The sequence below is a fragment of the Prorops nasuta genome, unplaced genomic scaffold (assembly GCF_024137725.1).
Source record: "Prorops nasuta isolate Cenicafe-Biocafe unplaced genomic scaffold, Cenicafe_Pnas_1.2 PNAS00060, whole genome shotgun sequence".
Taxonomy (NCBI): domain Eukaryota; kingdom Metazoa; phylum Arthropoda; class Insecta; order Hymenoptera; family Bethylidae; genus Prorops; species Prorops nasuta.
The window spans coordinates 201,926-345,260 of record NW_027116857.1 but is presented as its reverse complement, the minus strand read 5'-3'; the positions used below and the strand labels follow the sequence as shown (position 1 = coordinate 345,260).

General features: G+C 43.1%; 8 protein-coding genes across 22 annotated transcripts in view; 4 read left to right on the top strand and 4 right to left on the bottom strand.

Annotated features, from left to right (window-relative positions):
* Positions 1–1,132, top strand: part of LOC136784546 (sialin-like) — a 12,660-nt gene extending 11,528 nt beyond the window's left edge. The window contains exon 4 of one of the 3 annotated variants that reach the window (XM_066745255.1): positions 1–1,132. This exon is cut by the window's left edge and continues 537 nt beyond it. The gene's annotated coding sequence lies outside the window, so the exon portion shown is untranslated. The other 2 variants (XM_066745257.1, XM_066745256.1) reach the window with 2 other exon arrangements.
* A 377-nt stretch (positions 1,133–1,509) lies between these two features.
* On the top strand, positions 1,510–5,182 carry LOC136784544 (ankyrin repeat domain-containing protein 27-like). The gene is made up of 3 exons (XM_066745253.1): positions 1,510–1,794; positions 2,058–2,555; positions 2,672–5,182. Exons 2-3 carry the CDS (start codon positions 2,086–2,088, stop codon positions 4,917–4,919), a joined length of 2,718 nt encoding a protein of 905 aa, XP_066601350.1. The 5' UTR covers positions 1,510–1,794; positions 2,058–2,085; the 3' UTR covers positions 4,920–5,182.
* A 135-nt stretch (positions 5,183–5,317) lies between these two features.
* On the bottom strand, positions 5,318–9,837 carry LOC136784543 (serine/threonine-protein kinase/endoribonuclease IRE1-like). Of its 2 annotated transcripts, none has more exons than XM_066745250.1 (8): positions 8,510–9,837; positions 8,208–8,452; positions 7,807–8,135; positions 7,566–7,732; positions 7,206–7,492; positions 6,808–7,104; positions 6,379–6,743; positions 5,318–6,316 (listed from the first exon to the last, which is right to left on the bottom strand). In XM_066745250.1, exons 1-8 carry the CDS (start codon positions 9,436–9,438, stop codon positions 5,945–5,947), a joined length of 2,991 nt encoding a protein of 996 aa, XP_066601347.1. In that variant the 5' UTR covers positions 9,439–9,837; the 3' UTR covers positions 5,318–5,944. The 2 variants fall into 2 exon arrangements, with proteins under 2 accessions (XP_066601347.1, XP_066601348.1); XM_066745251.1 differs by having other exon boundaries at positions 7,566–7,720.
* Positions 9,838–11,936: 2,099 nt separating this feature from the next.
* On the top strand, positions 11,937–13,779 carry Tcs4 (Threonyl-carbamoyl synthesis 4). The gene is made up of 6 exons (XM_066745262.1): positions 11,937–12,104; positions 12,174–12,409; positions 12,489–12,747; positions 12,813–12,941; positions 13,004–13,360; positions 13,416–13,779. Exons 1-6 carry the CDS (start codon positions 12,081–12,083, stop codon positions 13,722–13,724), a joined length of 1,314 nt encoding a protein of 437 aa, XP_066601359.1. The 5' UTR covers positions 11,937–12,080; the 3' UTR covers positions 13,725–13,779.
* LOC136784550 (GTP-binding protein 10 homolog) lies at positions 13,707–15,383 on the bottom strand. The gene is made up of 4 exons (XM_066745263.1): positions 15,180–15,383; positions 14,804–15,104; positions 14,505–14,723; positions 13,707–14,432 (listed from the first exon to the last, which is right to left on the bottom strand). The coding sequence occupies exons 1-4, from the start codon at positions 15,216–15,218 to the stop codon at positions 13,828–13,830; spliced, it is 1,164 nt and encodes a 387-aa protein (XP_066601360.1). The 5' UTR covers positions 15,219–15,383; the 3' UTR covers positions 13,707–13,827.
* A 155-nt stretch (positions 15,384–15,538) lies between these two features.
* Positions 15,539–18,266, top strand: LOC136784547 (cytochrome P450 6a2-like). Of its 3 annotated transcripts, XR_010824425.1 has the most exons (4): positions 15,539–15,802; positions 15,884–17,713; positions 17,839–18,057; positions 18,130–18,266. XR_010824425.1 is itself a non-coding variant. In XM_066745258.1 (3 exons), the coding sequence occupies exon 2, from the start codon at positions 16,074–16,076 to the stop codon at positions 17,607–17,609; it is 1,536 nt and encodes a 511-aa protein (XP_066601355.1). In that variant the 5' UTR covers positions 15,539–15,802; positions 15,884–16,073; the 3' UTR covers positions 17,610–17,636; positions 18,130–18,251. The 3 variants fall into 3 exon arrangements, 1 of the variants encoding a protein (XP_066601355.1); XR_010824426.1 differs by lacking the exon at positions 17,839–18,057 and having other exon boundaries at positions 18,130–18,249; XM_066745258.1 differs by lacking the exon at positions 17,839–18,057 and having other exon boundaries at positions 15,884–17,636; positions 18,130–18,251.
* LOC136784548 (aminomethyltransferase, mitochondrial) lies at positions 17,722–20,091 on the bottom strand. 2 transcript variants are annotated; one of them, XM_066745261.1, is made up of 5 exons: positions 19,532–20,086; positions 18,830–19,170; positions 18,408–18,727; positions 18,235–18,317; positions 17,722–18,165 (listed from the first exon to the last, which is right to left on the bottom strand). In XM_066745261.1, the coding sequence occupies exons 1-5, from the start codon at positions 19,779–19,781 to the stop codon at positions 17,828–17,830; spliced, it is 1,332 nt and encodes a 443-aa protein (XP_066601358.1). In that variant the 5' UTR covers positions 19,782–20,086; the 3' UTR covers positions 17,722–17,827. The 2 variants fall into 2 exon arrangements, with proteins under 2 accessions (XP_066601358.1, XP_066601356.1); XM_066745259.1 differs by having other exon boundaries at positions 17,722–18,317; positions 19,532–20,091.
* A 7,997-nt stretch (positions 20,092–28,088) lies between these two features.
* dati (datilografo) lies at positions 28,089–116,001 on the bottom strand. Of its 9 annotated transcripts, none has more exons than XM_066745304.1 (13): positions 114,836–116,001; positions 112,727–112,816; positions 79,022–79,349; positions 59,199–59,258; positions 57,016–57,209; positions 42,594–42,756; positions 41,241–41,450; positions 40,999–41,121; positions 40,692–40,829; positions 40,123–40,326; positions 39,411–39,628; positions 39,181–39,331; positions 28,089–39,073 (listed from the first exon to the last, which is right to left on the bottom strand). In XM_066745304.1, the coding sequence occupies exons 1-13, from the start codon at positions 115,874–115,876 to the stop codon at positions 38,934–38,936; spliced, it is 3,060 nt and encodes a 1,019-aa protein (XP_066601401.1). In that variant the 5' UTR covers positions 115,877–116,001; the 3' UTR covers positions 28,089–38,933. The 9 variants fall into 9 exon arrangements, with proteins under 9 accessions (XP_066601401.1, XP_066601402.1, XP_066601405.1 ...); XM_066745305.1 differs by having other exon boundaries at positions 28,089–39,055; XM_066745308.1 differs by having other exon boundaries at positions 41,241–41,405.
* Positions 116,002–143,335: the final 27,334 nt, after the last annotated feature.

Sequence of the window (143,335 nt, the reverse complement as noted above, 5' to 3'; positions counted from 1 at the left end):
TCTGCTACGAAGACAATCCTCGAAAACCGAGGTCCTACGAATAGTGGATTCTTTTCTATACATATGAGCTCGCTCATAGCGTTGCGAGAATCGTCGACGAAACTGAACAAGTGATATACTCATAATTTAATTGTTAAGTTTGAACCTGACACGAGTACATTCTTCTTTGCGCAAAAAGAACATTATCTCTAGTGCCAGTTTCAAAATGACCGAGTGTTTATCCTTGAAATTCGGCTTTACGGGAGATTGAGTACGGTATGCTGGAGTAAAAATATTCCCGTCTAGTCTGATCCAGCAGATTTCGAGACTCCTTCCGGCTGCCTTTCTTGGAATGTCTCTGTGAAAAAGAAATTAGGAATCAAAGTACAAGGAGGATTCGAGATTCAGTATCATATAATATGATGAATCAATTTCCTTTTTATATTTTTTTACTTCGTTTTCTTTCAAAGGAAATTGTGTGGATTAGATCCGATTGCGAGAGAGTATCATGCACACTCGTCATTTTTATTTATTAAAATTTCGTATAAATATAGCTTTCCATTGAACTTAATGAGAATTTCACCGATGCATAAATTGAATTTTCATCCTAGGAAAATAGCAGATATAATAGTACGACGCACACATTCGCTTCTGCATATTCCATCAAATATTGTGAAAACATATTGCTTCTAACGATCGATTGCTAAATCAATGCACATTAAGTTATCGTAAACAATTTTAATGTGATCTTTTAAAAAGTTTGTGCTGTTCCATACGTCGTCCTATATATACAGGGTCCGTCAGTTAAAACGCTACAGAGTATAAATACAAGATGTGTATCTTCGTAACTATTAGAGATATCAAAATTTTGTTAAAACCTTTCTGAATGCAAATAGTAAGTGTTTCGAAAAGATCTTATAAAAAAATGTTGAAACCTCTAATAGTTACGGAGATACGCGTCTTCTTATATTTATGCTCTGGGGAGTTTTAACTGACAGATCTCCTATATATATATATATATATAGTGTTCAACCAAACTGTTTTCCTTCATGTATATATACTTATAAATTAATAAAAGATTTTATAAAATAGAGAAAAACTTCCAGTGCACGATAATTTGTTTTCCTTAAGTTCTGAGCGATCAAAATCTAAATTCTCATCAAACAAGTGGATTACGAGGATTTGTGATAATCTACCCTGTATAAAATATATGAGCCCCGTATTTCTCGTTAACAACTCCTTCTTTTCATTGTAATCTAACAATTAGTGTACACATTATTTACACTAAATTAATTAAAGAGATATCGAAGGTCAGACTTGATAAGCGGAGGTATAATGCTTTTGCCTTGAAATATTTATGTCTATAATAATCCTTAACTATCTGCCGGTAAAAGAGATTGCATGACACGCGTAATGGAATATTTTTCAGATTCGATTGCGAGTTTAATTAAGGTTTGTTTTGGATAAACTTGAGTTTCGCTAAATCAGCGATTTGAATGAATGGTAAAGTTTTAAATATGGCGGCATGGGTACCTTTGCGCGTGTCAGATGACTCAGATGTGTAATCTGGCCGATCTGGCCAGTCAAAATGCAATACTTATGGCTTATGCTGTCAGATTATTCAGCAGACGATGATTTGTTATTGTACTGCAGTTACTCGTTTTTCACACCACATTCATCATTCATGGATGACATTAGATGTGGTCACAGCTGTCTAAGCTATTGGTGGAATTAAAATTCCTGCACAGCAAGTCATTAAAGTTGAAACTTGACTACTTGACAATCCGGATGCTGCTGTTACTGCTATTACTAATGGTAAGTGTGAGTGCAGATATTATAGGTTAGGTTAAGGCCATCCAATCGTTTATCTGTCAATATAGTTTATACAGTTGGAGTGGGTATTGGCTCTTCTCAACGAATGAGTGGAGTATTTTTATTCATTCTTTATCTCAGTTCTTGTATTATTTTTCTAAAACACACATCAATAATTTAAGGAAAGGCATTAGACTTCGAATAAAAATATTTCGTATCTTATATATGTGATTACAATCAATGTAATAATTATATTTTTCTTGTAGTATCATTTTTATTGGCATTGGAACTTCCATGTGTCGAGATGTCTCAGAAAGTTTACTTTGTATCCTTATACCGGCTAGATATTTATTACATGGAAGGATTCATCCAATCAGCACATTTGGTTATTGCCAAGATTCATGGAATCTAATTATGGAAGCCAATTACGACGAGGATTTATCGGAAAATCCTTTCCTTCAGGAGCTGAAGAAAGATTATTTATCTACTTTCCAGAAAGCTACCAGTGAAGGTTGGATCATTTGTGTTCCTCGCAGAGGAAGCTTCACAAAGGGTGGCTTTTTGGAGAATGACTTTTTTGAACATATTTTAATCCCACGTGACAAGGATTCTAATACCACTCATTTTCAAACATTAAATGGAAAAGAAGTCAAATTAGCCAACAGAGTTCTCACTGTTGAGTATGACATTGCCAAATCCTACTCAGCACATTTACTGTTTGAAGAAACATTCTATACTTCGGACAGGAGAAAATATCGGATATGGTAAGAATGTAATAGAATTTGATTGACATAAGATATTTAAAACAAAATTTATTATCATTAGGTAAGCTTAGAATAGAATGTTTCCTAGGTACTAATGAAATTATTATAACCCATAGGTGTATAGAGCATCCTCTGGAGCAAGGTACTTTAACGTCAAACGACTTTTTGGGAACAGTCACTAATTTACGGGAGTGTTTAGATTTTCTTTGGACAGAGATTCTGGAGAAAACCATTCTTAAGGAGTTGGAATCTGAAATTAAATCATTTGAATGCTCTCAAACAGATTTTGAGAGTAAAACTTTGCAAGAACAAAGGGATGCTATTGGATCTCTATATGCAACTGGTCTTAGGATAATTTTAAAGGACATTAGACTTAGGGAGAGAACCACTAGCGACCGACACATCTTACAAAATGTAAAAATAGCCATAGAGACCTACATCCTGCATGGTTTAAGGAAGCTTCTTTCCAAATCAGTCTCTGCTTGTACAGCTTTTGAGGATGCTAGCTTAAACAAAATAATAAAAAACTTGTATGAGTTGCAATTAACAGACTTAGGTATTAGATCCGATTTGTTCGATGGCGTTCATAGAGGAAAACTAGAGCTATCTCGACTAAACAGCTTTACAACAGTCTTGGGAAAAATAGAGTGCTTAAAAAGATCAGTTAGATACATTTCTCAAGGAATTTCTTCCATGTCATCGGACGATTTGTTGCCAGTACTTATATACCTTGTAATAAAAGCTGGATTGCCCAATTGGACAGCCCAGTTAGCTTTTATGAAACACTTTAGATTCTCTGCAAATTCAATTTACGAAACTGATGAAGCTGGATTTTTATTGACATCTTTAGAAGCAGCAGTAGAACACGTAAGATCGGACGTCCTCAGAACAACTACAGGCTCCGAGGACATAGTGGAGGAGCTTGATCTTTCTCAAATCTTTAAAGCAAATGTCCAAAGTGAGGTGACCTTGAGATATCTATTTCGTTGTATAAGAATGGATGATTTGAACGAGGTGGAGAGAATACTGACGAAAAAATCTTCCTTGCCTAAGGAGGAAATTAATCTGTGCCATCCTTTATGCACTTGCGAGTCCTGCGAGAAGAGATTAGCCTGGAATCGTCACTCTAATTGGCCTACAGTTTATTCAAGGGATGACAGGGGTCTGGCACCACTGCACTTGGCTGCTTTATGCGGCCACGTAAAGATTGTTGATTTTTTGTTAAATAATGGTGCAAATACGAGCGAAGTGGACGCTGAGGGTTTTACCGCTTTGCATTCAGCGTGTATGAGAGGTCATCAGAATACAGTACTGTTACTCCTACACGCTAATGCTGATCCTACGATAGCCGATACTAGAAAAAATACTCCTCTTCATCTAGCATCCGATCACGGTCATGAAGGTTGTGTTAAAGCTCTGCTATATTTTGCTGAACAAACTAGGATACCGTTGGATACCAGTTCTGCAAACATTAATGGGGATACTCCTCTTCATCATGCAGCCAAATGGGGTTATGCCGGAATAGTTGGCATACTACTAGAATATGGTGCACACTGCAGAGCAACCAATAAAAGAGGTCAGACACCTTTGGCAGTCGCCCATAGTGTTCACGTGGCAGAGCTTCTTGAACACGCTAATTCTCAAAATAATTCTGGACCCATTCATCGTACTCTCTACCCTTTACCTCAGCTCTCGCGTCCTGAAAGTTTAAACGGGACTCAAGATAAAGTTGAAAATATTCCACGTAATAAGCATACCATAGAGAGATTGCTATCAGCTATAAATGAAAAAGATATAAGACTGGCATGTTACTATTTAGGATTGAATAGCCAAGGAACTAGAAGCACGCCATCTAAAGCCTATTGTCATCCCTTATGTGATTGTGATCGCTGTACCTCATTAGACGAGTCTTTAGAAAAGCAGCAGAGGGTTCCTGCCATTGGAATCAATGCCTGTAATTGTAATGGGGAAACCGCTCTGCATGCAGCAAGTAATGTTGGATGTGTGGAAATTGTTCAATTGCTGTTAGATGCTGGAGCTAACATTAATGCTGTAACCAAGGATGGTAAAACTCCTCTACACATGGCCTGTACTGATAATAGAATACAAGTTGTGAAGGTCCTCTTAAACTGTTCTACCTGTGATGTTAATGCCAAGGACCATTGTGGTGATACCCCTCTGCATCTGGCTGTAAAAACTGAAAATATGAAACTCGTCGAGTGTTTATTGAGGTACGGAGCGAACCCCAAATTTTGTAATAATTATGGCTTAACTGCCCTTCAAGTTATTGAAAAAAAAACTTCAGATATTTGTGACTCATCTATTTATAAACTATTGAAAAAGAATTCTTTGCATATAGAATGACAAAAATCATCTAAACAAAAATTTATTTAGTAGAAATCTGTAACTTTATTGAAATTCCTAGTCATAAAAGATTTTGTTGTACATATACAAAATTTAATGTTTGGTGTTAAAAACTTATCAAAATTGTTAACACTTCATGATTGTATTTAAAATTCTAGTTGCTCCAATTTATTATAAATATACAGAGTATAGTGATGTCTGGTTGTAATAAAATCTCATTAGACGAGAGGTTGACAATATCGTATCGTATCATATCCTAAGGATCTGTTATACATATATATTTTCTTTTACATTCCACTAATACAAATATTTTGAAAATGACACATGCGTGTATTTTCACATAACTTTTTAGGTCACGAACTTTGTACTACGGCCCTTACTAATTTATGCTTATGTAAAATATTTATTTAAAACATATATATATATTTACAATATATAACAATATACTTTTAATTTACAATTGTATCATACCTGTAGTACTTAGTTAGCGACGGAGTATAGAATATATTTTTTAAGGTGATTTTATAATTATGCCTTTTGTGCTTAAAACCAAAACTTCCAAAAACCACCATAACCCACTTCAATCACAAATATGATTATAAATTATACACATATGCACGTTTCTGTATAAATTACTATTTAACAGAAAAAGTATCACAAGTCAGTTAAAATTAGTGTAATATTTAAACTTAATTCCTAAGCTCAATTAAGAGTGCTTTTTCTTTTATACTCTCCTGGGATTTTTAGTAATACATTATTTATCTACTGCTATACATTTACTTTTGGTCCATTGTGCGAAATGAGTAAAGAATAAGTCAGATTGCAAAAGGAAAGGGAAAATCCGATAATAAATATAAGACAAAAAAAGCGGGAAAAATCTGTGCAGCTAGTGTATACAATATAAAAATTAAGCTTGAACTGTCAGAAAAATTTAGAACTTATACATTTCGAAAGAAATTTACAAATGTTAAAACCTTGTGAGAAACAGAAAATCATTACCTCAGTCTCCTTATGGAAATAATTATTTAATTAGTAGGGGGCAGAGTCCATTCAAGTGGCTCCTCGTTTTTCTTTTTCTCTTGCTTTCTACGTTGTCCACGATATCTCGTCCTATTAGGGCTCCAATCGATTGTCTCTCGTACTCTCCAATTAGGCTGAGGTGCAGTGGGTCCACGGTACGTAATATCTTCAAGTACCTCACCCTCGTATTCATAACTAAACTTATAAATATCATGATAGTAACTTCTCAGAGTTGGCTCGGCTCTAAAATTCTGCATGGCACACCAAACGTGGGATAACAAACAAGGGAATCTAGACAGCCAGTACTCTGTGAACTTTTCAGGAATTTCTCCTAGGCTTTCTTGAGCTTCTGGAGTTAATTCCCGGTAGTGATGTTTCTGAAAGAATAAATTTAATTTAATAATACAGCTGATCACATATATCAATATTTTTAACTTACTTTGTTTCTGAGAGCTCGGAGAAGGTCTCGAACGCTTTCTCCGCGATAGCTTCTGTATTTTCTTAGATCAGTAGCGACCTCATGATCGATGTGACATCTCCAATCACCCTGAATAACCCGCATACCTGCTGCCTCCAATGCGCGTAGTGCTGGACTATTTGCGTCGTCTTTTTCCACTCGGTCGCTAACATCTTGAAAGAAACTCAAAACATGGGCATTCTCCCAAAAAATTGGAAAACTATAAATCGCACTTGCTGGTGGTCTATCCGAAGGATCACGCGAAATCATGGACTTAATAAGGATTAATGCCAACTCTTTTTCACTACTGCTTAGACCATTCAGTGCGGTTAAATTGCTTTCGCCACCTAATGGACCCAGATTATTAATAAAATCGAATAAAATTCGGTTAAGAAAAGTTAAAAGGCATACATAGAATATTAGCTTGTCTTCTGAGTGGATCGCCAAATGGATGTTTCCCTTCGGAAAGAACGTAGTAAAACACGCATCCGAGAGAGAACACATCAACAGCACAGGTGGTTCTTTCTCCGTTTAACATTTCTGGTGCTATCCAGCCGTCAGTTCCGGTTATGCCAGATCTTCGTGAAAATGAGACTCGACCAAGCTGCAGTTTCTTGCAGAGGCCAAAGTCTGATATCATCGCACGAACTTCTCCACGTGGCCCAGGCACCGATAATAGGACGTTATGTGGTTTTATATCTCTGTGAACTGTCCATAAAAAATCGTTAAATATTTTTACTGCGATAAATACGAGGCAGCGTTTATATTAATTAAATTATTAAATTTAATAGCATTTATAAATTATTTACCGATATCTAGGAAATGCAAATGTGCCAAGCCAGAAGTTGCCTGTCTCAAAATATTTTTTACGGATATTTTTGATTTGTTGTATCTTCCAGCCACGTAATCTTGGAGAGTGGCTTCTGCGAGCTCTAATGCGATATACCTGAACATTCTGTCTTGTTCTGTACAGAAATATCGAACTACATTCGCATGAGCGTCTGATTCTCTCAGGAGTGCAACCTCTCGATCGGCAAAAGTGAAACAGTCGGGAAGTAAACGCTTTACAGCTACTGATCTTCCATCGAACTCCCCTCTTAACAAATTTTCAATAAAAATATTTAATTAGTTTTTATAAAGACAACCAATTTGATTTATTGAAAACTTACTTGTAAACAAAAGTCCCTTCACAACCTTTTCCTAGAACTTCGCCAGTACTGAAAGTGATTTTCCCAACCCTCACTAGGCCTTCCCCTACATCCTCAGGAATAACAACATTTCCGTTTCTACCGTTGGAGCTCGTATGGCTGTTTTCTCTGGAACCCTGATCATGATTCTACATTTAAAAATACATACCCGAAAGCAGTAACATTGAAAATCTTTTTTTTGCTTTCTCATGTTATAACTTACTTGGGAGAATTGTTGGAATTCCTTAAACTGCGCTTTAATATACCAGAACATAGCAACCACACAACCCATTAGGATAATCAATGCCAACTTTAGACCTTTATTTTCTTGTTGGTTTAACCATTTTTTACTGGCATGGTACGTCGTAGCAATTGTTCTTCGCCACTGACGAGACTCCATTGTCTTATTTTTTATTTCCTCCACTTCCAGGGTGACAGGTTTTTTTGTAGCGTTTAATAAAAAGGATCTTGTTTCTATTACAGGATCAGATCGACCCGTAATTTGCAATGGTTGATTTTGTGATTGATATTCTTTTGGAATTTTGTAGTGACCTTTTGAATAAATTTGAATGAATAAGTAAATAAAAATCTATTAAATATATAAATCCCTTATTTATTATTTACCTAGAGTAATAATACTTTTCCCTTCCACAATGCTCTGATAGCTTTCGTCAGCAGGATTAATATCTTCAATAAATACATGATCGCCAGGCAGAGGAGCACGATTATTTCTCTGAAGATCTGGGATCACTACAGGACCTTCTAGTAAAAGAAAGCTTGATTTACTTGAAATTGTAGCTGTTGTTGAATCAACCAAAGAAGGTAATGCATATAAGCCATATCTGTGCTGGCCAATGTATAAAGTAGGACTGAAAAAAAGAGTTCATCAATAGGTATACATTTATAAATTATAACAGGATGCTTACTATAGTTGAATATCACTGGATTTTATTTCAAAATGATCTAATAACAGATCCAAAGTAGCTTCTGCAATACTGGTAAAAGGAACTGCTATTAATCCATCATTGTTTACTGTGTATGCTGCAATTACTGGACTTCCTAGATCTAATTCCCATAGAATAACACCTAATCTTCTGTCAAGCGTGACAATTCTGCCAGTGGAACTTGTTGTAAAATGAACAAGATCATAATTATCTGTTCCATCTGCTTCCATTTTTGCAGCAGAATAATCATAAAACGTTACATTCCACTTTTTTTCCTTATGTTTACTGTCAACCATAATTATATTATATTCTGTTCTTCCTACAAAAATAGCATCTTGTGTTTTTAGTGGGCATGTATTTTCCACTTTGTCAAAACCTAATAACTGTTCTCTTTCACCAGTTATAGGATCTACACTAAACCAAGTGTCAGTTTTTCTTCCTGTGTACAATATTCCATCACTACTTCTGCATGGGCTACTGGCTACTAATTCAGGAATGGTAAATGGTAATTTCTTTAATGCTTCTGTATCTGTCCCAAATAAATATAGGGAACCATCCTTTGGATCTGGCAAAAACATTGGCATGGATGATTGCGATATATCAACAGGTACTTTGACTACTGGTTCATCATCCTGTCTCCATCTTATATCACCAGATCTTTGTCCTACACCAACAAGTGAACCACTTAGAGTTGATAAAATAAGTAAAGAATCATCTTGTTCTGAGACCAGGCTGGTACTATCATTATCCTCAGTTCCAGAACAGGCCAATAGGCCCGTTACAAAAATTACAATTGTAAATACTTGCATTTTAGCAAGCAGGGTGCTAATATTTATTTTAATAATGCAACCCATATTTGAATTAACAATATTAATATACGAAATACCCCTTTGGGGGCGTAAATATCCCATAAAAATCTGGGCTCCATACAATACCTGAAGTACATTTATTATTGTGGATCAAAATAATATCAAAATTTAAAGAGCTTTCCACTTTCTATACATAAGTATACGTAATTTCGGAATAATATCCGGTAATAGAAATATTGCATCATTTTTTGTGTACTTCTCGACAGACAAAAATGCCTTACTGCGTATCAACAACTATAAAAATAACTTTTTATAAAGCCATTATTAAATCTTTTCACTTCTTTCTTCTTCTCATTTATTAAGATTTATCGTTAAAATTTCAATCTAACTAGTATAACTGTCTAACCAACTGTTGAAGTAATAATATCGTTCGTGTGCTTCTTTATAATGACAGGTTGTAGTGGGTGGTTTTGAGTTTTAAGGTTATTACAAAATCTATTAACGGGAAGGAAGCTGTCCGACATTTTGTTTCGTTCATGTGACGTCATTTGTGTATAAGCGGGTATATCGCTGACATCAGCTGAGTTCGTTTTGTACTGCCAGTACTGAAAACCTATATTTTACGTGACATACATTGTAGAGTTTTAGTACTCGCAGTTAATAAACGAACGCAGCCATCGCCGGCTATACCGGCTTATACACAAATAACGTCACAAAATGTTGGACAAATCTAGTTCGATGCTAATTGGCTGATGAGAACGGTCGTGTTCAGAAAGCGTACCGTTAAGGCAGCACTGTCTTAGCCGTAAGGTTTCTGAACATCTCCATTGTCAGTCAATCAGAATCCAGTCAATCAGCGACATACACTCAGCACTTCAGCAGTCAAAATAGTTATCACTTTAGATATCTGCTCTGCTGCACTAATCAGACATGCTTAGATTTAAACAAACAAATTTCTGTTTTTAAATGAATTTTTAATGCATAAATATAAAATAGCATAGTCTAAACCGGATGTAAAACAAAAATTTTCACTTTTATATTCGCATCGGATACCAATATTTTGTCTGTACTTTTTCATTCCTTTTTAGAACTTAGTTTTTCTTTTAAACAATATTAATATTTCGTTCCATTGTATTTATTGAGGTGTCATTTTAATCGTTAATATATACTCTAAAAATTCAACGTTCCGATATTTAGATTAATTTACAGAAACTAATAAAACATTAATCTTTTTATTTGATTAAAAATTACTGAAAATAAAAAAATAGGATTGGTAGTTACATCGATTATAGTTTTAAACAATCGAAACGATGAATTTGTAAAGTCTACATGTCTACAAGGATCGCCAGAAATAGTGGATCAGGATGAAAGCTTCTACAAATGCGATTGCCGACAATCCATATATGTATAATTGGTTGTTAATAGACAAAAACAGACAAATAAGTGAATCGGTGTCTCTGTCTATATATTAACATGCAATCAATCACATGCCGATTAACGATCATCGCATTTTTAGACGCTTTTCCTCTTGATCCGCTTTATCTGACGACAGCCAATGAAGAACCTGAAAAAGAAGGCCTACCTAACACCGAAAGCTATAATATAATGCCTACTCAATACGCAAACCTAAAGGGCCTACCTATTTCGAAAAGCTAAAGCTAAAAAAAAAACATACGCAAAATATATACAGTCGCAATCACGAACATGAAAAACGTACAAAAAAAATAAAAAATTATATTAACCGAAGAAGAACAGACTGGAACCTATCGGTAGGTTTTCTGTCATTCTTTGGTTAATTAAAAAATTTCCACGGTTTTACTCGTGGGACTCACTCATTCGGCGAAATTCCATCGATGATACATCTGCAGGATGCGATGGGGGTGGCGATGAAGACGCGGAAGAAATTCACTCGCGAAAAATTCACTTTAAAACGGCACTACACGTGACGCGAATTTTATAAATGGTAGGACTATGCGATGCGGTTCTTTTAAATATTACCGTACACGATGCGAATTTTTAAAAAACACTACGCGATACGGATTTTCAAATTTCCCTGCGCGACGCGGAAGTTTTAAACTGTCATGAGCTGAGTTTTATTTAGCTATACTTTTAACACTTTTCTACACTTTCCGTATTTCTGTCTTTGTCCATTGTATAAGTTGACAACTTAAAAAGTGCACAAAGTGTAAAAAGTGTAGCAACTTTTTGCTAAATAAAACACAGCTATGGTTTGACAAGGATTTTCGATCGCGCACTTACACTTTAAAATAAGGTCTCTCACTGAAACAAAGAAAACAAAGATTACTTTATTATATTAATTCTTATTGAATTAATTTCACTCTATATTCTAGCTTCAAAATAAAAATAATGTCAATTACAGGTTATGAGAGTTTTTGAAACTGTTATCCTTGACCACACAAGCACTTCGCGCGTTCGCGGCAACTGGCGGCAACTGACAATGTGCCCGCAATGTGGCCGGAAGACGGAATTCAATTATCGTGATTGGCTTCGGCACCGACAGGCGGTGCTTTCGACGTGCTTCTCTCTCTCTCAGCTGAGTTGCACTTTCTATTCTTTTTGATTCTGCTTCTGCTGAAAATTCTGCTGCTTTCTATTTACTTTTGGTTTTGCATATAACTCCCAATATATGCTTTTCCTATTTAGAACTGATTAAAAAGTTAATATTAAATATTTTTTTTTACAGAAAGTAATTTATACAGGTTATTTTTATGCAATAAGTAAATATGATATTACAAAACGCATTACAGGTGGTACTATTTTAAACTTTACTGTTGTAAATATATGATTAGAGGTTAATTCCAATATGCATATTTTAGTGTTATACACCATATATTTGTCAAAAATCATCGATATGTCAGCTGTCAATACAATCAAAATTTAGTTGTAAAATTAGAAATGTAGCGAATAGCTATAAAAGGTGGATAACTTTTCAAAGACCAGCTTTAATATTGGGAATTGAAACTAGCTGTGATGATAGTGGATGTGCAATTGTAAATAATAAAGGAGAAGTTTTAGGGGAATCTCATCATTCACAACATCTTATACACTTAAAGTGATAATTTCAAAGGTTTAAAATTTACTATTGTTATATCATAAAGTAAAAGTTTAAATAGATTTTAAAAATCTGCCAGGCATGGGGGAATTTTGCCACCTCTAGCAATGACATTACATAAGCAAAACCTGACGAAAATTTGTGAAATTGCATTGAAAGCTGCAAATTTACAAGTAAGGAATCTTGATGCAATTGCAGTTACTACAAAGCCAGGTCTGCCATTGTCTCTTTTGGTAGGCTTAACATTTGCTAAATATTTATCTAGAAAAGCAAACAAACCTCTTATACCAATACATCATATGGAAGCTCATGCGCTTACTGCTAGGTCAATACAACAGGTTAATATTTTAGAGCCAATTTAGACTGAATAGAATTCAAACAATTTATTAATACTTTTCTTTAGATTGACTATCCATTTTTAAGCCTTTTAATCTCTGGAGGACATAGTTTGTTAGTTTTGGTTAACAATGTTGATGAATTTTATGTCCTTGGAAATACTTTAGACAATGCAGTTGGTGAAGTATTTGATAAGGTAATTGAAAGTTTTTATTTGAAGGGTTAAAACTATGTTACATTCAATAGCATTTTTTATAGATTGCAAGGCAGTTAAAGTTAACCAATATGCCAGAATATTCTACTTTGAGTGGAGGACAGGCAATTGAAAATGCAGCAAAGAAAGCTACAGACCCTAAACAATTTATATTCAGCTCAACAATGAATTCCTATAAAAATTGCATGTTCAGTTTCAGTGGAATTAGGAACAATGCTACCAGATTTATTTTAAGAGAAGAAAAAGCATATAATATTGAAGGAGATAAAGTTATCCCTAGTGTATACAATCTTTGTGCCAGCTTTCAATTGGCAGTTGCATTACATCTTTGTCATAGAACTCAAAGGGCTATGCAGTTTTTAGATGAGAATGAACTGATTCCAAAGGATAAGAGAGCTCTGGTTAGATCTTATTTTAGTAACTTTAAATAGCATAATTTGATGTTATTAATTTCAGGTAATTTCTGGGGGATCTGCCAGTAATGATTTTTTAGCAAAAGCTTTAAGCATTTTAAGTTCTGAAATGAATTACAAATTTGTTAGAACTCCACCTAGGCTTTGTACAGATAATGGCGTTATGGTTGCATGGAATGGGATGGAGAGGTGGATGGCAAATGCAGGAGTTATAAAGGAAAGAACAGTAATAGAAAGTTGCGATATACAACCCGAGTGCCCTCTAGGTGTCGACTGGACTGGCAGAGTTGAAGAAGCAAACATAAAATGTAAATGGGTTAAAATAGAAAAGCAACTTTTTCAAAATAACTAATATATTCATAAGCAGTTTTATACAATTGTACAGAATAAATTTTATATTAAATTAATGAAGGAGCATTTACATACACCTTATGCAAACCATTTAAATTATAAAATTAAATCGCAGTTGGCATATTCAGTCGTAGTTCATTTTTAATCTTGTTCAATAATTCCTTTTCTGTAATACAATTACTTTCAAAATTCTTTCTCTCTTCAAAACTATCTAACACATTTCTAATACACTCTTTAATGTCAACTAGCTCTTTGCTTTTTCTATCTTTTAAAGTTGTTTTAAAAATTTGGTCAAATGTTAATAATTTTTCAGGTCTTATGTCCATTTCAATTTTATCTACAAAGCTAGACATATCTTTTAAAGTAGATTTAATTTCTTCATAAATATGAGATGCATTATTTGTGTCCATTTTGTTCAAAATGAGAATGCATGGCATATTGAGTAAATCAGGTTTATATAATTCTATCTCCTTATTCAAAAGGACAATTGTTTCTAAACAGCTTCTAAAATTGTGCTGAAGGGATAATCTAAAGCCTTGAATGTCCACAATAAATATTAATAGTTTGGTCCTTTGTATATGCTTTAAAAACGTATGTCCCATTCCAATATTTTTATGAGCTCCTTCTATTAACCCAGGTAAATCAGCTACAGAAATACATCTTCCATCTTTGTAGACTATTGTTCCCAATTGTGGCATTATGGTTGTAACTGAAATATGATATTTATAAATCTAAAATACAAAATATCATTTCATAGAATATTTAAACAATAGGCACATACAAGGGTAAGAAGCAATTTTTGGCTTAGCATTAGACATTGCTTTTAAAAATGTACTCTTTCCAGCATTTGGGAAACCAATTAAGCCCACGTCAGCAATTAATTTAAGATCTAGAAGTATCCTATGAGCTTGACCTTTTTCACCACAAAATCCAGTTTCTTCACGGCCTCCCAAACCTCCTCTTGCTACTAATAATTTGTCATTATCTGTATTTACTTCACCTAAATTAATTAAAAACATAACTTAATATAGTCTCTTTTAGAGTTGTTGACAAATATAAAAGGATGCAAGTTTTATTTACCTAATTTTACCCCATTTTCAGAGTAAACAGATACTCCACAGGGAACCTCTATCATCAAATCTTTACCAGGTTCTCCAATAATACCTCTTCTACTACTATCACCTCCGCTACCTGCAGCATGCTGTTTAATGGTTGCTTTCTTTTTGAGACTGAGAAGATTAGCTTCTTCTTTTGGAACAAGAAACACATTTCCTCCAGATCCCCCTATTCCACCATAACGGGGCAGTCCTGCTCCCCCATTGCCAGCTTTCACATAAAGTGTCAAAGAGTCCAGAAATGTTTTTCCACCTTTTTTGAATGTCTACGATATTCACGAACTTTTTCTTTATAAATCTTTCCCATTCACATGCTAATTTAATTTTATATGTGTACTTACTTTTACTGCATAACCAACAAATGGTGTTAAATAAACCATCGTTTCACTGGTTGTATTAGAAGAATAGTTTATAAAAAAATGTTTATACTCATCAAATTAATAAAATATTTTCAGATTTAAAATAGTTTTAAATGTTTTTAAATTTTATAAATACAGTCATACGACTTTTATTTCGAATACATGAAAACCACTGTTTTCATTAGATGTAAAATGTAAAACATGTTTAACGAAAAGTTTTAAAAAGTGCAAGTATTCGTCCATAGATGGTGCTAGTATACCCTCATATGATAAAGGGAATTTTAAAGGGATTAGAAACTTTGAATATAGGCTAAAGTATAGAGAGTTCATTTAGTATCGCCCACCTTAGTCTTGTAACAAATTATTTTTGGAATAAGTGATTCTAAATTGTTCTTTTAAGCAATAAAACCTACTTTCTCATTCCCTACAATGCCCTACATGATCATTCTGGCGTCACTAACGTAAAAATTACAGTTTCGTTTAAGCCAACGCTATATAATTTTTTTATCAGTACCGATTCGGAAACTAAACGCGAATATGGAACGAAAAACAGGGAATCGGCTTATTCATTATGAGCACATCAATCTCAACACAGTGACATTACGGTAAGAATGTTTATAGGTATATTATCTGGGCCTGGGGCTATCTATCTATATTTTTGCCAGTTTAAACAACTTTTCTTACAGGTATTCAGTGACGCGTTCTTATTTCTTTGTTTTTGTGTGGGTATTCACGTATGTATACATATATACCGAATAGGCTAATAAGTGTCATGATGATAAAACATTCGTTTAATTAACTTTAAGTGGATTGGCTATATAGTTACTTTCTACAAGCATTTTAAGTCACTATGTTTCATAAAAGCTAGTTGCAAGCATGGATTTAAGTGCAGTCTTTGGCATTATTTTTGGGGTAATTGCTTTAAGTGTATTCTATTTATTTTGGAAGTACGAACATTGCACGAATTATTGGCGAATGCGAGGCATACCACAAGCTTCCGGTTTACTTCCAATATTTGGTAACATGTTCCCCTTCCTTACGCTGAAGTACAGTATTTTTGGTTTGTCAGAAAAATTATATGATGAGAACAAAAACTACAGCATGGTGGGATTTTTCGACATGCACGTACCAGCTTTAATCGTACGAGATCCGGATCTGGTAAAAACAGTGATGCAAACGGAATTCGGAAATTTCCAAATCAATTGTTTTCCTCTAAATGTCGATCATGATCCATTACTCTTGAAAAATCCCTTTTTCACCCTGGGAGAACCATGGTCTAATTCTAGAAAGCGTTTAACGTTCGCTTTTTCAAGCATGAGACTAAAGATTATGGCACATACAGTATCATTGTTGTGCGACAAGTTCCAAGCGTATGTTGACAAACAACTAGATGAAAAGAAGAAGCTTGAAGTATCCGCTAAAGATTTCTTTGGAAGGTTCACTGCAGAGGGTGTGGCTAATATTGGCTTTGGCTTGGAGGGGAAATGTTTCGAGGAAAACACAGACTCGTCGTCTTTCACGGAGATTGGAAATCGACTGTTTAACCTTACTTTTTTTAAGGGCTTTATGTTGAATCTCGTGGTATGTTTTCCATTGTTGAACAAACTGTTGGGTGTTACCTTCTTAACCGAAGACTCTAATTTATTCTTCCGGACAGCGGTAAGAAACATTATAAAAACTAGAAGATCAGAAGAGACCAAGAGAAAGGATTTCTTTCAAATGATGATCGACTTTGAGAAAATGGAAGGGGAGGAGATTGACGAGGACTCTTTGGCGTCTCACGCGGTTTCGTTCTTTTTAGATGGTTTCGAAACATCTCGTATCACACTTAGTTTTCTCTCTTATCACTTGGCTACAAATCAGGATGTTTACCGGAAGCTCCGCGAGGAAGTTTTGGCGGTAATGGCCAAACACAGCAACGCCATTACTTATGACGCCTTGAAAGATATGACGTACATGGACCAAGTAATAAACGAATCGTTGAGAATAACTCCCAGTGTTGGTGCCTTCATGAAACAGTGTTCTAAGGACACAGTGCTAAGAGGAAACGATGGTTTGTCAGTGAGAGTGGAGAAAGGTACGAAAATCCTAGTCTCTGCTACCAGTTTGCATACCGATCCAGAGTATTGGACAAATCCACTGAAATTCGATCCAGAAAGATTCAGTCCAGATAGAAAATCAGATATTAAAAAGTTCAGCTATCTTCCATTCGGCGAAGGACCAAGAATTTGCGTCGGTATGAGATATGCTTTGTTACAAGTGAAAGCTTGTTTGGCACAATTCGTCAGAAATTATGCTGTTGAACTTTCTACAAAAACCCAAGTTCCACTTCGAATGGACCCAGCTTACTTCTTGCCATATCCTGTGGGTGGAATCTGGATTTGTATAAAACGAGCCGTGGAAGAATTTTAACTACATTGAATACGAGAGTAACTAAAGGTTAATACATAAATGAGCTTTCGGTTTACGCGAACAATACTTTCCAGTGCATATCTACAAACCATACAACTCTAATGGTAATTACTTTAAAAGTAGGGTTTTATCAGTTTTCTCACAGTTTAATATACGAGTTAGCGCCTACTTTTTCTGTTATTATAAAATTCAAATAAATTATAAAAAATAATGGTCGTTTATTTGCCAGTGTAATAGTTGGTTTTTACAAAAGGCATTTTTGTTATTGTGGCTTTGTAATTTTTTCCACGGACTTCGAGCAATACGCCACGTCCAGATTGCGCTAAATCTCGTGGTATATATCCCATTGCAACTGGACGACCCAGTGTGGGGCTTGGACCGCCGGAAGTTACTTTGCCCACGCGTTCGCCTTCAGGTGTCAATATGGCGGCACCCTCTCTAGCTGGAGGTCCTTGACTCAAAAGCAAACCCACTCGTCTCTTCGTTGGTCCAGTCTTAATCTGCGACAATATTTTTTCAGCTCCTGGAAAATCTGCCGTACCACGTCTTCGTTTGGCTGCAAATATAGCATTACATTTAATAATTAAAAATTTGTCATCTTTAAACTGACATCCATACAACTCACCAATGAGCCAAGTTAGCGCAGCTTCGATTGGTGTAGTATTTTCATCAATATCGTGACCGTACAGGCAAAGACCAGCTTCTAATCTATTTTTTAATCATTGCAAGCAAATAATTACAGATAACTGAAGATATGGAATCCACACGTTTGAGTTATTATTATTTTAGTAAGTGTACCTTAAACTGTCCCTAGCACCAAGCCCAGCTAGTTTGACGTCAGGATTTTCCAGCAATTTTTGTGCAATATTAATGGCGTGTTTTCCAGGTAGAGAAATTTCAAAGCCATCCTCGCCTGTGTATCCGCAGCGAGAGATTCTGATTTCACTGTCAAAGGCATTGGTCACCACGCTGCTCATAAATTTGAGTTTTGTGAGGTCAATGTTTACCAAAGGCTGCAGAGTTGCAAAAGCTGTTGGGCCTTGAAGGGCAATCAGTCCTTGCTCCAGTGGATCCAGAAACTCGACGCTTACACTTTTACCCTGATTCTTGAAGATATCCTGCAATTAAAATCATGACTATATTGTTGAGGTACGATAAAGGGTAAGTATGAAGTTTTTGTGTAAACTGATAAAGATTTATTGAAAAAATAATTGGTGAACCTTTTGTTGCAAGAGCAATTTACTGTCTTCGTCCCGTCTACCAGCGTTGGAGACTACGTAATAATCGTCCTCCTGGTTTTTGGTAATGATGAGGTCGTCGAGGATCCCACCGTTTTCGTTGGTGAAGACGGTGAGAGTAGCTTGTCCTTGGCCCAGATTCTTCAAGTCGCAGGTGGTTAACGATTCAAGAAAATCTGCGGAATCCTTGCCAATTACACGAGTCTGCAGCATGTGGCCAACGTCGAAAAGAGACGCGAATGTTCTCGTATGCTGATGAGAAGCTGCGATTGCATCTTTGTATTGCACGGGTAAAAGCCATCCAGCGAAGTTCACTATTTTACCTGCAATTTGACTCGTATTATTGTTTTTAACTCGTAATTGTATGAGATATGTGACAGTGAAGTGTTTTAATTTCGATAATAATACTGTAAAAGGTGCATTATAAGGCAGAATTATATCAAAGTTGTTTTTAATATTATATATACCTATCGACAGTCCTTATACATATAAGGGTATACTCAGAAGAACAATTGGTTGTAAGCACAGATTCTAATTAGAAAAAAAATGTATTTTTTTGCGTTACTGATGTAAACTTAGTAATGTGCAGTTGCATAATCACAGATAAGTTGAGAAATTCTGTTTACCATTGATTGGTTGTTATCAAAATTATGATAACTAAATGTTTTATAAGTATACAATTACCTTGTTTTTCCACGTGCAGATCGTACAAACAAGTTTTCCTCGCTTCCTCAGTGACGGACGATAGCCAGCGTTTTTGAACCCACGTGATTCCACAGGTGGGAAAGGTACGATCGACCGAAAATCTCGGATATGACGTAAGATTGAAAACTTTGGAAAAACCGGATGGGAATTGATTTTCCAAGCCTTTCCAGTGATTCTCCAAGCTTTCCAGTCGAGCTAGACCGTTTCGAGTACCAAGACGGAGCATCATAGTTTGCCGCTCCTTGTCAATTTCGTACTAAACTAAGTTTCAGTTGCCGCGCACGTTCCATGAACAATTCCTGCGCGATGAACTCTGGGTCATCCCAATATTCCTATCAGACTCGGATTAACCGAATTTCACTCTTCTCTACCATCTTACACTCCGGAGACTAACTTTCTTCATTATCGAATATCCATTTTTCTAATAGATTCGACTCGTTTTATTATTTTCAACAATTTATTAGTTTAAATAAAGATAAATTTTCATTCAACGCACAAAATTTATTACGCGTTATTAAAGTAATAAATAAAGGCCAAAGACGTTTCCGGTTATCGCTTTTCAAATTTGTAATTGGAACATTTTCTAGAAAAACTGTAAACAGCCCTGACCAATTTTCAAAAGATAACTTGTATTTATAAACGCACATTTTCCTATCTACAGATATACACCAAGGAAATAGTATCAGTAAAAGCTTCGTGCGTAAGTGAGATCAAGGTGTCAAGTAAGAGTGGACGATAAGGGAACGTTATCAGTAATCGGGTATATGGTTTAAGTCACGAGACTTGAAAATGCTTATTAAATTTTTATTGTACCACGTAATAATAATAATAATAATAATAATAATTGCAATAATAATGATTGTAGTAATAATAAATCGTAATAATCGTCATCGCAATAATAATCGTGATAATAATGACCATAATAAAATGGCGATAATAATGACAATAGTAATAATAATAATAATAATAATCGTCGTCATAATAATAATAGAGATTCGTAAATGTAATGATAATCATTATCGTCGCTAGTAATCGAATGACAATGTCAATATTTATAGTAGCGTGTCGAACGGAGAAACGACCTTAAAAAACGAAGACAGCATCAATGTTTGTTCGTACATATTGTTTGTAGCTTCCACTTTTTTCACTTGGCTTGCTCTCTCTTCTTCCTGAATCCAACAATCCTTCATACACTCTGATTCGCGCTGATATTCTCTCACGTTTATTCAAGACGTTTAACGTCTTTTTCGACATACAGGCTCTCACTCTCTCTCATTCGACCACACATTCTTTCGCTCAGTCGCACAACAAATGCACACACACATTCTCTCTCTCTCTCTCTCTCTCTCTCTCTCTCTCTCTCTCTCTCTCCCTTTCTGTTTCGTGTCTCAATACAATCGATGCAAAATTGTTACAACGCTTTTTGTACGTGTGCCTGTGTCCCTGTGAGCGTGTAATGTGTTTGTCTCAAGGTTCGTTTTGTTTTTCTACCGTTTCGTTTTTTTCCTTCGTTTGTCCCTCTCTGCCTCAATCGTACTCTGCTCGACGCTTTTCCCTAGTATACTTAATGCTCCACACACATCCTCTCGAATTCTTTATCCGCTTGCACTTGTTCCGATCACGTTCACTCACACTGGTAAATCGGTTTTTGTTATAGTGGAGGGACGGAGAGCTGGAGAATTTGGAGGTTATGTGGAAGGTGCTGGCGAATAAGATTGGGAGGCTTAAAAATTGTTTGCGAATGGGAGGTGGAATGATGATTGATGATGGGTACGATAAGAAGGGGGGTGGGGTGTAGGGTTTTCTCTCGCTGCAAGATGAAACGAATGAACCGCGGTATAAAAAAAGAAAAGAAAAGATGTTAGAAATGCAAAAAGACGTCGGGACGTCGATCGACGACACGAAGGAGTATTTTTACTTTCTAGCAGTTATTAAAAAATCCTTCGATTCTCGAGGCGCTCGGTCCTCCGTGTCGAAGATCGGACGGTCGCCAACGGTCGAGGTTTACCGGTCACGGTTTTATATATTTATATGTACTATATATTGTTATAGGGGGGTAGCAGAGACGAGTCTCTTGAGCTACCATCTCCTATCGTTCTGGGGGAAAACTGAAAATTCTCTCTATTATAGAACTATTTAGTTAGACCATCACTCAAAAATTTACTGTCCCGTTTTCCTGAAAATTTGTCACTGCTACATTTGCCTGTTTTTTCTTTGCTTCCTGTTAGAATTTTATTCGACTCTCTGCTTCGTCGCCTCTCCTCCTCGCCGTGGAGGTCCACCGCGAAGACGGGGTCGCTCGTTTGGGTTTTCGATTTTTCATTGTAAAAGTGGCAAAGTGGCCGGGCGTTTAGCGTTCTCCAAAATGGCGGCCCGTCGTCGCGGTGGACTTTGGACGCACGTACACGTTGCGTGCACGTGCCTTGGTGTGTGCGTGGTACGTATGTATACGTGTGTGCGCATACATACATACATATATGTATATCTTTATATATAGATATATTGCCTGTTTAAACTTTTGCCTCATATCTGCTATTGATCGTGAAAAGAATGAAGGAACGAGTCGTTTCCTCTTGGAAGAAACCCGGTCGTGGAAACTAAAACAAGAGTTTCTTTGCTTTTACGCTCTATTATTGTATCATGTATTGTATACTGCGTTATTAAAAAAGCTGCCGAAAGGTTAAAACCGATATCCGTTTAAAATTTCGTAAAAATTCACTCTCACTCTTCTCTATCGTATATGCCATGACTGTACTATTATTGCTTTTTGGAGGGGAGGGGACTTGTTAGTTTCGTTTCCTCAAAATTTGCGTCTTTTGGGGAACTCTCTTACTTGCTCTTTCTCTAACTACCTTCCATTCTCTCGTTCTCTCATTCTCGCTCCCTATATACTTCGAGTTTGATAATTTTGTCTAAAAATTCCACTGTTTGTCTCTTAGCTATGCACAATAATCATGATATATAATAATCATAATCGTAATCATAATAATAATAATCATAATGATAATAATAATAATCACGACTCGAATACATCATCGATCACCTCCGAATATAGATACAATAATTTTTTGTCCTTATCTTTCGCTTTCTCTCTCTCTCTCTTTCTCTCACTCTCTCACGCGCGCACGCTTTCTCTCTCACATACACAATTACATCTCATAATAATGATCGTTAGGTCGTCGTATATCTATACATATACATATACATATATATATATAATTTATAAAATGAAAATAGGTACAATTTTGGACGCTTTTCTTCGTCGAAAAAACGCTCCGAAAAATTCATTTTCGCTTAATAATGCCCATCGGTTGCGATTCTAGTCCACTTGGTAGTAAAATTTTGTATACTCACGCGATCTCACACTGAATTCGCACAAATTTAATCTCTCTCTCTCGCTCGCTCGCTCTTTGATTTAATCACACTCACTCTAATAAGATATTTTTTCGCTATCTTCATCCCATTCTCTCACTCTTTCTCACCCTATTAAAAGCACTCTCTCGTTTGAGTCACATTTTTTCAATGAAAAACAAATGCTTATTCACACACGTTTAATTTGAGCGGCGGGAATACCGCTACCTCGCGAAACACTTTTTGCCTTTTCGCCATTTAATTTCTAGAAAAAGAGCTTAAATTTTAGGCTGGCCAATTCGCGTGCTTCCGGAATCGACGAGCTTCCAGCGGCGCCCGCGATGGAGAAAAACTTAACACCATCTCGAGTCTTATCTCTACGTCGTATTTACAGCGACTTAGATTTATCTTTAGAATCTCTACCTTACCGATTGATGGTACGAATCGTCGCGTCGCTTCCTCTACAAAAATTCGGTCTCCACAATCGTTAAACAGCGCAACTTTTTTCTCCAATTCATTTGGACCTGCTCGTTTAATCGGAAGAATTAGCGAGACCCGAAGATTTACACATTTTTTTGCTCCACTGTTTTCTCCACGCATCCTTAAATTATACATACCTTCGCTGAATCAGTTTCGCACTTTTTGCCGCAATCATCTTCGTTTCGTCGAGGCCTATAGCTCTGTGCTTTATTTTATTTACTCCCTCTTTATCATTCAAAACCGGATCTAGCTCTTTTTTTTGTATTCAAAGCGAAGACAATTTCAGCAAATTTGCAAAATTCATTCTGACTCGCTTAGAATGCTCGGTTATCCTAAAATGTTAGATAAGTACATTTTCCCCCTTACATGATTATAATTGCTACAGTGTTCAATGACAACTACGTGCAAACGTTTGCCCCCTGCACTTAAATATCCTCACGAAATTTAACAATAGTTTAGATTGCAAAATAATACATTGTGTTAATGCTGTTCTCTTACATATGATATGTCTATATAAGAAACTGCTTTTAAATACCTCTGCAAGGCTTCAACATTTCAATTACAAAATTGGAGAACTTATTAAATATCTGAATTTTCAGCTTGAATCAAGTACTCTTATAAATATGGAAGAAGTATCTTTCAACAATATTAGGTGTATTCTCAAAAATATTTTGACGACACAGAATCATAACCACTATTTTCTTGCAATATTATCCAAGCGTATTTGATAAACACTTTCTCGCTTTCTCGCGCACAACAAGCAAAGAGTCATAATAGAATTAAATTTTGTTTTCTTAGAAATTGAAAGAGAAAATTGTTTACTCGTTTCGTGACAAGAAAGTGTTCGAATGTAATAATTACAACTTTTCATGTCAATGAGTTGCTTCTTCCAGTACAAATAGATGTAATGTCGAAAAAAGAAAAATTAAAAAAAAAAACGATTAGTGTCCACTCGATACTCGCACTGAGGCAAATTTTGTTCCAGTAACCAAAATTCTTCTTACGAACAATAAAATAGTTTTTCTTCTGCCCGAAAATATGCGCAATATACACAATATTGTCTGAACAGATTCGTTAATGGAACAAAATGATGCAAAGTGTTTTATCTCAACCCCTTTCGTCCTTTTCTCCCTATTTATAATAATAAATGTTTAGTTATAATGTACGGAATCGATAACAACACTTTTCCTCAGTGCGGTATATTATAATATCACCGTACAAATATTTACATGATCGAAATGTTCTTATCAAGTCAAAACCCAATAGTGTTTATTATTCTCAAAGGTATACTGTTTATCGCAAATGACAGCGTTCTCCTATTCACTCGAATTGCTATTTTTGTCAGAAGAATTTTGCTTCATAAACGTACACAAGTTTTTGACTCTTTTCCTTGAATAACATTACTGTACATCGCATAATTCTAAAAAATAGTTGTGGTAATATTTAATATATGATGCAGAAGTTGGACACTGGTCCGAATGTCGAACATAACCTCAAACAAAGTGATTATACTTCTTCTTGGCCTTATGTTTACGAAATATAATATGCTTGGGCTGTAATAACGTTATTAACTCTGTTCATTGAACACTGCCTCCGTGCACAGTAAAGATTTTGGTCGTGCATTGGTATTATTGGATCGTTCGTTGGGAAAAAGATAGGAACCTGATGTTTTTTTAAGCTTTTGGCGGACGCGCGACAAATCTCGTTGGTCGCGCGGAAGCACTCGTTGACGAACAACAACAACAACAACAACGAAATGAGTCCCTTCACCGAAGAGAGGGATATCGACCCAGGATCGTTCGTAAACTTGTCGCACCGAGTCTTGTCGATGTATCATATTTACCGAACAATACATATGACCCACTGAAAACGATGCGACAAGTCGAACGATCCGTAATAAAGGATCGTTCACCCTTCGTTTCTTGTTTAGCGCAATTATGAAAAATCTCTAACGTGTTTTTTTATTTCTTTCTCTCTAACTCTCATAGCGTGGTACTGAAACTCCGTATACATGGAAAAAGGTTCGCGACACTTCACTCCTTTTTTGCCGCCATCTTTACTACCGAAATCCGGGTTACTTACTCGTGGATATAAACACATATATCATTTCGTAAACATTCGTGGAAATTCTACGCAATGCGGAACTTTCTCGTAACCGAAAGAGACTTCTCGTGACAAAATCTCTCTTTCTCACCCGCGTTCTCTACAATTTGATTCGTCAATCTCCCATTTGTTCCTGGTCGATTATCTTTATATCAATTATATCTTCCTAGTCTTTTGAAGATCCTTTTAACGCGTCGTCCATTTCCGAAAATCGAGATATCTCGTTAATATTACACACGCTGCTCGCAACGTACACGGCGCTTCGAGGAATCTACCATTATAGCGTATAATAATGAAAGCTTCTACTGATTTATCGAGTTCCGCGACAGCGTCGATCGGCTCGAGCGGAAACGCGCGAATCATCGGCGCTCCGCCGAGCCACGCGGCTTTGTCACGGTGGGAAACAGGAAACGCAGTTTTCTCCCTTACCGACCGATCTACGTTCTCTCGCCAAAAGACTCGACTCGACTCGCGCGCCACTTCTCGATCCTCCTCGCTGGCCAATCACAATCGTTCGTGCTCCACCGATCGCCCTGTCTCCCTGCAAAGCAATAATTTACGAATGCTGGATCCGTCATTTGTTTTGCTCTTGCCGAAACTGTTTGCCGAACGATAATCCAAGCTTCTCGGAAGATACTGAAATGTCAAACAATCTTCAATCAATTTGAGAATCGTATTGTGTATTCTTCAAACGATCTTTATTGTTTTTTTTCCTTTTAGTTTTGTATTCCATGTTAAAAGAATTGCTTAATTACTTTGCGAAGTATTCTTAAGCGATAAGTTGGCTCTCTAAAGTTCTATTTGGACTTGCGACCGTGGCGCTTGCTTTCGTGAACAGTGAATGGTCATGCAGCAATGTTTCGTTCGTCGAAACAACCGTGTTGTTTACTATCGTAGGTGGCACGCGAGACGTGGGGAGCGATCGAAACACGGTCGCTGATCAAAATTAGGGTCGCTCATCAAAAGTCGATAGCGATAACTAATAATAGTCGTAATAATAGCGATAGTGTCAACTAATAATAACTAATAGTGATAACTAATGAGAGGAAGGAGTCGGGAGTACAGAAATCCCAATTGGTCTATTTAATGTACATAGATACAGTATCGTGCGTTCTCAAAGGTTCATAAATGCACTTTTAGCAAAAGCCCGAGACTTTGTTGAACTGAGACTTAATTCCCAAAAAGAGGGGTGGACGATGAGGAAATAATTTTCTATCTAGGTTCTGTACTCGCGTCCTTCCATCGACGGGTAATAGTAGGTAACGATATTGTTTAATAAATGCACGTGTCCTAAATTCTGTGTGACAATCGTCAGCGTATTTTATAGATTTGACAGATGTTTCATATCGAATTATACAAAAACTAACAAAATAAAATGAAGAAAGCAGGAGCAATGATATTGTTGGAGCGCCACTTACTGATAAATTCAAAACATAATTAAAAACATCAACTAGACGTTGTTTACATTTCTTTCATTTGATGGAGCACACAAGAACGAGGACTGGACAGTTTTCCAACATGTTCTCTAATGTTCTAATGATAACCGTAAGAATTGAGAGATAATATTAAAAATATTAATAATAATAATGTAATATAATAATAATAAAAATAAACTAAAAATAGCATTAAACTAACATCGTTTATAAAAATAGCGGATCAGTTAGTGTAATAGTATAGTAGCGACGGTACGTAAAGTGTCAACAACACCGCATATTAGTCGTAATAATAGCTAATACACTACCGTTTGTAAAAAGTACGAAAAACAGCTTTTATTAAATAAGAAAAGAAAGAATAAAAAAAAGGAGAAATGTGATAGAAGGTTTCATCGAAAGGTAGTGTCTTATCAATTTAAATTAAAGTATGAGTCGACGGAGAGGGTAAAGATAAAACAACTGATTTACATTAATCGGTAAGAAAAAGAACCGAATTTTTCCTACGTGAATAGTAACTAATGAACCGTATGTATACGTTTGTATGCTCCTTCTATTTGTTCGTCTGTATGTGTGTACGCGCGTTCCCGCGCGTTACACGATTCCAACGCACAAAATAATCTAAACAAAATTAATAACTAACGGCTAATAATTAATGTTAAAACTCTTAGCTTGCTTCATCGTTTTTTCAACCAATTCTGACTAGCAAACATAACCTTAACGCCTTCGTTCAACGATTACCGCGAATCCTTTTCTCCCAATCGCTTTTTCATTCTGTTTCGTTTTATTTTTGATTTTCTAACCATCTGGCCCCCCTTTTCACGTTTTGTCTCTCTCGTTAGAATTCTCGCGAATAAACATATATATATATGTATGACTTAAAAGTAGGAACTCGTAATAAGGAAGTCTGAGTCGCGAAATTGCTGAGGCTGATTTCGAAAGGTACTAGTATAATTGGTGCGGTAAGGGATGAACGAAAGCGCGTTTTTGTATAAATATAGAATATATGTATATATAAAAAAAGAGGGAGAGTACAGAGAGAAGTGGTACAGAAAATAAAAGTTGGGAGAGGATGAAGGAGAGAAATTGGATGAAATCGATCGAGATAAAGTTTGATGGTGCAATTGGAACAACGGTGGGAAGGAAGTTCTAATGAGATCTTATATAAAGAGGGAGGGGGGGGGGGGGGGGAGAGAAGTCCCTGTACTCTCCTCGTGGAAACGACGAAAGTGCAGTGGTAGTATACGTAATGATGGAGGGTAAGAAGGAACGTAATTTGCAAATTTCTTACCTAACTAAAAATAAAAGCGAGGGATAGATCAGTTTTTAATTTACGTATAAATAACTAAAAAAGGAGGAAAAAACTGAGTTAAGCTTAATTAGTGACGAGCCCCGTATTTTCCTCTCGTAGAGTTTTCAGTCGTGCGATATATCACGCATATAAACGAACGGGAGGAAAAAATCAGGCGATCTCCCTCGTATCGACATCGACAATCCTTCATCGACCTTGCTAAGAAAGGAAAGAAAGGAAAGAAAAGAAAAATAAGAAAAATTCAGTCGATTGCCGAGTTCGATTTACAACAAAATAATCAAAAATATAAGTCGCGAAAAAAACTTAGACTTAAAAACTAAAGTATAACGTATAAAGTAAATTCGTGTTCCTCTTACAAACGTATCTCTCTCATCAACCTACGCACGGATCCTTCGTGTATAATGGTATAAATATATGTGTATATATAATAATAATAATAATAATTTTTATAACGAATAAAACTAGATATACGTACTTTTGAGTGTAGTATACAATAAAAAAAGAGGGTTTCGGTAAAGGAAACAGAAAAGAAAGTAAAGTAAAATCTGAAAAAGATGCATTCTTGTGGTCTCTCTTGCTGTTTTCGTCAAGGTATTTGTTATAAATAGGATAAATTAATATTATGGCCTCTCGCAGATTATACACCAAAGGAAAATTTTCATCTTACACTTATTATTCTCTGTAAAATACGCCTTCAATTGCCTCCAGTTTAAAACTTTGCGATATAATTAATAATAATAATAATAATAATAATAATAATAATTAATGATAGAGCAATGAGTCGTAATAATATAAGTAGCAATAGCAATAATAAACGTATATGATTAACCGCGGTAGAGAAATGCTCAGGCTGTTCAGCGGGTTCCACCCATGCACAGACACGTTGTCTGTATTTTTTAGAGATACTTGGAACGATTAGGAAGGGAGGGAAGTCTCTCACAGGGACTGCAATCATTACCAAAAGTTTGGAGTGAACCAGGATGGAATCGGAGGAACCCGCTCATCGAATCCTTCGCTATAAAATGTTAAATGTAAGGTATTTTTTCTTAGAAACGAAACATTCGACGGAATAACAACAATCGAAGCTTTTGAAAGATTCATTCGCACCGTACATCCATTTGAAAGAGTGTCGTTTTTGCTTATACGAGGATCGACCAATTTGGCCGACGTTCGTGCAACGAAAAGAGGCTACGTTTTGTCAACAACGCGGATATATTTTCTCGTGTACGGTCCCACGAGTCGTGAATTTGTCGGCGGGGACGCCTCCCTCGAGGAATTCGCACGATATTAGCCAAAATCTTCGCTAAATTGGCTCTGCAAACAATTTCCTAAGCACCGATTTTCTTTTTATCCACCCGAGTCCACTCGCAGTGATTTTTTGTACCTTCTTTTGACTAGAATCGAATTTAACGCTTTATTTCTTCTGCTTCGACCACTTTCTCTTCTCGTTCCCTTACTTTTTCGTTTGTTTTCACCGCGAAAGACGCCGAATCGGGGGAGGGGGACGTGGGGGCTCCGCGATTTTTAATATTTTTTTCTTCATCTTTTTTTGGTAGACTCGCAGGACCGGAAGTGCGTCGGTGTGTTTGCCCAAAAGGGGACTTCGACCAAACTCAATTCGTACGATTAACGTCACTCGCGTTTCTGCCGCGTTATTATCCTCTCGATGTACCGAGATCGTCTCTCTCAAACTGTCTTCACATTCTGCTAAAAGCTCCACGTAAGCAAATATACGCGGCAAAAACGCGCGAGTACGAAAAATTAACAATAATCTGCGCTGTATTACTCGATAACTAACTTCCACGTAAAAGTCTGAAATCTGAAACTTAACGTTCGTCGTGTTATACTGGAGTCGAAATCAGTCACGTTCCATCGTGTTCAAACAAAGAAAGATTCGATTCGATTCGTATCCCGTGTTTGTAAACAAATCTGTCGAGTAGTAATTCGTCCGAAAGAACGGTAATGTACCGTCGAATCAATTCAGAGATAAATTAGAATGCAAAAATGAACAAACGATTTTTAAGAAAATTCAAACCACGAGCTGTAAGAAACGTAAACAATTAAATGTAATAAGCGAAGAGAAAGAAAATTATTGTTACAACGATGGAGCGCGACTGTTTACTGAACTCTGAACTGAAATATTTGCGAACGAACTTGAACAAGGCGTACATGTGAAATTGATAGGTGAGGGAGGAGGGGGGAGGGGCTTATCATTGGAACATGGATGGGTTGGTTTAAGAGTAGACAGTGATGAGGGGGGTGTTTGTATTGTGTTTAAAGCAACATTATAAGTGAATTAACTGAATGCTGCACTTGAAAGACCAATGCAAACTTGGATATCCGAGCATGCGGCATTCTTGTGATTTTCTTTGTGCTTTCTGAATCTTGGTTAAGATTTTTTGTCGAACCAAGTCTCTAATTCTTGGAAAGCCGATATGTGCCCACCGATGGAAAGCTCGTATTGGCTCGTATGCTCGGATTTGCCCCTGATTCGGATCCGAGTCCCGAGTCTTCGGTATTTTCGTCCAATTCCGTAGTGAGTGCCTCCGCGATTTATCGATAGTTGCGAGTCTCGTTGTGAAACGTCGCTGCCTTATATACCTGTGGTTACGTTTAATAATAATTATGCGTGTATGCGTACGATTACGTTAATTAAGTCGACTTGACAATGGTTACGGTATTAATTAATAAATTGTTATCGGTTAGTGTAGATATGGCTCCACCGTGCAATCGTCCTCTCAACCTATCAGAGTATAACAACGTACACGTTGGCTAATGTAAACTACGGACACTTAGTACACTTATTATCAATATTAAATCGTTAGATGTCGTCGGATAAGGAGATCGGATGGGGATGCTCAGTGTACCGGACTGCGACTAATCTCAAATAATGTTTTAACCCATTTCTTTTTACTTTCAGTTTTTTTCTAATCTCTGTTAATTCTTTTTTTCCAAAGAAACCGAGGAAAAGTTACAAATTTTTACATTTTTCTCTCCTCACACAGTTCAATTGACTAAAAGACGTCTAAAACTTGTCTATAAGTCACTTGGTGCTATATGGGTCTTTTTTTCGTCGAAAAAGTGGCCGGTTTGTACTCGGTGGAACGAGGGAGATGCGTGGGATTTGGGAAGATAGCCAGATCGGGGTTAGGTATGGTAATGGTAGAAGGAAATTGCGCGAAAATGAATCCGGTACTTCCGGTCGTTTCACTACGCGATTGGCGATCATGAACGATGAGAGCAGACACTTAAAAAGAGCACGTGCTTCCTGTATACTTACTTATTTAACTGTTTACTGTGGTACACTGTAATTACTGTTACTACAATAGCACTACTAATTGTGAGTTATATTTGAGAACGTTTGATTACTGTAACGGAAAACCCTGACGAAGGCACCCACTAAACGGATATACTTTGTCATTCCTTGTTAATCGTTTCTTTTCTCCTTTTATAAAATCCGCCAAACTTTTACCGATTTTACAATAAATTTCTGTAAAAAGTGATTCTCCTCGTCCGTTCGCTCGGATGGGTTCTGATTTTTCACACATCTAAATTTCGACTCGGTCTTTCACCTCGGACTCGCATGCAGAGGGCTATTGGTGACCTGAGGGGGGAACAAACACATATTTTCAACAAAAACTTGGAGAATATTTTGAAGAGTATCGATTGCCACGAAGACCAAACAACTGCCTGAGTTCTTCGGTCTTTGTTGACAAGCAACCACGGTGGATATTCATCTGGCGCCATCTCGAATCGTCCGATAAACTTCTCTTCTACCAATGTCACACCCTCTCTCTCTCTTTCTTTCACCCTCTTTTATCGAAACTCCTCTCAATCCCTAAAAACTTGACCAACGTATTAGAGAGACTGGCGTAAATGAAATATTGATTTTGAATCGAAAGACTGGCGAATTTTGTAAATCATACCGAAAACGACTAAAGTAGCATAATTTATACACGGTAAAATCTGAACATCAGTAATTTTGATCAATTATCAGGAGAATAAAAGTTTACGTTGAATCTTCCGTGTGATCGTTGCTACGTGAACGGAAGACCGTGACGATTCGAGGACGAGACAAGGATCCACCGTCTTAACAACTATGACTCTCATTATATAGAGGACATTGAAATAACTTATTCCGGTTTTTAATCACGGAGGCTCGGTCAGGGCAAGCCGCGAGTTCACGCGGATGCCGCCGAGGCGCTCGCACTGCTAGACTGTCGGTTTTCATATGCTGCGCACTTACGATACACACTGTCACGAATACACGCGCACATCCTCGGGGGAAGAGCGCGCTGTATTCGTCGTGAGATTATTTCATTAAAAAATTAAAACCCGATCGAAAAGAAACCAACGGTTTTTGCTTGTAAAGCCGTGTCGAACAACGGCTCCTACAACGCCTCTGACACTTCCTGGTTGTATATATATATTACTATATTTTGAAATAGACAATATCCCTGATAGTACACGATGTTCAAGGGATATCCTCGGTGTGTTTACCGAACCTGAGGATATCCGTGCTATTGGGGATATCGTGTTGCGTATTCCGGGTACAGGACGGACACGAATAAAGACCAACTTCCCGAGGGAAATTCTAATTCTCTATTCGTCCATCCTCGCGGACGATCCCCTAGAGGACCGACCTGCTACTGTCACCTTCGGGTTCTCCAAGGTCACGCGAAGGACGCACTCGAGCAACGAAGCTCGGTTTACTGCATCCAAACGTATGCCAAAGGCCGCGAATTTTTCTCCTCAACGTGACTTCCAAAGTTGTTTGCTCGTTCTTCCTGTCGATCCCTCCGAATGGATCGGCTTAAATTTCTCATTTTCATTCTTCGTTTTTGTTTGCACGTGTAAACGCGTCGGGGCCGAATCGTGTATAGTTTTTTCTTTATCGGAAAGGTGTTTTGAGCAATTTACAAAATCAATTGGCTTTACATATCCGTAGCGAGTGTAAATAGTGTGCGTTAAGTGTGCATTGAGAGTGTGTAGATTCTTGTCGATGCGTCAGTGTAGTTGTGAAGTGTGCGAATAAACCGGGCTCGCTCGGGGTGGGTCGGCCACGATTTAAACGCGTGTATTGAAAAATGTTTTGAGCGCGCGGGGTTGCACGCTCGTGAACCAGGGCTATCTTCGTTTGTCGAGTGTACATATTATATATATAGATATATTTGACGGGCAACGCGCGCCGTATTAGAGCGGGGCGCCACTTGTGTTCTGTGCTTTCTGTCGTTGTGCTTGTGTTCCTTGGCTAAAATACCAATTTTACCGCGGCCTCTCGTCGCTCTCGGCCGCGGATTTTCCTTTTTATTCGAGGTCGAGTCGTATTTGTAAGTGTGTATGCGGCTGGGAGTATGCACCAGCGCATCCGGGCTATGGCATTTTTTTAGATATAAACATTTAGCAATTTACATGAAGAGATTAAGATTATGGATGGGGCTAGCTTTGCAGTGTATCAACATCTGGCTTCTCCTAGAACCAAACAATGGCCGCCGTTGCTCTCTCTCTCTCTCTCTCTCTCTTTCTCCTATAGCTTCGCTCGCTGCGTCAATACGCGTCTTTTCCTTCCATTCGTCATCATTTTCGAGAGCCGGCTCTCTCCTATTGGCTCGCGGAGGCTCTTACTGCGCCACTAGCCTTCTTACGAGTTACGGGCATATGTAAATCAATATATTTGTAAATTTTTTTGTGCTTTTTTTGCGCATTGGTGCGCTTTTTTTCTTTTATCTCGTTAAGATCGCTTATCTTTCATCGATTACAGAACATACACTACTAGAGCTATTGTACTTTGTGTTTTCGGTGATTTTAACCTTAAAAATTATGTTACACGTTCGCGGGGCACTGGCCGGCGCCTCGGGAATTCTCATTCTCGCGCGGTAATCGACGTTTACCCTCGAAACTCTCTCTCTACCTGTGCTATCGTTTCAAACGTATTTCTTTCTTTTTTTTTCTCGGATAAAAATGCAACCCTCGGCGCACGGCAGGATGCACCGTTCGAAAACCGTCGCTCGTCAATCGTTTCATGCCTCGTGCGTCATGAAGGATCTCGACGTCATGCTGTTGTTTTTTTGTCTGTTTGCTTGTTGTTGTTTATTGATTTTTTGTTGTTGCTGGTGATGATAGTGTGATTTTGGCTGTGATAAACGATGTTGATCCTTGCCTGATCTCCTGTCTACTATACACAGTGTAAAGCTATGTTCCGGAGAGATTTTGCCACAGATTCCTGAGAAAATTAGAAGTTAAAAAGTCTTATACAATTTTTTTCTATCACCTCTCCTTTTGAAGATATTCCGTTTTTATGTTAACCAATGAGAGTAGCCGTATAATGTGAGCTAGTGGGGAGTGAGGACGCCATTAATACTTTCGGTACAATCGTCCCCCTCCCCCTCTCCCTCTTCACGCAACTCATTATTGACTGTTTTAAGAAAGGAGTGTATCAAAGAGGGGAGGTGATAGAAAACGCCTTATAAGAATTTTTCTACCAATATTTATCTCGGGAATATGCGGTTAAAGTTTCTCCGAGGTACGTACCTTTACTCGTATGTATAAACATCTTCCGTTCTGATCCACTCTCGCTCTTCAACACTCGATCTTCAGGGATCTTTTTCACTCGTATTTCAATTTTTCTTTGAATTTTTCTCCCTCACGGATTTATTTTTCCTCTCGTCGTATGCCTAAAACTTGTCCTGACACTAATGTTCCTAATTACTCTCTCACTCATTCTCATATCCATTCGCTCGGTCCGTATAACCTAACTTTTTGAGATACCGCTGTCGTTAGAAATGAATTCCGAAAGAACCTAAAACTCGCCATCTGGCGGAGCTGTCGATACCTTCACCGATCTCGAGATCTCTTGTATTGCGAGTGTACGAAGAGCGTAGTCCAATGTCCATACGCTCATTCCATCGTGGCTTTGCGATCCATCGCAATGCTAATATGTGTAAGTGTAAGAGTTATGTTATCATCGTGTAGCGGTGTCGAGAAAAAAAAAGAATTTCCCGATCGGCAAACCAGGGGTGTTGAAGCGTACATCTATCCAGAACAATTCGTACCCCTGAATCGAGATAAGAAAAGTTCTAGAATAATGCATACTTCGTCAGCCAATCGGATGGCACCCCTGGACTTACCGACGACGAACAGAAGCTCCGGTCGATAAAAACATTATCGTTGGTTGCTGAACGAGGTGTATGCACTCGCTCAACTTTAGGTATTTACATAGAAACTAACCCTATTCTCATTACGTACTCGTTTAAGTTACCGTAAATTCTCAGTTTATGCTTGTGATATCAAGGTGTATTTACATACTACTTAATCCGAGGAAAAAACGTCCTGTAACGAAAAAACTTTATGATAAAAAATGTTCGGTGACCGACCAAATCGTACCTGCGAAGCCAACGTTCAGCTCTGTCTCTGATCTTCTACCAATCGCATTTGATCTTTTAGCAGTTTCTTTAAACGAATCCACGTTTCGTTGGGTTCTCAGCCACGCTTCGGTGCAACCCGTAAAATGTAGCTTTGACGATGAATCCATAGCGATCTTTTTTCTCCTGTTATCAGCCTATCTAACCTGTCGGCCATTGTGTTTATTTTTTTATACTCTTAACGAAGATGACGACGTTGGGCTACTTTTTGTTACATGATGCGCGAACAGAGGGATGTGGAGGGGATCATGATAGGAACGAAGAAGGATCTTCCGTTGGACGAATGTCTCTTTTTCTACCGAACTCGTAAAAGAATGTTAAAGAGCTATCAAGGTTTGAGAGATGCAAAAGGCTGATAGACTTTGGAACGTAAAATCTCGTCGAGAGTCACACAGTCGGAAGAAACAACAACAACAACAAGAACAATACTTTCGCGTAACTCGATTTGAATATAATTCCGGCGTGTTATCATCCAACTATTCCGCGTTACTCTTTGATTCCACGATGGAATTTTTTTCCAAGGCATCGAGTGATCTTTGGATTTTGCCACGACTTATCAAATTCCTTACACACTTGCCACGAGTTTTTAATTTCGACGATCACTAAGCGTTTTCCGCAATCTTTCTCTTTGCCGAATGGATTTGAAATCTTTCAGACTCGATGTCGTCTGGTCTCGTCGAGAGGAATTCGGTCGAAAGTGTACGAATGATCTCCACGAGTTTTTTCAGTCGTTTTTCGATGAGTATTTGGGAGTAGAAGGATTTGTAATGGTGTGTGTGCGAATAGGCCGCTCGAGTAAAAAGGGACTCTAATGGAATTGAAAGGATGATGGGACTGGATTTTCGTTTGAAGTTCGCTCCACGGTCAAACCTAACCTCATCGTAGTCTTTCTTCTCCCTCGTCATCCTCATCTTCGTGCTACTTCATCCCACCCTCTTTGTTTCTTCTTCCTTCTAAATATTGCGAGAACGTAACGATATATTGCAAGTAAAACTTCGAAACGACGCAATTACGTGTTCAGATTACCCGGAAATAAAAAAATATTTCGCTTATAACGATCACAGGACCTCAGATTACCTGAAGCACGCCACTCGAAAATCTGATTCACACGATTCTTGCACTCGCTCTCCTTGATGCTCACGAAGCACACACACACGCACGCTCTCTCTCTCAATCGCTCACTCTCGATCACTCCTACTTGCGCCATCTACCATTAACGAGTCGAACTCCAAGCTAATTCGCGTTGCACTCGCTAAATATTCTCTTTTATTCATTTTTCGGCCACGTACTGCGTGCCTTTTCTTTTTACCATAATTGCATTTTCTCCCAATAAAAAACACTTGGAATCCCGCAGAAGGGACCAGATGGCGCAAGCTCGACAAACGTTCCCATTCTTACTTTCGCCTAACTACCCTAGTCTCATAGATCCTATATTCATTATTTATAATATTTATATTTATATTTATATTTATTTATATATATATAATATATATATAATATATATAATATTTAGCATTTAGTTTTCATTTCTGCCCTCTTAATCTTCATGTAGCGTGTTTATCGACGAAAAATGTTCGCTCTCACTCTCACGCATTTTAAAATTGTTCGTGTGGTTTCCATGCGGGGATTCGCCCACACAGTTTTGTTTCCACGATCTTTCGTACTCTGTATGTATATATAATATATATAATATAACTGTTTGTAATAATTATATTTTGTTTGTTCGCTTACGAGCTAATAGTTTTCGTGCTGCCACGAGCACAAGTTGCGCGCATTTCAATTGTGTGCTGCGTTGAGTAAAAGTGTGCGTTTAATCTAGTGTACATGTGTGTAGCGTTTGTCGCGTGTTTACGCGTGTCTCGGTGTGTTTCGTGGGGGAGGGGGGGATGAGGGATACGTGCGCGAGTATCACTAGCATTCACGTACAATTTCTGTCGTGTAGAGTTCGATCGTACGTGTTTAGTCGGGTCGCTTTAACGTCCCTGTCTGCCTGTAACGGTCAGGCGGTTGTCGGTTTGTTTACGTATACAATTAACGACCTACGTGGACCCGAACGTCCACCTAACCGTTCGCGCACGTTCAATCGTGTATACCTCCTTCTCTTTAGTCTCTCTCTCTCTCTCTCTCTCTCTCTTTCTTTCTTTCTTTCTTTCTCTCTCTCTGTTTCATCATCTCTCTTTCCGCTCTGCACTATTCGTCTTCTTAAACGTTACGGGAGTTAGAATTAGGGAAACTATAAGTATCGTGGCGTTCGTCTATAGTATATATATATATATACATATACGTATAGTATAGTATAGTTTAGTATAATATAGTTGATTGAGCCCGGGCAGAGGATCGCCCATAAATCCTCAAAATCCATGACTGGCTCTTGTACTAAAAAGTCCATAGAGTACCAGGACGAATCCCGAAGGTCCTTACGACGTTTCACCGTTCGCCTCGGGGTCCTCAGGGATGCGAGCGGTACTTCAATCAGAATTATGGCACGTTTCAGGCGCGAGATTCGTACGGGAGACCAACGATGGGTCCTGGAATTTGATTCGCCGAGTCGAGGATCCCAGCGTTGTCCGTTTGGCAAGGACGAGGTCCTCGGCCATCGGATTTCGCGTTGATCCTTTTGTCCAGGACTTTGCTTTGTTTTTATGAAATTAGAAACCGATCGTGGTGTCCCGATGGTCTCTCGCGGCCGTGCAACGGATCTCTATAGGTCTGTGCAAATCAGCCCTCCCAAAAAGTTCCTAGGCTCGCCGGTAGGGGCGCCACCTGGATCGCGAGTCACGATCAACCGTTGGTTGTCCCTCTAGGATCCATTCGGTGTACTCGTGGGAAGACAGTCCTTTTCTAATCCATATCTCGTAAGTTTTTACATTGATGAGTTGGCGAATATGTGTGTGTGTGTTTTTGTGTGTTTGTATAAATAATTAATACGCATTGAAGCTGTTGCTGCGGCGAATATACTGCTGAGACGCTTGTGATTGCGTTGATGGCCACACTTGGGCAAATTTTCGTGGCGATGGCAGAAAGTCTTGGCGGTGGTAATCGAGGATCACCACTTACACGGCCTCGTTGGGATTACCGATCAACTCGTCGATTTTCCTCTTGAGACCGCGCTCCTCCTGCTGATGTTGCTGCTGATGTTGTTGTTGTTGTTGTTGCTGCTGCTGCTGCTGCTGCTGTTGCGGCTGCTCGACGACAGTGGTCGTTTCGCGTTCTATCTGCTGCAGGGTCGTCGCCACCTGTTCCCATGCCCAAGGGGCCCACACGTCTCAGTAGTAACTGAATTTTCATGGTTGCAAATTGTTGTTTTGTTGGTTCACCACGTGTTGGAGCGTGAAGCTCAGGGTCCGTGGATCGTGCAGCCTCAGAGCCTGCTCCAGTCGTTGATCCTGAAGCCGCAACGCTTCTCCTAAAAAACCACCACCACCTTTTTTCACTTTTACACGAATATTGCTCCTCGCCAACCGGGAATGATTATTTGTCTCTATGTTTTAGGTTAGGGACGTCACTGGGTATTAGCATGGTGAGACTAACCGTGATCCTGCGACAATGCATCTTGCTGAGACATTTGTTGGTTCGTGTGATGTCCCGTCATACCGGAAGCTTCTCCTCCATTGTGTTGTCCTAAATGATGCCTTACGTCACCACCGACGGAACTTGCAGCGGCCACCGCTGCTTGGGATACCTTTTTAACAATTTAACGGATTAATTTTTCACGCATCTCTTAATCGTGTTACAGGAAATTCCACGAAGATGATATTTACCGCTAATCTCAGAGCAGTTTCGGCCTGGGATCGCAGGAACGCCTCGGCTTGCTGTATTCTGAGGGCTTGCTGCGATTCAGGCCCGGTTGCTTGCACTCCTTGCTGCTGATGTCCCGTGGATCCTTGGGTACCGCCTCCCATATCATTGTTGTTGCTCATTCTCATCGCTGCGGCCAACGCCACGTCCACCGGTGACAGATTCGACGAGTTTTGCAAACCTACCAATCGTCCCAAGTCTATCAATTATACATTTCGGTCGTATCGACGATAAACATTGTTTTAATTATCGACTCAAACCGATCATCAATATTTACGCGGTTCTCGTTTGAACTCGCGATACAAATAGAGATTCTAGTCTGAAAATAGACGAGTCGTTAAATATTTCATGATTCGACGAGTATCGGAGCTTCTAACGTGGGACGTGCGTCGAGTTGGGAAGACACGGAAAAACATAATTGTAAATCATAATTTATCAGGAATAACTGGAACGGAGCTATCGGCCTCTTCCCCTCCAGTGAGCTTCGATAGCATTTTGATAAGGCTCGGTCAGTCTTAGGAGGAGGAGGAGGAGGAGGGGGAGGCAGTGATCGGTTCAGTGCAGCCGGCTGATCCTTTCGATCGATTGGTGTACAACGCTCTCTTCTCGTGTCATTGAGCAAGCGTGCCAAAAAACTCAGGACCAATGAATTATCGAAGCTGAAGTTTTGCTTACCTGCCGAGACAGCCGCAGCCATGACAGCCATGCGTTGTTGTTGCGACTGAATGTCGTCGTGGTATTGTTGCGCCGAGCTCGATTGGTTACCCGCCGATTGACGCAGCATCTCGCTCAACTTGTTGCTGCTTGGCCCGGGTGATGCCATGTTGTTATTATTATTATTGTTATTGTTATTCAATAATCCGGCACCTGCGAAAAAATCTACTCCCATCAGCGTGTTAAGGTGTAAGGTCAGTCAGCCAAAATTGGTCACTGCTTTATTAATCTTTATATACAGAGTGTCCGCTCTAATTGTAATCTTTTTTTTGTTTCGCAGGATTCAGTCGGTTCAGAGTCACCGGGTTGTTCGACCAATGGAAAACTTTGTATCAAAGAATTGTTGATCCTTGGTGTTGTAAAATTTTTATTCAATATACGGAACCAAAAACTTTTGTAAAATTTGTTTTCTTAACCCTCTCCCTACATTCAGATTTTTCTGGTTGAGACCCATTAATACAGACCGGACACTCCGTTTATTAATACACTTGAAAATCATTGGTTTTCAATTGTCTGGAATTAGAACGTACCTGTTTCGCTATCGGCTGACGACAGTCTCCCGTTACCACTGCTGCTGTCAGAGTGGGCTGACGGCGAAGGGCACATTGGTGGCTGCTGCAAGTTTTGAGGTCCTCCCGTCTGGTTTCCAAGAACGCCCAGTCCTGCTCCTGACAAACGGATCGTATTACGAATTTTCCTTAGTAATATCGCGGAAACGATCTTGAAGAGAATCGAGTTGCCTATTTTACTCTCTCCACGTAACAACGATCGAACTTTTCGACTGTTCGGCAATGCAAACAAAACAGAAAAATCTTAATAAATATAGATATAATATACCTAAACTAGAACTGGCAAGAATTTCCCTTTCCCTCCTCTCGGCAGCCGCCCGACTCAGCACGTACTGCGCGGCGAACTGATGTTTCGGGTCCATCCTCATGTGTTCCATGTGAGTCAGCAGACCTGAAGAGAGGAGACGATCGAAGATATTTGGCAGGTGAATGAGTATCGCAGGTAGGTCATTGGAAGGTCGAGAGATGCGGAAAGTTTGGTGATGGTGAACGCTATAATCGATGACTTACCGGTTTCGTGGGGGAAAACGGCTTGGCAGACCGAGCAGGGCCACATTCTGAGGGTGCTGAGCTGACTGGTCTCAGGATGGTTGGTCAGATGCTTCCTAAGGCTACCCTCGTTGACGTAGTGCTTCCCGCAGACCGGGCACGGATGGTTGGCTGTCCTTCGCTTTGCTAGGTAAACCCCGGCAACGGAGGTTGTGCAGTCAGCGGGGGGAACAATAGGGCGAGACAATTTCAAGGTCAATGCCAAGCAGATAAAGCATCCCAAGGAGCGAAAGCCTTTTTTTCCTGCTCCTCCTCCTCCTCGTCCTCCACCAGCATCGCACACAGAACATTCGCGCAATTTCCACAGACGCACTCTCGTTCACGCACACATTTACTCTGCATACTCCGGTCGACCTCGCTGGCGAAGGGAGTCCTTGCGGACTCGGGTGACCAAGGACCAAGGAGCACTGACCTCGGTCACCAGACCTCCCGGTCCCTTTCACGAGCGAGGTCGATGTCCCAAAAACCAAAGCCTGTCCGCACTATCACGCTTTCCACACGCCCATCCTCGTCGATCCCTCTGCCGGAAAACCACCAAGGGTTTTCCGGCCGGATCCTTGGACCTTGGTCCGCGTGTACGTGCAGCACGATCAAAGGCATTCGCACGGACTCTCACAGAGGTTGAACGAGACACTCCCGAAGCACCTTGAGAATCGTTTATTATCAGCAAATACCCAAGTATTAGTCTGCGAGTGTGCTTAGCTAAACACTCCATGTATTATAAAGTAAATAGTAGTGGTAGTAATATGTATAATAGAGATAAAGACAGACACGTGTGCGTATTGCCCGCGCCAAAGCAAGTTTGGGGATGTAAGATACACTTAAGGGCTAAGTAAGACACCCTCGGTGTCTCGTTGTTGCTCCACCTCTTTCTTACCCTCTCTCGCAATTACCAAACACCCTCGTTTTCTCCAATACACCTTTCTCTCTTTCTCTTAATATACAAACTACCCTATTCCTTCTTCAACACCTCCCGCGTTCTCCTTCAAGCAGAGATTCCCGTAAAATTCCCAAGTTATACGTGCATCAAGTTAGGGCGGTACCAGCTGTTCTCCAAACTCGTCGCGTGCCTCGCTCGACGGATCGTAATAGAGCGGATCCATGAAAATGTGGTAAAAATCTTTCCTCGGGAATTTCCAAACCTTCAACATATATACAACCGTACATCGCGAGTTGGGTGACACAGCGAGTGGTACCGCCCTGGAGAACGGATTCTACGAAAGTGGATGCGGAGAAAGAGAGAAAGGCTCTGTGTACGAGAGATCAAGAGGAGTATCTGGTTATTTTTTTGTTTTTCTTAACATTGATACTTACTGGCTACGCCGGATGCATTGGGATCCTTGTGGGTGTGCTTCATATGCTCCATGAGAGCTTCCCCGCCGATGAACAGCTTGTGGCAGACGGGACAGCTGGTTGCATTGGCTGGACTGCCAATCATGGCGTTGTGTTGCTGGAACACAACACGCTGTTGCAACTCCTTTTTTGGCCCAAGTGAAGAAGTGAAGAAGCGCCGGAAGCGGCACGCGGCACACCGGTAGAGAGCCACCCCAGAGAATACCACCCGAGGAGTTGCGAACCAGAAGCGCAGGACAGGCGGGCACAGAACAGAACGATACTAGTGAGACTTAAGGCACTAATAACCGCCGCCACCATGGACACTACGCCTTGCAAAGGATTCTGTTAACTCTACGCTTTGGTGTATTAAAGGCTCGTTTTCTCTTTCCAGGACTCGGGTGCTTCATCCCTAACAGTTACGTCCATTCTGTCCTTTCTCAAACGTCGGATAGTGTAGCGACAAACTCTATACAGTTTTGTGTAATTGAGTTTTGTTCTTTTTTCGTCTACTCGACCGAAAGAGATGGAGGGTGAAACAGAGAGAGAGAGAGAGAGAGAGAGAAACGACAGTTGTATATAGTGTAAGCTTCGTCCGTGCAGTATTGTCCAAAGGGAAATTTGATCGATGAACAACGTAACCGAGGATTAGCACCCGGTGAAATCGGAGAGGAAACGCGGAAGTTTGGATTAAGGACGAAGCAAAGCCCAGTTAGATTGAGAGATAGACAGAGTTTGAGAGTGTGAGTTGGAAGTGGGGGGGGGGGGGGGGGGGGGTGTATAGAGAAGCGTGGGGTCTGGAGAACGATCCGACCGAGTCGTCCCTATGTGCCCAGTTACGCGGATTAGGAAGTTTCTCTTTGGATTATTCGACAAACCAACGGATAGCTACATTGCGAACACATGTCGAAGGACAAAGGAATTATTCCCGATCGACCTTGGACTTCCTATCGACCTCTCTCACCTCGATGCAATTTGCTGAACACAGATTTAATTAACACCTATACGAAAATAGAGTTTATTTTTTTTTTATATAAATCAACCTGTCATTGAAAATGTAAATGCATTGTTGATGCAGAGGACTCTTCTGGTACCATATATATAAGTACAGTGCTCGATGGTGTTTGGAGAACCGATTTTTAAACGATCCGCACAGTCGACTTCCTTTTCGCGTAATTTACGTTGGCTGAACCATGCGGTGACTCGATTACGCTGGAAGGACGCTTTGGGAGTGACGCAAAATAGCCGACGGGCCGATATTCGAAAGACGTTTTAACGAATTCTCGGAGAAGAAAGAGGATAAAAGAGGGGATATCGAAGTAGTGCGGTAGACTCGAGATGCTAAAATGGGATCGTGTGGCAATGACCCGAAAGTTTTGGTTGCCTCTTCCCTTCGGATTCTTTTTCCTCCTCGTCCTCCTTCTTCTTCTTTCACGCTCGATTCCTCTTTGTTTTTTCCTCCCCCCCCCTCTCTTCAGCAACCTCCACACACCATATCCTTTCTCATCGAAAACCCCGAAGCATTTCGGAATACCTCGCAAAGTCAATGTTTTTCTGGGACAAAAAATGATGTACCCTCTGGAAAAAGTGCAGTCGTCCATTCTTCGTGGACAATAGCAGATTTTATCACGCCGAGTGAAAAACTTTGCGAACGTTACCATCGGACTATCGTTTTTTTTTCACTTGAAAGATAGGCGTAGCTAATCGGATTAAACGAGTGCGTTGCGGTATATCCATAATCCTGGCAATGAAGTTTTTTCCAATGCAGAAGAATACGAGGAGGGACCAGTTTAACGGAAAATACACGATTTATAAATTGAATATTGTCAAATACTCGTTCAACGCTGCGGCCATAAATGAAACGTCTCGAACAAACGACCGATATTCAAGGATTTAGGGCTTTATATAAATTCATTGCCAAGACAACTCGTATTACCTCTTCGAGTATAGTGTCTGACTCAACGTCAAACATACTCGAATAACAAAATTGTTTTGCTAACTTTTTTTCAACATTAAAAATACCTTCGATATTGGGTCAAGGTCCGTGATGTGATAATTCCATGGAAACCAGTATTTTCTCTTATCAAGTATATCAGAAGGTCACCTTTCCAGATTTGGAACAACTTATCATAATTCGCAGAGCGCGAAGCCCTGTGATACAAATTAAGGTCAATGACCTCAGGGTTTTGGACCAACAATGAATTTCCAATCTTCCTTTTCCCTAAAGATTTCCAATTCTCTTTCCACCCAAAAAAACCCCATTTCGTTTCTCTTGAGTTACAGACCGAAAACAGCTGATCACGATTTGCCCATGAAAAAAGGTTAGAATACAGAATTAGGGGAATGACCCGAGTGTTTTGGGGTAGGCACGAGTCTCGAGTGTTGTTTTTCGCGAGACTTTCGGTTCTCTTTCTGGATGGAGGAGGGCAGGCTCGCTTCGTGCTTGTTCTTTTTTTCCCGGACCTGGGGCAAGCAAGAGCGAGTTGAGAAGAGGTTGCCGTCGACGTTGCCGTCGCTGCATGCAAGTTATTCTCGGAGGGAGGCTGCGGTCCGTAGGTTCGACGCCCCGACCTGGCCCAACTGGAAAAAAACCGGTTTCTTCTTGCGCTTTTCCTTTTTTGCTCGCATCCTCGCTTTTTGCGCTGCGAGTACCTCGCTCTACTCCCCCCCCCCCCCCCCCCCCTCTACCTCATGACTCCGTCGCTCCTTCTTCCTCTCCCGCAGCATCTCTTTCGTTATCTCGACAATCCCGCTCTCGCACTCCTTCTTCATCTCTTTCTTCGCTCGGCCTCCCTCGCTGCTGCTGTTCTTCTTATCCCCCCCCCCCCTCCTCTAGAGTATCCTCCTTTCTCCGGCTCGACTCTCTCGTTCGCCAACCCAAGCCCGGTTTCTGCCTCTCTTTCTTCAGACTAGATGCGGCGTGGGCGAATCCCTCAGGGACCTTATGATTCTCCGTGACCAGATTCATCTTTCTTTCTTCCACCTCTCTCTCTCTCTCTCTCTCTCTCTCAATTGTGCAGTCTCTCCATCCATCCTTCTCCCTGCACATACGTGCCTCACCACAGACTACCCAGCAACTCACAGTTATTCCCAATTCCGTGCTTCCTGGTTCCTAAGAGCTGTTGCTTGTTTTCACCCGAGGCGGAACCAGCCTCGATGCGTGGAAAAATAAAGCCTGTCCACGCGAAAGAGTGATGAGAAGATCGAGCGTGGAATCCAGATTCCTAGCCTACGTCTCTGTACTCCCTGTGCCTTTCCCATATTCCTCTTCAGACCTTCTTTGGTCGTATTCATCACGCATTGTTGCTTCCTCCTTTTATCTTATCGACCTATTTCTCTTATCGTCTTTCGAGTACTGTGTATGCATAGGGACAGGCTAGTTTATTTCGTGTGGAGTTTTGCTAATATTTCTCGTGAATCAAACTCGTTTGAGTTTGCACGAATCGTTTTATACAAAGAGATGCAATGTTACGATTAAATAATGTGATTCGTAACGAGGCAATTTTTTGATTAAAATTGCAATATTTCTGGAATTTTTGTAATAAAATTTTTCTCTCTTACTTCGTTTTACACATTTTTGCCATTTTTTGCAAAGTACAGCGTTTTAATAAAAAACAATTTGTAAGAAGGTAGTAGCTTTTTCTTCGAAATTGTCGTAATCTTTCATGGAATTTTTCCACTAACATTTTTGGTACTCGATACTTTCGTTACGGTTTCTAAATTTTTTTTATTTTTTGCGAAATCTAAAAACGTTGCGATTAAATAATTCACGATAAAAGGTACTTTTCCGTGTTAGTAACAGTGCACTTTTCTTGCAATTATTCTGGGAAGATTTTTGAAACGTTAAATTCATTTCGCTGGATAAATTGTTGCAATTTTGAGAGGCGTAACATTGCGTTTAAATAATCCGTGAAAAGGTAACCTTTGACGCGGGAGAGAAGCACGGCGATTCGTTAAAAGGCAAATCATTCGGCGTGGGTGGAATTGTACGCTGAATAGAATAGTCCGACTACTTCTAAGATCAACGTCTGACCTCTGACAGACGCAGCCGGATTCTTCGTGCCCGCTATCTACCAGTTGCGTACACATTTTTCCACGAGCCCCGTGTAAACTATATAGCCTTCTATCTATTCATTGCGATTATTGCTCGTGTCTGAAATTATCAATTAACGTATGTTTGCGTACAATTAAACTGTCGGATCCTTAATCGATGATCCACCGAACACTCAGGCTTGTTTATATTCTTGCTTTAATGGAATATCCTAATGGGAAGATGTGGCAAAAAAATCTATAACGATTATTACAAATTATTAACGAATTAATCGTTGTTTCGATGGATACTTTTTTAAAACAATTTTTACATTTCGGTACTCGAGTACCAAAAACATTTTTCCAAAAGGCTGTATTACCATGCAGAGAAAAAATAATGGCAGAGTTTGATTCCCTTTTGGAGAGAAACCGGGTCCAATTATCGATTGTTCGACGTTCGCCAAGGTGAAAGTCTGTTTTGCAAAATTTCGCAGTCATCGTTGGCTCCATAAAGGAGAGGAAGCTTATCCGAGGAATTGGTGGAACGATTGGGACAGAGCTTAATTGACCCGTCGATCGATTGATTTACGGACGATCGAATTGGGATTGTTTCTACGAACGTTTTAATGATGAAAGCGGGCCCGGGAACCCAGGGAGTGGCGTAAAAAGGAAGTGGGTGTGAGCACACGCGTAGCGACGCGTGACGACTAGCAACGCGGAGCCATTTTGTAACTAGAAGAGCCCATCTTCAATTAAATCCAAATTATTTAACGAGCGATCGACGATAAATTATCTCTCACTTTTAACTACGTCCTTCGAACGCGTTATTTCCACCACAACCTACATGTACACACATGCATACATATAAACAATCATGGAAATATCTCACTTACAAAAAAATGCTGCAACGAGATACACGAAAATTTATCAATTATTTCCTTTGGATCGTTTCACAGAAAAGAAGAACATGGATCTCTTTCCCGAAGAGTATCGAAGAAAAATTTGCATCTGTGGAGTAGAGCCGCCTATATATATATATATACATATATATGGAACAATGTCTCTTTTGTATTGAAAAATTGCTGTTGTTGGTCGTAACGCTTTCCCCCCATAATTTACGATCGGTCTAAAAGTCTCGATGATCGAAAAGCTGCAGTTGCACAGAGTTTTAAGAGCGTTGTTCCCTCCGGAGTTTTCTCGGCGGTGGCGATAAAGTCCGAAGGCCATTTCGATGGCGCGCAATTCTTTTCTCCTCCTTCTTTTTTTTCCCTCCTTTCCTTGGCTTTTTTAGCCGCGACGAGGCCACCAGTCTCAGACAGCCTTCGTACGCGATACTTTACCGTGTACCGCATTCGTGGAGTCTGCGAGTATTCACAGCCACGTACGTTCTTGTTTTCTGTCTTTTTCTAGACTCCCCCCTCCCCTCCCCTCCCCTCCCCTCCCCCTCACTGTCTCACTCTCAGCCTCGTCCTTTCTTTTTCCCCCATCCTCATTCTTTTCAACCCATCGCTCGGTCTCGCTTCTTCCTCGGCTTCTTCTTCGAGAATCGCAAACGCGCGATCACTTTCGATACGTTCGAGCCTTTGTTCCTCGATAAGGCATCCTCGAATACTCCGTATGTACCATCGAAATACGATTCTTCGATGATAACTCATCTTCGTTCCCTCTCGTGCAACTTATTTCTTTATTTATGCGGTTCTTCCTCTTTCTCGTCTCTCGTTGCTCTGGTTCACACTCGACTTTGCTATTTTAATCTCTTTCTTGTTATTATATATATATATACAGACACTCTTAACCCGTACGATAATCATATAGAAACACCGTAGGAACGACTACTCGAACGTAGATCGATAAGAGTCTAAAAGATGTCTAAAAGATGTCGAAAAGTGTAATTTTGATTTCAAAGGGACGCCGAAGCTTGGAATAATTTGGAAAAGTAAACTAGGGTTGGGGATGTACCAAGGGAGGTGGGAAATGGTTAAATCGAACGAGGTGGAGGATCGGATGAATTTTTAGCGAGGTTCTTGGTGGAGTGAGAAAGAGGAAGTGGGGGGATGGGAAAAAAGTGCGAGTAAACTGGATGAACAGCTCGAGACGTTCTATATAGGTATGTATATATATACCGGTCTTAATTATATTTCTGCTGGCACATTGGGAGTGGAAAAAGGCCTAATGAATGCGGATTAATCTGCGCCATGGCGCGCGTTATTTCCTCCCCTGAAGAGCAGCACATCCGTCCGATTCTTCGTTGCATGCGTGCGTGCGTGCGTGCGTGCGTGCGTCTGCTCGTCCCGTTTAATCCAGTTTCACGCGTTTCTCCGCACGTATCGCAACACGTGTCAAATGGTCTCTCGTGCGAATAAGGAGAGTCGCGCGAGAACGAAGAAGTTAGGGGTGGGGGTAGATGTTGTGCCAATAGCAGCGCCAAGCTTTACACCCTGCTCTCTGGATGGGTGGAAAAAATTGGCCCACTGAGGGGGGGGAGAGCACAATGAGGACCCCACACCCCATGAGAAAAAGGGAGAATCATTTCATTAGGACGCACACACTACCGGTGATCGAGCAAACACGCTCCGTGCTTGAGTGAAAAAATACCAGGGGTGGGGGAGCGTTACGTCACAAGCATGGGGGTGGAGTCGAGCACAAAAAAATTTCACGCTTTTTCGGGGTGCCGTTTCAATGTGAAAATCTCCCGGTGCGATCTATCGTTAACAGTTGCTCTTATATATATATATATATGTGTGTGTGTGTGTGTGTGTGTATTTATCTCTCAATTCCATTATTGATACTAGAAATTCATCAAACTTTCACAATTTTTGTTCCATTCGCTCCATACGTTTTTAGAGGATTCATTCGATTTTCATATGCAGTGGGAGATTTGGCGTGCTGATTTTTTTAGCTGGAAAATTTGCATCATTAGGCTCGATTGTTGAGACACTTTTTTCGCCTCGTTCCATATTAATATATGTTGCAGCAAATCGTTTTATAATAGGCGTACGAATTTTAATTTCTGCTTGACAAAGTAAGAATGGATCTCGTAGGATCCGAGGGGTGATGAAGCGTAAATAGTGGAAGAAGGCAAAAAATGTTGGTGGGAAGGGTGTGGCAAAGGGGGTGGAGTCGAAAAAAGTGTGCGAGGGGTGCGGCTAAGGTGAAAAAAAGGATGTCGATACAGTGTTGGTCGTGTTAGCCCATTTTGCCTTTGCTCGATAACAACAGATATATGCTATATTTAGTCCTTGCATTTATTCGAACCCTCTCTCGAATAATTAACGTCTTAAATCTGCAGCTTTTTTTTCCTACCACTTTTTCTCCTATATATAATATTGTGCCTCGTACGTGTACACCAGTATATATAATAAGGTTTAAACCTGAATGCTTCATTAACTCCCATGTAACATTATTTGTATTTTTTAACTAAATTTACCAGATTTCGTTATGCAAATTTATATCGAGACTCTATAGTAGGGCCCTGATTTTATAGTTGGAGCTCCAATTAACGCATGATATACCGTTGTCATACATTTCTTAATTAACCGTTAAGTTTAGTTAATGGCTAGTACTAGAAAATGTAATTGCAATTTTAATGAACTGTGATAGACAAAAAAGCAGATCCAAGCTGCATGGCTTGTCAGCTCCCTCTCTCTCTCTCTCTCTTTCTATATATATATATATATATATATATATATGTATTAATTTTATGAAGCTAATTATACTGAAAGCAGCAAGGAGACGAATACCTTTCTTAATGGTATTGTAAAACGATTAAGGCTTCTTTGCTGTATAAATTATAATAAACTCTATTTATTTCTGTCATTACGACTTTTGACATGGGCGATAAACTTTTTCTTATTCCAAGTATAATCCTAAGCACTTCTTCCATTACTTTCCTATCCACTAAGCTACAATATAAATAACACTCTGCAACGCCGTTAAAATCAGCTCCAACGTGCACTTAAAAGAAAAAATAATTTACAAAATGAAGGAACGTTTGACGAATCAAAGCTAATCCTATGAAATATATATACACACACACATACACACGTTCAAAGAGCGTCATTAGGAAGAAACGAAACAGCGTATGCAATTTACAGATGTAACGAATGGTAAACGTTTAACACGTCCTATCATACGTCGCAAATTTCGTGGACACGTCGAGTTCGATAATGCGTCAATCAACGTGAAGGAAAATCAGTGAAACATTTTCCACACGCGTGACGTGCGTGATTCGAGTCCATAAATGAGCGGAGCCCTGCGAAACTGGTCAAAAGGAGTTCACGCGTGTACATATACATATATATGCATGCACGTACACGGATGTACCGTGTGCACGCTTTGGCTACACCGTCGTTATATACGGTCACGCGTTGACAAAGGAACCGGAAGCTGACGTCTGCTTATACACCGATATCAATCGACACTGCCAAATTATATGGTGAAAAATGAGGAAAACCTCGTGGAAAGCTTAGAAAAATTAATTGTAAATTAAGCAAAGTTTATGGTTGAAAGCGAAACGAGCTTAATAGTTTTATTTACGAGTCGGTTCAAGCCCGAGCTATTTTTCTCGAGTAAATACGGTACGAAGTTATCTTTGTGAGGAAGAAGCTGTAATCGATTGCACTAGTTACGATTATGAAGGAAAAATGGGCAGTTTAAAAATACGACAACGATGCCTGTGGCGATGAAAATAAATCTAATGGCTAACGAGTTTTTACCGAGCTCCGTGCTGCTGGGGCAATTAAGAAGGGGGGGGGGGGGGGGTGGAAAGTGGAAGGTGGAAGGAAGGAAGGAATAAGAAGGGCGTGGAGGGGGGGGGGGGGTAGAGCGAGAGGAAGGTCGTAGGTCCGCAAGGGGTGTGCGATAGAGGGGATTCTATCGTGTTGCGCCAAGTTCAACCCTTGTAACGAAGAAACTATACGAATAAATATAGCGAAGGTGTGGTCGGAACGAGAGGAACGGTGAGAGAAAGAAATTGGACTTTGCGAGGATTTTTGTATCTTGTCGAATGAGTGGAACAAAATGAATGTGTAGAATTACCAGTGCGAGTGTATGAAACAACAATGTACACCGTACAGCGAAAGAAGAAAATATTGTAAATTTTAATATATGTAATACAGAAATCTATGTTGCTACCTATTTAACATTATATAATATCGTATTACAATTATACAATAATTTCCACATTTTAATTAACAATAATTATTATTAATTAAGTTTATTCCAGATTTTTCTCCCATGTATCTTTTTGCAAAACATTTACTGATTCTACTTAATGAATAAAAATATAGTAGTTGGTGTGAAGCTCGAGGGATATTTGAAGGAAAAACCCGAAGAGAAAATCCAGAGTGAGTTGTGTCAAGGGCTGATTGGTTATCAGAAATTGTCCAGGGGAGAAAGAGAAAGAAGGGGGAGGGGGAGGGGGTGGTTTTCGAAGAAAGTACAAGAGGCAAGTGTCGAGGAGCGAGGAAAAGAAGGAAATATGGAAGAAAGGTAACACACATATATACATATATATATAGGAAGAAGGAGTTTTCATGTCTGGGCAGCGATCGTTCTCTATAATACATTTGCGCTCGGGCCTATTATAATATTGTGCTCGGAGTGTATTGTCTTTCTTGGCGGGATAATGTTTCGTCGACACGCCAGGCCTCGACCTGGAACGTAACTCTTTCATTTCCCTTTTCCTTCCCCCACCCCTTTCTCTCTTTCCATCCTTCTTTGTTCTTTCTCCCGCGTGCGTTTCCGTCCCAACCCCTCTCATTTTCTGACCATATTTCTCCAACCCCTCGCTCGTCTTTCGCATTTTTTTAATAACAACTAATTATCCTGCTAGTCCGCGGGATACGCCTGTATATTATTTCCAGTAACGAATAGCTCGTGGACATGAGAATCTAATTATGGTTATTTTCACTTCCCTTATTCACAAGTTTTGCGCCTCATCCAACCTCGCTCTCTCCTATTTTTCCCTCTCTTTTCTTTTATTTTATTTTGCTCCTAGTTTCATTACGAACCACCGACCGTAATACGCATTCATCGACCACAACGCGATGATACTCCACCGTTATAATTTAGCCAATAGCGAGGCTCGCAGCTATAATTTGCCTTTTATCGTTACACGCGTGTGTATATATATAGAAATGATACCAGTTTTGGCTCCACAGTGCGTAAACAAGATTTATTTGCTATTAATTGGCCGATCGAAATGGTACCGCGATAAAGCGCGTATAATGACATTTCGCAAACGCTATCGATTTAATCAATAAAACCTTATCAACGAGAGTGTTTCAACCATTTTTTGCAACGTCCTTCCAAAATTTTATCTTTTTTTCCTCTTTAACGAGCTTTTTTTTCGCGAACAAGCTCGTTAGTAGGGGTAGAATGGGACGAGGAGCTCGGTGGGTAGCAGTGGGAGAGGGGAGGAGAGGGGGGGGGGGTATAACGGCGGACAGAAATAGCGAAAACAATTTCAAGAAATCTGCCCCGGCGAAAATTCGATTAGCCGCGGAAGATGGGCTCGGCTTCTCCATTTGTTTCGTTTCGTTTTATTTCTCTCGGCGACTCTGTTTCTGTCGCGCGGCGGCGGCTTTTAATTACCGCTGCTCGCTCTCTCCGGAATCCTCTCAGTTTGTCCTTCCTCCTGTTCGACTCTCCTCTCTCTCTCCCTCGTCTTTTCCTCCTTCAACTTTTTACCCTTTTTCCATGAAGTATCTAAACAGAGAGAGAGAGAGAGAGAGAGAGAGAGAGAGGTTTGCTTCAACGCCTTGGACTTTGATGTCCTCTGCAACTGATTGCTCGGAAAAACCACTTTTCCCACATTTATTTATTCTTCTTTAATCTCCGCAGCACACTTCAGCTTTTCATATTCCCATTAAAGAGAAAAAAGTGGAAGGAAAATCCGAAGAAAATAAGAAGAAAGAATGGACGTTTCGAGGGGTAATCGAGCACAGCCTTGGTATCCGTGGAAAAAGGAGAAAATCTTTGGGAAAGGGTTGCGCTGGAAAATCAGGTCGTCAGCAGAGACTTTGGCCGAGATTTATTAGTCCTGTTTCAGACCCGGAGCCCTGCTACAACGTATACACACACACACATATATATATATATATATATAAGTGTGTTGCAGCGGAGTATAAACAGGAAGCAGAAGAAGAGGGAGGACGAAGGGCATCAAAAAGCCCTTAACCATGGATTAGATTTCAATTAGAGGCTCCCGATGAGCGGGGCGTTAAACGACGATATTTATTACCACGGAATATAAGGAACGCGCGAGAACGGATTAAGCTCGCGTGGCTCGTCCGCAACCACCTGATTCCCCGTTTTCGGAACCTTTGCGCGAGGCTGGCTCCGGCTGAGGGAGAACCAGCGCCAATTAATTATCGCTAGCCTCCGACATACCTATATATATATATATACCGGTCGAACCGTCAGGTCCGATCAGGCGATTTTCACGCACTCGCAACTCCACGGGGAAAAATCGCTAGACTCCGGACGAACTCATCAGCGAAACACGATCGACTCTTCAGGGTCCGACTCGTTGGTCCGATGGGAGCCTCGTTAAATCGGTATGCAAAAATTGATCGATCGATCCGCTTCATCAAGGATCTCAACGGTAATCGATCGGGGAGATGCAAAACGGTAAATATTGCTTTATCGATTGACGGAAAGGGGGGGGGGGCACGCGATAAATCATCGAAGAGCGGTGCAAGAAGAGGCTCGGAGGTCTTCATTAAATCGGTACGAAGAAACTTGGCAGCGACGACCGGTATTACTCATTAGGTGGCGTTCATCGATCGTGATTGAGCGGTCTAATTGACGATTGCAAAAAGGGGTGGGGGAGGGAAAGGTAAGAAGTTGGGAAGGAATAAAGGATGTTGGTACTTTGTACGTGTAACGCGCGACACGTTGCTCCGGACTGGCAGCAAAAGCTGCTCAGGGACGGCCGGCAGATGCCTTCCCACGTTTTTTCGTCGAGACATGTGCCCAGCGCTGCAAAAGGGTTGAGAAATCCAACCTGGAGGGCCATGACCACGGGGAGGGGGAATAAAAGCGGAATGAGACGCGGTGGAGGGGGGGGGGGCAAAAAAGTGCCCCACCATACAAGATTCCGTTGGTAATCGCTCCGCGTCACGATTCTACGAGGGGTGAATTCGATTAACTAGGGTCTCTCTCTCTCTCTCTCTCTCTCTCTCTCTCTCTTCTTCATATATTTTTACCAGATCACTTGTTTTTTCCCCACTGGAGGGGGCACTCGTACCAAAGCAAACAATGCGATTCTTCATTCATGAACTCTTTGCCTTTGATTCGTCATCCAACTGAGAATTAGTCGTAATAAACTCGTACGTGTCCGAGATCAATTGGCATTTTTTCTTTTCTCTTTGAGTATCTTTTTGTTTGTGCTACGAGGGAATCGTGGATAGAACGTTCGTATCGATATTGTTCCTCGTTTGGTTTTATCGATGCTCGGTGTGTTCTCCAAATTATTAACTGCGGAGATTCATTAATATATATATATATATATAACACTCTGGTTTGTAATCGGTGCACGAAACTTGGGAATCATAATGGTGCACCGTGGACGTAACGAGGAAGAAGAGGATGAGAGACAAATTGGGAGTGGTTAACGAAATCAATGGAGAATAATAAATATTCGCACTCATTGAGAACTGTCAAATATTTTATGCGTGGACGGATCTCTTCATTGGCCGTCGCCTTCGGGTTCGCCAGGATTTTTCCCATTCGAGTAATCGAATCTGTGCGTGATAATCTTTTTCCCGAGATATCAGCCACCCCATCGTGCGCGATTAATACTGATACGAATTCGAATTTCAATAACACGTTGGTGCGTCGTGTTGCATTTATTAAAGAGAGCCCATGGTGCAGGGATAGAGTCGATTGGTCATTATACTATATATATATATATATATATATATATATATATCGACCGAAGATTGCTTCAAGCCCATTAATCATCCCTGAAATCTACCTGGAGCGTTCCAGGAACGTCCTTTCTGCGTTGCGGAGATTCGAGGATTTTTAAAGTGGGAGTTTTGAGATTTTTGTTAGATTAATTGTAAATTAGCGATTGGATAAAATGACCTTGGTAATATGCGGAGTAAATGGCTGGTGGATAATGCTCTTTCGGTGTTTGTTCATTGCTAGATTATATAACGGAAGTAGCGGAGATTCAAGCTGCTGCTATAACCCAGGACTAAAGCGAAGCACACCCTGAATATCACACAGCTTTTCTTGCCTTGCCTCTTTGCACCGAACGATTCAAAGCTACCGTTAGATCTACCTACTTGTGCGAACCACATATACATATATTTATAATAGATTAAGTGGATCTTAAGTGTTACGTGGTAACTATAATACATGAAACCAGAACTCGTCGCACTTGATTATTATTTTTTTCCTACGTTAAGATTGCTCTCTATCGACTTATCACTCGATGGATGACGTTGATAAAGATTTTCTCGAGTGCAGACTAGTGTTTTTTATACATTGTGAGTCTATTCTTCCGGACTGCCACAATTATTGTCATTCAAGAGTAATTTTAGTGCGATTAAAAATTTTCAATAATTATTATTCTTACGTCATCCCTTTGCATTAATTTATTTTCTTTTTATCACAAATTGGTGCAACGAGTTGATGGAGTGAGAAACGAGAAATCAAAGCCTGTCGAAAGATGCGATGAACCAGAGTGCAACAGGATGATAAAGATATTTTTCCAACGATTCCTCATCGACCTTCGAGCAAACCTTGAACCACCACCGTGTGAATGTATGCGTGAGCTTGAAACCGAACGAGGCATTTTCTCTTCGAGCACTGCGAAAATTTGCGAACAAATCCACGACGCGACAGAAATTTAGAAAACACACAATCGAAATGGAAAGTACAGAAACCTCTGTGCAAACGTTCTATAAACTTTTCTGCCACCTCGAGAATGAAACGACGAAATAGGATATTTCGTTGAAGGTAGCGAAGAACGAAGAAGCCTCGTCTATCTCGTCGGCGATTGGTGGACGTTTTGAGATTTGCTTGGTTAAGTAGTCAAATCCCAAAAGACCAATCCCAGACTTTTGTTAATTGGCTTGTTTGTGTGTGTATGTACGAAATATTAACGAGAATGGCGATTGATGAGAGAAGAAAAATTAGAAGAAGAAGAACAGGAAATAGAGAGAGCGAAGAATAATGAGTTTTTATATAGAATAGAGTGAGATAGAGAAGAATGCGATACACGTTTGTTCGTGTAACTTCTGTCACTTAGCTCGATAAATCGGTCGTTTTCACAGATCGATCTCGTGTCTGCTCGTGTGCGGGCACCGCGAGAACTGCGTAACTAGCGAAATGCGTGATGGACGTCGGATTTGGTACATACATGACTGACCTTAGAGGTGTGGGTCCGGAGGCTGGACTCCGTGGCGAAGCCCTTTCCGCAGATGGTGCAATGGAACGGTCTGTTTTTCGCCCTCTCCACCTGGGCATCGTGATTCCTCAGGTGTTGCTGCAGATTCGACAGTTGAATAAAGGCCCGCCCGCAATCCGGCAGATGGCACTTGTAAGGTCGTTCACCTGTAACAGAACAACCATCCTCCGATCAGTTCCTCTACTCTCGCTATATATATATATATATATGCAAAAATTAATGTTCATCGATTGCATTATTAAAATTCACTATTTATATATACATGTGTGAAAAACTGCTAGTAAAAATAAGAATCTTCGTGAATTCTCTACATTGCGCAGGATCGTTGAAAATCTAAAGATTTTTCTTGCATCGCGCGAATGTTCCATCTTCTTCGCGCGATTCGAGTCCTCGAGCAGCGTGGCACGATTATTGCGTCATTCGCGCAAAGTGCCATGGCTAAAGCTTGGCGAGCACTCGTCGATTTAATCGTTCGGTCAATGAGAACCGTGACATTTTTTTTTCTGTGAATATGCGATTTAACGGCGGGACGCATTAACGATCGATACTGGTTTGACTGTCGAGCTTGCTACCCCTTCTGACCCATTAACCACTCCCCTTTACGCCGGAATAATTATCAACCGCTGTACTTTCCCTTTATTACTTTTTTCCGAGAGACTCTATAGCCACGATCGCCGACAAAACTTCCATCCTGACTATTTTATTACACTTATATCGTAATAATTACAGGCCTGTCGCTGGTGAACCCACTCACCAAATTTATCGTCTTTCCCCTCGAGAGTTCAACAACAAAGTGGTGCGTGAAAATTTTCTAGCTTTATACCGCGATGGTATTTCTTCTTAAAGAATAATAATGCAAGAGGATAATTGTATTTTTTAAATTAATTTCTTGCTTGTGTGTGTGGTACCACCCCCTTTGACCTACTGAGCCACCCCTTTATTATATGGAATAATTGCACGAAGAATCTTTTGAATCTTGGATACTTTTTAAAACACTGAAATTTGTGTTATTTGACTTTTTTTATACACTTACATTGTAATAATTACAGGCCTGTCGTTGGTGAACCCACTCACCAAATTTATCGTCTTTCCCCTCGAGAGTTCAACAACAAAGTGGTGCGTGAAAATTTTCTAGCTTTATACCGCGATGGTATTTCTTCTTAAAGAATAATAATGCAAGATGGTAATTGTATCTTTTAAATTAATTTCTTGCTTGTGTGTATGGTCCCACCCCCTTTGACCCACCGAGCCACCCCTTTATTACGGAATAATTGCACGAAGAAACTTTTAAATCTTGGATATTTTTAAAACCACAGAAATTCTTGCGTTTCGTGGTTGGTCCGATCTGAGTGCGTTTTTTGGGACTGATTGTTCATTGCGAAGAATATACAGGGTGTTATATATATATATATACACACAGAAATGCGATGAGCGAAGTAACGAAAAAGCGTCGATCAGTTATACGAGAGGTTACCAAAGTTGCATGGATATTTACATTGTGGCTGAGCGTAAGTTTTCCAGAGATTCTGGTTAGATTTGTTCTCGTTGGGAGGAGGAAGAAGCTTCTGGCAGAGTTTTAGCTGCCGGTGCAGTTTTTATTGTGTTTCTTTTAGCAGATTCTGCCCATCCATCCAGTCTATTCTAATTCCCACAAGCGATTGGCTCAATTTAACTTTTATTAATATCGACATTCTTCCTCGGGCATTTTTACCCTTGCTCTCTATCCATCTCCCCCCCACTCTATCCTCCGGACAGGACTCTTTCTTCCTACTTGCCGAAGGATTCATCTTTTATTCAGACGTCCCGATTCATCGAAGAATTCCTTCGTGTTCGATTTAATAAAAATAACTCGAGCAAGTTTAATTCTCATCACCCCCCACCCTTGTCTCCTCTTACTCCCCCCCCCCCTATCCCTCGCAAATTAATTGAAATTTACTACCAACGAAAATTGCAAATTTCTGATCGTTCTTTTATATATATATAAGCTACGTAGCAGGACTTATTATTCTGAATGTCTCTAATACGTCTCTCTCTCGAACGGGGCATTATTAATATTTGAAACAAAAGGAATACAAAGAACGCTGGCAAAATAATAGATATAATATAATTAGAAATATGAAATTGTTCACACTTACACGGGCGAGCACTAACGTGTGTTTTACCCTGTGAAGGGCTGAATCTCGCATTCGATTTGCCTGAGAGAATCGGAAAAACAAATTTCGTTAAATTAGCTTTTCTAACTCTATGATTGGGAAAGTTCTCAGGAAAAACTCGAAAAATACCAACAGAAAAAATATGTACATTCGTGCACCGTAGCTGGGCGCTTTTCATGATTCTTTCATTGCTCTTTGTACCGGAGAAAGAGGAAGATGTACTCATTTTTTTCATTAGTATCTTGGTGGTGAGAAAAAAATTCGAGGCGCGTTAATTTTAATGAAAACAATGGTGTATTGTTCGTACAAGGGAAGTTTGCTTCTTCGACGAGTCCTACAATATATACTTATAGCGAATCGAATAGTCGATAAGTGCATTTTTGTATATATAATTTCGATCGGTGACAATGAAATCGAATTGGATGAATTTGTGCGACAAAATGATGGTACAGCGCCTCTCAATTTTGTGAATAGTGAAAAATGATCGCGCTAGGGCTAAGCGTGTGCACGAAACTATGCGGAATACTCGCAGGGTCTACCGGTCGATTTTTTTCTCTCCTATATATATATATATATATATATATATATAGTCGTGTGCGTTCATTCCCGACACAATTAAAATCGAATTAATATTCGACTACGCACGATACGCGAGGGAGAAAAGGTAGCTTTGCTCGTTGAGTGCTTGTCGTAATTTAATTACCGGCTGACCATTTCGTATTTGTCAAACGGTGGACTTTTATCGTGACTCGAGCTCAAACCGGAAGTCGTGAAAAAATTCCTATTATCGAAACTTTCGTGCGCCTACTTTTTCCATGCATGGTGTGAGAAAAAGCAGCGGTTGTTAACGAGACGTTGTACCTTCGTAACTCGGTAAGTATAACCCTCTTCTGAACAGGGTGAGGCATTTATTAAAACGCTCCGAAGCTGGAACGTAAAAATTCGTTTATCTCAACGTAACTGTAGGGAATATCGATATTAAGTGTCGAGGCTCTTTCGGTTAAAAATTGAAAGGATTTTATATAAAAAACTTTGTGACTGTTATAGTTATGGAGATAATATTATCTTATATCTATATGTGATTTGTGGTTCTCAAGTTTTTCACCCTGTATACAGGGTGAGACATTAAAACGTCCCAAGCTATGACAAAAATTAACCCCATCTCAGTAATCCTAAGAGATATCAATATTTTGTGTAATATTGTTTCGATTGAAATTATGAAAGAAACTTATAATAGGTTGCACAAAAGAATTTATATAAATATATATAATAATTATATATAAAGATTGAAATATATTTTCTCAGATATACGTCTCTATACTGTGTTTTATTAATCCTATCTCAACCTTTTATCAAAATTTTCATCACTCTAATCAATGACGTAGCAATTAGAGCATATAACAGATAAAAAAAAAGATCTCACAATTCTCGATTCGTCCAATCCCTAAAATGAAATGGTCACTCGATGTGGTAATTTCAATCCGACGATAATCGGAGCGCAAGAAGAATTTATGATTATAATTTAGAGTCTCGCGTGCCGACCGAAAGGACAGGGGATGTAGCTCGGAGGGTAAGCAGAACCCTTTGAGACCCTTTTGTCGAGGCCAAGAATTACGAATCGCAAAGAACTTTTGATGAATCGTTGCACTTGGCTCGGGCAGTCGCTGTCACGTCTGTCTTGCATCTCTTCACCCTCTCGCACGAAATTCTAACAGGCTTGAAACGTCCTTCAATTTTCACTCACGCGAGAACAGCAGCGTAATGCCGATAACGTTCATTCACCAATCATTTATCATCGGATGATCTATGCTATATATATATATGTATATCAAAATCATCGTGGATAGTTCGTAATGGTGATTTCGTCATTTTAGTATAATATGCATATACATATATATATATATATATATATATATATATATATATATAACACAGAGGAAGTGCATATATTAAGAGTTTTAGGGCGATTTTCACGGTGATTGTAACGAGTAGCGAAAAGGGCATTTTTGCAGCAGCTCTTGTCCACTCGTGGAAATCACCAGGAAAAAAAAGTGGTTGGAGATTGGAGGTGGCACGTGGTTGGACGTATACGAGCAAACGAAACAACCCTGCTCCCCCACCCACACCGATACATCTGCTGCCGCTCATACACGCAGAATCCACGCGTACTCTCCTCCACTTTCTCCAGCCCTCCTCCCTCTCTCTCTCTCTCTCTCTCTCTTTCTCCCTCGCACACCCTCACCACACCCTCTCGTCCAGCCAGCGAGCAGCTCTCCACGGCCCACTACACGTCCGAGCCAGAAAATTAATGTCCCCTGCAATCCATGTATAATGCATTCGCATTTCGTTCGACGAACAAATGAATGTACTGTTACAAAATTTACACCCCCCCCCCCAATATTCCTGCACCAATACCAACAAGCCCACGCCGACTCACGAAAGAACGTTATTTTGTTCGCGAAACGATAATGATCTCGAATGCATCGATTTCTTGAAATTTTGCAGAAATAAATTCATCGTCATTGTCGGTCACGTGACATTGCGAGAATAGACGAGTGTATATATAGAAAATCATGTTTTTCTCTTCGATACTTTGAAAGGAGACTCGATGGAATATTGCGAAAAATATTCAATTTCCAGCAGCGATCCGGTTTGGTTAATCCGGACGAAGAATTGTTTTTATCCCAAATTTGTTCACGTATTTATATATATATATATATATATGTGTGTGTGTGTGTGTGTGTGTGTGTGAAATGGACGAATGGGGTGGAAAGTGTCCCCACCAGGGGTCTACGTTGAATGTTAATGGCAGCGTCATCAGCGATTTTTCCTGGAAAATCGACTATTTGCTCTCTCTCTCTCTCTCTCTCTCTCTCTGATTCGTGGAGGCTGCAAAGCCTGGTGGACGGCGAAATTCGAGGTGTCGTACGTGCGGTGAGGGCAGCGCAAGTGTGCGTGTCGAGGGTCATCGTGCGAATGACACATAGCGGTGTGTGTGTGTGGGTGAGCGCAATTTAATGATTTCCAGCCGGAATTTCGATGACGGTGGTACAAGTTTTGGAGTGAGGCCACTCCCCCCCCCCCCTCCACCCTCTTTCTCTCGCTGCAACCCTTTCACGGATAATCACCGTGCACACCGGGCCTGGTCACAGGGACGGCAAAATTGCGCGAGTGCAAAAGGGCTTTCGAACGATGGCACGAGTACCGCAGCGATAAAAATAAATAAACTTGCGTGTCCATCGAAAAGGGAATGCGACGAATTTCAGTGCAATTGCGTATCGGGTCAAAGGTCGATTCGAATCGCCCAACGAAATCCGCATTATCCTTCAAACGAACGATTTTTCAAGATTTCACGATCCGCTTGTGATAAACTGCCTCGGTCCTTTGGAGCTTATCTACGCAGCAATCCTCTTAACAGATTGCGAACGTTGAACAAACGTGTCTCGAACATCGCTGCTAATGAAGCCAGGGTTGCGCGATGCTGGTGGCAATTATTTGCCTGGGTTCATTTTCATCGCTGATTGCGTAATTCCTGACGTTAATATTATGCAGTGGATGATCGAGCGACGCGTGGAGGAAGATCGTAGAGTGGTGGGAGTGAAAGAAAAAAAAATATGGGAGCCGTGCGAATCGTAGAATTGGCAAAATTCCCTTTTAATTGCTTTGTATAGCGGAAAACGTTGAGTCTAATGCCGAGCGTCAGAGGAATTCCGTCGAGGCAACGAGCCTCGTTAACTATTAACCACATCAAATGGTACCGCCAAAACTCGAGGACCGGCCTAATCTGACAGTTGAACGAACCCGGATATCCTTCCATGTGTGCATATATATATACGTGTGTGTGTGTGTGTGTGTAGCATAGAAGTAGCTCTCTTCGTACTTTTACGTGTCACGCGTGTCTATGTGTGAATCTACACACACGAGGTAGACAAGATTTGTGTGACAAGTTGTGAAAAATTCATGCATGAAACTGTGTGGCTTGATCGAATTAACCTTGGTACCGTGGAAAAGTATTTTCAGATTTACCGTATACAGTTGCTAGTTCGTGCTAATTAAAGCACACTTGTTCGCTCTGCTAAACTAGGAACAGCAATTTAACTTGGAATTTGGTCGAAAAGTGCATCAGTAATTTGGCAATTTCTATCAGTTTTCTTGCAGTTGGCCTAAAAATCGACTCCAATTAAATTGAATTTCTCTACGGCCTCGTGGCCTCCCTCTCGCGTCACAGCGAATACATATATATTTATTAGAAGCACTTTCGGTGGATTCGAACGAACGATGTACATACGTGCCTCGATGGCGAGTACCAAAGAATCAGCAGAGGGTAAGTGGGGGGGATAAGAAATTGGTAATTCTGAAAATTTAGGGTAAACGCGAATTTATATGATGGCCAAGGTAATTATTCCGGTGGGTCCACGAGAAAACAAAGCATGGATTATGTAATGTACGTTTGATACGTTACATTTGTCGTAATAGAATAATTATAGCTGGACTCTGGCTGTTATTGGTCCAGGGAACACAATTGACTCATTGTATTTTAATTATAGCTGCTGCTCTAGTCGTTAAATATTACAGATATAACTATATAGTACATGTGCATGTGTGTAACGGTGGTGCACATACGAGTGCAATTATATTGTTCGATGACACGAATTGAGAGTGGTAAATGCATTGGACAGGCACAGGCCATGCAGTGATACCCTGCAGAGTACTGCAACTATTCCCTATACCTATTCCATTATATATAGTTTTACCGTGACGCTCGCGAGAATTTCCGGAACGACCTGCATCACCACTATATTCTTTCTGCATTATTAATCTTAATTTAGCGGAACGTGCGTGCTATCCCACGGGGACCTGGTGCACTGCACCACTGCACTCGACGAACCACGCGTGTACCAATATCCTCCTTTTTTCCACCATTCGAACCACCGAAACCTTCCACCAAAATTCCTACAATTTTCCAATCAACGCGCAGTCACGATTAGTCTGTAATTTCCTCGTTAACTATTATTACGTTGTAAAAGCTTGGATGGATTAAATTGTTATATATATATATATATATATATATTGAGGATTTTTGTTTAGCAGAATTTTCAATTTTAGTCTGGAAAATTATGGGTTTGTTGACGAATCGTTGTAGGAACGTCGATTTAGGGGTTTCTTGTGAAATCATGAGGAGTAGTTTGAGTAATCATTAATGGAGTGGGTGTGGAAGGCTGGGGAAGGTGAAAAGGTCGTAATTGGTGAAATTTTGTGCGAGAAGAGTTTGAAAGGGCATCGAGGGGGTGGTTGGCTCTGGTGGGGAAATTTAGTGTGTTTGGAATTATGTTAGTGGTGTGGGTGGTTGGAGCGAGATAGAAGAATGAATCGAGGAGAGGGCGAGGTATTGGTGTACGAAGGTAGGACAGGGGTGGGTTTTGCTAGGGGAGGGAACCAAGTGCATATTGCAGAGTGCATAGTTTGAATTTGTGTGTGTGTGTGTGTGTGTGTGTGCAGAAGCGAGAGAGCGGAGCATCCCTTTCCCGGTAGGATGCAACGAAGCGTTTCACGCATGCATGGAAATCATTAAAATAAAATGGCCGATAACAAATGACTGTTGCAAAGAGGGGATCCTCCCGCCGCGTCGGCGGCCATCTTGGTTCACGTGACCGTCATCCGGGTAACCACGGGCACGCCACGCCCCTTTAATGATTTCAACCCCCTGGCGAATGTCCTGGCAGCGCGTACGTGTCGAGTCTTCTCGATGTGTGGGTTATACAACTACACACGTGGGGTATAGTCATCATCAGTAGTCTTGCGGAATCATCGCTGTGTACAGTCCCTACAACCAAATCGTTCCTCCACCAGCAGGGACCACCAACAATGCTCGCTTTATCTTCCTAAACTTTTTACCAAATATCAAAATTCTCTTGTACCTTCCAAGTTTTTTCAGCATTTGTCCAAAACTCCTAAAAGCTTCTTTTATTCTATACCGACATTTAAATTACCAAAATTATGGTAGATTCAAAATTGCGTAAATTAACTGCAAAGAATTTTTGAAATTTCTTCGGTCGATCAAAAGAATTATGACTCTCTTTCTTGTACAGAGATTATTTTCAGGGATTAATGATGAAAGTGTCATTGATGAGTCGGTGTGATAAGATATTTCGAGGTTTTTTTTTTCAATATATACATAATCAACGTTGGAAGATGCTCCTGGCAGGGAGTGGGAAGTTTCGAGAAGTGAAAGTGCATTTTTGATCAATAAGTATTATACAGGGTGGCGTGGTGTCTCTCCTAACGTCGATGCACGTTTAAGACTTGCACACGCTCCTGGACGTTCGGAGGGATTTGGTGGATGGTAGAGACCAGCGATAGTTGATCAATAATTCTGTAGTTCGGTTAGAAACGCGTTTATTTCTATTACGTAAGCAATTCTTCCCCTCTCCAGCTCGAGTATTATTGCAACGCGTATATAAAATATCAAGCGACGAAAAAACCAGCAAACAATTTCTTCCTCTACTAATAATATTTTTTGTCCTCAAAGCCAGAAATATCACCTTTGACTACGTCCAACTTTGTCATTATCGCTGCAGCAAACACATATTCCCCTCGCTGGTTCGCCAAAGTGTAATACATTATTTGCAAAAAACACTAGTAATTGGCTCATGCGTTTCAACTTTGATGATCAGAGAGAATCGTAACGCAGAGCGGTGGAAAATTAGCGATTTCGATCCACCAGCTGGAAATCGCTGTATTTTCACGTATACGTATACTATATTTATCAACGAGCAAGATTTTATTCGCCTGCTCTCCAAATGCTGTTTAATTAAGCACTAGCCAATCCTCGAATAGGGTCATCGACCTCGAGTAAAGAACAGAAAATCTGTAACGATGCTGGGATTTTTCAAAAATTTTCGAACGTTTCGTTCTCGAAGATCGAGATTAAATTGGGTATGGATAAACAATTCTTGAGAATGATTCTTTCGTAAGATTTTAATACAAGAATAATATAATTAAATCTAGAGAGATATCAAGTATAAAAGGTATATACAAAAAGGTGTTAAATAATCAAATTAAAGTTGTTATTTTTTTTTTGTTAATAAAAGAAAAAATAGAAAATCAGTGGTTGGGAGGAGAGAAGGCAAGGTCGTTCTAGATTGGGGATTTCTGGGAAAAAGAGAGATTGTAAGAAGGAATAGGAAGTCGGGCAACGAACTTTTCGGGTCGGTTGGCCAGATCGTGCGCGGGTGGAACATTATTCGGGCATATGGTATATTCAGTTATCTCGCTCTCTCACGCGTTAACCCTTTCTACCTCGCACTTTTGCCTTCCACTTCACCTGCCCTATCCAAAACTCTTTATCTCTTTTTTTGCTCCTTACAGCCGATACCTCTGTGCTTTTTGCTTTGCGTATACACACACACACACATATATATATATATATATATATATAGCACAGAGAGGGAGGGCCAGGTTGCTGAACCTGGGGTTGCTAACCCTTCCTTCCTGTTACAGCAACTTTCTTTCCCAATCGGTCCGCTGACCCCTCTCCCCCCTCCCCCTCAGATGTTTCCTTCACGAGAGGATCCTAGATTACATCATCGCGCTCCCCTATGAGTTAAGAATGACTTTTTACGACGCAACCGAACAATAACTATCAATTCCCAGCTCGGTCCCCCTCGATTACCCCATTTGTTAAATTTATTATCTCTTTCTCTATTTAAACTATTCGGTTCGAGGGAAGAAACCGAGAGACTCGACGTTTTTTACGTTTAAGAAGCTTAATGATTCATTAGACAAGGGTGCTTAATCAGGACAATGACGCAACGTGGCCCAAATGACCAGTATCAGTTCCTATATTGCATGGATAACAATCTCTCGACTGTTATTAACGCCACTGGGATTGAAAGGATAAGAAGCGGAGGAAGACTTGGCCGGAGAGGGGGGGGGGGGGGGGGTGAAAACTCGTTGCAAGGTGTCGTATTGCTCCACTGCTTCCTCTCGGGAGAAACCGCCCTAATTGTCCAGGAGCATCCGACAAAGGAACTCGTCAAGGATAGGTCCTCTCCTCTCGACAACTTCCTTTTTTACTCCACTCTAATTTCGCAACGCTGCCATTTTTCTCGCGAGAGCCTGCCATAATTTATTCCTGATGCCCCTGATGAGATCCATTGTTGTGGTTCCAGGACACCAACCGAAGACTCGTTAAGGTCGGCTGGGGAACCGGTGGAGTCTCTTTCTTGGACGAAAAAAAGGTGAACCACGTGGTTGGTTCTGTACATACACGAGACACCGGAAGCAGAGTTGTGGCCGATGGACAAAAACTGTCGAAACTAGAGATGCTCGTTTCTTCAGGATCCATGATCCATCGGATCATCGCTGTTGATGACGATCGTTCGAAGAATCGAAATGGACGCACGCTTGATTCAAGGGTTAAGAAGGTAGATTGGGGGAGGGGGTGGTTTCATCGGTACCTCGACGTCAAACACGAAGATTACCCGAAGCGAATAGGACGAGCAGGTTTACAGGGACATCCAATAATAACGAGCATGGCGGATCAGCGTGATTCTCGCCTCCCTCAACAGCGATTCTCGCCACTTAAGCAACGTTTCGTCGGTTTTCTCCCCCCCCCCCCCCCCCCCTCCCGCAGTCTTCCTCGCTCTCTCCTTTTTTCCCCGCGTCAACCCTTTCGAAGGAGCGAGCTGCGGGTCATTAAGCAGTCCGGGGGTGAAAAGGGGTAAAAATTAATGTCTCAGAAAGAACGCTCGGCCCGTCGAGTGGCCAAAGTCTTGATGGCTCTCGTGTCTTTACGATTTTACATTGCGAGCCATTTGTTCGAGGGATTCTTCTGGCTGGCCACCCTCTTTGCTTGGAGAACGAATGGTTGAACGACCTTGGGCCAACGAGACTGATGAACGACGAGATTGAGTGCAAATGACCGTCTGCTCTCTCTCTCTCTCTCTCTCTCTCTCGCTTCATCTCACCCTTTCCCTATTACTTTCGTCGTAGAAGCATCAAACTCCACTTCGCTTATTTTTCCACACAGACTTTATCACACGCGCGTTCAGAGGGACGATGATTGATGAACGAGATCGCTTTGCTGCTTCGATGATTTTAATATTAGTTAGCAAAGAGGGTTGGAAAGTATAACTAAACCTACGCCTTTATACTATATGGGATACTCTGGAATCTCAGCGGAATCTATGGCAACTTGAGATGCACCTATCTATATATGTATATAGTAATTAAATATCCGTGTGTTTCACGTTAATTGGATAAATCTTCTTAAAGAAGATAGTCTTTGGCAATTTTTTAGAAAACTATTTTTAATTTCTCGTACGATTCGAAGCTCGGTGTATACAAATCTCGAGAAAAGAGAGATATATATATATATATCGATTGGGACAAGAGCGCACTATAAAATTGAATCAGTTGGCTGCAAACGTAGAAAGGTTTTCAAATACAATTTGTAATTGACAGGGAGTAAATACCGCTCTGTTTGCTTGTTATTAATTCATAAAGAGCTTCGTTGGAGCTTTAAAAATTTTATCACAAAGGAGAGCACAGCCCTGCACTTCTAAGATCCCCTTTACCGTAAGGACAGTCGTCCGAATCGAGTCGTTGTTTGCGTTTGAAAGGCTCCTTTATAAATATTACACAACGATTTCATTTAATGGTACTGCAGGACTGAAAAAACCTTCGGGACAAGATCTCTGTCGACGAGGAATAATTCTAGAAAATCACGGTGGGTACATATACTTATTTTATCACCGACGTAATATCGTTCCATTATACAGGGGCTAATGTTATAATTTACAGCAAGTATGATTGATGAAGTTGGAGCTATCGGATGTTTATTATCGAAAGTAGCGTTCGAGCGTTTTCAAGGAAGGTAGTAAAGTATCACCCACGCGAAAGGTGTAATAACGAGTAAGAGAAAACAGTCGAGTTAGCGGTACAGTTGATGGCTAATAAGAAAAGGATTGCTTTTCAGGAATTTCCTTCTCCTCGCGTTTATCATTGGTGGGAAGAAAATGAACAAAAACAAAAAACATTGTACCTTGTACAGGGCTAATTTCTTCATTATTATCACGCTATATAAATAAACATGAGGATTGTTAAATTACACTTTCAGTCGATAGCCAATTAAGAGGATGTAATGACATTACAGTTTGATTTTTCTACGATTTATTAATCATAATGGAAAAAATTAGAATACATTATTAAACTAATTAATTAATTACATACCACGTTAGATTTTAGGTTCTCGAGTCAGAGTCTTGGTGAATAGTCACAGTTTGATTTTCGTGAGATTTATCAGTGGTGACGAGAGAAATAAGAAACTCGCGAGTGTGTAAATTGTAGCATCGACCGATAAATAATAATAATTAACGTATAAATAATCTTGAGATTCGTGTGAGTAAAGAGGTCCTTTCGGGTATATATACATATATATATATATATATATAGGTAGGTAGGTAGAGCGTAACGCTGACATCGCATACTAGGCTGGGTTTCCAGCAGTAAGTTGCCAGCCAACGCGATACCTATAGTCGAGCTGCTCTCGTATGCCGTATGGCGTCCTGCGTACCTCCCACACATGCCGTGTAGAAAGTTTACTAGATGGAAATCTATATCTTATTTTACGGCCGGTCGTGCTCAATATTCTTGACCTGCCGGCTTTTGCGGCCCGATATAAATTGCCTGCGTAAATCTTTCTCCGGAGAAGCCTCCACCGAGCAGAAAGCACACGCGTTAAATAAAGAATAAGAATGGCCTGTGTCTTTCCACGCGATTTTATTCGAATTATCTTCACCCTCTTTTCGCGATCTTAAACGCGTTTCTCTTAAAAATTAAGAGGAGTTTCGATATCTGACGTTAATTTCTAATTTGTAAGAATTCTTTGTAATTTTTTGCAAATTTTTTTTTATTTATTTTATTGTTCTAATCCAAGTGGACTGGATCTTAAGCAAATCACGAGGTTTGTCATACTTGATATATATATTTTACAGAGCAATTATTGTACGCAAACAAGTGGCGTAATTTGACACTTTACAACGACAACTTTACTCATCCATATTGTTCGCCAGATTTTCCCGCGCTCGAACCATCAAATGGAATCCGCAGTACTTGTATATAAAGAAGTGTGCCATTCGAGACTCGTGAAATTATAGTCACCCTGCGGTGTTGATGGCAGCTTTAAACTGTCAAATGGTTATGGTAATTGGGTACCAATGTTTCCACCTAGCTAAATCGCCACTTTACTCCTGTCAGGTAACTCAAGTATTAATGTATTAGTCTAAATTACGACTCGGTTATCTCGACTGAAATACCGTATTTGGCCAGAGTCGGAGACTCGAGTAATATAATGCAATTACCATTTTTGCTCAATCCCCTATAGAGACTTGGACTTTCCACGCTTTTTTACTGCCGAGAAAAATTCGTCCGGCGTAGATCGGGGAAAAAATGCATTTTTATCGCAGCGTCGTTGGGGAACTGCAGAAAATCACCGCTGGTATATTAAATAAAGATATTATTACTCGTTGGGATCGAGTGGATAAAGTTAAGTGGGTAAATTGAATCGCGGAAGTATTTTTAAGAATGTCATACCCAGCGCAACACGGTGCATTGTGCACCGGGGGCCAAATGTGGATTAACTTTCTAATCCAGCAGGAAAGTTGGTTTTTGCTGAAAATCAAGTAGGATCATCGACAGGATGGCACGATCACGTTTTAACTGTGCGCAGCCGGTCAGTAGGTTAAGGATACTTAATGCCTCTTAGCCTCCAATGCAATAACTTTGTGGCATTTTTCCTTTGGTTATTCTGCTGATTATTATAGCGCCAGTCTCAATAAGACACTGTAAATATATATATGTATACTATTTTCCATATTGAATTTCTATCGAAGCACCGTGCAGCGTATATCCAGTCCGGTTGTGGAAGACACGCTCGGTCCCATTAAAAAGGGGACCGTTAACTCGCGATATAACACGTATTCGATCCCGTAATCCGCGCTAAAACACACCGAGTCCGATGAGAATTTATTACTTTCGCGCGAGAGATTCTTTTTTCCCTCCAGCGGCACGTAGCATATTACGAAGAAGTCGTTTAGAAATCTCAACGAGAAAAAAGCGACCTCTCTTCGTGTTTATCTGGGCTGAGGTCAGGATAACATTTTTTCTCCGCACACCGAGGGGAAAAGGGTGGCTGCGCGCATATTTATTCTCCAAAGGGTTGCGAGAAAGTAAGTCAATAATACGAGGGAGACTCCGCCAGAGAGAATCCATGGAGAAGGTTTAAAGTTTTCCCTCCAATCCTCCAGTGTTTCCCTTTATCAATTTTAAAAACTTTGCGCACAATCTTGGTAATCTTTGAGTGACTTTGAAAAAATAAATAAATAAAGGAAATGGTAACGATCGATTTGGATGATGATATATATAGAAGAAATAATTGGAGTGGCGTGAAAAATAAATCGACCTTCCTTTTTACGCTGCGAAGTACGCGCTTTAACACTTGCGCGCTAACATCTCGGACTATTCTATATCAGTAACGGGCGATAAGATAGTCGGTAGAAAAAATCACTCTCATGGCAACAATCAGAGGACGCACAGTCGATTTGCAATCTCGGGAAAAACTTGACTGGCGTAGAAAAATTATTTGAAGAATCGAAAGAAATTTTTGCCTCGAGTACCTTATGTACTCAAAGATACCGCTTTATCGGATTTGATAAAGCTCTAAAGTACGACTAAATTAGAATATGCTCTGAAGCTCGAACCTAATTAGGGGGGAGGGGGGAATTAAAAAATTATCAAAGATAATTGCGAACTTTCCTTGCAATTAAGCGGATTGATAAGGACGAGAGCTCGAGTTTGATCCTGAAGAATGTGAAAATTTGTCGAGAGGAGCAACGTGCTTCTTTTTCAGTCAATTCTGTGGCGAACAGTAACGCGATTCGTCCGGCTATCTCGGTCTCCATTAAATTTTAATTAAGCGTGTGGCAAAAAACGAAGTAAGTGCACCTTAGCCCACAATATGCACGGTATAGTCCGTGCTCAGCCATGCCAGGTAATTAGTTTCATCGACCACTAACGCTCCTGAAAGTGTCGGGCAAAAAGGAAAGGACGCCGCACGAGGACTTCTTGAAAAAGGACTATGGGCAAAGCTCTCTCTGCGCTGCCTCTGAGAAATAAAATACTCAAAAAAGAAGAAAGCAAATTAGAATCTGAAATTTTATCCAATCGAAACTTTTGAACCACGAATGTGTCGCTGTGCAATTGTGGTAATCGTCTGGTTAACTCGTTGGATAAACAAATATCTATTTCAGTGTGGAATATTTCAAGAGAATTCTCGTTATTCATGGGGAAAAAAATATTGCAAGCTTCGTTGGAAGCCGAATTTTGAACATTGGACGTGGAACGATCGGAAATATCCTCAGGACATCCCTGGGACGTGCCGAGAACAACGCGCAATATCGGGGATAAAGAATTTCGAGGAATTCGAGAAAGACTCGAGCGTCCTCCATTGGGATATGTCAACAAGCTTCGAGTGTAAACATCGAGCGTAGCGATTCCCCTTATCTGCCTGGGCAATCTTCAGCAGCGTTCTATACGACAATAGCATGTGATCGTTAGGTGACCTTAGAAAAAAATGACGCGGCGATTCTGGATCGAGCGCATTCTAATTACGTCCGTTATTGTGATGAAAGTTTAGTTTGAATAAAAAAGGCGGGAAAAAAGAGAGAGTGGATTCGTTGGAGGGTTAGGGGTGGAGGGGGGGGGGGGCGTACGTGTGTTATTATGGGACGAGGATGGAGATACTCGGTTGGACTTTGAGTTGGATTTAAAAGAGAGAGAGAGAGAGATGCGTAGGCGTATGTATAGCCGAGCATCCCGAGCGAAAAAACGCGGCTTGCTCCACTTCCATTGAAATTAACCCTCGCGCAAAGAAAAAGTGCAGCGCCGCGGAAGGGTTAGGGTGAAATTAGAATAGGCGAGCGACCGATTGCCTATGCATATGCGCCATGACTACGTTGATTCTCCGCTACGCCATACGGTGCTCTATCCTAATCATTTTTCTAAGCTCGACCCCTGACCTCCTTCCCAACCCCCCAACCCCCTCTTGAATTTCCTCCGCTCCCGATATACAACACCCAATAAATTTTACCTGAGCAGACCTCGTCGCTCCCAAACTCTTCTCAATTTTACACTCCATCCATAAAATTATAAATATTCCAACGTTCTCCACATTTCTCTTTCTCGCTCGCTAATTGTACGATGTTGAAATGATCCCATCCCCCCCCCCCCCCCTCCCAATCTCCCACAGGCGTCTACGAATTTCACGGATCGTATATAAAATTATACAGCTCGTATATTCCAATTTGAGCATCGAGAGTGGAAATTAGACATTCTTTTTCACTTTCGGTGAAATTTAAAAATGTGAAATTTTTGTTTTCCACGTTGCGCGTTACCGGCTGTGGCGCGTGTTTATCCGACGAAAATTTATTTGTAATTATCGATGCGCCGCGAGTATCGTCAGTTTTTTTTTCCTCTTTTTTTTCACCAAACGGGAAAATCTCGAGCGCGGAGCGTGAACGTGGAAACGTGCAGCAGCGTGAAACGGAAAATGATTCGGAATGAAAATATTGGCTAGAAGGCAGAAATTTTGCATTTTCGATGCTTGATGCGGCGGAACGTTCTCGACAATTCATAAATAAACGCAGGCAAATATAATGTGTTTTGTATATTTCGCTGGACCAAGCTTGAAACGCAGAATTACAGCTAGCGATTAATTTGCGCCGCTGCAGTGTACGTAAATATTAGGATTAATGCCGGTGATTAAAATATTCATGGTATGGAGGAGAGTAGTCCACTTGATTAGTTGCTATTGCGAGAATTAATTAATGCGAACCCATTAAAGTCGAAAAAAATAAATTCTCTCCTTAATAATGCCCGAGCTTCGACCAAATGTTTTTTAATCGCTGAAAATTAGGTTATTTAATAATAACGGATTATGATTTAAAAGCGTAAACAAAAACAGGAACGATAAAACTGATTCTCGCAAGATTATGTCCTACGTTTTCTCCGGATAATTTTTATGCAAAATTTTTCAAGTAACATAATGAAGTAAAAAATATTATTCTTCTTCTGAAAATAAAATAAAAAGAAAAAGATACGGTCACTCTAAGCGAGGAGCAATTAGAGTAATCGTCCATCTATCGCTACGGTTCGCGTCACTCGAAATGGCAAAACGTTTCCTCAATAATTTCTTCCATTAAATATTCCCTTTTTTCCCCAGTTTTACCTATACCTCTGTTTGTATCTCGAAAGCGTCATCGTCGGCATCTTTTACGTTTTTTCTCCCTCCCCCCCCCCCCCTCCAAGTTGATCCGAGTTTTTCACGTCTTGGATTCCCAACGACTTTGTTCAATCTTTCATTCCGCGTCATTCGTGATAAAGCACGCTGCTCTTTTCGCGCTAGCCTTGCTTTGATTTTTCCCTCGACGTCTGACGAGGTATTCCATCCCATGAATTCTTAACCGAGGAAAATTAGCGAATTAAAAGCGAGAGAGAGAGGGAGATAGTCGGATTGACGTTCACGGCACAAACCCGAGAAGTTCTGGCTGAGTAAAGGGGTGAGGGGGCCACCCCTTCTCAGACCTCGAAGAAGAAAAAAAAAGAGAGCGAATCTTCTGATCCAGGACACTCGCTCCTACTCCTCCCCCGTTACGATAGCTCGTAAATATAAGAATATAATAGCAGCGCGAGTGCTCTTACACCAAAAGGAGTACAACGGGACTGCGTTAATTTTTATGCATGCACCGACGAAACGGTAATTTTTCGCGGCATTAAAGGCCTGGAAAATTGTCCGGTCAATTTCACCGGCGAAACGTGAGGGTTTTTTCAAACGACCTAAAAAAGGGGTTCGAAAAACCCTCTCTCCTTCATAGCTAGCACCCTTGTCACTTTTGCTTTACGTCACCCATTTATAACCTATAAAAATCTTAGCAACTCGTTGGATCGCTCATCGACTCGAGAGTCTACCACGTTATTCCTAACAAGGTATTCTCCTGGCTAATGGCGAAAAACGTCATTTCCGGTTGGTTTGTCGCGCATGAACGAAACAACTGGACGGTGGAACGTCGGATTAATCGATTTCGGGCAAGTCCGGTATATATCCGCTAAGCGCCGATAAAGCCCCGAATCATCGTCATCATCGTCATCACGATCGTACCTCGATATTGCAATTTCTGGCCAATTTCTGCATTTGGGAAAAACGGACGGTGGAAATATGGCTGAACGGATGGTGCACCGGCTATCGAGGAGCTGCAGGATGGAATCGATTTTCAAGTGGCGGTAGCACCGGTTCGCGGTGTTGGCAAAACCGATTAGGGCCGCGGAGGGCCGGCGATCATTAGATTTTGGCCTGGAAATTGAGTTTTGCCCGATGCCAAGGGATAATCCTCGGTAGCCTCTGGCACGTCCCGTTGCGAACGCGCGATTCAACGAGAGCGTTAAAAATATTCACTCTCCTCGGCTTCCAAAACAAACAAACGCTCGCACTCTTCCAGGAATAATTCTGCCCAAACATAACCTCAAATTCCGAAACTTTCGATTCTTCTCCATCCACCGTGCGCGAGAAGACCTCGACTAGTTTATGTTTACATCTCGACGAGACGAGCGAGAGCTCGAGAATTGTCGAATACAAAGAGAGTGAAATTTTTCCAGGAATACCGCGACGATTGTTTTCGGTGGAAACGATAAAGGTGGGATTAACGAAACTGGCTTAGTAGCGCCATCTGGGACTGATGTTTCGTACAGTCCCATCGGCAAACACGTTCACGTGCATAAACATACTAGATATACACAGTGAACGTACAGTACTGTACAACACACACACATAAACACGTAAAGGAAGAGGGTGTCCGTTGACCGAACGAATGAGGCAGAGCTTAGTGTGAGTACGTGCGCGACGAGGGCGCGCGTAACTTCAGTTCCATTATTGAGCGAGCGTGTGATCGAAAAATTGGCGCGCTTTTTTCGTGCAAGTTGATGGGTGGGGAGGGTCGAGCGGTGATTGGCCAATATCGGCCAGTAACCCGTGCGCATCGTTTGAATGAGGAAGAGGAGGAGGGGAGCGGGGGGGGAGGGGGATGTACTCTACGAGAGTTCCCTGTATTTGCCTACGTTGCCTGCTATTGACCGAGCGGCTACCGATACGGTGGACACTCACCGATATTATATTCACCCGCTCCCCCTCTCTTTCTCTCGTCGAACCCCTTCTATGCAAAATTCCACCATCCCCCCCCCCCCTCCTTGGTCGACATTTCTGCTAAATTTCGCTTAATGAATTATATAGGGGAAATATATTGCGAGTACTCGTGAATGTACGTTATCTATATATATACTATATATATATAGGTGTGCACATTATAATATACATGCACGCATATTCCACGCTAAAACGCATGATTGGACTGACCACGCAGGGTTGCATCGAGGGGAAGCTCCGCAAATTCCTGGCGTTCTTTTTTTCAATAGCTTATGGCCAATAGGTGATAAGGCACCAGTGGCTATATCAACGAAAGGGCGAATCAATACGCGTTGGTAGGTAAACGGTATATAGCAATCCACTGGGGGAAATTTCGAGTGTGGTTGTACGAAGGAATGCCAACTATCGCTCCTCCGCAAGCCCGATAGAGCAGCTTCCCGCCAATTTTTCTTCCATCCTAACCTCCAAACGACCAAACGCCAAATTCCCGCCAATTTACCGACGCAGCCGAGAATTCGCGGGATTCGACGGACGAAAATTTGCAGATCGGACATCGTTGATCATATTTGCTATTTCTTTTTTTTTTGCTAACGTTAATCGAGTTTATTTCGACGCGTAATTAATGGGTCCCGAGGGGGGAAAGATAAACAAAAAGGCAAATATCGTTTTACTCGCGTTTAAAGAGCAAAGCGTGCCTCGACCTGACTAATGAACTCGGACCGATGATTGATTACAGCAACGAGGCATTATCGCCTTGATTATTGGTGTGATTTCCTGAGGAGAGAAAAATTTTAGAGGTCGACGTGCGCAAAGATCGCGGTTGACTCATTGGCCCAAATAATGTCGACCCTTTGCATATATACGAGTATTTTGAAAAAAAGAACTTGACCTTTGACCCTGGCTAATCGCCGTTGGATCGAAGCGGCTATGGACGCTTTATTGTGCATGGAACCCTCAACGGGACTCTCCAAGACTGATAGTCATCGTCGAGAGTCGAAGCTGGTTTATTGATATAAATGACTTTTTCCTCGCGCGAATATTCCACGTCGAATCGGACGAAAGTATGTTAAAAGGTTGCCAGCTAATTAGACCCAGTTTGGAAATTCGGATCGATGTATGGTTTTGCTCGAGGGCAGATAAGGCAACGAGGCTGTTTATAAATATATAACGACGAGTGGAAAGAATTCGTCCGTGTTGGAAAAACTTTCGCGCGAAACAGTTACGTTCGCTTAAATTCCACTGTGCACGCGTGCAATTCGAGCACCGAAATTCTGCCAAAGCTACAGTGCTACGTATGCACTATATATATATATATATATATAGGAGGGTGGTTATTAAGGCGAGAGGGGTGGGGTTGGACGGAGCAATTATTCTCCTCTCGGTGGACGCGAAAAAGCTGGCTGCTTCCGAATCAATGACAACTCTGCCCCTTCGTCAATCCCAAGAAAGAAATTTCACGGTGCAACGAGATCCTCCTACCGATACGCGAGAAAATTCCAAAACTCGACAAAGAGACGATTGAACTCCATCGAATGCAAGAGGGTGAAATTCGCAACGAGCTGAAAATGTTAGAAATTAGACGGTAAATTCGTATCGAGGATCTGTATATTTAAAGCGAGACTCGTCTATATAATTAAAGTCAATGGATCGAATTAAGATTGCGTTTAAAGTAACGTAGGAAATGTTTGGAGGGACCGAGAGAGAGAGAGAGAGAGAAAGAGAGAGATTAATCAAGACGAGTTGGGAATTTCGTTGCTGCAATTTCTTATATAAGCTTCTCGATCGAATATTTCAAATAGCTTTTTTCTCACGATAAAGCAAATCTCGCGCGAGTTTTTTTAAGGGTCCAACTGACCGTTCGGCTCGGAGGCTAATACCTTCCGAGTGACTACGTTCTCAACCCTTAATGAAATTCTTTCTCCCGGAGAGCACGACGACCCAGCTCGGCCTTCCTCGCGTTCGCTATTATACGAATCCTTCGAGTCCACCCCCTGCCACCGTTCCCATCATCGACATTATTCTTCGTTTAACGCGATTAACCCCCCCCCCCCCCTCCCTCCTCCTCCATCGAAAATCCGATAACGTCTTATAAAATCAGCCATGGCATCTCGGAATCGAAAGTTGCTCAAAATCCCACAGACACATCCAAAAAATACACGTACCACATCGATTCCTCCAGAACTGCGCAAAACGTAAATACAGCTGTCGAAAAACGATCTTGCAGTGTCTTCGAAGAGGCGACAGCACGGAAGAACATAGTAAAATTCGTACGACATCGGAGAAGAAAGGGGCGAGAATGATCTAAATATAGAAAAGGGGGTGGAAAAAGTTGGATGATCGAGAACTGAACAAAATCGATGATGAGAAAAGTGGTGGTAACCGAGGAGTGATTTGGTCGCCGAGAGAAAATTAAGGAGTTTACGACGTTCTTCCTGAGCTTGGAGTATATATATATATATATTATAATGATAATAGTTTTTTTGGAAGGATGAAAAGAGAGAAAGAGAGAGAGAGAGAGAGAGAAATTGTGGTTAAGAAGAAGAGTACTCACCGGTGTGTAATCTGGTGTGTTGCTGCACATGGCTGAGCTGCTTGAACTTTCGGTCGCAATAGCTGCACTTGTAGGGCTTCTCGCCCGTGTGGACCCTTATGTGCTGGACGAGCTGGTGATTGCTGGAGAACGACTTGAGGCATTGCTGGCACTGATGTGGCTTGACCTCGTTGGCACCGATCATCCCGGTCGGCCCGACACCCACGCCGACTCCGAGACTGGCCAGGGCCCCGGGTACCATGCCACCCTGCCTCAGGGTCAGCCCGGCACCAAGATCCCTCGGATGCATCTGCATCGGGCTCTTTTGCATGAAGATCTGCGAGATAACCTATCCAGGTTAGTTGGTATGCTGTACTTTTCGTCGAGCAACGCGCTATGGCAAATTCATTTTGCTCGCCATTGGCAAAATCAACTTTGCTATTTTTATTAATATATTCTGCGTGTATGCATGTGTTGGGTAAAATATATGGTGTAGGTACATATACACAGGAGTGGTTCTGGTGTCAAGCATCATGCACGTCGAGCAAAATTGTGTGGGAATTGTTTATTAAAATATAGATCATTTCTTGTACGACAAACAGTTTTTTCTTCAACGTCCTACCATCGCGAGCTATTCGTACAAGCTTCGAGGTTATTAATACGGTGACATTGAATCCTTGCAAATTAACGATCCGTTCTTGGCGAGCAGCCAGTACTCGTGCGGCTTATTGCAATCTTATTGCAATAGCGTGGATTCGACTCATTTTTCTAGACTTTTTCGTCATAATTGACAGTTTGTTGTTCGTGGTGCGACGCTCGAGGATTCTGAACGGGTCCACCCGTGACCTTGAAACGTCGAACATCGAGTTCGCGAGTGATTCTTCGGTGGTACCGGAAGAACGTGTATTTTTTTTGTTTTGGTTCCACGAGGAAAAATGAAGTTTCGGGCGGTGCAGAGTTTACTCACGTGGGAACGCGTTGATCATAGCTGAGTGTTCCTCGAGAACCAAGCGTTTCGCTCCGAATTGAATCGAAGGGTTCGATTGGAACTTGAAATCGAAGGCTAAGCGAGAAGTGGATGCTCCGACGAGGAGAAAAGTCGACTGTGCTGGAGGGAAGACTGAGTTTCGAAGAAAGAAGCGCGCTGGTTCGGTCGTCCAGGGGAACAGGTGTTGCTTCCTTCGGGTGTGGGTGTAGCGGGCGAAAAGGGTTAACGTTAAAACGGCCGTACAGTCTGCGCCAAAAGTCTCTGACTGCTGCAGACCGGTGTGGAAGAAAGAAAAGAAACGAAGGGAGGATTTTATTAAAATATGTTAAAACTGTAATTAAAATCGAAAAATCTCGTGAGAAGTTTTAAGAATCTTAGGCAACCCTTCTGCACGTTGCGAGGGATGGGGGTGGGAGGAGAATTGAAATTGTCACCGGTGGTTCTCAAGTTTGCGAAGAATCTTTTCGAGCTTTTCTCCCGTAGGAGGAAAGAGTCCTTACGGGACACGGTGAGTCCTCGGATATTGGGCATCTCTGCTCCTTAATCCTCGTGGGAGAGGGTATGCCTGCTCGCGATTTTACTTCTCCACTTTTTTCCCCTTCTCACCGCGCTGCCCTCGACTGCAGGAAAAACGATATTAAATCGTCGGCGGACCTTCGACGTTGCCATTCAACGAGGAGCGAATTTTCATTCGCAAGGATTTCCAACATTTTTAAAATAGATATGTATATATAATACGGATCGCCGGAGTGGCTTAATTAATAGACGACGAAGAATAGCCGGCTGATTCCCTCGGAAGGGAGGGCGAAGGCGTTGGTATACATTTCTTGAATTCCGGAGCTACGCAACCATTAATCAAATTTTTATCTCCGGCTAGACGGAAAATTGCGTCTCGACGCTCGGCAGTTTGAATCTTTTTTTCTGATTTATCGCTTCTGTCGGGTGGAGAAAAATGGGTGGGGGGGGGGATTGTGCGGTGGCCGCAAAGAGAAACGAAAGCAGGAAGACGAAAAACGGAAAGAGTTGTCCCGCCGCCTTAATGTCCTTAATAATGGAAAAATATATCAAGCGACACTCACTGTATTTCCTAAGAAGAGCGTTTCCCGCGAACATTCGACCCTTTCTCTTAAATTCCAGCGACCCCTCTGCACCCCCACCCCCGAGTTAATTTTAAGCTTCGCTCTCGACTCTTTCGATACGCCGTTGCAAAAGAGGAACGGACGCGTCCCGGTGTCGCGGAAGGAGTCGATCCTCAGGGACCACGGATTGATTCGGAGAGCGAGTTTACGGAAGAAACATTTTTTCAGCAAATTAGCTATATAGGCTTCTGGAACGGTGCGGCCCATCAAAATATTGTTCTCTCTTTCGAGTTGAGTCAGGTCCCCTATTTATTTCTGATGCTGCTCGTTAGCATTTTAAGGAACTGGAGAAAGGGAGGGGGGGGGGGGGGATGTAGTGGCAGCAGTTCAACCCTTTTCGTATCTTCCCCCTCCTCCCCCTCTCTTTTATTCCTCCTCTTAAGCGAGTTACGCTGCTGGCAACATCGACCACTCGAAGAAGAAGCGGTGCTACTTTATTCGCTCGGAATACAAAGCAAAGGTCTCACCTGCTGGCCATATGCCTTTTCTCCGTAGTACTCTTCCCACACACACACACATGAGCAAACCACCCACGCTATTCAGCTCTTACAACCGCGTGGGTGTTGTTTATGTGTGACTACGTGTGCGTGAATGCGTCCTGTCCGGATCAGCCAGGAGGCCGACCCACCTATCTGTCTAACCTGCGGCACGGATAACGCTCGTATAAAGGAACAGGCTCTTCGGATCTGTAATTGTCGGTTTAATCCAGCCGAATCGTTACACGTTGATCCGCTATGGCCCTGTGCTTCCGGTACCGATCAGCTGCTCAACGAGTACATACTCCATTTAATCACTTTGCTTAATCACGCTTTCGAATTACTCGCTCTTTCCTGAAAAACCTCTGATACCTATTTTTCTCTTGAAGGTTAGTTTTAGTATAGTTATTTTTTTCAATTTTTTCTGCAAGGTTTTACGAACAAATTTTAAGTCGTTGTTTTCGTCCACCCTCGAGTCGTTGCACGTTGATCCGTTATTACTTTGTTCTTCCGGTAAAAGATCAGCTGCTCAACGAGTACATACTCCATTTAATCACTTTGCTTAATCACGCTTTCGAATTACTCGCTCTTTCCTGAAAAACCTCTGATAACTATTTTCCTCTTCAAGGTTACTTTTAGTAATATATTTAATTTTTTATGCAAGTTTGTAAAGAAAAATTTTTAATCGTTTCGATCCACCACCGAATCGTTACACTTTGATCCACCATTAACCTGTACTTCCGGTACCGATCAGCTGCTCAACGAGTACATACTCTACCTTTAGCCACTTTGCTCGTAATCATGTTTTCGATTAACTGCCTCCATGCAAAAAAAAATTGTTTCATCCTTGCATATCTCCCGATTTTATTTCTGTCAACAGAGTGAATTTTTTACACACGAGTTTTATAGAAAATTTAATGGTGTGTATTTTTGATTCTATAGCTGCATCGAGTACCTCGGAGAACGTTGGGTATAATTAGTCGCTCCACGTCTACTCATCTTTCCACACCAGCTTCGTAACGCAAAGCAGGCAATCTATAGGTAAAGACATTATCATTGAGGACTCCCATAATTCTATCCAACGAGGTGACTTAATAAGTGCCCATCAAGCAGTCCCTGACTCTTAATCAACGTCTGATTGTATGAATAAGTGGAAGACGTTAACCAAAGACGACCCTTCATGCATCGGCTGGTCAGCTTTCGCCTATAGCACGGTTATATACTATCAGCTGCGATTGTTGAACTTGCAATGTAAACTATACATTCTTAAACCCCTCGAGAGCTTATACACCGCGATAAGTGTCTTCCCCTTAAGAATTTCCATTTTCAAACATACCCGAGGAGGACTCTTTAAATTTGTACAGTTTTTCTGAAAATCATTAATCTTAGTCCATGTGCACGTACATACGACACACCATATTCCAAGTACTTGGAAAAGACCAAATTTTCCTATTTTTATGGAACACCAACAATGAAAGATCGCAGAAACCAAGTATACAGCTGTGGACTTCCAGAACTCGACTAGCCGGTCTTCGATTAGAATTTCAGATCAACAACGTTCCACGGTGATTTCTGATGCATGGATTTGAATATTGAATATCCATACACAGCAAACATTCGAGATTTACAGGAAAGATCGGTCTCTCTATTTGGTTGTTCGTGTCTTGTTTCCAAGAGTGAATAGCAGGGGGGGGGGTGGTGGTTTATATACGTAGAAGGAGATTGGATAATTACCTGGGGTGGTAAACGATGACGACCATGCTGATACGGCGACGGTACGTAAGATGGGATAGCCGGATGATTGTGGAGATGAGGTCGGGGATGGTTTTGATTCTGGACTTGCGGTGGGGGTGTCTGGGGCAGGGGGGAAGGTGGTGGCCAAGGACCGTGGTTTGGTCCCTGGCTTTCATTGGTGCCATACATCTTTAGGTAAGAATCTCGACAACGCGACCTGAAGAGTCCATCCCTCCACCCTCCATCCACGATTCCAATAACACTATCAACGTCATGGCTACTCTCCAACTGCCACACGAATTTCTCAATGCCACTCTAGTTTCACTGGAATCTTCCTGGATTATTCGATTCTTCCACCCTATTTCCCCCAATTTCCTCCCTCTTCCTTTTCAACCTTTCGATCCCCCTCAACATCTGCCCTCGACTCTGTTGACCTTAACGCGCGCGCACCAATCTCTTTGAATTGTTTACTAATATTCCCTATTACGACCATAAGATTAACTGGTAACTAGAAACACTTCCAGATCACTGTATTCATGACTAGCGATGATTTCAAGACTATATCTGATGATTTTCGTGCCTTCCGTAATATTAAAATTCTTATTTCTGCAGAGTGAAAATTTTCCTCTCCTAATGTGCCTGTATTTGCCAATTAAGAGCATATATATTTGATTTTCCAATACACCTGCACTCTCACAATTTGGATACAGATATCCAAGATCAATCAGCGTCTCTCCTGCACCAAAATTTAACGATCTTTGGTGATATTAGTAACTCGCGTGGTTCTTGTTGTATTTACACCAATGGCAGCCACATCCGTTCGCCAAAGAATAATGCTGGAGAACAGGAAACCTTTGCCATTTCCAGCAAACTCCTGGTTTTTCGTGTGGCATCCACGTTGAAGCTGGGAACCGTGCGAGTATCGAAGCGTCTTCCGTTAGGAGCCAAGTTAATTTCAGTGGAACGGAGAGGGAAGCTTGTAATTCTTTACGCAACGAAAACTGGAGGATCGTTGCGTAAGAACGCGTCTTGGTCGTGCACTCGCGAACAAAGTCCTCGCTTCAAAAATAATCCATGCATATTGGCTAAGTGTAATAATAAACTATCACGCAGAATCCCACTATGAATCACACTGCACCCAACTTTGCACAATTTTATCTTATTATCAATTGTCTCACCCCATTGGGCAAATTTCTAACCACGCACGAAACTTGTTCAGCGTTACGGACGCACCCACCTCTCATCGGTGTGGATTTGATTACACCTCGAAGAACAGCATCGGTATCGACAAAAATCAAGAAAAACAACACTGAAAAATATTTAGCAATTTTTTATTTCATCCTCAATGGCCTCGGCCCACTCTGGAAAAATTCTAAACGCGCACGATACTTGTTCAATGTTACGGATGCACCCACCTCTCATCGGTGTGCATTTGATTACACCTCGAAGAACAGCATCGGTATCGACAAAAATCAAGAAAAACAACACTGAAAAATATTTAGCAATTTTTTATTTCATCCTCAATCGCCTCGGCCCACTCTGGAAAAATTCTAAACACGCACGAAACTTGGTCACCGTCACGGACGCATCCACCTCTCAACCATATATATATATATATATAATAAAACTAAAGAGAGTCGGACGAAAATCTCGAACATGGACGAAAACTCAGTTTAAACTGCACCAATAAATATTCTAAAAGCTTGAAAATGTTCTCCATGGTAGATATTCATGGTTGGCGCGAGAGCGAGGATATTAATCGATTAAGGCGAAACCGAATGGCGTCAAACCGCTTCTTCCATCCAGGGCTATCGTGACTGGAGAGCTCTCGGAGACGAGAGAGCAGAGGAACGCGTTCCGCCGTTTCTTTCTTGCTCGATTTTCTTCCCGATCCAGATCCACGGCGAGTGCAACGAGCAGACGCCACTTGTGCCGTTCAGCTCGCGAGACCGATCATCCCGCGCTTTCGCACACTTTTCACGCGCGATTTTCGTCACTATCTCGGGGAAAAGGCTCGAAACGTTAAGAGAGTGGCGGAGGCTTAAGGGGATGTAGGAGCGAATCGCGCGGAATTTTTCGAGTCTCTACTTGCGAGAGGGAGAGAGAGGAGGGGGGGGGGGGGAAGGGAGGGAGGGTTTGAGCAGATGATCGCGGGATTTCTGACGGATTGAGCGTTTTTGGACGGAGGGTGGGTCGAACGGGGACCGCGCGGTCGGTGGAGGCAGCGCCGTGTTGCGATCAGCGGCGTCTCGCGCGAACTAGCGGGAGCAAGAGCGTCGCGAGAAGGGGGGACGGAGCGACTTCTCTCCTCGGCCGGCTCGTCGCGAGGGGGAAAAAAGGTGGAAAGCCACTGATAACGCGACTAAAAATCGCCTTGGCAGATATCGATTGAAATAACAGAGAGCCGGCCGGCAGAACGGCGACCAATGGCCTTCCGTGGAAAGCCGGAACCGACCAATCCCGCCGCTTCCCTCGGGAACCAACCGTTTCCTCTGGCTATCGCTTAGCTCCCCCCTCCCCCTCCCGCCCGTCTCTACACACTCGGACGCACCAACCGTTAAACCGGGAACGCGGCTTGTTTATCTTTTTCTCGTTTTCTACGACCGACGAATCTCTCGTCGTTCACCATTATTAGAAATAACGCTCTCCTTCATCGACGATTGCTAATCGCCAATGGATTTTTCCATTCCACGGACATCCACGCTCGCTCCCACACGCCTAAAATATATACGCTTCAAGGCGAAAATCTCCGATTCGACTGGTAATTGTTCGATTTTTCCTCGGTGGTGCTATACAAACACTGCGATATTGTAATTTCGTCATTGCGAGATCTGAAAAATTCCTAATCGTATTTACGCGACGTTGCATTATTTTAACGTTGCTTTATACGATTATATATATATAGTTTGCCAGTGTGGGAAAAGTTGGGTTTTTTCCCAACATCTAAACCAGATTTGTCCCTTGTCGAAGTTTTCTAAGGAAACGCAGGATTTCGCAATGATAAAAAGTGAAAGTATTTCGTTGCGATAAAAAGATATTTATATTCTGTATAATATAATCGCTTATCTCTATATATGTAGCGAAATAGTCAAATAGTCAGTTATATAAAAGAGATAAGCATTTGAAAAATAGCGAATTTTGTATCGCAATCGCGTAATAAAAGTGGTAATATTCAATGTCGCGTATTGTAAACTCGAAGCACAATTTATAATAAGAAAATCATACGGGATATATAATACTTTGTCCATGAAACGGGCCGAGCGTGATAAAATAATTTTATTATGGGCTCGCGCCGGCGACTATGGCCACTATAAACATAATATATTATTTTATACTTTGTAGCATGTAGCATCATTACGGGACGAAATCAACATCTCTCATAAAACAGAACGAGTTGTGCTGCAATACTTAAATAAATGAGCCACTATTAATGTCCAATCGTTGGCACCAAGCCGGATCAAGATATATATTTTCACTGGCTAAGCTTATTTAAGAATTCCCCCAATATGTGGCAAATAAAAAATTCTCCCCAAAACAATCGGTCTTTTCTTCCTTCGTGTATACCTTTGCACAATTTCGATTAACTTGCACAGTATACGTAATACTATATATATATATATATATATATGTGTGTGTGTGTGTGTGTGTTAAGAAAGGTTCCTCAAGTTCCCGAAGACCACCTCGCAAGAGAAAAGAAATTTCCATAATCCACAAGAATATATATAGGAGTGAGGTCAATACCCTTGAAAATGTTTGCACATTTTTTTCATCACGGTATATAAGTCCTCGAAAATTGTGACGAAATATTTGGAAAAAGAAAGATCGAAGAGGGAGTTTGGTGATTTTCTTTTGGCGGCCATGTTTCTCGAGTCGACGATTTATTTTGGGCGTGGAGCCTCGAAGGTTACAGGCGTCGAAAAGTGCGTACTAAAAGTGCGTCCGACTAGAGAAAGAGAAAAAACAGGGCGGAGTCTCCAGAGATGAAACTGTTTTTCTCTATCCATCATGGCTGCTCTATCAACAGTGCGCCACGATAAGCGCCCATGCACACATGAAAATCCCCGTCGACCGTTAACCTCTTTGGCAGGGAACTTCGATTTTTACCCGATTTTTCAGCATTCATCAAATATGCAACTCTACCCGCGAGAAAATTCCTTTCGCAAACTGATTTTTAATAGATTTCATCCTTGTAATTGCGTTTATCCATTAAACTGTGTCAACCGTTCGCTTTGACGATTGATTAAAAATATCACTCGGACACTTTTCTCCTGGATAATTTTCTAATCGGATTAGTTCCCCGAGAGGGTTTCTCTCTTTCTTGACGAAGGCAAAAAATGCCAATCCTCCGAAAAGGGTTAAAGGAATCAAGAGATGGCTTTTATGATTTAATTACAGGAAGCTAAGTGAGCTTTCCACGACTCGTATTTTCGTTATTACGCGAGTTCTTATTAATTCGAGAATGGTATCTTTGCCAAACTCTTTAGAATTTTCATGAAAATTGCGGAAACCTAAGGGAGTTTCCTGGAGCTTCTTTGTACACGATGGGAGTACAATTATCGAAGGTTCGAATAAAAACTCTGAACGATCGAACGCGAGATTATTCGCACAGTTTTTCGGGTCTTTTCTTCGGGCTGATCGAAGGACAGTTTAGGTTAGGTCGGGCATGGTGGTTTTGCGGCTTGGTCGGAGCGTTGTTAACGAGCGATGACAACGTCGAGAGAGAAAGTTCATCGAAAGCGAGCGAGATATCGTTGTGTGCGATGCGTGACAATCGAGATACTAGCCGCGCGAATCCAAAGTCCGCGTGCAGTCGACGTTGACCGGGCTGGACGGACGGACGGACTCGGAGGCCCTGTTCGAACAACAAGGCGATACTTCCAATAGCCCCAAGGTGGCTCTCGAATAAAAATAGCGTGGATTTCCTTCAGACTCTCTCTCTCTCTCTCTCTCTGCATAAATCGCTCCAAATATCATCACATTGGCAAATTCCGCGACGGAAGACGCAGCGACTCTTCGGAAGACTCACGCTTCGCTAACTTGGCGTGAATTATTGATTTTGCTTGTCGTTAATTTTGCACGCCTTAACGCCCAATTTAAACGGGGCCGATTTGCATGTCGAACGTGTAATTTCGTCAGATTCGAGTCTCGGTTCGCACGGGAAGGCTCGACCACTCTCGATACGATCTTTCCCGAAGCGTTCTCCAACCCGAAAATCTCCCACGTATGCCACGCTTCTTGGCTGAAAATTAATTTTCGCGATGATGAAAAGGAGTCGTATATTTTTGCAGTGATATCTCTTTCGCAGGCGGATCATTTTTATATAAGTGTATATATATATATATATATATATATAGTGTTGGTCTCGCCTTACAAGCTCCCTTGCGTAACATATTTTTGCAATTTAGAGTCTACGCAGACGCACCATATAGATTTACTTGGCGAGTGCGGATTAATTTCCTCGCGTGCAAAGTACGTAAAAAGTGCTGTTGCGCGCGAGGATTGAGAAGAATAGAGTTGTGACGCAAGAGGATCGAGGCGTAATGAGAGGAAGAATACATATATATATATATATATATATATACGCGAGAGAGGTGTTTGAAAGTGGAGGAGAGAATGGGATTGCGTCGTGGATGCAACGGGAAGCGGATATAAAAGATTGTGTACAGGAACGAGACTAAGGATCCGTATCGAAAACTATAATAATCCGAGAGTGTAATTACGAGGTAAGAGACGCCACAAGGCCTTTGGTGCGAGCGAGCGAGCGTCGATACTTTTGCACGTTTATCTTGGCCAGAAATAAGAACGGCGCATAAAGGAGAAAGAAGCGGCGTCTGGCGGGAATAAGTAGGGAGTAGCTCGGTGGTGGAGGGGGAGGGGGGTAGCTGTGCAGAGTGGAAAAAAAAGAAGAAGCTTCGAAGGCCGCGCGGCGCGCATTCTCGACGCCACCCCTTCGCGAAATTACTGACCACGGACAACGAGAGACGAGGAGGAGGAGGAGGAGGAATCACCGATGGAAAGAAGAGGGAGCCGGGAGGGGAGGGCGCAATAAAAATAAACTGCTCTCCGAGGGGCTGAAAGGAGCCAGTGCCCCTCTTCTCCCCCACCCCTCCGACGCCGCCGTCACCAACACAACTGCGCGCCTCTCCTCTGCGGAGAGGAAGAAAAAGGAGGGCAAAGAAGAGGGGAGGAAAGTGAGAGGAGTAAGGAAAAAAGAGAACCAGAGTCTCTCTCTCTCTCTCTTTCTTCTTTTCTTACTCCTCCTCCACTTCTTCTTCTTCTTCTTATTGCAGTCAACGCGAGTTGTATTTGTTGGCAGAGAGAGAGGGGCAAACGAGCAGTGGGGGCGGGGGCACTCGAGATACAGAGAGAAAAATAAAAGTCAGCCAAGCAGGCCTTGTGTGTGGCTGCTGCTGCAGTTGTCCCGTCGCGGTTGCCAAGTCTCATTTGTTTACCGTAGTACCACGTACTTGGTGAAAAAAACACTAACATTTCTTTCCTTCTCTTATTCCTTCGCGCACTGTTTTTCTCTCCTTTCTCGTGTAAGCCGAGCGATTGTTGTTGGCTGGATTTGTATTCGTGGAACTCTTCGATAGTCTTCAGGATGTTTTCATTTTTTCAGAGTAGCGTTAGCGAGAGCGAGCCAATCGACGCTCGTAGTCGTAACGTCCGAGTTTTACCGATTCGTATCAGCGATCCCTTCGATGAATGGAGAGAGAGAGAGAGAGAGAGACTTTGCTCAACCGAGCCAATTTCTCGCTCTCGGTATTATTTAAAACGATCTTTTAGCTGGAAACTCGTGAAATTTCATTCCGCCCTAGTACACTTATTTCAATAATGGCACAAGAAGCATAAAAATAGATCGGTAATCGATTAAATGGATCGTCGAGTCTGCATTACCAGCGAGAGAATTGCACCTTTTACTCTCATCCCCCCTCCCCTCTAATTACCAGCACGATTATTGACCGAAATCCTGCACTTTTTTCCCCAGGCTGATCACTTTCCTTCTTCCCCTCTTATTACCATTTTCTCGAAACGTATGCAAAAAACTTGACACGACTGACGATGAACGCGCGCGCGCGCAAGAGAGAGCAAGAGAGAGAGAGAGAGAGAGAGATAATCTCGTTAACTCGAATTCTTGTTAAAATATCTCGCAGATTGGCAATTGGCGTCTTTTATTCGACGAATTTTTCTTGCTTTAATTAAAAGCGAGCTTGCGCGCGAGCAAGAATGAGCCGGCCATTCCTTGAATGGAGGTTGCACGGAGGCTGTGCGAAGTTCAGGCGCACTCGGGGAAGTATTTAAAATTATCTCCCGGCGCGAAATTGTAACGTAAGTTATGTCCGCTTGATTCTAATTGCGGGATCAACATTTCTCGTCGGCCCATGAATATGCATTAATGGTAATGATAGCGGGCTTCCGCGATTTTTCAATGATTCCCACCGACAACGAAATTGATTTACGAATGATTCTCGAACGAGCCGCGGAGCGTCCCGTGCCATACGCGTTGTGGTGTGCTATTCCTTCATCGCCACCCATTCCGAATGTACTATAATGTATAAATATCCTACTTTCTCCTCCCTAACGCTGTGTAACGGATGAGAGAATATATACACTGTAGTGGAAGAAAATTTACGGAAGCTAATTTATTTAATTTACAACGCTGCGATATAATTATAGCTGTAGCCGGAGTGTAAAGAGGAAAGCTGAATATTTCTGATCGTGCTCGGTCGAATAAAGTATGGGAATTATTCTTGAAGAGGGGAGACGAGCGATAAATAGAAAAGTACGCTAATGTCGGGTATGAACATAGAGAGATATTTGTCATAAGGAATTCTCGTGAAAAGTCTACTTGGATTTGGCCCGAGGAGCTTTTCTCGGTAAGACGCCACAACAGACTCGTTTCTGAGTCAGCTTGCGCCAGCGTGCTTGTATACTCTATGCGCGAGAGTATAAATATGTATATACACGCATTGCGCGTGCAAACGGCCGCGTACTCTTCTTTTCGTTTCTTTTCTTATATCCCTCCTTCTTCTTTCTGCCCCCTCCCCTCCTCCTCCACTACTTCAAAACATTCGCAAACGTTTGCATGCAAATATACACGATGGCTCTGTTGGTGGTATGCTCATTAACGAATTCTTTTACGTTGCTGAAGCTTCTTTCAGAAATACCACGCGTTAATTTATATCGTTTACCTTCGGTGAAACATTGGTTCCCTCGGCAACCACTGGACCAACTTTGCTTTGTTCATCAATCGCAAAGAAATTTTCAGATTTTTCCTACCGAACGTTTCTCTGCGACCTTTGCTAGAAAATTCCTCCTACCGATCCCTCTGTGTTTTGTTTACTTTCTCTCTCTCTCTAACCTCTCCTCCGGTATTATTATTTCCTTTTCTCCCGCCTCGGAATCCAAGCAGCGGATTATACACGCGAGTAAAAAAGGTTCGTTGGGGAATATTAAAAAGTAGGTTAGTAATCGAGCAGCACCGAGGCAAATCACGACGATAGTTTAGGTCACGGTGTGCTATTACGATCTCGATAATAACTCGGCAATGATCCTAAGAGTTATCCCCGGCAATGACGGTTAAGTGGATAATCTCTATAGTTAGCGTTTATCATTGAAATTTCGTTATTGCCTGTCCGTTAAATCGCAATGCTGCCTCCTTTCTTATTATTCTTCTTCGGCTCATCCGGCAGCTGTTGAGTCGAGGTACGATGGACCGCGGCGGTGCGTATAGGGGGGGGGGGGGGGGGCTGGGGATGAGGTGAGAAAGTGATCGGCACTTGAAGACTGTAACGACGCGATGAGGATAGTTGCGAGACGCCTCGGTCGCGGACGTTTACGATAGCGATTTGTTTGTTGGCAATACGCGCGTGCGTGAATGCGCGCTTGTGTGTTTCACCGCCTGCAAACTTTTGCCACCAACATCGTGTATTCTCTCTCCCTCCTTCGCGATCCCTTTTACGACCCTTCTTATCTCCCTCTATCTCTCTTCCTCTCCTTCGCCATATCTCATCAATCACGCTTATCTCTCGAACCGTCAAATTTCTCACACATAATTATATAATCTTTATCAATATCTCATACGTTAATTATTAGAATTGCTCACATTTTCCCCTAAAAGCATCTCTATTAATTATGGATTATTCGCAGGAGTCGTGACCTTATCAATTGGCTTTTACAACTGCTCTCTGAATTATTATTATGTACAGATATATACCCTGCTGGCACACAACGTCCAGGGAACATCCTCGGCACGTCCAATGGACTCGTGGATATCTTCGGAACGTTCTTAGAATGTACGAGAGGGATATCGGCGCTATTGGCGCAGGGTTTGGAAAGCGTCGGTCGAGACCAATCGTAATATTAAAAATTTTCAAAGGAGTCTGTTTAATTGTCAATATTTTACGAGCTTCTTTGCTTTATCTACTCTCCATTTCTTGTTTCCACTTCCATGTATTCCATGTGCTTCTCGGAGTATTATTACACCAACTCGTCCCTCTTTCGAAGCTATTTGTTTTGCGCATCGTGCTCTTCTCTTTCTCCGACTTCTCTTTGTCTCGTGCCACTTTTTCCTTCAACACAACATATTCCCTTAAGTCAAGCGTGTAACGAGTGTCCCGTTCTGCACGCGAACCCCGTCCAGTATCCCCCCTCCCCTCTCCCTGTTTACCACTCCTCGCAACAAACCCAACCTCCGCGCAATGTTATTTCCGCGTTCTACGAATTTGCGCCTTGGCTCGAGCATTTGTTTTCATTCTGCACTTTTTGTCCATCGAACCAAACTTATTTCACTCTCTCTCTCTCTCTTCTCTCTCCACATAAACATCACGATTCGCTTTGCATTCTTCTCGAGATTCGTCAAGATCGTTCGTGCAACACTCCGCATCGTTAATACAGGCTACTGGAAAATACTAGGCTCGAAAAAGGGGGGAGGAATTATTATCATTGACTGATTAGTTATTACGGTGTAGTTGCAAATTGCCATAAGCGTTCCGAGCGTTAAAAGTGTTCCAGGGTAATTCTCGTAGGAGGGGGGGGGGGCTATAAAAAGCGAGGAAGGGGGAGGGGGAAAGAGAAAATAATTTAAGATTCAGTTGCATCCATGCAAGAACGTGTCGGATTACGCGCCGTTCTCCATCTCTTCGCGAGTCTCGGATTCGCGCTCGGTTTTCTTTCTTTTTCTCTCCCTTTCAAGTTTTCCCTCCCCCCTCCCCTTCCACGTTCTCTCTCGTCCAGCGCGCGCGGTTCGGCCTAAACGAGCAGCGATAAACGGACTTCGATATTAATTAAGTCCTATATGGGAGAGGGGGGCGAGCGGGGTCCTCCAGCATCCAGCCACATGCGGTCTCTCCTTTTCTTTTTCCATCGTGGGATTTAATCCAGCCTCGCGAGATAACGGTGCATCGTTGCGTTATGCGCGCCTGATTCCTCGATAATACCTCTTTTTACCCCGATCAATGCCAAGTAATTGCTGGAAATTGCGTGGGATCGCATTATCATTATGATTATCACAAGAGTCTCGCAGAATTTTTTCCTCTCCATTCCACGATCCAGTTGGGAGCTCCTCGCGCGGATTCGGAGAGTTTACGGTGGTTTCGTAGAATTTTTGGGAACGATTCCAGCGGAGGGAGAAACGCGACTATTCGACACGCGAGGTCATTCGCTACCAGTGGCCCCTGTGGTAGTAACCTCCTTGCTAGTTTTGCTTGGTAATACTTTTTTATTTTATCGTATCAAACGTATATGCTAAGAGCCGGTCGTGTCTCGGCAAACGCAGCCACGGTTGCTGCAAGGTAAGACAATACGGACGGGTTTGTCGGTGGTCAGTCCTGCCTCCCCCCTCCAACCCCCCCCCCCCCCCCCAACCATACGCAGCGGAGCAAAAATTGCGCAGGCATCGTGTTTTTCTCCGCGCTCCGGTGTTCAGTTACATTTCTCAAACATGCAACTTGTACTCGCACCTATGCTACTTTATTACTGCGTAACCTGGTTTGTTAAAAAACCTTCGAACGCGATTCTCCATTAATCTTGTATAAATCTAAATTTCTGTACGACTCGCGCCTAACCTTTTAATTTTCTTCGTGGTAGGGATGGATTTTTTTGGCGATAAAGGAAACCGTGGTCATACGCGATGTTTCGTTAAAAGTGAAATTTAATTACACTGGCAGCCATGTTGGTTTTTTAAAAATTGAACAGGGTTCTCGATTCGATAAATCTGTATTTTTAAGACTCGCTCGAGTGAGTTTTTAGTTTTTTTAATAGTGGACAGACGGATAGTTTTCTTTGGTCGGGAAAGAAAATGGCGAGCGGAGAGGCAATGAGAGGTGAGAAAAAGTTTCGAGGAGGAAAGTTAAATATTTGTATTTGCTGGTTCGGACGGTAATGCGGTGTTTGTCGTTGGTCTGGGGTGATCGGCTCGATGGGATCAGCGGCTTGGCTCGGCTTGGCTCGATAGAGCCGCTTGCGCAACCTTGACCGAGTGCACGGCCGATTGCTGAATCCTCGACCGTGGAGACGGCCCTGGAAAATCACGATCGAAGGACGACAACCACCCGATCTCCTTCGCCGAACACTCTCGAGCGTAGCAAAAGCAAACTGGCGAGCTTCGCCAATCGAAATCCACGCAGCTGCGTTTTCCCAAACTTTCCCACCGCTTCTCCTCGCGATCAAAAGAAAAATCGCTGTTGAAATTACCAAATTCCTCGATCGGCCACTTCCGGACACTCCCCGAAGAGAACCGTGTACCAAAAACACTTTTCTCTGGGTTAAAATCGAGAATCCTGAGAAATCTCTAATTATATATCCATGCAATTCTCATAATTTCTAATGTTGGAAGCCGTCCGCCATTTTGGTGCACGGAAAAAACTCGATAATTCCGTCCCCCGTGGAGTAAAAATTGCCGAAACGATAAGAATCTTTCGCGGGAGGAACGGCGTGTTTAATTTGGTCGGTCGCATCGATATATAGCCTGGATCGATTTAGCAATCGGTTTTAATGAATGGAAAAAGGTATGGGAGGAAGAAGAAGAAGCGAGTGAAACCCCATTAGGAAGGTAAAAAGGCAAATAACTTGGCACTCGGAGCAATTGGCGAGCAGTGACATAAAGTTTTTGCGCTCCCGGACACACTCTCGGGATTCTCGATTCCTGCGGTAGTCGCACACTTTGCTCTTGCCGGAGCCTGATACTTTCCAATGGATTCCTGTCGCGGGATGAGTCGTCGGATGAAAAAGATGACTGGCGGCCCCCGGCTTTGATAATCTTTAATTTATTTTAATGACGTGGAAGCGTGACTCAGAGAGAGGGGGGGGGGGGAGGAGATGGCGAGAAAATGACAAAGGATGAATAAAAGAGCGAGGCTGCGAGAGGGAGAGGAGAAACGAGAGAGAGGAGGGGGGGGGGGGGCAGAGAGCGAGAGAGTGCATATACAGAGGCTTCGGGTGAATGCCGCCAACGCCGCCGTGTTATCGGAGGTCAGGTTCACCAACGACGATGTAGTATGCTCTCTCTCTCTCTCTCACGAGATCCCTCTTTTTCCGTCTCCCCCTCCCATCGAGCCTAACCCCACCCTCGCCTTGGAGCGCTGCAACGAAAGAAAGCCATCTTTCAAGAACCAGAAACAACACCGAAATACGACTCAATGCGAATTTTCACTCTCGTGGAATGTCAACAATTTTTTCTTGTTTTTTGAAAAAAAAAAAAGTGATATTGTGAAAGATAATTTTTTTAACGAGAAAGAGGCACGAAACGATCGAAAATGGCGAGGTTCGTTGATGGAATCCGAAGGTTCTCGCGACTCACGGTCGTAGTCGGTGGAGTAGAGTCGGAGGGTGGGAGGAGGGGGGGGGATTAGTAAGAAAGAGAAGAAGAGGCTGGATGCTGCTCGCTGCATCTTGCATATATGTATGTTTTATGTCAGCGTGCATTCTGCATTTGCGCCGTTGCCACGTCCGCGGTTCTCCACTGACTCCCCCCTCCCCCCTCTGCCACTCTACACTCTCAACGCTCCTCTTCCTCTCTCCCCCACCCCCCCGCCACTCTCCTTCCTTCCTCCTTTCGCTCGCTCGCTCCTTCTTTTCTTGCATTCATCTCCATCCCCCCCCCCCTTTCCTCCTATACCACCCACCTCCACCCATATTCTTGACGTTTCTCAAACCTGCGCCACCTCGCGAGTCGTTGAACTCGAAAAAGCGAGTATACGTCAAGACGCGCCGAGCCATCTCGCTGCGAACGTGAGAGAGAGAGAGAGAGAGAGAGAGAGAGACAGCGAAGGACCAGATTATAACAGAAAATGATTTATAGATCGTCGTTGGAGATAAAAGAGACACAATGGTCCGTGTTTGGACAAATATCGACCGAGTTACAGCTTTGGTCTCATTGATCGGTATTCCTCAATGATGAAAATCACTTTAATGGATGCAACGTGGACAGATGCAGCCTTGCTCTGTTATATACGTACCAACGGTCCACGAGACCAAAACAATGAGTTTCTTGTTTCTTTCGATGTATAATGTTCCTAGGGTCTCTCGGAAAATTATCATAACACTTCTTACATAGGATTTCAATAGAGAAAGATCTCCTCGAGTACTCTTGGACCATGTACAATTTTTTCGAGTCATCTACCTTTTTTTCTACCAAGAACAGCTTTAAATTCGTTCCCACGAGAAGGGCCAAGTCCTATGGTGAAAATAATTTTTTTCCGAGTTGCGATTCTCCTCACACCCCTCTCCCCTTTAACACACACACACACACACACACATATAAATATACTTGAATCGTATAACCCCCCTTTATTCGTTCCTCCAGCCGCTGAAAGATCCCGTCCTTTTTTATCACCGAGCTATTTTTGCAATCGAGTTTGTTTCTTTTATCGTCTCAGTCGATTGATTTTTATTTCTCAGCCTCGTTTCAAGTGTTTGCAGCGTAATTCCTCTCGATAGAGTTTAAAGATAAAAGCTTCGCTGTGAGCTTGGGTGCTTTGTTGGTGTATATAAAAAAATTGCATTGGGAAAATAGTAAAAATGACAAATATTTCGCAGGGTGCGTAACAACACGGTTTGGAACGATCGAGGACGAATTTCTCTGGAATAAACTGGTAATTTTTCTCTCTGCCTAGGGAATAAATTATAACTATATAAACAGAATACTCTCGTGTATCGAAATTAGATTGTTTTTAATGGACGTGACATTGTAACGAAGATACGAGAACGCGCAACAGGCTAATAAACTCTGCACGTGCATCTGTCTCTCGCAGTGTGCGTGCGTGTGTGTGTGTGTGTCTCCGTTGGTCGAGCGGCCAGCGGATCGGATCTCCTCGTCTGGTGGCACCTCGCGAAAAATGCACACATGTAGACGCTGTTCGATTGGAACGGGAGGAGCCAGGCGGTAGGCGCGTTTAACCGTCTGGCACTGGCGCGTTCCAGCCACGATCAGTCACACTGACGTTGCACTAGGTCGCGGCACGATTCCTCACCAACACACCGAAATCTCCATAATCACCGAGCCAAGCGTCCTCCTGCCCCTTGCGAGCCGTTCCTCCACATGTGAGATACGTCACACTCGCGAAACAAACCTCCGCCGCGATAATTCCCTCGCACTTTCCAGCTCGTCTCTCGTCCCTTCTCGATAATAATAATAATAATAGTACGAATGTCAACAAGAGCAAAAAAACGGTAAATAAACTGGGGAATAAACAAACTATCTCTCTCTCTCTCTCTTTCCCTTTTGGAGAACCAGACGCGGTAAGCGAGAGTCTCGCGTGTGTGAATTAACAGAGTTCGTCGAGGTGGATTTTCGAGTATCGTTCGCGCTCGAAGGAGCGCGTCGTCCTCGTGCCGGAATGCTCGAACGTGCTTTCGCGAAACAGGACGAAATCCTCGAGGAATCTCCCAGTCGTTCGCACGACGTTCGTTTTTCTACGAGGAAGAAAAACGCGAGTCTCTTGACGATGAAAACTTGAGATAGAATTTCAAGGTATATATATATATATATATATAGCGAGAAAAGTGTAAAGAAGAAGGAGAGTCCTGGTGGAACCAAAGTGCGAATGGGTGTAAGTGTGAATAGGGCTTGTGGCGAGCGATAGTGCTTACCTCGTGTGGCACGAGTTTACAGTAGTTGAATCACAGTAAAATGGCGGTGGTGGTAGGAGCTAGGTAAAAAGATCACAAAATATGGCACACTGTTGACCGAGTTCATCGTTCGGCACTCGCGCGCGGTCCTGGGTGGGTACCAGGGGGTGGTGGGTGTGGAGGGGGGAAGCGAAGAAGGGGTGGGGGAGGAAGAACCGGAGGGTTCGGCGCAAGAGGAGACACGGACACACGAACACGCACAGAGGGGCAGGGGGACCGGAAGAGGACGAGGAAGAAGAAGAAGAAGGAAGCCGGAGGAATCGACGCGCACTGTCAGCTGTCAACGACGGTCCCCACGTTGCGGTAGCTGCTGCTGCTGCTGCTGCTCTTCCGGTTCTCATCCAAAACTCTTTTTCTCTCGCGGGGCGCGTGCCAACTCGCTTCTGGCCAGTGAAGGATTTTCATGAACGGGGGACGCCGAGGGCGCGCTGTGCGTTAATTGGGTCAGGGGTCGCGATCAGCTGACGGAGTCGCACGCGTAATCTCGCAGTTTTTAACACTGGGTCGAGTCCCTCTCTCGTGGGGCACGTCGCGCGAAAGAATCCCTTTTTTCCACTGGACTGGCAAGAAGCTGGATGACGCTGGATGGGATGACTCTTCACGGTTCTGATGATGATGGTGGTGGTTGCGGTGGTGGTGGTGGTGGTGGTGATGGTGGTGGAAGGAGATCAGTCGTGGTCAGTGAGTAGGAGAGAGAGAGAGAGAGAGAGAGAGTGGGGGTTTTGTTTGAGAGTTGGCGGATCGGGGGGTGGAAAACCGTGTTGGCGCTCCTCTTGGTGGCCGCGCGCGGTCGTCGTCTTCTTCGTCGCGCTCGCCTCCCCGTGGCGCGTGGTATCGCGTGAAGTTGATCGTGCGTGCGCACCTTGTGCCTTCGTTACAGAGTCTTTTCCGTATAAAATGCTGGGGCGCCGGCGAGAATCGGCGTAGGCTTCGCGCCGGCGGCGTCCTCGATGCCGATTGGCTCGTTCCCGCAGCGTGGGGGAACTGGCGCGAAGGTCCGAAGCTAGTGTAGAAGCCTCGGAGGAGCCAGCAGAGCGGATCCGGACAACTCGGAGTGGGGCTGCCGTCGCTGGCGTCTCTCGACGCTGCCTCCTTCTATTCTTTCTTTGCCGTTCCCTCTCTCTCTCTCTCTCTCTCTTCGATATCCAGACTCTCAGGGACTCAAGGGGCACTGGACTCTCTTCAAACGCTGCGGGGCCCATTATACCCATCTCTCTTTCTCTTACTCTCCCTTCCCAATAGCTTCGTCCATGCCTCTCTCTTTCTCTCTCTCTCTCTCGGAATCAAGACGATGAACGATACCAACGAGAGAGGCCACAACCATCTCTCTCCCAAAAGTCACACTACTCCAGTTGCAAACTGTCCATTTTGCAACCTTCCAAACCGAACGATTCAATCGCAAATAAGAGACAGAAAAATGTTGAAATTTCGAAGCGAAGCCTCGATTGCAACGAATGGTCGTACTCGTTAATTTTTCTTCGGCCCTCTCCTTTTCCTCGAGGTACCGTGGCAGCAGCTTAAGGACGCCTCAACATCGCCGCGCGATTCCATGGAATGCGTGACAATCTCGTAAAGTGTCTTAAACGCTTCTTCTTCGTCCTCTTATCGTTCGGTTCATTGGACGTGGGTAAATATTAAAGACAATGCTTGGTGGCGAGGTCACGTGACCTCCGATTGCAGAAGGAGAGTGGCGTAGGTGAGAATAAAAAAGAGAGATAAGTTTGCCCCCCACCATGAAGAATGTTCAACTTGATTTCGTGGAGTATTAAATAAAATCTTGCATTTTACGTTTATTACAGATCCGAGTGTATAATAATTAGTTGCAGCGATACTCTCCACGATCATTGAAGAGCAGTGCGTTATTCTGCCAATCCCGAGCGTTAATATCAGAGATATTGGAAATTCTTGCAACGATACTGAACGGCTAGAGCGAGCCGCGATGCGATGGCTCAGCCTTCAGCAACGACCTCTGCGTGTATTTACATCCAATCGATACTCCAATGATATTCGATGAACTTGATCGTTGACGGTCAAGAGCGATCCAACGAACCCTCTCTCCCCCCTCCTCAGTATTCTTCTCAGGTACTGTTGCATATCCTCGCGAGACGGGGACCGGAAGTCTTGCGGAAACGCGACCTTTGATTTTCTAGGATTTTTTTGCATCGTGCGAAGAGTCGAGTTTGTCGACGCGCGCAGTTAGGATGCTGACCTTAGGAGGAGGAAAAAAAATGTTGGGAGTTGCCTAAACGGGAAGTAGGAAGTTGGTTGGGCCAATGGCCTCCTTTAGAATTTGGGCCTGGCGGTTGTGGGGGGGCCTTTCGTCGTGAGCTGGTCAGGTCTGTTGTTGATGTTGCTCGGTTGGAGTTGTGGGTAGGCTGGTAGGAGGATGGTGAGGGAGAGGGGGAGGGGGGAGAAGAAGAAGGCGGGCGAAGAAACGGGAAGGCGAACGGGCATGCACGGGGGGAGGGGGGGGGGGGCAAAGAAAACTAAAAGTAGGAGAGTCGAGAGAGAGGAACACGCGGTATCTATCCGTGCTCTATCCTTCTCGCTCAGTCTCGGTACTTCTTCTTCTCTTTTTCCATTCTGCTCCTTCGTTCGCGTGTACTTCATCCACCTTCTCTTTTTTTCCACCTCTCTCTCTCTCTATCCCCCCCCCCCCCCCCCCCCCCTCGACGCAGCAACAGTCTGGTCCATCGCGAGTAGCAGCGCGACGCGGCAGCCAGGCTATTCACCCACGCATGCACGGGATGATGATGATGATGATGATGATGATGATGATGATGCCGAGCCCACTGGAACATGCAGCCACGAAGAAAGACAACCGTGGAGAACGAGAGAAAGAGAGCAGTGCTTTCTCCGTTGCAGCTCGGTGTGAGAATTCTCGTGTCGAGTAAAAAGAAGCGAAATCCGCGGTCTAATTTTGATCGCTACACATCTCTGCCCTGGAGTTTCCGCAAGAACTTCCTGCTCGAAGATGCTGATTTATTATGTATATATAGCAGACGTTTTTCCATCGTTCTTATCAATTAATTTTTTTTTCATACAAAATTCTATACTTTCCCCCACTTTCGTACGTCCCCACCCATTATCGAGAAAACTGTCCAAACGCTTTTTCTAATTTTGTAAAATCCATTTTAATCGAACGACTGTTTATTTTTTACCAAAAAATATTCAAAAACACATTTCTCTCTCTACAATTAACAACTTTACCATGGAATAATAAACTATCCCCCACCTTACAACAAAATCCCACTTATCTATCGATAAAACTGTCCAAATACGTTGGTGAATTTTTGCCGAGTGCATTTAATTAGACGAGAGTTATTTTTACCGCACGCTAAGACAAAGGAGAGCCGTTGTTTTTTTTCAACGTTGCAGCAAAGCCGAGTGACATTGGTCCCCCCGGCTGCACAGCCCGCTGACCCAGATTCCGAATCGGCTATTTTTTCCCTCGTGCTTTTTTATCTCCCCCCCCCCTTCCCCTCCCCTCCTCTCCCGCCCTTCCTCAGTATCTCTCTCTCTCTCTCTCTCTGCCGCAGGCCGAGTCGCCAGGCTCGTCTCGTTGACCCCTTTCTTTCCTCCTCGATCTCCCTCTCTCGCTTTCTCCAATCGCACATCCCACTCGACTTCGTCCTCCTTCGACTCTCCAGTCTCGGGTTTCCTCTTTATCTCCCTCCCTCCCCTCGCCGTCGCCTCCACCCCCGCCGCCAACCATCTCTCACAGCCGGATCCTGACCTACGACTACGTCGTTGCTGTCTCCGGTGTCCTCAAAATTTCCGTACCTCTCTTTCACGCTCCAACGCGAACGGGCATCTTGAACTCCGCCGTTGAACCGGACCAAATCTACTTCCTCCTCACCGTATATATATATATATATATATATATATATATATATAACGTGTAAAACACGGGAAGAAAATAAAATTCGAGGAAAATTTGAATGGCTTCGGAGGATTCTCCGCAGGACGAGAGTTTGGCTTGGAGTTTTTTCCGAAGGATATCGAGCGTTGGTGGTTCGCATCGCGGAGGTCAGACTGGAGAGTGGTGGGGTGGGACGGTATAGGCGTGCGAGAAGAAATGGTAAGAAGGGGTGGGGGGAGGCGGTGCGGGGGCGGTGGCGGTGGCGATGTGGAGGGGAGTGCAGTGGGGGGACGACGGAGGGGCCCTCGCAAACGGAGCGCTGCACACAGGCAGCCCCAGACCGCGGCAAAACTCCGCAGTTTTGCTCTTCGATTTTGCAAACTTATATTTAGAAGGGCAACGATCTTTTGCCGGCTTCGAGCAACGCGAGACCGGAGTCTGGACAAGCGAGTGCAGTGCAACCGCCGCGATTTCTCGGCCGAACAACCAAATGCCAACTGCTCGCTCGCTTGGTCCCTCTTTTTCGCTTACCCCCCCCCCCCCTCCCTCCTTCTCCCCTTGGCCCCTCAACCTCGGCTCCTCACCAACGCGCACCCCTCTCGAAACCATCGACACTCTCTTTTTCCTTTGTCTCGCGCGCTTCTCGTCGTCGCAACGATACCGACCTACGCCAATGCTCTCTCTCTCTCTCTCTCTCTCTCTTTCTGAGTCACTGCCCCCCCCCCCCTCCCTCCCTTTCTTCTTTACAATCTCGCTCTGAAAATCCTTTTTTTCACTCCGCTAAATCTGGTTTTAAATAGTGCCATTCCTAATGCAATATTTATACTCGATATTCGTGGCGTTTGATTGAATTTAACTCGATTGAATTGTTTTAATTAAACGACTAGTTTATTTAAATACAAATCGTGTTTGATTGATATCGAGAGCAATGGTTTTTTGAATAAATATAATTATTTTGTCCCAACGAGAAAAAATTGGGTTTTTGTTTCTTGGCACGTTTCTTTAAAGTTTTGTCATAAAGGATTATTAATAGTTTTGTATATATATATATATATATAACAGTAGCGAATCGTGCTGGGGATTGCAAGAAAGAGTCGGGATGGTTTTACAATTGGTGTTCCACGAAGGAAAATGAAAGTAATGCTGGTAAATGAAACAAGACGCGTTTTATGTGTCCCAGAGAGCGAGAAACAGTGGTTCTCTCTTTCTGCCGCCCTATAATTCCATATGCATTATGGGAACTGGCGGGTCAATCAACTCGATGCGTTTCGTTTGCTCGATGGACTCGAGGAATCTCTTCGCTTTTCATTCGAGAGTCAAACTACGCTCTTGCGTACACACACACACACACACACACACACACACATATATATACTACCCACGAAGGGTCGCCCTCGAACGTTTCTATAATCGCGATTATTTCTGCCAGTAAATAAATTTCTATTTATAGCTATATCGCCGACTAATTGATCGCAATTACGAGCACGCCAGCTTTTCGAAATCGATACGCGATATGATTTCGTAATAAGGCGATGATCGAGAGTTAAATTTTAATGGACGCCAAGGGAATTGGAAGGTTGGATTAAAATGTGGCAGCGAATAAAAGCGCGATCCTCGTGACGCGCGAAGAATGCTATACGCGCCGCTTGTAAAAAGTCAATCAGGAAGAGGGAGAATGATTTTTGCCGTAGCATGCCGCCCGTTGCGAGAAATCCATGTCACGTTACTCCACCCATGCGAGCGCCAGTCTTGCGTTAGCACGCCACGTGGCGTGCTATACCTTGACTTTTCTTTTCTCCGAACGCTTCCTCTGACTTTGAGAAGTTACCCAGAGGGGCGTACTCAAATATTTACCCGATGGCACCAGCCGGAGGGTAGGACTATGCAAGATTCTCCTTTCGGAATATTTAGAAACTTTCAACGATGTTATACCAAATTTTTATTCTAATTTAATTCTGTATTTTGTTAGATATTTTTTTTTCTGGGTCCCCGGGATCGCGATTATCCTTTTTGTGATGATACTTCGATGACATATACTTGTGGAGAGAGAGGATCGTGAATTATTTATACACTCTGCACAATTTTCTATAAAATTTTGTTGCTAATGAAATTATATTTTTCATTCTTGTTGTCAAATTTGAATTTTTAATTTTTTGTAGGTCCCGGAGATCGATGACCCTATTCGTCACGGTATTTCAACCAGATACTTGTGAAAAGAGACGGTGGATCAAAATAGAAAGAGAGAGAGAGAGAGAGAGAGAGAGAGAGAGAGCGAGGACCACAATAAACGCAATCTTATCGCGCGTGTAACAGAGTCGTGGTTACGGAGTCAACGAACGATAAAAAAAAATCACCGAGCGATTTGCACCAAACCGAAAGAGAGAATAAAGCTGACGTGGGCGCGTGTAACTTACCATTCCTATTTTTTCCTTCCCCCTCCACGAAAGAGCCTGGCCGCGCACCCTGCCCAATCGCGAAACCGCTTGGGGTAGGTCACAGGCGAGAAAGATATAGCACCGGATATACGCGAAAGAACGAAGCGTGTCGGGAAAAGAAACTGGAGTGCGCGAAATTGGAATTATGCACCGAGACAAAAAATTCTTTATTCCAATAAATTTCATTGCGAATAGAAGAATAATTCCATCGAAACACATGGTTGTTTTTATAACAAACAATCGAATAACAAATAAATTTGAATCGCCAAATTCAACCGATCGATGTTTAAACGAATATTAAGTTCAAATAAATATTAATCAACGTCAAACGCGTGTCTCCATGCACATATTCGCAGGAAAATTTATTCATTTCCAACAATTTTTCACTCCACGCGTGAAAAGTGAAAAATTAAGTATATATAGACACGCGTGCGACATCGACTAGATGGCGTGAATTTTCATTCACGTCTATTTTTATAAGCTCCACTGCGCAAATAAAGAAGTCCATTTCCTGCAGCGTGCTCACCGTCGGACAACCGCGAGCTGGGCTCTCGTTAATAAGAGGAAATAGGAGTGGGAAGAGGCTAAATTTACAGTCCTAGGGTAAATATATCGTGCAAAATGTATTATTATCGATCAAACCTAGTATGGACACAAATGACGAAGAACCAAATAAAAATTCGATTCTCCCCGGGAGAATCCTTTGATCTTTCAAACACGATTTTCAAATTTGGTCCCTTAATTACTGCAGCAAAAAATGTGTTAAAAAAAGAGATTTGGAAGTGACTCGACGTGCAACGAGCGACGCAACGTACGAATGCAGAACTGCGAGTGCAATTGCAAACATCAACTATGCGTCCCGAACTCGCATCAAAGCACATTCCAGTGTACTGCGACGCAAATCACTTGTCAAAATTACCGCAAAGTGCATAGCTGTCCTGCGAGATGAACGGCAACGCCGTATACAATCGAAACGTCATCCTCGTTTCGCATTCGCCTTAATTACCGAAATATCCCGAGGGACTGCGAAACGCTTAAATCGATCCTCGAAAGAATTTTTTTATTATTTGCAAAAGATTTTTATTTTCGTAGGAGAATCCTACGAGCTTCGATTCGAGATACAGCATAAAAGAGACAATTTTTTTCTTCGCAATAAAGAAAATTTTTTTATCATTCGTAAAATATTTGTATTTTTGTAGGAAAATCCTACGAGCTTCGGTTCGAGATACACGATAAAAAGGACAATTTTTTTCTTCGCAATAAAGAAAATATAGTGCAGAGATCGGTAAGAAATCGGCACGATTTACTTATCGTTATTATCGTTCTTTCCGAATCGCCGTTACTCTTGCGTGTCCGTGTGCGTGAAACGGACGATCGAAAGATTCGATTAAGCCGATTCGAAGAGGCCAAAGAGTTCTCGAGCCTTATTGTGCTCGATCATGCGATCTGAAAATCATAGAAAATTACTGAAAAGCAAAGAAAGCCGTATAAAAGCGGCTCGATGTTTCTCCGGACGTCGTAATTTTGTCTCTGCTTTAACGGCCCACCGGCACGATTCTAATACACCCCCGCTCGAGCTCCTTCGTCAAACTTGCTTTTTGTTTTCTTCGATTGAAGACGGAGCCACCACTCGCTATATATACATATATATATATATATGTATATATATACGTACCCCGTCTCAGGGAGATTCGAGCAAGGGTTGCTCGTCCGATCGCAACCGTCGAAACAACGCAGCGCGTGCTGCAACCGTTATTTTAAGCGCAAAAAATCCACGAGATCCATCGAGGGACTAGAAACGTGAGAAACTGCCTCGATTTGCATATTGCCTACGAGTTCGTTTGGAAAATCGACTTTTCTCTCTGTGCCAACTTCTATTGGATTCGTCTTTAAGTTAATTGTGTATCGTCCGAGTCTTTAACCTTGAAGAGTTAACGAACTTAATAATTATCTAATAATATTACATTTCTTAGTTTATATATTTTTCGAAAGAAATCGATTTGGAGATGACGATTTTCATCGTGTATAATTTTATTCGAATATTTATATATAATTGTATCTTCTGTGTTAAACCTTGAAGAGTCAATTAGCTGTACAATCGATCAAGCAATATTTTTATACATTTCTCACTTTACTCATATCGAGATAAACAATTTTCAAAACCGATTTTTTCAAGGAAGTTTAAACAAGCGATCGTCATTTTCATTCCAATCGATACATTCGAACGATCACCATTGGAAATTGTTGATAATTAGAGCACTCGTATCTTAGCCTATTATCGGATCGGTAAGACGACCTTATAAGAAGAGCGAATAGCAGAGGAGGGGGGGGGGGGGGGATCTCTCGTGAGAAAGTTTCGAGAAGCAACGTGGAATCGCTGATGGGGTTGAGACAATGGCATCTCCGAATCAATTTGCATCCTTCAAAAGCCGGTGCACCGATCTTTCCTCTCTCGGAGTACCACCGATTTTTTCCCATCCTTTTCTTTTAGCCGGCAACTTCCATCTTTCTCCCGTCACGGTTCCGGTTTCTCGCAGCTGTCACCGATCCGAGATCAGAATTCCGGATCGATACGAGCAGGATCGGGACCTCTCTTGGCATAACCGGTTCTTCCGAGGGACGACCAACGAGAGAGATGAAGAGAAAGGGGGGGGGGGGGGTGCAGAGAAACGTGGCAAAGCGCAAAAAATTCATTTGAATGGCCGGAGGGTCCGCAGAGGCGTCGAATTAATTGGATTTTAATTTCGAGCCGCAAGAACAAAAAAAAAACCGGGGGTGTTACCGCGTTTCGCGTTACCCTCCCGTGAGAACCGTGCTAAGCGAATGTTTGGATAACATTACGCACTCTCGCCTGCGTAAATCCCGGCGAAACTTTATTGTTTCTTTTGAACGATGAATTTTTCATTATGCTCCCTATCGAGCGGAGATTCCTTTCATCGCTTTTATCTCTCTCCTGTCCTCGACATCTGCGATTCGACCCACACTATTATTTCGCGCCTTCCAATTATCCTCGCTGCAAATAACAATCTATATATATATCTATATATATATACACCTGCACTTGATCGATTGCTTCAAACTTTTATTATTACGCGCTTTCGTTGCTCCTGCGTGTTTCCTACTCTTTTGCACACCGACGAACGACCGTTCGTGGTACACTTTGTTTCTGCTTCGTATCTCGATTACTGGTAATCGATACTGCTTCGTGTGGTATATATATGATCAGTGCGAAGTTTGTTGGGAAAATGGAAAATTTTTAAGAGGTTTTTTCCAAACGATCTTCGAAAGTGGCAATTAATTTGGGTGGAGACTGGAGAGTCGTCGAAGGTGACGCGGAGGAATCGGGGTGGTTTCCGGTGTTAATTTGCGAGCAGGTTTTCTCATCCCCCCCCCCCCCATGAGGGGGAAAATGGAGTTTAAAAGTGCGACGAGGCAGGCCGCATTACCGAGCGTTATAAATGTCGAAAAGAAAGCACTTTAACGAGTCCGGAATTGCGTTACGCGTTGTTTGGCTGGAGTAAAAGAATTTCGTAAAAAGGACAAGAAGCAAAGCTGCAGTGGCGGAAGAGGAAGAAGAAGAGGAAGTTAGCTGTGGAAGCGAGGCTGGTGGTTTGGGGCAAACTTTTAAATTCTCCTGCCGGCAACGAAGCAACAATTTGTTTCGTTAAGTAGCCTCGTCTTTTGTTTTTGCGGCTCCTTCTTTTATTTTTAGCACGGCCACCTTGGCTGAGGTGCCGGCACCGCCGTGCGGCATCCAGCTCCCGCCTATCCCTTCTCTCCCACCCCTCCCCCTCCACTCCCACCGTCAACCTTAAAAGCGCGGAAACTTTGGGAAAATCGCAAAAACGCCGCAGCGATGGCGAAGTTTCCACGTTTCCCGGGGATTTAATTAAAACATTCGCCCGCGCTTTGTGCGAGCTTGCCGCGAACGCCATCATCCACGAGTGGCGACAGCGTACGTCAACCCTTAATCGCTCATGTGAGAACACCGCCCCTTAAAAAAGGGCTGGCGCAATTATATCGCACCCTCCTTCCGGACCAGCAATTTTTCAAGACGCACGCCACCCCTTACCTCCCTCGTGTCGATTTCTAAAACCCACCCTCCGTGCTGCTCCCTCCACTGTGTGCGTGTGTGTGTGTGGGTTCTGCAGTCGAACGTCCTTGGAACGTACGCTGCTGGTTGTTCGACCAAAAGACTCGTAATTACTTTCAATCGTGTCTTTTATTAATTTTCCATGTGTTTGGTGGATGATTTTTCTTAGCGACGAGGAGGACAATATTTCGTGTATTTCTACCGTGACTAAATTATCGCGTTTGATCGAATTTAACTCGGTGAGCGGGGTTGGTTGAGAAGAAACTACAGTTGAAATTCGCCATTGGAATAAATTAATTGTAAAAACACGAGATATTAATATTTTAAATGTTTATCGATTAAGACGAAGCACGGTGAACGCATTAATTCTAAAGTTAAATATCAGGATTCCTTTTGCCACCTTCGAGAGACAAAACCCTATATAATTCTTGGACAGGAAAATTTCTTGTAATGGAATATACACACGTGCAAAACTAATAAGTAAGATCGCGAATGAAACCCAATATATCGTTCAATCGTCTATAAAACTCGTTTTATTAGTTATCGATACCCGGATTACTATTACCTTTGATATATTTTCTTGAAATCTGCATAACATGGCAGTGCCATTAGTCATTACCTTTACGATCTCCTATTCCTATACCATAACTCACATCTGGCTATATATATATTACATGTATATCTACCGCATGCTGGATCTTGCATGTTTTATCTCTTATTAGTAAGCGACTCGTAGGAGATGCTTTGTAAATTTTGAAATTGGTCCTAAACAATTTTTCTCCCATCGACGTAACTCGATAACGCACAACGACTGTTACCCGATGAATACGTAGGGGGATCGTAATGTCGAATGGAAATGGGTATAAAGATTAAAAATTCGTGGATCGACGATTGTTTCATCGATTACACGGATGACGTTCGAGGGAAAAAGCGATAAACTGGTGTGAAGGGGGGGGGGGGGCTAACGGGAGGTACTTAACGAAACAAATGGTGGATGACGCGTCGCGGAAAGAATTGGAAAGGTACGAGGAGCTCTAGTATGGTGATTCCACTTTTTAGCGAGACTTCTTCTCGCTGAATAACAACGCTCGAAGCACAATTGAACGCTCGTTAGCGACGCTTTCTTCTTTCGTCAGCCTTCCAGCTTTTCGTTCGGATGCCAGCCTCGTGTAAGTTGCTCCTCGACTTTGCACCAGCGGTACGGGAGCCCTCCTGTCACGCGTCTCGACTCGTTTATAACGCCAATCCACATACTCGATTGTACCTCCACGCGTTCTTCGCTATTTTCTATACACGCGGGCATACATTACTCCCCCACTCCTTTAAGTATATATATATAGATATAAGCAATTTCGAGCAAATTGATTTTTGCGAAAACACGTACCGGTGACGCGATAGTGTCGATTAATTTGTGGAAATGTAAAATCACGCAAACCGAACAGTTTATTCGACAAAATTGATTACACGAATTTAATTATTCGGTTTTTACTCGAAATTGTTTAGTTTCTGCGATGTGCAATTTAATAAATTTGCTATTCGTCGATTTGTTGTTTTTACAGACCCAACTCGGTTCTTCTTCCTATGCTCGTTTAATTTGTTTGCGAGGAACAATGAGAGTGCAGTGACCTTTCTTCTCCTTCAGGATCGATTTCCACGTGATTGATTCAACGCTCGATCGATCAGTGGTAGCAGACATCGATAACATTGATAAGCCACGGTGGGATTTTTTGCAGAATCTACTCTTCAAGATCCCCAACGCCATGGGAGTTCTTTTCTTTGCTGTCACGCGTGAGCTCGTTTATGACAGCAGACGCGTTATCCTACTCGAGCGAACGCGATTCGCCAGACAGCAGAACGTTGCTCGACTATTATATGAGATTGGTGCTTTGCTTGTGTGTATATATATATATATATACAGTTGCTTCGAACTTGAGATAATTGCAAGCATAGATCGTATTAATGCTTATTAGCTTCCTCACGATTTTTCAGCCATCACTGTCTCTCTCGACTCAAACCCAATAATTCTCAAGTTTGCTCCACGTAAATTCTGCATTCCAATGAATTAAAATTTCATTGAAATTGTAAAATGATAAGTTACACTGCTTGATTAATTGACAAGTGAATCACGAATGATTTAAAATCCTCTCTAGTACAGAGCAAACCTTCAAAATAGCAAAATATTGCTGAGTTGTTGCACGAGATTTTTAACCTGCATATATATAAAAAAACTCCATGCAAAATTTACATTCCATCGAATTAAAATTTCGTTGAAATTGTAAAATGATAAGTTACACTGCTTGATTAATACACAAATGAATCACGAATGATTTAAAATACTCTCTAGCACAGAGCGAGTCTTCAAAATAACAAAATATTGCTGAGTTCTTACGCGAGATTTTTAATCTGCCTACATATAAAAAAACTCCGCGTAAAATCTACATCCCATCGAATAAAAATGTCGTTCAAGTCGTAAAAAAACGAGTTACACCGGACGGTTAGTTGATAATGGAATTACGAATGATTTAAAATTCGAGTAGAGAGGAGGAAACACGTTGAAGATTCACGAGAGACTCAGCATACACATATATATATATATACGCTGGTCGATTTATGATTGGTGAGTCAGCGTGCTGCAAGGGCCCAGCGAAACAAGCGAACGCAGTCTTGGAACACGCGTATGCATTTACGAATAATAATTTTTATCGTTCGAAACACGAGAGTTCGCCATGCTGCGTAGATCTGAAATAATGCTCTTCGTCGGAGAGTCGCGAGGATCTCATTGGTCGTACAGCAACGCTATTACGTAACTGTTTGCGATATTTCTTTAAGCGTATCTGCGAAATAACAGCAAACAATCGTGTTTTGAAGGAAGATTCAGACACAATGACGGTTATTATTTATTTTTTCCTCAAAGCCGTCGATTTCTAGCATAGAAACGTCAAGCGATGACGCACGAAGGGTCGAACATGTGTATTACCAAGATTTCTGACAGCTGTGTGCAAGCTATCATTAGTCGCGATACGCTAAAAAAGCGAGGCGCGTAAAAATCTCGCGAGCAATTTTCGCGATATCCATCATTCGGGGTCGTTGTTGTTGGAATATTCGCCGGATATGGATAATTTGTAGCTGGGCTAAAATTCGGGAACGATCACATGAGAGGGGGGGGGGGGTATCCGTTCGATCAGCCGTGTTGGGGGGGGGGGGGGTTGCGTCGCGGATGCCGACAGAACCGAAGCTCCTGCGAGATTCTTCGATTAACGTCATTAACATAATACGCGTAGGGCCACCTGTTTTTTTCATCGGCACAACAATGCAGCCCACCCCAATTCGAGCCCTAATACAGCTCCCAGACTTCTCTCTATTATATATATATATGTCGATAATCTTATTCGCTGCCCGAAGACAGCGTGTAACATTTATATATATATGCAGATCTTTTTAGAGGGGCGAACAGTGTAATCGTTACAAGACAACATCAAGCACAACATTCACTCGAGCAACTGGAAAATAGTACATAGAGCATGCCGGTAAAAAATTGATAATACAACCAAAAAAATGCTGAAAATTGAATTTATGAAACGAAACAATGACGCGTGGTGGGATGAAGAAAAATGTCAAATGACGTGCAAACGTGTTAAGAAATTTTTCGTGACAAGGCCATTGTCGTGGTATCTCTGGCCCGTTGATGAGTTACGTGATTAATTTGCTAATTAGCGGCGAGAGAAATGAAAGGAGAAAAAAATGAAGAAACAACGAGGAATCGTGCAATAATATAAGACAATGTCCTTGGTCGAGAAGCAAGAAAAGAAAATGGTGGACACAGCGAATAAGTAAAAAAAGGGGTTGGAACAGGTTGAGCATCCAACTCACTCGCTGCAGGGTGTTCCAACATTCCTCGAGGCTGACCATTTGTCCGCCAGCATTGGCCACAGCTCCTAGGCTCGCTGCTGCGCCACGAGACTGTTTGGGTAACAATACAGTAGGCTCACATTAGTCTTTCTCCCTTTCAAATTTCATCATTTTCTTCCGCCAACAAAAATACATCTTAAAATAATTATGCTACGTGCTGCACGACGATCCTATATATATATATATATATGTATACAAATTATAACGTTCTCGATTGGTTTACTCTCTGGAACGAAGACACTAAAAGGGATTGGATCAAGCGAAGCGTCGCTATATATATATATATATATATATATATCAAAAAAAAAAGAAAACGCGTAAAACGTACAAGAAATTTGCCGGATATTGGCGGGAGAAAAGAATTCTCTCTGGGTCGAGTCTTATCCGCAACGTTTAAATAACCGCGGAGCGTCGTAAATGAGTGAAATATAAAAGTTAGCGTAATAATTCGGTGCAAGGAAGAAGAGTCAAAGAAGGGTTGGTTCGGTGGATGCAGGCGAGATTCTTCGAATCGTCCCTCCAATCTCGCCCTCGTCCAACTTCAATTTTTCTCTACGCGTTTCTTCGTCGACTGCGAAATTATCGTGGGTGATTTTTGCTCGTAGTTTGCGTAAAGAAATAAAGAGATAAAAAAAAGAAAATCGCTTTTGCGAAGGGAGAGGTTTTTTCGTCGGACGTGGAAAGGGGTGGGAAGGTTTATTGGATAGGGGTAGGTCGGGGTGGGGGGGAGAGAAGAGACGGCGCGGTGGGAGAATTCTTTGAATTTTTCATGGCTGTTGCGTTCGGCGAAACGTGCCGGCGTCTTGCCGGCGCTCGCGATATTTTCTTGAGAACATCTTCCCGGTCCGTATGGTATGACGTATGCGTATAGTATTATCTGTGTTGCGCAGGTCAAGAACCCCGGCACGACGTATCTGCATCCCCGCGCTTGTGTGCGTGGGTCGCGTTCACATTTGTGGTTTGCGCGCGCGCGTCTTCGCCAACACCAGTACGCGCGCACGAAATACTCGTCGAGTATCGCGTAGAAGGGGAGGGGGGGAGGGGGGGATTGGCTCTCGCTCCACTACGCCTGGAAAGCCTGCGCGCGTGCAGCGGCACACACCGACACGGGCCGAACGACCGCGGTGAGTCGGAGCGTGCGTCTGTGTGCGTGAACCGTGGTCGACGTACAGCCACGAGCACGCACGCACGCACGCACGCACACGCGCGAGCGACGACTACTCGCACCTTCTCGATCTCGCCATTTCTATCGGTCACTCTGGTCTATTCCTTAATTTTATCGCTCGTCCCTGCAGTCTTTGATAAATTCCACCGATTTTTCATTTTTAAGCGTGTTTGCTGAGCGATTTTGCGTACTGTGTGGATGTATATGTCGATTGGATCGATGGAAAGTTGGTTCCCGAGTGGCGTAGGAAGAATTTTGCGCGAGCCGATGAAATTGACGAAGCCGATCGGTTTATTTATCGGGCGTGTATAATTGTGGTGGACGATGGGAGGGATCGACGAGTGGATCTTTATCGGACGAGAGTCGCGAAGCAAACTTTGGCGTCGGTTGGCGAAGAAGCGATAAAAATAACGAATAACCCAGTGGACGGAAAATTTGAAAATAGCCCGAAGTAAAAGTCCTAGTCCGCTGATTCACGGTTACTCTCTCGACTCGACTGTATCGGATCGAGTTACGTTCGAGTGTGTATATACGTGCGCGCGAAACAATAAAACGATATCATTAGGCCCTGACACAGTGTTTGCTGCTCTTACAATAAATATTTTTCTCCGAGTAAGCGACGCTCGAATATATTATCCAACGTCAATGCTCGTTGAGTGAACGACCTTATTTATCGGCGTGTAATGTATTTTTATCGCGAATGCGCCACGTCCCACTTATTTATCTCTCTCCTCTCCGTGAGTATGGTCGGGGGAGATTGTCGAGATGGAGCAAATAAAAGAGAACGAGAGTAAAAAGCGTGTATATCGTATCGAACGGCGGTTGGAGGAAAAAGGAAAATATGGTGGAGAGAGAGAGAGAGAGAGGGAGGGGGGGGGGGGAGGGAAAACCGGAGAAAATCTCACCTGCAGCTCGTTCATGAGTTTCTCCGTGAAGGTGGCGTCGTGCGAGTCCTGGCTTCCGGCACCCGGACTCAGCATCGAGTTTTGTGAGTTTTGTTGCTGATTGGCCGACATGTTCATCCCCGTGAGGGCGCCATTTTGACCGATCGAGCCAGTCATGTTGAGCGCCTGTTGCTGCAGATTCTGCGAGAGATTCTGCGCCTGTTGCTGGAGGTTTTGCGTGAGGTTCTGCGCCTGTTGCTGGAGCGATTGCTGGCTCAGGCTCTGGCCGAGGTTCTGCGTGAGGTTCTGGGCCTGTTGCTGGCTGAGGCCCTGGCTGAAGTTCTGCGCCTGGCTCTGTATGTTCTGCTGCAGGCTCTGACTGGCCTGGCTCAGGTTCTGCGGCTGGTTCAGCAACTGTTGCTGCTGCTTCGGCGACAGGCTCGGCGTGAGGCTCTGGCTGAGATTGTGCTGGAGAGTCTGCCCGAGGTTCTGCTGCATGTTCTGGGTGAGGGCCTGGGTCAGCACCTGGCCCAGATTCTGGTTGAGCGCTGCCAGCGACGGGCTGGACGCCTGGGACATGTTCGTTGCTTGGCCCAGGCTGTGCAAGCTCTGGGCCATGCTCGAGGCCATGCTGCCCTGATGATCCGTCTGTGGCGACGGGGTCGTTGGCGCCGGGGAAGACTGATGCTGAGCTCCTTGGGAATTCTGCTGACTCATCGACATGCCGTGTTGCTGTTGTTGCTGCTGCTGTTGCTGCAACTGCGGCTGCGGACTGGCAGCGTGGCCAAGGCCGGTATTGGCGTTCTGCTGCACAGAAGTATTGTTTTGTTGCTGGGCCTGCTGTTGCTGCTGATGCTGGGCCAACGGGCTGTGCATCTGCTGCGCCTGCTGTTGCTGCTGCTGGACAGAGTTGGAGACGGGGCTGTGCTGGATGCCCGGCGAGTGCTGGGGCGGTACCCTCGGGGGTTGCTGCCAGCAATACTCGCCACCCATCTTGATAACGTGCTGTCGCAGCGCGTGGAAATTAGCGGCCACGGTGGCAGCCGAGACCTGAACCTCCATGGGTTCGAGTTCGGGGGAGCTGCAAGGCTCCTCGTCTCCCTCTTCGTCCTCCCTCTCGGTAATGTCCTCCTCCTCCTCGTCGTCGATCCTCGAGGACCTCTCCTGATCGGTCCCAAGGAGAACGACGCCGCCTCCACCTCCGCCGCCGCCACCACCACCTCCACCACCACCTCCGACGTCTCCACTGCCACCGCCACCGCCGTTTCCACCTCCTCCTCCTCCGCCTCCTCCGCCTCCTCCTCTTCCTCCCCCTCCACCTCCGTCGCCTCCTCCGCCACCTACCCCACCCCCCGAATCGCCAGAGTGAAGATGATTCCCCGGGTGGTGCTGATGGTGCTGTTGCTGCTGCTGCTGTTGCTGCTGATGTTGCTGCTGTTGCTGTTGCTGCTGCGGTTGCTGAAGGTGAAGGTGGGGCCGCGAGTCTGGATTTTGGCCCTGTTGCTGGTAATGCGGCTGATGCTGATGGTGCTGGAGTTGCTGATGGTGATGCTGTTGCTGGTGGTCTAGGCCGAAATCGGTTTGGGCTTGCGTCTGGGCGCGCAGGTCCAGGGCCGCCGTCGCGTCCGAAATCTTGAGGCCTTCGCGAGAAGCCCGGGCTACCCCCTTCCGTCGCAGCTTGCCCGCTTTTTCGCACCCCTTTCGGTAAGCAGCTCGACGGCCGGCACACCTCCGCGCTCGCCGCCGTTCCTTCTCCTCACTATGCTGTCTCGCACAGCCTAGGATCGCTTCAACGATCTTGGCAGGATCCTCGCGCGTCGAGCTGCGACCTCGCCAGCGGGCAGCGTCACTTGTTCGCCACCGGCTTCGACTTCCCGACCCAAATGCGATCTACCTGGATCATGAAAATCACTCTCGCGCTTGCCAATCCTCTCGAGCCACTTACCGATTCTCCCTTTTTCCTCTTCCTCTTCCTCTTCTTCGCTGGCTGCCTCCTGGCTTCTCTACCCTTTGCACTCTTACCACCGATGATCACAATTATCTCGCCTCCTATCCGTACTCTCGTATCGATCTACGCCACGTTCTCCTCCAGACAGAGATAGAGACACACGAGATGCAACGTTATTGTACTCTTCCCTCTTCCGTAACGTTCGATATGCTTCTTCTTCTTCTTCTTGCACTCCTTGTGGGATATCTGTGTGTGGGTATTTGTGTGTGTGCGTGTGTGTATGTATGCGTTTTCCTACAGCCTCCGTGCAGTAGTTTCGTACTTGTTAATTGGCGCGCGCGCGCGCAGTCGGTTGTTCCTCGACGAAAAGAACAGCCTATTTCTTCGTCTATCTACTTAAAGTCTAGCGTACACTTAAGTTCAGGTTAAATTCAGGATTGCCCAGCCCGGACGGTGTAAACGAGAAGGATATAAGTCCTCGAGGACGCGAATCTCTTGGTTTTTTCAAAGGCTCTCTTGGTCGGGGTGGAGAAATCACACACACTCGGATATGCCGCTCGTCCCGTTTTGCCCTGAGTATATTATAGCCCCGTAATGTTGTTTATGATGATGATAATGATGAGATGCGTGTGTGTGTGTGTTTGCGTGAAAGAGCGTCGAACAGCACTTGTGACGTGTGTCGGCACTCCAAGTGTCCAGATGAGTGCGTGCGTGCGTGCGTGCGTGCGTGCGTGTATGGGTGTGTGTTGCTTCTTTAAGCGGGATGAGAGCTCTCCTTTTCTTCGATGATTTCAGTTCACTCCGTGTTCTTCTTCTTCTTCTCCTCTTCCTCCTCCTCTTCTTCTTCTCGGCAACAGTTTCTTCGTTCTCGATTCAACTGGTACTAAGTTGGCCTTTTTACAACCTCGTCGCGGTCCCTCGACAGGCTTATCCTCGAAATGCGACTCTAGCGTTTAAATCTTTAAAAGGAATCTATCGATTATCGATTACCGCGTCGTACCGATCGTCGATGGTAATTGTGGTTGCTTCTTCCTCTTCTTATTATCGTTTAGCTTTAATTAATATTGCACTTAGGTACACTCGTTTTTTGAACACACTGAAATATATGTATATGTATGCGCGGCGCGGGGTTCCTTCCCTCTGTTATCTCTCCTCCTTCCTCTCCCTTCCTTCTCTTCTTCTTCTTTCCCAGCTTCTTACTCCCGATATTACTCTCACTCTTCTCGTCTTCCACTTCCACTTTCTCCTCTCTTCCGAGTGATCCAACTTCGATGATGGTATCCCAATCCGATCGTCTTCTTCGTAACCCCGCTCTTCTTCTTCTTCTTCTCCTCCTCCTCTTCTATTAGTTCCGCTTTCTACTTCATTCAACTCGCGTGTTCCTCTGCTTTCTCGTCTTATTCTGCTGCTTCTTCCGCTTTGTCCAGTCTTCCTCTCCTGCGCGGGTATCTCTCGCTGCAACGCGTCTCCCGCTCGAAGCTGCAACCACAATAAACAACAAGGTTATTAACACTCTTCTTCTTCTCTCTCCCCTTCTTCGCATCGATCTTACACACTATTGCATTTATTCTACTACTCTTAGATTCTCAAACACTCTCGTATCCACTATTTTATCTATATATCCTGTATCGTTACGTTAGCGCGAGCCTCGTTACAGCGATTACGTTGCTATTAGTCACGACTGGAGCCAACATTGACGAATCAGAGTTTCCCTATCGACGCAGTCTATTCGACTATGTCAGTCTCATTGTAGCCTCGAATTAATATTCTACGATTCAAACTCGCGAATGTATACTCGTACACTGCGACGATCGAGAGCCAGCGGATAAATTGGAATTTTCCTATACGTAGCTTTTTTTCCGAACACTTTTCAGTTTTCACTCGTCAAACTCTTCGACTTTCACTATTCGATCGTGGTTCGTATCGTTAAACTCTGCAATATCCTATATCATTCGTTTCGCTCTAATCGTATTTTTGCCGTGATATACTTTATAGGACGGATGCTAAATTATTTTTTCTTTCTTTTTGATGGTTTTGTGGTATATATATATATATATACAGGGTGAACAGTGAACCGAGTACTCTCTCGTGGCTTATGACTTTTTTACGAATTCACGTAATAAAAGTTTAGAAAATACAAAGAGCAAAAAAGCCAAAGAAAACTTTTATCCCGCAATATTCACATTCTCCCGTTTTACGCTGGCTTTTATCACGAAAAACAGTCCCTCGTATTCTCTAGCCAATCTCACAACATTTCCAACAAGATCTCTCTATTAGTGCACCGCATTAATCGTTGGCTATTTTTTCGTCATTCGCGATAAAATATGATTCACAAGTGTGCGACAGGCCTATGGCACTTTGTGTCGTCGTTTCAACTTTCGAGCACTGGTCGTTTCGAGCTTCTTGCAAATTTTCTGTAAAATCTGACACTTTACTCTGGTACCTCGCCGTCGCGCAGCACCACATTTCCTTCGAAAAGAACGAAAGAGAGAAATACGAGGAAAGAACGCAGTCTCACTCGGGGCTCTTTAATCGCGCGAGATAAACTCTGGGGAGAAGCAACGAGTGCTCAAAGTGGAAGACGAACGAAAAATAAATTAATTCTTTCAGGCCACCACGTCGTAGAAATTATTCTCGGAAAATTAGACTCTCGCAGATGAACTCTGTGGAGCCTCTAAAATTCTGATTAATGGAGGAAAATCTATTTTCGATCATTCTATGGAACAGGTACATCCGCACTGGGGTTATATTTAAAGCAAACGCGATATTCCTGTAAAGCTGATCGAAGCCTCGTGTCAAAGTCACGGAAGAACGATAAAAGAAGGAATCGTTAATTCGCAATCTTCGTAATTGGAGTGCAGAATCGTTTTGGAAAAGGAACATTGAATTTTTTGCACGTATATATATATATATATAAAAGAACAAAGCGTCGTGACGTGGAGAGACGAGGAGCGAAAGATAAGAAGAGAATGGAGGGGAAGAACGTGAGCGAGGAGAAGCGTGCGACTGGAGATAAGCCTTGGGCAAGGCTGGCGAAAAATGTTGGAAATTGTGGGAGTTTGGCGAAACACGTCGAGAGTTTACCAATGATAAAGGGAGATGCGTTTATAGACGAGTGGACGAGCGGACCGTAGGAAGAAGAGGAATTTCGAGCGTGTCATAGTTGATCGTGCACTGCGCGAAGGCACTCTGCTCTTCGACGGAGGAATCTCGAAGGATCGAGTCGCTCGCGAACCTGAGGAAACACTGTGTGAACGAGGACGTAGCGAGCATGTCAGCGTCGGGGTCAAGGGTTGGAGGGGGCGGTACGTTGGCGGTTGGTCAAAAGAGGGGAAAACCCGGTGAAATAGCGCGAAAAGCAAGAGAAAGAAAGGAACGAGCGAAAACGGGCACGAATCATCCCGGTCACTGACGAGAGAAAGAGGAACGATGACGGGGACGAGGACGAGGAGTCGTCGCACTATCCGGAGAGGCTGATGGAACTCATGGTATAACTCCAGAGAAGTGGCACAAGTGCAGGACGTGAGACGTTGCGAAGACGTTGAAGGTGGTTTCGAAGAAAAATCCAAGGTCCCTTACGAGTGGTGGATGCTGGACGATCAGTACGAGGGGTGCATCGGATGAGTCGCAAACGAGTCGAAGGTTGCCGAGTGGTAGAGTTGCACCACTGCGTTCGGAAGCCACCAAGACACTGTCTCTTTCGTGTTAAAGGGTAAATAATGACGTGGAGTGCGCGACGAGAGAAACGACGTTAAGACTACGACACGACGACGAAAAAGCTCACTCCTCTTCCGCGTTCGAGTCCTTGACGGAGGAGGAACCGAAACTGACTCGGGTCTGCGGCTCGCGAGAAACGCCAAGTCCTTCTCCGTGGGCTGGTGGTGGCGCGCTTCTCAGACCGCGTGCGTCTGACTAAAAGCCACCCCCCATGCCTTAAAGAACGCGTGTTCGGGTAGGGGCGTTGTCTTAGGTGGTGCGCGGTCGCGAAATTTCTGGCCAGCTCACGAGTGCGAGCGGCCGGCTTCCTGGGCCTCCAGCTCTTCGAGAGTCGGCCTCCGCGGGGGCCCGCTTCCTCCACGAGCAAACGCCGGACTTGCCGGACCTGACGGACGACCCTCGCCGGGTCCTCCTACGACGAAAATCCACCTCGGCCAGCACGAAAAACTAAGCCCGTGGCAGGACAGGAGTTTTCAAGCCACCCCTCTTTTCCTTTGCCCCCACCACCTGCCATCCTCAGGGAGAGAACTGCACCCCCTCCAACCCCCGCGCGCGCGTCGCTGGCTTTTCGCCCTCGGGGGTGGGGGCTCCTGCTACGACTTCGACTCTCTCGGCCTCTCTCCCTTTTCTACCCTCCGCACCGGGGGTGAAGTCTAAGGGGTGAGAAAGAGTGGGGTTGCTGCTGCTGCCTCGCTACCTTCTCTCCGTGCCCCCCCCCCCCCCCTCCCTTTTCCGCGCGTCTCCTATACCAGCAGAAAACCATCCGAGTATAAGAACCACCGGCGGCGGCGGCGGCGGCGGCGGCGGCGGACCAAACCTACGTAAACGTATCTTCTCTCTTTCTCTCTCCTTCGGTTCAACACCATCAGCCCAGAGAAACACTCGCCTCCTATATATATATATATATATGTATGTGTGTGTGTGTATACGAATACCATCCTCGAATACACTACTAGCCACTCGATCACCAACCCGCGCCTTCTTCTTCTTCCTTTCAATAACCCATACCTCTGCTCTTTCTCCCTTTTCTCGTACAACAGATTTATAACGTCCAATTGACGAGCAGCGACGATTCCAAACCGTCGTGTCATTTAGCACACTGGTTTTCACCGATAGAAAAAACTTTGCTGTGGTCTCGCGGTCACTGGTTAAACGTGCGAACTTCACGAATCGAGCTCGAAGACTGACCAAAAAATTGTGGGGGGCTAGCATAAGAGGGGGTGGTGGTGTTGCACTGCAGTAGGCCAGGCTACAAATAAAAAGTAGGGGCCCCCTGAATAAAAATGGTCTTCTCCCTCGATTCGTGGCCCGTATGGCAACACATGCGTGACTAAGCGTGATCGGGGGGTGGGCCGGCCTTTCTTTTTTACCCCTCTCCTTTGTATCCGCCTTCGACATCAAACTGCAGCCCACGCTCCTTATTGTCCACTCGTATTTTACGTCGCTCCTCGGTGAATCAAACTCTTCGATCCAGCCGTCGTTCTTAAGGGGTGGGGGTGGAAGGTATCGAAAGGGTGGATTTAGTAGATTCTCGTCAACCACCGCGCGAAGAAGTAGTTTGTAGCCCGCAGTGTGGAGCAGGTTTCGAGAGACGCGAGGATCTCGAAAGGGTCTCAGACCGAGGGACACTCGACTGAATCTCCTCAGTGGAATTTGTTCCGAGCCGGTAGGTGCTAGGATGCATCTCTAAAATTCGGGATTTAGCCCGATGGATCATCGACCCTCCGGAGGACGTCGACTTTCACGCGAGAACGTCCGGTCGGTCTACCTTGGATGCTCATTTGGCACACCATCGCGTAGAGGTAGAGGGGGGGGGGGTGGTCGATGGTCATCCTCGCCCTCGCGTCTTACGCAGTCCTTCCACCCTCACCCCTCCACCCCCAAGCGGCCTTTATCCCCTCGGAGCTCCCTCGGCTTGGCCTACCCCCACCCCTGGAGCCTCCTCGACTCTCCTTCACCCCTTCTTCTCCCTTCCCCGATCGTCTAACGTGAGCCACCCCCACCAGAGCCACCCCCACCACTACCGCCACTTCCATCCCTTCTCTCTCTTATCCCATCCAACGTCTCTCCCCTCCAGCCTCGACCGACGCTCAGCCTTCTCCCTCCATCCTTCATCCCTCGGGCTACCTCGCCTCGTACTTTCCCGAGCCCCGAAACCAACCACCTTCCACACACACACACACACACATACTCCGACATCCCCCGCCAACCAACAAACTTCCTCCCTCAGACCCTACTTTTTTTCTCGCTTCTTCCTCCTTTTTTCCACGTGTCAGCCACGTGTGTGGCTACTCCTAGCACGACCCTCTTTTTTTCAACGCGGTACCCCCACCCCTGCCCACCTATAGCACCACCCCCGTTTACCTGGCGTCGTCCGCTCCAACGACGCGCTCCCGGAAAGAATAGCTGCTGGCGGAGGCCAAGAAAACCTGGCCGAGCCCTCCCTTTTCGCCACACGCTCGACCACTCAGCCACTGGCCCTGCAAAATCCTCCTGCATATATCGGCCCTCGTATATATATATATATATACGAACGAGGTTTTAACGCGCCTGCGACGCGGAGCCTCGAAGGTCGTTCGAAAAAATTCAACCTATTCTTCTTCACCCTCCCTCCCCCTCCCCTGCATTTTCCATCCTCCTCCACACTTGACAGATTCTACCCGTCAGCTCGGATAAAAATAGAAGTACTGTCCGGAGACTTTGCGAGAGTCTCTCTCCGGAGTCAATGGGGCGAGGACGATCAAGCTCGAGTTCGGATACTGGAAAAATAGAGGGTTACCCTTGGAACGGACACACGCCTTTGTATAACGTATAGAAACCCCGTTTTCTCCTTTAAAGATTCACCAAGGAGAAAAATGCCACGGCGTAAATAAAGATATAGCTATATATATATATATATATATATAACAGTGTCGTTATATTTACAAGCAGAGGGAAAGAGTGGCCATCCGGAAAGAATCAAGGTGGATCGAAAGGTTGCTATATTCCTCCACGTGGTTATGCAAATTAGGAGAATTTTCAAAGCAGCAGTCTATATTTTAATGAATAAAGGCAGCAGGTCCTATAGCGGTAAGGCTGAGAGAGATGCAAATTTTACACTCGAAGATTTCAGATAAAAAGCATCGATTTTAGCAATTTGCGAGGGGCTGGGGAAGCGAGCAGGCGTGTGTAACACTTTTGCCCGAAAGAGATTCTACCTCGCGCGCGCGTCCCATACGATATACGAGCGAGTTGCGCGGAGTATCCGGGTTCGTAAGTGATGACGATCGGACTTCCGGTCGCGGCAGGCTGCACTCGAGTGTTTAAGAATTTCACGAGTGCCCGCGGAGTGGGCCGAGTGACGTGATCGTCTCGTGGGTGGGGTGAGAGAGAACGGCCCATTCTCTTCCACGCTGAAATAAGTACATGGCTGTATTGGACGATCGAGGCCACTTTAAATTACAAATCAACTCCCCCCCCCCCCCCTCCCTCTACTCCTAACCGTCTGTTCCGAACTTGAGAAAACCAACCGAGAATCCAACGAAACGCCGCAGTTTTCACGATTTTACCTGCGCGAGTAAATCGCAACATTGTAAGAATTGACAAAGTTGCTGAAGAGTCGTTATAAACAGTCCCCTAGTATCCTATATATATACACATACATACATATATATATATATATATATAGGTTTCATGAGGCTCTCGAGTAATTATTTTTGACATTGAAATTCAGTGGGCTTTTTTTTTCGAGATCCTGATTGGATCGGGACAGCTGGACTCGTGCCGATACGCAAGGTATTTGTAGCTGAAAGTATGTTTGCGAGGGGGTGGCGAGCAGCGTGCGTTGCACATGCACTTGCGAGAAGGCAGTTGCGCGATGAATTGAGCCGATCGAAGCTGCTGATAAGGACTGTACGGCTTTTGCGTAGGAAGACATTTGTCTTCTCGGGCGATCCTGCCTACTTTCGATCGGGGCCGCGAGTGCGGGGGTGAAGGAGGCCTCGTCAGGTGGTGGGGACGCCAGCAACAAAGCCTATTTTACTCGGACTTTGCCGCTCGTGAATTTCTACCAACGCTTCAGCACCGGAAAGCGCTTTGCTTATCACGTGGCATCTTTCACTTACAAAATGACCCCCCCCCCCTTCCCCCTTCCTTTATACAAACGAATCATACACGTGGCATACGAATCGATCGATTAAATTAGTTTCAATGTTGCGTCGTGCAACATCCGCATACTGCAAAATTTATTTATTTATTCTTTGATTGATTTAAAGAGGTACAACAATTTTTGTATCAACGCGCGTTTGAGACTCGTAGCTAGTCCGTCGTTTCGAAGGATTCGCTGCTCCTGTGAAGCTGCCTACACCCTCCTGCGAGAAGCTACCCTGCTTCGAGGTGACGCCTGGCGGCGGATTTTTGAACGTGCAAGAACCGAGCTCGCGGAAGGGTTGCCGCTGTGTACGTTTGTGGTTCTCGTCGTCAAGCCACTCGTCGATATCGATCTCCGAATAAACACCTTCGAATATTTTATCCAACGGACTCTTATTCCACTGCACACGGTTATTTCTATATTTACGAAATTTTCCAAGAAACTCTCTCTAGCCGTCGCGCAAAAATCATCTATTATTACTTCGACCGATTGTATCGGATTCCGAGAGCTTTGTATTCTTTCACCTTTTCGCGTTACAGAACGAAAACAAGTCACACTCGCAGTGTTGAAACTTTCAACAATGTAAACAATGAGATACACCAACTCTGGCTGAAGAGCTCGCACGTAAACAATTCACGACATGTAAACTATTCTCCACAGATGGAAACTTTTTTCTTTCCACGCCGTACTTGCAATCTCTAGACACTATTTGTTTATTAATTTGCTACGAAAAAAAGGTAAATAGATAAATAATAATAAATCGAGAGAGAGTAAAAACTATATCGTGCGGTGAATCGTGGTTCGTTTACAACGAACTCTGCCTCGTTTCGAACAAAACACACCAGTGGTCGATTACCAATTAACAATTCCATCAACAAGCCATTCGATCTCTCGGAAGATCGTAAAATGCAGCAACGAATAAAACAAATACAAAACCCATAAGCATACATCGTAGAAACAATAACATCGGTTTCAACGCGAATAAACGATCTTTATTTCGCTTCGTGCACGATACGTTACTCTGCTTTAGTCCTGACAGGATCGATGGAGGAAGGATCGAAGCAAAACATCCAACGAGCTTTACGAGTCATGTCACTGTGACGAGCATGCACGAAAAATTCACGGTCACTGACGTCGCGAGGATTCGTGTCGAAAAGCTTGAGTTTCGAGGAGAGCCAGCCACAGTGAGCGGAGCGACAGCGATCGAAACCACGGTCGGATTAAGAATTCTAACGGTAGGAGTAGCGACTGTAGGATGAAATGAGCGACGCGTCCGGCGCATTACGCAATGAAAGAAACAAATGAAGCTTAATAGAAAAACTGCCCGCGCTAGAAAAACCATCCGTCGTACACTTAGTACAGCTGCGTCAGAAAGTGCACTTGTACCCCGTCCCCCGTCCCCCGTGCCCTGCCGCGGTTATTCTTCCATCGCATCGCTCGGTCCCCCTACGTCGCGTCGTCCCGGTGGGTAAGCCAGCTTCTGTCTTTAGTATTTTTTCTCCCACACAACAATATATATATATATATATATACGTCGATAATCTGTGCCAAATTTTTATCCCAAATCTTGGTCGATCCTTGACACGTTTTCCAATTTACGTGCGCTTGCTCTGATGAAATTAACAAAATTATAGTTTTGTCGCGTACCGAGAGAGATGCTATATATATATACAACGATCGTTTGTGTAACGTAAAAAAAAGTTAGTCGAGTCTGATATATCTTTGACACGCGGTATTTTTCGAGTTCTTAATTATTTTCTATAAATCGAGTATTAGTCTCTGTGTATAAGGATGGTTTTTTTTAAGAAGGGGGGGGGGGAGGTGTTATGGACAGGGCGAATTGCGACGCGGCGTGAAATCGGATCGAAGTCAACAAGACGCTGGACGAATTTGCGAGGACAAACCACGGGTGGTCGGGACGGATAATTAAAATTAACTGAGCTAACTTGCGCGAGGAGGGGGGGGGGGAGGGACTTGGACATACTCTTTGATGATCGTCGTGCGCTTTTCATTCCCAAAGCGTAATTTCGCATGCCAGCGCGACCCACTGTTTCATTATCGAAACTCGATTTATCGAAACTGGCCAATGAAATCATCGCGGCTCTTTGCTAATTATTAATAACGATCAGCAAATGACAGTTATTGAATTATGTCCGATTAGATAGATCGCTAATTATTTCAATAGGACTTTAACGTTATCGGAAAATTGAGATTTTTTTTTGCCGAGCACTATGTGTGTGTATGTGTGCGTAGCAGAGGGAGTTTTCTCCGTCGTCCAGTTGTTCTTTCCTCCCCGATCGAATTATCTTTCGGTCGAGCGTTGTTGTCAAAGTATTCAACTCGATTAAAACCGTAATGTCGATCGATAATCGAGTTTCCTCCTTTATCGGACCGCTCGGTGTAGTTCGATAAACGCGTCAGTCTCCGTTCATTTGTTGCGAGAATCTTTGCGTTTTTCTGGACTGTACCATTACGATGAACTGACTGTGTCAATAAAAGCCAATCTAAGCATATAGGCAGACGCAGCTGTAATATATAGTGCAATTTTCAAATAAACGTTTTATCGCTGACTCGTCGAAAAAGCTATTGCGACTACATTGAAAGAAAGTCACAGGAGAAAGTTTGATTAAGCAGAGAATTTTTTGGCAAAAAATCAAAAGGAATTCTTCGATGAATAATTCTGATTTATTGAAATCGATGTAAATATTGTTCCAGTTCAAATTAAAGAATATCGATGGTCTGTGTTGGTAATTTATATTTCAGCGAGGAAGTGGAAGGGGGTGTGTGAAAGATATATATATATATATATATATATATATCTAATCATATGCAGGATACTGGACAGAATGGAATAAAGCTTTGCATTTTTACTGACTGTACAGTCAGGGCGACATGGCTGTGTCAATAGAAGCCAATCTAAGTACGTATGCACACGCAGATGTAACGCAGTGGCGCAGAAACGTGTACAGGCCGTGATGCAATCGTACCTACTAGTTAAGCTTCGATATTCCCTTTATCACCCCTCCCCTCATCTCTCTCTCTCTCTCTCTCTCTGTATCACCCACTCTCCCTCTATTTTTATCTCACTCCTTTCACCCTCTGTCATTCAAAGAGCCTGGCAAAATCTGTCCAAAACTCGATCGATCACTATTATTCCACTCGATATCCATATTGAAGAAACGGATTATTATTGCATAATCGATATTCGTCAATTTTAAACGATTTTGGAATTGTACCAAGAGATCCCATTTTAGATCCCCGAGGAAGAAGTACAGCTGTGATAAAAATTCAATGGGAGAGATTTGGAGGGGAAAGTTTTTGCTAGTCGTTTCAATTATAATGATCGATGGATCATTGATCTAGCTTGGAAAGGAGGATACTGCATGAAATATCAGTCGCCATTTTTCCCGATCCAACAGAGACTCGCCAGATAAGATAAAAGCTCGACGCGCCCAGGATCAAGGTGACTAGATAACGCTCCGTGTCTACGAGGTCGCCTTCAGCTGCGGAGAAAAGAGTGCCGGAAAATTACGCGAAAAATTTATCATTCGCGCAATATTTCTATTGCATTTATTATACGTGGAGAACTGCGATTTTCTTTATCTAACGGAATCGTCGTCAATCATCGTAAATCATTGTTTCAATTTTTACCGGATCTCGCTGGTTAGAGATTTTTTTTTAAATATTTTAATATAAGAATATTTATCGCGACCCATTATCTGTCTATGTACCCACCGGCATAGATTAAATCATTCTTAATTCAGTAGTTTAATTTATGAATCGCTCAGATTGCACATTTAATTATTCGTAAATCACTAGACTCGTTTAATTCGAAGCAAATATTATTTTCAGTACAGGTTATCGCTGGAGAGGCTTATCTTAAGAAAATAAAATTGTTGTTTTTAGTTTTTCCCAGAAAAAATATCGTATTAATGAATTGACACATTTGATCTTTCGGACGTTTGGCTATTTGTTAGATTTAGCATTTTTAATGTCTCGCGTTAATCTATTTATACAATGTGCTATATATCTATTTGGAAAAGGCTTTATATAGTGGGATATTTATGGGAATGTACGAGCATATGGCATAGGGAAGCTTTGCGAACAGGAGAGTCCATCGGCCAGAGCAAAATCGACAGGAAGGGATTCCTGGCGAATCAGAGCTCGTGTCAATGACCTTTGAAATTCGAATTTTCCATCTGCGATGCTGCAATAAAAACATCCCAGGAAATTGAAAATATATATTCCGAAAAATATATTTCCCTTCTTTACCTACCATTAAAACACAAATAAAACTCTTGAAAAGTACAGTCGTAATTTCCGGGGAACCCGGTACTTTGCACTTTATAGTTCATTCGATTTACCATGCATATTTTTGAGGGTGATACATAGTGGAAATATTTAGAAAAATTAAAATTCACGAAATGTCTCAGTAGTATATTCTTTAACACATCGAAGATCGATTAGATTTTTCCAAGAAAATCATTATTGTTTTATCAGAGTGAATAAAAATGGTGGCACGTGCATTAACCTTCGTTTCGAGCCGAGGCTATTTCTGCATTATATATATATACCTATATAGAGTATCATGGAACGATGGAAAAGGGAAAGGGAGAGAACGAGTCTTTGGCAGGGACAGACGATGACTTGGAAAAGGCAAAACTACAAAGACTCGACGAACAATTGATTTGTTTGTGCCAAAAGAGGTGTGCGTAGGGGGGGGGGGGGAGGGGGGTGGAACAGACGAGTGGAATTCATGACTGCTTTTTGTGGATGAAAGGGCAGGAGGCTGGGGGGCTGGTAATGAAAAGCCGGGAGTGGACAAAGCACCGGTAGGAAGTTGGCAGTTTTTCGCGAAATTTTCCCGTGGCAAAATCATCGACGTGGACCCGACTCATCGACGGGATGGGTATAGCCAGCTCGGAGGGAGACGCGAAGGGGGGAGAATGTGCGAGGGGTCTGAGCCGACGGGGGTGAAAGAGGGTGCGTTTCCGTGTGGAGTGGTGGTCGTGGAACATCGGTACTGGCCTCTCATTGGTCTAGCATCGGCCGGTCCGGGGGTGGCTCGCTGCAGTCATCGATTCAGGCAGTCATTGGCTGACTCCGGCCGGCCGCCATTTTGAATGACTCCGGGATCAATACGCGGGGTGTGCAAAAAAATCCCATACAAGCCCAACACCACCAACGGCACCGTCTCTCGTCGCTTCCTCTATTGCACCGTGTTTCCCACCCTCGGCCCCTCTCCACCCCCATAGGACAGCAGCACACACGCACGAGCATCGACTCCAACACACTCTCGCGCGAGCACCAGGCTCCCTCCTGCTCTCCTCTCTTTCCAACGGGCAATACCGAACGAAGCCTAACTCCCCCGGGGGGGGGGGGGGGGGGCCCACCCACCCCCTTGCATCCTTCGCTCGACCACCCCGATGCATCGGCTCGACCCAGCCAAGGGTTCATCATCCAACCTGCGATTCGCACACACTCTCAAATTCCTCCTTCTCTCATCGTTCCACGCGCCCACTGCAACGAGTATCTCGCTGCGAATGGCAACACTGTCCGACCGAGCCTTTATTCGATGATGAAAAATCATCCCGGCTCTCCGGCAGCACCCTCCTATCGCTCGATATTTCATCCCCCTACCCTCAGCCTCCGAAACTCTTCGGACGAGAAAAAGAATCGTTTTGATGGATGTAAAACATATATCAGTGCTTCGTTAATTTCTTGTCGAGGTTTTTTTTCGTCATTGATGGATAAATTCTTTTTTTAATGGTATTTCTCTGCCGATCGCGAAATCGCTGAACGAATGCGCAGTTTTCGAGTAATTTTCGATAATACGAAAGGAGGGAGGGGGAGGAGTGTACTATTAAAATTATTCACGAATTTGATCGACGTTCGCTTTTGGCTGTTTAACGAAAATTGATACCTTGCATCAGTGCGTGATGGCAATCATCGAAACTTACAAATTTCAATTTTCCCTGTATATTTTAATTATTCCGTGCAGCGAGAGATGTTACGAGCGAATAGAGGCGTGTACAGCGTTCGTATATGTAAAATACTCGTTAAACAAACTGTCAACGATGATTGGAGTCAACGGTTAATGCAGCGTTCACCGTTACTAATATTGCAATTTTCGTTATCATTCTTCTCTTTGCGAAAAACCGGTTCGATTTTTCCGGAGAGTTCGATGCTCGAGTGTAAGACGAGACAAGGAAAAAAAAAAAAAGAAAAAACGTCATTAGAAAATATTCGTCCTCTCGCACACGTGCATAGAAAAATGAGAATCCGAATAAAATGTACGGTCGAAATATGAAAATTTCGCCAATTGGCTATTTTCATTGCAGATGACGAGCCTCGGAGTTTGGGGGGTGCACGCGAAGAGGTGTACAGTGGATGAATCGAAACATCAAAAGTAGACGGAAAAAGGGGTATAAAAATAATAATAATACGTGGTACAATGATTCTCCACTGGCTGGTGAAATCATTGAAAATTGCTTTGATGCTGAAGAGGCTGCACACGAGCCTGGAGGCCGTGGGGTTCTCTAATTGCGAGCGCGTCGAATTTTTGGAATCCCGAATAGTCCGGGACGCGAGTTATGAAATGACGCTGGTATTCGCGTCGGTGCGCGTGTGTTCGTGTGGGTTGCTGTATATATAAAATCATCGAAAAAATGCTTTTCCGTTGCAGACCGCCGCCCTTCGTCTCTGGGCGCCACCCCAACGCACGAGGGGTGATCGGCGTCTGTCGTTGGTCCGAGTGTGCGCAGTGCAGGGGAGGGGGGAGGTGGAGAGAAGTACGAACGAGCACGAGTATGCGCGTATGCGTTTGTGTGTGTGGAAAATCATCGAAAAAAATTCCAAGTGCGCTGTTGCCATCGCAGCCCGTCCCCTTCTTTGCCAGGAAAGCTGTGCAGCCCCTCGCGCTTGCTAGCTTGCATGCCATGCTTCATTTTCAGCCGGGCTCGTTGCGAAATAGGAAATTTCAAATCGAAGCCCCCCCCCCCCCCCTCCCTCTTTCGATAACCCATCTCCCTGTACGAATAACCGTTCGACCGAGGGCGCCGAACCGGGAAGGTCAGATAGAATCATTTTGTGCAAGAGCCATCCTTTGTTTCAATGATGGCGGATTCCCGTGGTCCAACCTCACCATCACCGCCATTTTCTCCTACAAAACTTCTCTTTTCGAATCCTAACTTTTTACCATTTCTTTTCGAACGTCATATTTTTATATGTAACAATTTTTACATTCTTTCCTTTATTAGAGGTCAAAGGTCAATGACTTGATAAACGAGGCTAAACGATTTTTCGTCGTAAACCGTTTAAAACTCTACAGAATTTTGCCATCGATGAGATTGGTGTTGAAATATTTTGAAAACTTTGCGCTTAAGGAATATATATATATATATATATATATATGTATATTAGGATCTTGATTAAGTATGTAGCAGTAGTAGTGTGCTACTTAATCATCTGTAAATGGTAATAGTAATGGAAACCGTAGACTAACAATATCTGTTATTATTACGAACACTTTCGTCTTTAACTGTTTTGCCGTAATAAGCGCTGGGGCAGCGAGTAGCCATGGTATATATATAGGTATAGAGTAAAGTAACGCTGTAAAGTACGCGTTACGACGTGAAGTTTTATAGTGACCGCCGCGCTGTTAGACCATACCGACGAGCCAAAGCTATGATTATATAGTTACTTGTAAAACCCGTCGCCGTCAGATTTAATGTTGTTTGTACGCCACGACTCACTGTAGGTTTTTCAGATTTATCGTCTTCCTATCATCGAGCGAATCCTTCTCGAATTTATCGACTTATTTTTTTCCCTTAAGACTCTCTCCCCCCCCCCCCCCCCCACCCTCTGTCGCCATCCAAAGAAATTTTAAACCATCCGCAACGTTGGCTCGCGAGAGACGCTCCGTTCGCATTTCACGGGGAATATCTCGTAATGAAGGGATTATGATAAATATATACGAAAGAGCATGCAAAATGTATATAATGATAGTTGTGATTGTGGTACTTACGTTTGGAACCGAACTAATTGAAACAAGGACATAAGGCTTCTCTTGGTAGCAACGACTTTTAGATCACATTTTTAGTTATTAAGAATTTTATCGTTTTTTTTCATTTTACGTTTTTAAAATTTACTTTTAAAATCTAAAGTTTCTCAAAACTTGTTAAAAATATATTTTAGTCATATCTTTACAATTTACTTCGTAGTTGTCTAAAATGTATTTTTTGTTTATCTCCTCCCTCTGTCACTCGTTTGTTCCTTCCGACGTGTAGGTATATTCTTGTTTCTTAAGGCAATGCTTTTATTATTTCGTTTCTTCTCTCTTTTTTTTTTACTTTTTTCGTATTTTTCCTTCGTTTTCTGTTCCTTCTTTTCTTGATTTTCGTCGTCTTCTTACTTGAGGTAATTTCGAAATAAAGCTCTAAATATTCAAAAGTCTTTTCGGCAACTTAAACGGAGAGTTGTTCAGACTTTGTTTCACAGACAGAAATCGGTGTGTGTTTTTCGAAAACGGTGAAATTAATTTTTCAATGAAATAACTATGACAACACATAACAACACAGTGCGACGCGTCTGGAAAATAGAGAAAAGGGCAAAATTGCCATTGGGATTAGAACGTATGGACAAATCGAGCAGGAGTCGGGCCAAGATCCCTGCATCCAGGATAGCTAGTCTGCGCTGCTATCGAGGACGAAGGGCTCGAGGCCCGATGCGCGCGAAGAAAACCCTCCGCGATTATTCTCTCCTCGAATCCCACCCTAATTCGAAAAAAAAAAAAATCTTGCGAGAAAAGAAAAACTCTGAACGCGAAACGAGCGAGTAAAAAAAATCGCGTTTGGGAGGGGGGGGGGGGGGTAGGGGGAGGAAAATGCGTGTTCCAGGACAGATGGTTCTCCAGCGGCGGAAGTGGCCGAGGTGGTGGTCGTTCGAAATTGGCGCGTGCGAAAGAAAATGAGGGGGTCGTAAGAAGAAGAAGAAGTGGCACGTAAGGGGGGGAGAACGAATGAGCGTCTTTGTGGCACCCCCGCCGGCTGAGAGGGTTCTCCCACCCCTCTCCAGCCTTCACGAATCTCGCCTTCCTCTTCCACCCTTCTGGAGGCGCTCTGCGTCCCTCCTTCTGCGTCGTGGTAAGACGCGTCGCGTCGCTTCTCTCTCTCTCCCTCTCTCTCTCTCTCTCTCTCTCCACCTTCCCTCGCCTCTTTCTCACGCTCCTTCCTCTTCCCGGTATATGCTTCCTTTCTCCACACCAGCTTTCCCAGACTTTTCTCCCCCACGTGCTCTCCTCTCTCTCCTTGGCCGCTGCCGCCGCCACCGCCAACCGCCACCGGCAGCACCAACCGCGGCCTCCGATCTTCAGACGGTCGTCAGACACCGAGCCTTCTTGGTCCTCCACCACCCCTCTTCTTCTTCTTCTTCTTCTTCTCCTCCTCCTCCACCACTTTCCCCCTACGATTCCTCTCCGGCACTCTCTTTTCCTTTCCCCATTCGACACTTTCTCCCGACGAGTCCCACCTCGACCGCGTGCGACCACCCCCGATCAATCCCGAGAATATCCTCGAGAGCCCCTTTCCTCGGTCCCCCAGCGGCCCCTCCCGAAGAATTTAACAACCTTGGTCCCCCGCGTGGCCGAAGAAACACCTCGAGACTATCGCGCGATTTTTCCTCGCTCTGCGAAGCCGGTAATTGAAGGAAATTTTCGTAACCTTTGATAGAGGCATTGCGAGCATCCCCGTGTCTGAGTAGCAACTGCGCCGTGGCCCTGTACCGGGCACCCCCACCTCACCTCTCGCCACCTCTATCGCCGCCGCCTAAACCAAACCGAGCCACCAACCCTCTCTCGGACGTGCTGGCCCTCTGCTCTCTCTCTCTCTCTCTCTCTCTCCCTCTCGCTCGCTCTTCGGCCATCCATCTCTCTCCGTCTCAGTCAGCCAACCGCTCGTACTCGCTGCTGCCCCCCTTTGCCATACACGTACATACATATATATACGTACATCTCCGTCTCTCTCCATCTCCCGCTTCGTTAACGCGTGCACGCTATCGGTCTCACTCTCCACCCTCCTCCTGCATTCCCGGTCTCGTTCCAACGCGCGGTTTCGCTTCACCCTGTTAAATCCACCCCCTCCCCCGTAACACCCCCGCACACTTCCCACCATGCACCGGACTACACCGCTACTTCTGCCGACCAACGACAACGATTCTGCGCTGATGTTGCCACACTGCTTCCAACCGTCAGGTGGATCATCCTTGATGACGATGATGTTGGGAGTCGCCTCGCTTCCAATCATGCCAACCCTTAACTCCCCTCCCCCCCCCCCCCCTCTCTATCAACTATCAATTCTCTCGCAACCTCCAAGTATCATCCTTAGCTTTTCATGGCGAGTGACATAGTATCGTATATATAGCTATATATATATAAGAGCGTTGTACGATAATCGTTGGAGTACAGGATATGATACCCGACACTGCGTCATCTTTCAGCAGTTGCTGTTTTGTTTGAGAATCTTCAAGCATGATTTCTGGGTCAAATCTACGTACCCCAGAGACTCCCTTGGACTATACGTTTACCTAATAGCGTCTTAAAGGGGCGGTCTCTTTAGTGTTGGCGAACTGCTCGATTAACCCAACCGAGGCTTCCCTTCAACGTCCTCGAACCCTTACCTTCCTCCGGTGTATACATATATATATTTATGTACCTATATATAAGTGCATGTATCAATCTTTTACACGACCACTACAGGAAATGTAGAATTACTACAGGGATTTATACGAGTACACGCGTGCTCTTAACACAAGTTGGTTAATGATCGGTGCAGGGTGGAAAGTACTGATTGCTTCAAGTTTTATGGATCCAAAGATTTTATCGATCATACTTCTAAAGTTTCACGATGATTCTGTTTCAGTTCCGCGAGTTTCGAAGGTCGACAGGAATGATCGGTGAATCTTGAGGGTTTTTGGTGGGAATTTTTTCTTCACAGGTGATTTCTTGTGCTCTCGTTGAAATCACTATTTTTCAATCGGTATTGAGAAGACATTGGAAGGAGATCGAGCAACGAGAGGTCGTTATTTCTTGTTTCACGTTGAAAAGTGTTACTCCTTCCCGTAGATTTTCACTCGAACGAGGCCTCTATACATAACAGCCTCGATAACGATTTACATCCCTTTGGTCGAGGCGTGACAGTTTAAGGCTAGCCATAGCACTGTTGCGTACACCTCGAAACGGGAGTTCACGCGTTCGCCATGTATTTCGAATTCTGCCGTTGACCGCAGCCTGTTCTATCGTGCTTTATGGAAACCAGACGCCCCTCCTCGTAAAATCCCTCGACTCGGTTCCATTCGCTCTTAAACATATATATATATATATCCGTCCCCTCGACAAGGTCTTCTTCAGCCTCGAAATTTTTCATCATCAAAGTTCAACGAAAGAAAAAACGCAGCTTCTATTTAATAACAACAAGAGTGGAATAACTCGGTTGAGATGCACAGGGTGCATCGGAATCCTGAAGAGAATCGATGGGGGAGCTGGAATAAGGGTGAGGTTTTGGAAAAGGGTTGCAGGCTGACGCTCGTGCGAGGGACGATTCGCAGGTTGGAGGTGCACGCAGAGGGCAAAATGGGTTGTGGATCTGCTGCGTCGTGTCTGCAGATCCTAATAAGATCGAGCCACCCCATCGCATCGACGAAAGGCTCGCGCGGGGGAATGCCGTTGGAGAATTTCTGCAGGCGAGGCGCGCCGTATCAGAGTCCAGGGCCTCCGGAGCTTTGCCGGAAGTGCGATGCATCGCTGCTGGCTTTTGCGGTTGATCCACCAAGATTCGAAATAGGATGCTGCGAATGCTACGTACCACGTAGGTCTCTCCCACTATAGCCGCGCGCCTACGCAACGCACAGCTTGTTAACCCTCGACGTCGCGTCACCCTGTATGTGTGTGAACCAAGCACAAACCTGCCTCGACGCCTTCCGAATAAATATTCCACCTCGCGCATCCTGATACATACGCTATTTATCGTTCCATAAACACGGGCTTATCAGCAAACTCCATCCGATTCAATTTTATCAGGGTGTGTATACTCTTAATGAACAAATTCGACAATTTTTTAGATTCTAGATAACTTTTGCAACGTTTAACTATATATAGCTGCGACGAAGGTTTTTCAATTTTTAAATTAACGTTTTTGCGCTTTTGTCCATATTTTTCATGCATTTTGCGAATGTTTATGAGTTTTTGTATTTTTATTTCTCGGTGAATATTTCATAGTCCATGTGCGTTTTGTATAGAGAATTTAGCAAAAGTCCATGGTCGAATTACGAGTACGACAGCTATGCATGGCGTTTTATTCGTTTAAATTCTTGCATCCCCAATCCACGATCAATAACTTGGATTTTGCGATGGCACCTATTTTCCCGTATATAGATTGCACGGAAGCTATGAATTAGACTGTAGCCCTCGGCTAGCCTATCTATCGCTCGTCCACGAGGGCAGTTTCCGTAGTTTCTGCGTTATCGCGATATCCACTCCATCCAACTCAGCCTTGCCGCGTTTCTTTCTGTTTATTAAACTCCGTTCCAACTCCGACCGAGATACTATCTACGCTTTTCCCTCCTCTGCTCTTAACAATTATCAAATTCTTTACGACTACACTCCTTTTTCCAAATTTAAAAAAAAAAAAAAAAAAAAAAAAACGTTACAAAATTGCATAAATTTTCAATATATCTGTTCCAAGGATAATTATCAAACTCTTTACAAATAATACCTCGTGTTTCAAATTAAATATAACGAATTGAAACAATGGGATGGATTTTAAAGTTACAGCTGCAGAATATAACGAGTTAATTCGTGTATAAGAATGGAAGTGTTGGATATAAAGTGAGATGGTCCGCTGTCCAGGTATAGGGTAGGGTTTCAAGGGGATAAATTGGGAAGAAGAGGGAGGGGGTCGGGGCACGTGAGAAGGGTGTATCGTCATCGAATCGAGAAGTTTGGCCTCATTGTCCACCAAGGCTTGAAAACGGTCACGATCGAGGCAGCACGCCAGTTGCAGCTGTTTCGACAAAAAATCAGACTCGATTGTTTTATCGCCCCAACGCGGGATGGTCAACCGGTCCTCTCTTCTTCTCCCATTATTATGATTATTCGCGCGTCGCAGAGAAAGGGGTTTCATCCCCTTGTCCAGACTCGGCTTGGGCGTCTCTTCGCCTCCTGTTCCTGCTTCCGTTACCATGCGTCCTTTCGTCCCGAGCCTCCGCACAGCTTTGTTATTCCTTACCATATTATTCACCTAACTATCCTAGACAATGATCTCTCCTGTGCCTCCTAATCTGCCACGCCACGTATGCTAATTCCTTTCGGGAAGTGAAAAACAAACGACATTTTTCTCAACATACAAAGGTACAAACGTTTCTTCAACAATTTATCCACAATTGCAACTCAACTTATTTTTCATAAAGAGAGAGAGAGAGAGAGAGTGGGAGTGCATTGCAAATTTGCAAAATATTAAAGGGAATAGCTCGATATACCTGTTGGGGTAACTAATAATAGAACAAAGCACACGGCACCCGCACGAGCCTGTATCAAATTAACCTTTGGCCAGAACGTGTCACGTGCAACAATGAATCAAGGAAATGGAAGCGTTTCAGCACTGCGGAGAAAGAATTCGGCCGGCGGAGAGTGGGAACCGGACTGGGTGCTGGCTAAAATCTAATTTCCCCAGGTTTATCCGGGTGTGGCCTCGTGGACGTAGACACGAGCCTGCTGCCTTACCTCGCTCGCGTATATGCAAATCAACCCGGTAGAGAGCCATTGTCCCAGATAAAAAGAGATCCAGGTCAAACTTTTATCCGTTTACAAATTTTTCTTTTCCTTCGGTGAAACAACAAAGGGGATGACTCGATACGCTTTCGGGAGGGGGTTCGGAGGGAAATGGACCAATGGAATCGTTCATCTTTGTCAGCACTCGACTAACGGTTCTAAGACAATCGATACAATTACGAGGAAGCGACGTCGTAGCGAGAGCCGAGTCCTTAGAATCCCTCCCTTTTTTGCCAGCATCGCACCCTTCTCTCCCTGCTCCTTTCGTCCGGTGCAAACCCTCCCTGGAAGACCCTCTCACGATTTTCTTAAGGAGGGTGCGAATCGCTCGTAAAAAAGACCATTCGCAGCTCCAGCAGGTACCCAAACTTCAATCAGCGAGATTAAAACTATGGAACAACCCCCACCCCTTTAAAACGGAATGCATTGTTCAATCACGGTGAAAAATATTTGCCTTCCGCGCGATGGATCGGTATGTATGTATATAGCTCGCGAGATTACGTTTATTGGCAGGGTGAGTGAAATATTTCACTGGAATAGATTATATCGCTCCGGTGGATTTGGGGAATGGAGCCGTTTAGGCGAAAAGATGATAATGCCCCCCTGAAGAAGAAGAATGGACTGGATTCTTTGGGCATTTGCAGGGGGTTCGGAAAAACCTGGTGGATGAGGAAGACGGTGTCCTCGGAGGACACATAGGTCTTAAAGGACGCAGAGTCTTGGCGAGCAGCCTAATGATCGGTCCTGTCTCTGTTGGAATGGCGGAGGGGTGGGTTTGGTGGCTGACACCTTGGGTAATTAGTAAAAACAAAAGAGCAGCCTTCTCTTCTTCTCCGTGGCTGAAGAAACGAGGAAAATGGCCGCTTGTCCATGGAACCGCTCTCTGGTAGGGGGGCTGGGGAGGATAAAGGCTGCAGGAAAAGGAGTAAGAATTTAAATGAGAAAATAATCCATCTGGTATTTTTAGTCGGACCTCGAGACGTTTCGAGAGACAATTAGCGCTAGCTCGATGCTCCAGTGGATTAAAAAAGCGTAATTGCGGGATTGCTGAAGAAAGGGCTAGGATGATTCCGCGAAAATAAGAATGAGGAGGGATTACATAAAATTGTGTGAAAGAGAGAGAGAGAGAGAGAGAGAGAGAGAGCGTTGGTGGTTTTTCGTCGTAGGTCATGGTAGCGCAGGATTCCTCGCGTGGTCTCTTCCGACGTGTAAACAGCTTCGGCGTGGGCGTCTAGTATCGGGATGCGCTTAACCTAACCCAACCTACAAGCCCGACCAAGCCTAACCGAACGCGCGCCAGCGGCAGCCTATATCGATTTCAGTCGAGAAAATAACGGAACGCACCCACACCTCCCCCACCCCTCGCCCTTGCAAACTTATTCGCAGCCAACTTTCCAACGAACCACGTGACTCCTGCACCTCCCCTCTCCCCCGCCGAAAGGGCTGCTAATCAAATGAAAACAAAAATCTCTCGACTCCCTGTAACCCCGCGTCGGAATAATCTTGCTCGAAACTTTTATACCTTTTTAGCCGCAATTTGCGGCCGATTCAACCGTGAAAGTCCCATACCAGCCGAGCCCGGATTCTCCTCAGTTTTGTTAAACCGTGTCGATAGCGTTGTTCCCCCCCCCCCCTCCTCTTTTTACTTCCCTTCACCCCGTTCTCGTTCCTCGCAGCACTCAACTTTACGAACGTTTCAATTATTCTCCATTTTTTTTTTCCTCTTTCCTCTTCCTCGCAAACCCTTCCGGTGCACGCGATGGCCAAAGGACTCGACGAGACTTTCCCTCTCGACGTCGAACACGAAGCTTCGAAAAATATCTGGCGGTCTATCAAAAACGTGATTGTCGTATGGCCCCTGCACTGCTTTACATCATTTCCCGAACGATCGGTGAAACGTGAAATTTGGCAACGTAAAACTTTCGAGAGCTGGAAAAGCATTGTCGAGCATCGCAGTTGGCCAACTGTTGATAATAAGCCAGTATTGGGGTAATTTACTGAAATTTACTGTCGAGCTAAAGTGTATAAGTGAAACCGTCTTTAATAAGACATGTGTTGCTCGACGACAAGCGACGAGTTATTGCAGCTAAACAATTATGCTTTGTCATATATATAAATGTATAAGAGAAATTACAGTAAAAACGTGACCGAGTTAAGGGAAAATAGGAGAAAATTAAAAGTGTGTTGTGGGAGAAAGGATAACGGTTGCATTTAGCAACTCGGAGAGTGAGACAGTTTGTTAATCGTACAGCCAGGTGCTCATCTTGTGCGGTGGGTGTAATTGGTTGCGTGCTGGTACTCGCGTTGCACATGCTGCAGCTGTTGCAACGATCGGGAGTAGATCGTACATGCTATCCGCGTACTTCAAACCGTACATAAGTGTAATAATAATAAAGTACTGTATACGATATGCCTTCGTGATTTTTTCCCATTTTTTCTGATACCATTTAACCTTGAGGTCCTCCACCCCTCCCCCCTCTTTATAATGTTTACCCACATACACAATTTCTACATTTTTATCTATATATATATATATATATGCTCTCCCCTCCAGTATCCTCAGCAACAGCTACAAAGGGGTGTCATCCCTCGAGGAGAAAAAAACGAGTCTCGACAAAGTCCTCTCTGGAATAACAAACGTGTCCTTGAAAAATCTCCCAGACTCCTTCGTAACACTTCCTGCTGCTGGCTCAAAGCGAGTACCAATTTCACCCCCTCTTCTTCGATAAACGCTACACTATATTCTAGTATAAGAATCCTCGAACGAGCTCCCAGACGAGTTTCCTTTGTTTCTCCTAGATACAGGAAGTGTGTCAGTGTGTCCAGGACGAGTCGTCGAGCAGGAAATTTGGCACTTTTTGGGTTTTGTCCGGAACTTTGAAAAGAGAATATGCAAATGGAGCAGTTTGGCTAGTTTACCTGTGTGCAGGACTAATTAAGCGGCACGCCAGAGCAGACCGAGCAGCGAGGGTTAAGAGCGACATGATTTTTGCGGTTGTAGAAATAATCGCTGTGGTCGACACTGGATTATCACGCAACGTAGAAAATTAAATATGCACGATACCAGAGATATTCGACTCGCTATTCTCGAAATAATCGAAACCTTTTAACTCTTGAGGGGTAAATTTATTATAACTCGCTGGATTCGTTCTCCATTTTGTTTCGTGCCGTTCGAGTTGAGCGCGATTCAATACGCTTTATAATTTATAAGTTTCATTTTTTGCGTAGAAAACGCCTGGCACGCCTTATGAAAATTTTCTCGATATCAAATTAATTATCGAGTTTCGATGATTCGCTGAAAACCGATGATGATGAATGTTTCGCGTTAATTTAACGAACAACGCGTGTATAAAGCTGAGAATTTGAATGTTTTAGCACGTCATTATATTTCGCACAGTATTTTGTCCTCGTTCCTTCAACCATCCTGAATAAATGGGATTTTGATAAAATGAGAATAAAGTTGAGTGAAATATGGAAAATTCTATAACGAAGAGAGAAGAAAAAATGTACGACATTTCCCTCGACTACATTTTCATCGAATTCAGCCTGATTTTTCAAAGCGAGGGAGATAAAAATGTGGTAATCTCTTGAAAATTCTCGCAAAGTCAAGACGTCGTCGAGTGGATTTATGATCCTCTTAAATCTTTCTCACTGCTTTGTCTCCGCGCTCTTTTGCACTTTTAAAACTTTCTTCGTCGCGCGAAAATTTCATTATAAGTGCCGCAGCGATAAGGAAAGCAAGTTCGCCGCGCGGTTTACGCTGCGCTCTTTGAAATATTGCAAGCCCCTTCCACCCTTCGCTTAACCTGCAGAGAACGAGCCTCTCTTCAGCCTTAAAGGTTGTAACGCACGGGTATAATCCGAGTGGGCGGTGGGTCAATCGTTTCCTTTCTAATAACAAACATGGAGAAAATGGGCTGTGGAATATTTTAGGTGGACAAAAAAAAAAATTGATCATATTGAAAAAAGAAGAAGAGGGGTGGTGTAGAAGTTAGAACGAGTCGACGCACTCTGAAGGAATAGGTGGGAGGTGACAGAAAAATATTGGAAGCATATCGAGGTTGAGGAGGGCACTCGCGTTTTTAATTGAAAGTAAAGTCTGTGGATTTTTAATTAAGAAAATTTAAGATCGACCCCGTTCAACTATCCATCCATCCATCCATCCATCTATCGAGGACTGGGCGCTCCTCGGCAGCCTCCTCAAACAGTTTTATAATTGATTTCATTTTCATTTATTTTAGTACTCCCAGTATCCAGCCCTCTCACCTCCAACAACCCCCTCCCCTTACTGCTTCCTCCTGCCTCGAGTGAAGACACTGGCCCTATCCTTGAACCATCCCCAACCCATGCCACAATCAATTTAATGTTTTAATTAAGGGAGTATCCGTGAAAAATTAGATTTTAATCGAATACCACCAGCTCTCTATTTATTTTTACCAACTTCCTTTCGCTAAATTATTTTAATTAGCTCGTTGTTGTCTCCGAGTTCCTCGTCGTCTTTCAAATACTCGGATATTTCTCCAGCCAATTATCACTCGCAATCATCAACCAATTTGCTAAATTATTTACAATCGATTACTCACCCACATTGCTAAATTTCTCAAAATTCGCCCCTTTCTTCGTCGACCGCGAATCTTCACTCTTCTTTTTCTCAACTTTGTATTACATATTACGGTATATTTTATAAATAAGTTGATTTTATTGTTTGGCTCAAAATCTTGTCAGAGTGATTCCACTTTATAGCCAGCGAGTAAGCTTAAATTGCTGCATACTTGGAAATTTAACGGTCTGGCACGGCTCCTCGAGAGCTACATAATAAAATTGTTGGGATTTTTATTTTTAACTGGCAGAGCGAGTTTATCGCATCGATACTAATTTTGATAATGACGCTTCGTATACTGAAGT

Excerpts from the sequence above, each read along its gene's own strand:
- LOC136784544 (XM_066745253.1), top strand. The coding sequence starts at position 2,086 with ATGTGTCGAGATGTCTCAGAAAGTTTACTTTGTATCCTTATACCGGCT. Across the intron at positions 2,556-2,671 it reads AGGAGAAAATATCGGATATG|GTGTATAGAGCATCCTCTGG; the intron begins GTAAGAATGTAA and ends TATAACCCATAG.
- LOC136784543 (XM_066745250.1), bottom strand. The coding sequence starts at position 9,438 with ATGGGATATTTACGCCCCCAAAGGGGTATTTCGTATATTAATATTGTT. Across the intron at positions 7,493-7,565 it reads GAAGGGACTTTTGTTTACAA|AGGGGAGTTCGATGGAAGAT; the intron begins GTAAGTTTTCAA and ends AAATTTGTTAAG. Across the intron at positions 6,317-6,378 it reads TCCGAGCTCTCAGAAACAAA|AAACATCACTACCGGGAATT; the intron begins GTAAGTTAAAAA and ends TTATTCTTTCAG.
- Tcs4 (XM_066745262.1), top strand. The coding sequence starts at position 12,081 with ATGATATTACAAAACGCATTACAG. Across the intron at positions 12,105-12,173 it reads TATTACAAAACGCATTACAG|TGTTATACACCATATATTTG; the intron begins GTGGTACTATTT and ends TGCATATTTTAG. Across the intron at positions 12,410-12,488 it reads CAACATCTTATACACTTAAA|GCATGGGGGAATTTTGCCAC; the intron begins GTGATAATTTCA and ends AAAATCTGCCAG.
- LOC136784550 (XM_066745263.1), bottom strand. The coding sequence starts at position 15,218 with ATGGTTTATTTAACACCATTTGTTGGTTATGCAGTAAAA. Across the intron at positions 15,105-15,179 it reads TTGTTGGTTATGCAGTAAAA|ACATTCAAAAAAGGTGGAAA; the intron begins GTAAGTACACAT and ends TGAATATCGTAG. Across the intron at positions 14,433-14,504 it reads AAAAATTGCTTCTTACCCTT|TTACAACCATAATGCCACAA; the intron begins GTATGTGCCTAT and ends ATCATATTTCAG.
- LOC136784547 (XM_066745258.1), top strand. The coding sequence starts at position 16,074 with ATGGATTTAAGTGCAGTCTTTGGCATTATTTTTGGGGTAATTGCTTTA.
- LOC136784548 (XM_066745259.1), bottom strand. The coding sequence starts at position 19,781 with ATGATGCTCCGTCTTGGTACTCGAAACGGTCTAGCTCGACTGGAAAGC. Across the intron at positions 18,728-18,829 it reads AATTGCTCTTGCAACAAAAG|GATATCTTCAAGAATCAGGG; the intron begins GTTCACCAATTA and ends TTTTAATTGCAG. Across the intron at positions 18,318-18,407 it reads GGTGCTAGGGACAGTTTAAG|ATTAGAAGCTGGTCTTTGCC; the intron begins GTACACTTACTA and ends ATTAAAAAATAG.
- dati (XM_066745304.1), bottom strand. The coding sequence starts at position 115,876 with ATGGAGGTTCAGGTCTCGGCTGCCACCGTGGCCGCTAATTTCCACGCG. Across the intron at positions 41,122-41,240 it reads CGTTTTCCCCCACGAAACCG|GTCTGCTGACTCACATGGAA; the intron begins GTAAGTCATCGA and ends TCCTCTCTTCAG. Across the intron at positions 40,327-40,691 it reads GTCAGCCGATAGCGAAACAG|ATTTTTTCGCAGGTGCCGGA; the intron begins GTACGTTCTAAT and ends TGATGGGAGTAG.